General features: G+C 32.9%; 1 protein-coding gene across 1 annotated transcript; it reads left to right on the top strand.

Moving 5' to 3' along the window:
- Window positions 1–53,253: 53,253 nt before the first annotated feature.
- Window positions 53,254–118,457, top strand: LOC143237361 (cholecystokinin receptor-like). Its single transcript, XM_076476523.1, has 5 exons — window positions 53,254–53,380; window positions 77,261–77,787; window positions 104,046–104,246; window positions 115,829–115,999; window positions 116,364–118,457. The coding sequence occupies exons 2-5, from the start codon at window positions 77,439–77,441 to the stop codon at window positions 116,906–116,908; spliced, it is 1,266 nt and encodes a 421-aa protein (XP_076332638.1). The 5' UTR covers window positions 53,254–53,380; window positions 77,261–77,438; the 3' UTR covers window positions 116,909–118,457.
- The last annotated feature ends 3,439 nt before the right edge of the window (window positions 118,458–121,896 follow it).

A 121,896-nucleotide genomic window follows, 5' to 3' on the forward strand; every position in this document is an offset into this window, starting at 1 on the left:
AGAAACACCATCTGCCTTTGTAAAATGCATTCATCTATTAAGAACACCGTTTATATATACATTTTCCCTCAATAGGATATTAGTAACACTTTCTTCCTATAGAATCTTGGTAACATATTATCCCATATTTAATGTTTTACTTATAATGTGAAACTGTAATTCTGAAAAAAAAACTTCTCACAACTGATGATTTAACGTCAACATTAGCTGAATTTTTAATTTGAAGAGCTTGATTCTCACAATAAAGTTGATGACATGTTGAGACACGTTGATCTACAACACCCTATCAACAGGGGTTTATTCGCTAATTATCTGGGCGCTCGTCATACCAACGCACTTTCTAGTGACTATTACATATGAATTATATATAACCCCTAGGCAATGACATCCCTTATATTCTACACAACAATAATGTAACCCTCAGGTATCGGCATAGCTTACCTATTACGTAATAGTCATGGAACCCTTAGGCGGGATCTTTTGACCACTCCTCACATGGCGATCCTCCACCGACAAGGCACAAGGAACCATCGATAACAAGTGAAATAGAAAATAGAAAAACAAGCCCATATTTCTGAACCATAGCTGCAAACATGTTTGTATCATACACCACAAGAGTTTACGGGAACCCCATTGATACAGGCCATTACCTCGATTACAGATCAAACCACCCGAAGAGCGCTAAGATTGATGTCATAGACTACTTAGCTTCAAGAATGAGAAGTTCGTGTAATAGATGCAAGAGAAAGTAATAACAAATGGAAAAGAATACATTATCCAAGCAACTTATAATGAAACATCATAATCAGACTAATAAAGCATGTTAAGAATATTATTTGCATTGGCTAAGTTAAAGATAGACTTAAAGATTGATACATTAATATGCTGCTAGTTTTTATATTTACACAAGAAAAAGATGACCAACAAATTTTCAGGGCAATACGTCACTAACTTCTTGATTATCAAAGTAAGTTTTACGCAATACTAACATAAATCATTAGATGTCATGTGAGATGTCCGTTTGGTAGATTCCTTATATTAGATTCGTCAAAATAATTATAATAGAAAAGTATTTAAAGTTTTTTTGTGTGTGTGTTCCAGTAACTTTCAGACAGTTTCACGAATAAAATATTGGCTCTTTGATTTTCTTTTTATCTTGATTCTTTAACCATATAAAACCAAACATAGGTTTGTGATCTCAGAAAAACACATAGGTTCAAAAAGTCTTCAAACAAAACAATAAAACATATTTTGTTACAATACGTAAACGTTTCTTAGGTGTTGTGAGAAAAACAAACTACAACAGAAGCAAATAAAAAAATGTTGTAACATCTTCCCAGATTCACACCCACAAACATTACAGGGTTCTCTCATCTTTTACCAGAAAGTGATACTTAATATCCGACAAAGATACTGATTAATTTTGACAGTAGTCGTTTGTGATTGGCATTAAAGTTTTTCAATCATTGAAGAAGTGGAACTAAGAGTCAGAAATCCTATCGAACGCCTAGACGTCCTTCATCAGTAGACTCTATAAATGCCAACTTATGAATTTTGTGTTATCTCACATATAAAATTCGTATAAATATTTACATAAATTACAAGAAAATGACTAGTAACGAGTATGTTTGAAGTATAAATAACGAAAATTATATCTGAATGTCATTGAACTTGTTTTTGAATAGTTCAGTGTTTGTAGGAAGGGCTTGAATGTTTTATACAGAGAATTCATTGATTATTTGGAATTGACGACAATGCTACAAAATGAGATATCTGTGCTCTGCCCACCACGGGTATCGAAAACAGGTTTATAGCAGTGTGAGTCGGCGGACGTTCCGCTGTGCCATTGAGGACTATACAGAGGAAGCAGTTCTAGTTTCACTCTTAATGAACATCAATAAACCCACATTCCTGCGCGTGGGGTTTAACCAGTTTTACTTAAGCACAAGCCTTTAACTGACATTTTTTTCACTAATAATGGAATCAAAGTCTATACTATAAGACTGTTATTGGTATGTGACTTCTTGATTCACAAAAGTCCCATTGTATCAAACAAGTTCCTCTATAATCCCCAATTATTTCTATATCTACCCCAATGGGATTCCATACACGTAAAAAATGTAAACGTTTGATACGTTTGTTTCCGTTAGCTTTTAAGCGATATTATACATACCGTTTTAAACTTGGCGCTCCCGGGATCCCGACATAAAATACAATAGCAGATTTGGATTCAGTCTCTTCCTAGACCCCCAGTTTGCGTGAGTGATATTTCTGAGGATTTTAAACCATAGTGCTACTCCATCTAGATAAAGACACCAAGCGGGTCATTGCGAGTTCGCCTGTCAAGTTTGATCCTGCTTGGTTTAAAAATGTGGTAAGAGTTTACGAACAAACATATTCGTCAAGATATAAGTGAATTAATACAGAATATGAAGATACTGAGCTAAATTTCTGATACTGTGTTTTTACTAAAGTAATAATTTCTAAGAAATATAAAATAATAAAAAGTACCTTCAAAAGAATTTCTTATGATGGCGTAATTTTATAAATTATGAGGCTCAAAATTGTTACAGAGAAATGCACCAGCTTAGAGCATTTTTAAAGCTGTAAGGTTGTCTAAGATTGAGTATATCATGTTAACATAAATTTTAATATGTAAAACAACAAATTACATGACTTTTATAGCAGATGTAAAACCGCAGTGGAACAAAGTGCATGAAGACTAAATTATTAAACTCTTTGGTGGTGCTTAAGTAGTGTGATGCCAAAGATGATTTATCATTTTTTAGACGGCTATGTAACAGCGATTTTCAGTACAAAATATTCGTATACTCAGAGCTTAAAAACGTTTACATATCAGACAATTGGAATATCTGAAATGTGAAATTTAGTGAATTTAGTGAAATTGGAAACCAAAGGAGTATGGATCAAGTTGGGGGACCAGGACCATACAGAAAGATTTCTACAACAAACCGTATACCAGTCATGATCTTGCAAAAGGTGAGTTGCAAAAGCCATGAATGTGCCACAGACAACATTATGTATGCAATAAATGAGGATCTCTTTTCGTAAACTAGGAGAAATGTTTTATGGGTTAATCAAGATGTAATTTCTGTTATATCTTCTGTAAAGCTATCGCATACCTTAAGCAATTATAGAATACAACAGATATTCGTGAATTTTCACAAGATATACTGGTAAAGTTGCCGGTCGTAATGCTTATAGATTTATACTAGATTAGACTATTACAAAGGACACTTTTCCAGCTTTATAATGAAGATTTTTGCAACTAAAACCACTCTGTAGGTCATCGTTTTAGGAATGGGTGAGATGCTCTCAACTTGAGTACCTATAACAGCTTTCAACTTTCGTATTGTTATTTTTACTTATGTAGGCTGCAAATGGCAGTTTAATCTAACACATGATGTGTAGAACTATTACTGCGTGAATATTCTATTTTCTGCTGCCTGTCTTATTAAAATGTTTTATTTGTCTCCTATTATAGTTTGCACTTTAGTTTCTCTAGTCTCTCTTTTATATGTGGTGTTTTGTTGTTCGGTCTTCTAATATTATTTTTTTCTCTTTCTCTCTATCTATATATATACGTACACACATAAATATTGTTATAACAGCTATGCTAATTTTCACATATGAACGAGAAAGGATGTAAAAATATTTTCCTGCCTCATTCCACCAGCAAAAATATGTATTTGTATATCCAAAGGTGTCTCAAAACGGTCATGTAGTTTAAGTGCTAGAGAAACTAATCCATATATTTCAGCAGGAAACGCTTTCAGAGGAGAGATTCCTGTATATTTATCACTTGTGTGTTTACATGAATATTTCCCTTACTCTAAATAAATAATTACACTTTGGACAAGAAAAAAACAAATACTTTTAATTTTACTAGATTTGTTTTGAAAATTTGAAGCAAACAAACTTTTATGTGCACAAAATAAAAGATGAATAAAACATTTATGTATTATTATTACGCATTCTAATTCCAATCAAGCTGTAATTAAATGCGTTATGCCCCTTCTTCTACTTGGATTATTTAACTATATAACCCATGAAACGTAAATTCTATGACAAGTACTTGAATACAGAGTGTATAAGCGACCTTTTTACTCGAATGTTCTTATTTTATATTTAACTGGTATTTTATTATTATTTATTCATAAATTATCAATTTATTTATATATTTATTTTACTACAATCTTTCAGTTCTGTGGTGGGACAGCGGCAAGATTTACTGGGTGTTCGATTGCTCCCTTGACGGACACAGTAGATAACTCAATTTGTTATTAGTATAAGAAAATAAACATGTAAATATATTATTTCTATTTAGTTAAAAATGTCTTGAAAATACATACTTTTTAAAATAAAAAACAAGCGTGAGATTCGTATTCACTTTTATATTCGAAATACAAAAAATTAATCAGAATACATACAACAAGATGTTGCTGACATAACATTACAATATATTTATTGGATTATAAGATACAAATAAAGTAAAACGAATCCCTGCTTCAATATAATTATTTATCTCATGAAAAAAGTTATAGTTAGATAATAGCTATTTATGTGCCCTTAAATTACAGAAGCAAATATAACAGAATCTTGGACTAGGATATTAAAATACTGTTTGTGATATTTCACCAAGGAACATGATGTTAAAGTAAAGAGAAGCGTGAGTCTGAGTTAACTCATTTATTTCTCACGGGAAAAGAAAAAGGAACAGTAGTCAAAACTATCAACAACATGATGATAGCACCTTTACCAGTATGGACGTACACTGTTGCTCTCTCTTTCATTTGGTTTGGTTTGTTTCGAATTTCACGAAAAGGTAAACGAGGGCTATCTGTGCAAGGCGTCCTTAACTTTGCAGAGTAAAACTAGAGGGAAGGCTGCTAGACATCGCCACCCACCGCCAACGCTTGGGCTACTCTTTTACAAACAAATAGTGTGATTTACCGTCTCATTATGACGCCCTTACGGCTGAAAGGGCGAGAATGTTTGGTGTGGCGAGGATTCGAACCCACGACCCTCAGATTATATGTTGAGTATCTTAACCACTTGGTCATATCGGGCAGTTTTTATGGATCTAAAAACTCATGTAAGTTATGTTCGAATAGTTTTAGAAAAAAAAAACTTTCAATAAGAATAAAATAGAAAAGAACGTTTTGGATCACTTCAACTGTCACAAAAATATTACCATTGTTATATAAGGCAATAATCATATTTAGAAAGTACATTCTCAGTTATTTTTTACTGATTTTTCGTATGGTAGTTATTTTAGGGAATTATTTTGTGACAGGATGAAATATGAGCAAATTTCAAGAATTTTCTCTTTTCGAGCATGAATACCCTTTCATGATTTTCACGGAGGAAAGTATTTCCAGTTACATAAACTCTTACCAAATAAATAAGACTTTCAAGTACAGATTGCAAATGTTCCATCACTTGCTTAATCAGGCGCACATTTTTTGCATGGATTGTGAGTTTCATGTTTCAAGATTCTACTTGTTACAACTGTTGAAATGCTTCTAGATGATCCAATAACTTTTAATGCCAACCTAAAGTGTCGTGACGATTTTTCATCTTCTTTTGTTTTGTGTGATAGCAGTAGCAGTAAAAGTTATTTTTAGCATAAACACTAAATGAGGTGTGAAAAATAAAGAAATTATCATTTAGATATTCTCTATTGGGAAGTGTTTTTGTACAAGTTGATATGAAATTTCTTCACTTGGTCGTTTTATAAAAGGCAATATCTATAACTGAGCTGGAACTTTTTAGTCTCTGCACTTAACCGGATTACCAAAATAGAAAATAAATGTGTCTTTATTTCATGCCTTCTTTTTTTTGTTTGGTAAAGACTGTAATTTCCTCAATCTATGAAACTGAGTAGTACAAAGCTCCAACACAGACCTAATTACTATCTATAGTAACGGTACATTGTTGACCTTATGAACATCTATAGTAACAGTATTTTCTTGACTTTATGACTACCTGTAGTACCGGAACTTTCTTGACCTTATGACTACTTATAGTATCGGTACTTTCTTGGCATTATAACTACCTATAGTAACAGTACTTTCTTCACCTTATGACTACCTATAGTATCGGTACTTTCTTGACATTATGACAACCTATAGTACCGGTACTTTCTTGACTCGATCTAATGATAATTTCTTCACTTTCTTTTCTTAAAATATGGAAAGAGCATCATTTTGGTTCTTCGATATTAATTTGTTTTTTTTTATAAGATTCAAACCCTTTCACATTATAACTGCACTCAGTGTTTCCCCGATATGTGTAGTTGAGATTTTGGTAAACTTGTGCCGTAAAACCACATTTAACGTGCTTTAGTTTATATAATACAAATTTAATGTGTTATTCAGTAAAGTCATAATTCACGTTTTTCAGTTTTCATGTTAACACATAAACACAGAATAATAAAGTTCGTAAAGCACATGAAATAACTATAATACCAACATTTTTATCATGAGATGAAGACAGATCCATTTGTCTAAAGCGCCATAGGATTTTGTTGTTTTCAATATATTTTCTCAATATCACTGACTAAATGTATATAAGATCAATATTTCTCAATATGTATAGCCAGTATTGCTATAATCTTACAAAGATTCAAGTCAACATGTATCGTATATGATGTTTTATTAAACGATGTATCAACTGCCTAGTGCTTTTGGGATGATTATTTTTAGAATTGTAATTTTTTTCAGTTTTAAACGTAGAATATTTCCGTGAAATAATGTCAGGCAGACAATTAAATATTTTAATATTTCTATTAAAACTAGAATTCCTATATTATGTGTTTCATGTTGCATGAAACATTTTTTCTTGAAATTCAGTTAATTTAGATAGTTTTTTTGTTTCTGAATTTCACGCAAAGCTACTCGAGGGCTAACTGTGTTAGCCGTCCCTAATTTAGCAGCGTAAGACTAGAGGGAAGGCAGCTAGTCATCACCACCCACAGCCAACTCTTGGGCTACTCTTTTACCAACGAATAGTAGGATTGACCGTACATTATAACGTCCCTACGGTTGAAAGGGCGAGCATGTTTGATGTGACGAAGAATCGAATCCGCGACCCTCAAATTACGAATCGAATGCCTTAACCCACCTGGCCATGCCAGATCCGTTACTTTAGCCTGAATAAAGAATATTACTTACCTATATTTATTATTAAGCAAATAAAGATTATAAGCCTTCAGATTTATCACTGGGCTTTACAGAAATTATTTATTTAGCCGATCACTATTATGAAAGCTAAAATAACAAAACGTTATTTTGATATGATCTAAAGCATTTTTACTGTTCTCATGTAGAAGCCAAAGGAGAAACTTTCGTTTCCAAAACTCCTGTTTTCCAAATTAAATTATAGTAATAATGTAACAAGAATTAAAATATGACTAAGAAATTGTTCAGAAAGCAATTTTTAGGAACTGTACATTTAACTGTGTAACTGTGTGTTGTTCTTTAAGTACGCACCCAAAAGCTGACGTGTAGTTATCAAGGATAGAACAGCCAGAATTGTTTTAATATAAATCAAGTTATTTATATTATTCTGCATTTACAAGCTACAATGTAGATATTGCACCTCACAGGTTTGGTTTATATATTTTAATTCACGTCATTATACATGGCCAGGCATAGCGATATGGTTAAGACGTTCGACTCGTCATCCGAGGTTTAAATCTCTGTCATATCAAACACGTAGGGGCGTTATAATGTCAATCCAATTATTTGTTGATAAAAGAGTAGTCCAAGAGTTGGCGGTGGCTGGTGATGAGTAGCTGCCTTCCATCTGGTCTTGCATTGCTAAATTAGGGACAGCTAGTGCAGAAAGCCCTCGTGTATCTTTACGCGAAATTCAAAATCAAACAATTATTGTAAGTTTAGCCCATATACAAGTAGACATATTTGTATGTTTCATATTCTTCCCTATAACAAACGAAACTAAATAAAATTAATAGTATAAACAACATTTCTATTATATCTAACGCAGTTTAATTTAAGTATAAATACACTGGAATTTATGGCTTGTTCTATTATTGGGCGGGTTATTTTTTTTATTATTTGTTGAAAATAACACTAACCCTAGTCCACGTAACGATAACGAGTTAAATTATTTTTTCAATAACGTTTTTTTTACAAGCTCCGTTTACTCTAACTTCAACGAGTCTAACTTCAAAAACGTTTCAACAAAATCTCCGATCTAATGAACGGCTTACTCACATAATGAACTTAATTATAGAATTTCCTTCCAAATAGATCACTTACAAACGCATCGAATCGTAGACATATAGATGCAATAATTCTCAATATCTAATTAACTAACAGATACTTAACATTTAAGCAATGAATAAATGCTCATTAGCTTCCTGAATACTTTGCTGATTACTGATTCACTCACAATGGCATTTAAGCAACTTTTAGTTTCTATTTACTACACAAATTTCCTGTATCATTACATTGACATCATGATTAACTCTGTCTAGGAAACGCACTTAAACTGCAATATTTAAAATATAGTTTAAAACAATATTTTATCATGTTAAAACATACACACATTAAATTGTACGCACATGCTATCTGGACTTTCGTTTAATATACGAGTTTAATATACGTATACGAGATAAAAGTTTCTTTATATTTTGAATTAACACAAACTTAAATATCTTGTTATATTTTTATATTTAAACACACAAAGCTGAAGTTTAAGCGATTTCTAACCGTATTAAATAATCTTCAATATTAGTTTTTATGAAATTTAATACCTAGTTGGTCTTAGTAGCAAATTTTAATAGTTTCTTCCAAAAATGTTTTTCAGTGAATATTAAAGTTTCTTTGTTTAGAACTGAGCACAAAGCTAGACAATGGACTACCTGTGCTCTGCCAATCGCGGGTATCGAAACCAGGTTTCTAGCTGTCTGAGTCCGTAGACATACCCATTGGGTCACTGGTAAACTTGTAAATGATTATTTTGTTTTCACACTAGTGCCATTGCTCGTCTTTTCACGTCTTGAAAGAAAGTTGGAATAATGTGTACGATATAAAAGTTAGTTGCTTTTGTAACCTAAAAAGAGCATTATAAGTAGGGACTCTACCACGCTAATATTACTGCATTTTTACTACTGTCACTTGTTTTGTGTTCTCTTATGTGGAAAACTTAAGGAAAATGCATATTTTAAAATTTAATTGAATTCCAACTTTCCCTGCTACGACTGATACCAATTTATTCCAACAAAGTGTATATTTCTGTACTTGGACTAACGACACTTGTATTATAATCATTTTACGTACAAGTTGCATTAAGATAAAGTCCACATTTTTACATTTTTCGAACATTGCTTGTTTTCTATTAACTATTGTTTAAAATGTACATTTTTAACTGAGTTCCAGTATTAACACTGATACACGAATATATCAAATTCATTTCAATATAATTACTTTGCTCCTGTTAAAGATATGATCATAAAAATACAACACTTGTTGAATGTACATTATTTGCCCAGTGGATCCTTAATCCGCGATCTCTATCTTACAAAATTTATTTCTAGAAGCATCCAGTTTCTTCCCTTATGAGACATTAAAATATAGATTGATTGTTTAAACAATTCAATCTCTCGATTTTTGCCTGATATACTTATTTTTCACAATATAACTGGAAGGTTATTTATGTGAATAGGTTAATTCTTTTTATTAAATTTTAGTTTCTCAGAATAAAAGGAAACCTTGAAAACAAACTTTTATATTTGTGCACCTAGTCCATCTTTTAATGGTTTTTGTACAAAATGAAAAACAAAAATGTTATAACATTGTACGTTATTTTATGTGATTTACTTGGCACACAAACATAATATATAGAAATTTCTATTTTTATATAGATGACCTTACGTTTGAGCTCATACACATTAGGAAAAGTATATAATCAATAGGAGCCGCAACACAGTTATTGATTACTTTTGTGTCACTGAATAGCGGAGTTTAACCGTCACTCGTGTATCGTGCGCATTACCCAAAGTGCAGGCCACATTTTTGGGGCAATAGGATGCGAACAGGAAATCCTTGGGTTAATAATGTGTGCACGTGAGCCACTGAGCTACTTAACTGATGTCTCCCGCTGGAACAGCGTTAAGTCTTCGGATTTACAACGCTAAAATCAGGGATTCGATTTCCCCTCGGTGGACACAGCAGATAGCTTGATGTTGCTTTGCTATAAGAAAAACACACTTAAATGATACATCTTACCCTTTATGGAACATTACTTTCTCGTAGTCATTACAAAGTTAAGATGTCTTAAGCAAAGAATGTGCATTTCTTCTGTATTTTTACTAACATCATTCATGTAATATTTTTTCTTTGTGGAACCCCCGTTAGGAGTAATATATACTTCTTCATCTTATCTAACGTTCTTTTTGTGAACCGCTACAGTAAATTTCACTTTAACTCTACCATAAGTTTTCTGCTGGACCTGTTGTTTTTAACTGGTTTTAAGGAATGAGTTGAGGGAAGCAGTTTAACAACAAATATAATAAGACTACAAATATCTATTATTTTATTTTACAGTCAATACTTATAATCGGGGTCATTAAAACAATCCTTTAATGAACATATTTCTTCACACCAATTTACTTTTCTTTGCTATATCGCACATTAAACTTTTGTGATTCTTAACAAACTTTTTGAAAAAATGGTGGAGTTTTGCACAGTAAAAATAAATATCCAAATTTCATGATAAAATGCAGAGAATATAATTAATTTACTTAGACATTTATCTACAAAAGACGCGAAAAAAGTATTGATGGAAAATAGAGAAAGAAAATGATTACACTTGTTACACTCTTGAGTTAAACCAATGTCTGTCGAGTAGACACATTTATTCCCTCTACAGAATGATTATTTTAAAAGAAAAAATAATATGTTAATGTAATAGGGCGTGGATTAGCTGTGAACTTGCTTAACCTTGGAGCGTTATCATGTGTCGGTCAGTTCCACTATTCGCTGGTAAAAGAGTAGCCCAAGAGATGACAGGGGGTGGTAATGGCTAACTCTCTTTCCTCTAGTCTTACTCTGCTAAATTAGGAACAAATGGGCCAGGTAGCCCTCATTTAGCTTTGTGCGAAATTCAAAACAAACTTCATTATACAAAAAAAAATGTGTTTTCGTCCTTTATCAAACACAAATCTATAGAACAAACTATCTGCGCTAAGCTTAACACAGAGATCTATCTTTGAATTTCAGCTTTATAAGCTCTCAAGCTTACACTGAGACACAAGAGGTGTAAAACTTATTGTATTAGTGTACTAGCATAAATCTGATTCTTAGTTTAAATCTTCACATTAACATATATGTCAACATTTACCTTCCTGCAAAGAAGTGATATACCTTTACAAGAGAGCGAGTGTGTCTGTATTAAACTGTTACCAAACAGAGATGAAGGTCCAGCGAATATCTGTTATAGAATGTGGCAAGACCTGTTTTGATATTTAAGTACAAATGGAAAATTACAGACAGGTCACGTGATCTTTCAGAAAATATAGAACATTAAATTCGTCGCTTTAACTTCACTTCTAAACATGACTTGTAACACGTCGAAACATGTCGAGTCATTATTTTGAAATGATTTTAATTGTGAATTGTTCTTAACATTGTATATTAATTATTTTGACATCACACACAAATGCCGATATAAATATATAAACAACTTCGATGTTAAAATGCTTCTTTTCCCTTAGTGTGTCACATTATAGGATTGCTTGTTTTTGAATTTCGCACAAAGCTACTCGAGGGCTATCTGTGCTAGCCGTCCATAATTTAGTAGTGCAAGACTAGAGAGAAGACAGCTAGTCATTACCACCCACCGTCAACTCTTGGGCTACTCTTTTACCAACGAATAGTGGGATTGACCGTAACATTATACACCCCCACGGCTGGGAGGGCGAGCATGTTTAGCGCGATGCGAGCGCAAACCCGCGACCCTCGGATTACGAGTCGCACGCCTTACGCGCTTGGCCATGCCGGGCCAGGTACTAAATTGAATAAAATTCTTAGCTTCTACAGTGATTCCCATAATCACGATTGTATAATTTTTTTTTTTTTTTAGTATCTGTGTTAGGTAGAATAAAAATAGAAGGCTCAGCTAAACCAAGTAAGTTAAAATAATCACAGATCAGGTATCAGAAGGAACTGGTTCCATTTGACACCATGACCACATATTTGATGGATGACTTCTAACGTACATGACATCTTATGTTGCTCATGTAACAAGATATCATCATCACTTCTTAGATATTTGAAGCTTGATTGATGGGATGATGCAACAAACAGAACAGATATCGTTTATCACAAGTGAACATTAATTCCTAATATCAAAGTATGTACATGAAACAACTCAAACAAGCTGTCACTTTGACAATAATAAACCAATTTAAGCAGTCGTACTTTTCTCTTCTCTTTTGACTTGAGCTGTTGTTTCGATTGCTTTGTTTGTTTTTAAAGTTTGCGTAAAACTATCTGTGCTAGCCTTCCCTAATTCAGCAGTGTGAGACTAGAGGAAAGGCAGATATTCATCGCCACCCAACGCTAAAATTTGGGCTACTCTTTTACTAACAGATAGTATGATTGACTGTCGCATTGCAACACCCTCATAGTTGAAAGATTGTTTTTTTTAATTTCACGCAAAGCTACTCGAGGGCTATCTGCGCTAGCCGTCCCTAATTTAGCAGTCTAAGACTAGAAGGAAGGCAGCTAGTCATCACCACCCACCGCCAACTCTTGGGCTACTCTTTTACCAACGAATAGTGGGATTGACCGTCACATTATAACGTCCCCATAGCTGAAAAGGCGAGCATGTTTGGTGCGACGAGGATGCGAACCCACGACCTTCAGATTACGAGTCGCACGCCTTAACCCACCTAGCCATGCCTGGCCGTAGTTGAAAGAGGAACATGTTTGGTGGGACAGGAACTCGAACCTGCGACCCTCAGATTGCGAATCATGCGCCCTAACCAGCTGGTCATGCCGGGTCCTGTAGATAGGAACCATTTTCTTTTACATCTCGTGCTATATAACTTATCTTCTTCTTTTGCTGTTCCAGTTTCCTGAAATAAACAGTCTGGTCTAAAACCAATTTAATAATTGCACAAAAATATTTTTTTGCCAGATTAAGTCAAAAGCAATTTCATTGTTAGAATATCGAATAGTTATTTTTATTTATTTCTTATCATCCTGTGTAATGCTCACCACTTTTAGGCGACTAATGGAGCTCACACTGATAGGACATCAAAGGACAAGATGCCTTGTGTATATCAACCATTTCAGGGGGTTTGATCACACATTCTCTTTATAGTTGTGAACCTAAGAAAGGCATTTCATTAGATAAATAAAGCTGGCCTGAAACTGAAAACCAAAAAGTGGAAGCTCATGTGTACAGATGTTTCTTGGTCACATTATCAGAATATGTGGATTCTCTAAAGACTTAGCTAATATAGTTACAGTAAAATATTGCCATATCCCGTGGCAATAATAAAAACAAGGTTAAGATTAATGGTTCCTAGATAACAATACAATCATTACCAAGATGTAGCTTCGTAAGATAAGGAAGTCATGTAATTAATGTGGAAGATAGAGAAAATCTGTTATAAACTATTAGATTATTTGGCTCTATCTTATAGTAATGTATGTATTGAGTAATATGTTTGTAATAAATACGTATGCACAATCTTACACACATAGATGAACAATCCATAAAGAACTCAAGAGTGTTCTATAACACAAATAAATCAGTTATATGGGAAAGTATTCAGGATATGGAGACAAATTTATGATTCGATATTAAATTGCTAATACGAAGTTAACTGTGATTGAGATATGTTATCTCGCAAGTATTATTTCAAAATACAAATACAATTTGTTAAATACAAATAATACTTCCTTTTCATGAATATTCATGAAAGGGATAAAAGTAACACAACATCTGAGAGAAATTACCATTTTATCCGTGGTTTCTTACAACATGGTTTTACCTAGTGGTCTTCATAAAGCCTGATACGAATGATATTTTGATTATGTTAAATTGAGAGGCTGAAAATGTCAATATTAAATAAAATTCACATAAAGTAGATTAGATACCATAACAAATTTACATTTGGCGTACCTGGTGTTTTATTTGGTCGTGATAGAATGTTTTCAATCATGTAGATTGAAACAATTTTAGTATGCATACAGTTTACACTCAGAAAAGATAAGTCCACTTTTCGAAAGTGCTTGGGTTACAGGGTTTTTATTCATAGCTTTCGAATGTGTTTTTAATAGTACTTCAAAACAAGGAGCAATATTAAAGCACGAAAATGCAGGACATAACTGTACTATGGGGAGGTGGAAAGTAACAGTCTTAGAATGAAGAGTTTGTGAATTGTGCAAGAAAGAAGAAATAAATTTATTTCTGAAGAACAACTGTTAAGAAAGGACAACTAAAGCAACATGTAAATATGGAGCGTAACTAAGTGTAAAGTCCATAAGAATGCCATTTAAATAATATCTGATTTCCAATTTCATAGTTGTAATTCTACATTATCACTCTTTAATCTGTACTGACTAATTATAATTCATTTAACCTTGCAGTGAATTTGGATTTTCAGTATTTAAAGGCAAGTATTAACCATGATAAGTCTCATTACCTGACAAGCACGTGGTTCCCCAACATTTAATTTTGCTAAAGGGTTCAAAACCTTTGTTAACAACTCAGTCATGAACTCATCAATCAAAGGATTTTGAATTATTTTAAAATGTTCGTACAGATAGGGAATTAAAATTATCGAACCTAGAAATTATGAAACTAGCCTAACATGTACTGTTGATGATCCTACATATGAATTTATATTGACACATCAAACGTGAGAGAGTTCACTGCATCTGCTGTTTTGTTGGTTCTATATTCACCAGAGGCGAAGTATCCTTCTTTGATTGTGGAGGGCACTGCCATAGTTAAATCTGAGGACAAGTTTATCTCTGAACGTTTTATGTCAACTATATCAATGCTGGAAAAGTCGAGTCAACAGTCAGCCCAACAATTTTCAATCATTCTGTTTGTGATGCCATCTGAGTAGGATTTATAGATTAAGGTATATAATCATAACTCGTTGAATAAGTGTTTAATCAGAGGCTACGTAATGACACCAGATATGTTCACACTTTTTAGCTTGGATCATCTTGAAGGTTTTTCCAAGTTTTAAAGAGGCGGATGTAGAATGAGGTCCTAGATCGTAGCATATACCATAAATATAGTGAACACCAGATCTCTCATTCCTACCTAAACAAATAATATAAAAGCGAGAATTCAGATGCATCATATGACACAAACAAAATTGAGGATTATTTAGAAATTTATTTTTAAAAGTAAGATATTAAACTTTTTACATTATTATAAACGTTTCAATTATAAACTACATTTTGATGCAAAATTTAATGACATGCGCCGAAAATCAAGTGCTTAATTACATTTTGGGTGTAACTTTGTGAAGGGTCGTGATGTACAGTTTGACTTTGCCATACGGAAAGAGTTAATTAAAATCTTTATTCAACATTTACTAACGAAGATTTAACCACTATTCCTCATCTTTAACAGTTGCTAGATGGAAAAAAGATTAAACAAGATGATCACATCATTTCTGAGCTTGTTAATAAAAACTGAGAAGTTCAAAAATGATAAGATTCCATAACCAGAAATTATTTTTCCAAAAAGATTTTAAAAAGCATTAAAAATTGGATATGAAAGCCAATTGCTACTACATTTTAAAGTTCTCGAATAGTGGAAAGGTGACAGAAGAAAGATGGCCAATGCCGTTTTTATTGCAAAGGGAGAAGATAAAAATTGTTTAATTTGTTACAACTTGACGCTAGTTTAGTTTTAGAAAAGTTTATGAAAGTGTGGTGGAAGATTACTTGCAAAATTATTCTAAAAAATTAAAAATTTTCTTGATTATCAATATGGTGTCACTGGAAGAAAGCTTTACTTTACTAATATTTGGATACGTTTTGAAGAAATCACTGCTTATGCAGATGAGAATATATATAAGTTGAATTAGTGCATTTGGATGTTCAAAAAGTATGTGCCAAGATGCCATCTAAAATACTTTTAAAAATGTATCTCTGTTAGCATAAGAAATGTGTTGGGTCACCAGATAGAAAACTGGCTGGATAAAAGAAAAATATCAATTTTTATAAATTGTGTTTTGTCAAAATGTTTTAATATCATAAGAGAAACACGTCAAAGTTCAGTGTTACGACCTTTGCTATTTGTAAAGTTTGTTAGTGACGTAAATAAAGGAATGGTCAATAAGTTACTTAAATTTTCTGGTGATATTTAGGTTCTGTGGTGTTGGTGTCTGTGAGGAGGAGATACGTAGCTTTACAAAAAAATCCTGAATGTTTAGGGAGTTAAGCAAATAAACCGTAGATGTCTTTTAATTAAAATATAAAATTAAGATAATATATGCAGGATATGATAGTTTGTTTTTACCAGTGGCATGACAAAAAGGACTTCAGGTTGTAGTTACAGAAATATTGAATACGAGTCTAAATAAGTTATAACTTTGTTCTGATTATTCCACTTTTGGAGCATTGTGTTCAGTTATGGACCTTTTATCTTAGGGAGGACAATGAATTGTTGAAAAGAGTTTATAGAAAGAGTAAAAGGATAACACATGGCTGGAAAGGCTGTCATTCAAGAGCAGGTTAAAATATCCCTAATTACTTTATCGTGGATAAAGAAATAATAACGACTATCTCATTGAGGTGTTTAAGAGAAATGATTCTTTTGATAGTAAGACTAGGGGAAACAAATATAAATTTTGGCAGGTAGGAGTCATTTTCAGGAACGACAGTTTTATTTTGTTAAGAGAGAGGCTGTAATTTAGATGTGTTAATACAGTAAATTTAAATGTGTTTTTTATTCGGATGATAAGAGCTGGCTTTGAGTATTTTATTTTAAAGTTTTGTTCAGTGGACAGGACAGAAAAAGTGAACCAAAAAGTTCCTTATTGATCTTAAATTATATATGACTAGCGGAAGCCCCCCAGTGGCACAGTGGTATGTCTGCGGACTTACACACTAAAAACCGGGTTTCGATACCCGTGGTGGGCAGAGCACAGATAGCCCATTGAGTAGATTTGTGCTTAATTCTAAACAAACTAAACAAAAGACTAGCGGAAACGACGACCTACGGCTTCCAGTTTATGCTAGCAATTACTAATCGTAGTATTCATACCTCATTGAAAAAAATCAAAAAAGGGAAACATTTTCTAAAACGAACTTTTGTTCTCAAAGTATGGCACGGGAAAAGAGTTTGGGTTGTGATATTTAGCCCTACACAACTCATTACATTAAAATCGTTCAATGTACAGAGCTCAAAATTTTCGTAAATTTTACTGAAATAAACCGTAATATTTTTACATATTAAAAGTGGCACCATTTAGTTAAAAAGTAACAGAGTTTTAAGAGCTTCAGTTTCTCAGTACTAGGTATAAACATTACACCAATAAAGAAATAATCAAAGCCTCACGTGCAGTCCTTGTGAAAGTTGAGTTCTTGTTGTAAGGAGAGTATTTTTATTTAAAATTGTGTTTTATTATAAGGAAATGGTTGTTGTACATACAACACACTTTTTTAATTGTCTAAATTTCGAATATCAAGAGTAATAAGTATTTTTACATATTTTTTTATTGTGATGCCATTCAGTAGATGACATAACAGTTTTGTTTACGTACATAGATATTGATGTACACGCTAGTTTCATACAGTAAGATGTTATAGGCAAATTACTTTATCATCATTAGTCGGATATTGTAATGATCCACTAACTTCTGAACGATCAAATCATGATATTCGGATTAAATAATTAGTTTTCCAGAGATATTTATTTAGCTCCAACTTTATCGTTTTTGGGATATTGTGATGATCAAATATCCACTAATTTCTCTACGATCGATTTAAGATTTTCGTATTAGATGGTCAGCTTTATAGAGATATTTATTTAACTCAAAGTTTGAGTTCCTTTTGTAATAAACAATATTTTTATTCCAAATTTCAGTGTCCGTCTCAACTAAGATAATTTTTTTTATTTTGACCAATTGAAAGATATTCATAAGAAAAGTAAAAGAAAATAAGCAACAAAATAATACACAGAAAAAGATATGTATATACTGTATAACATTGTTTAATTCTAAGTATTTTGAGACAAAAATGTATGTTAAACATACAATGATAGTACCAGCACTTTCAGTACTTAATGATCCCCTTTTTATACGTATGATTTGCAATAGATAAATAAAATTCCTCTTATTATATCTATTACCATTAGTGTGCATTATTTTAACTGGCAACATTAATTTAAAATATTCGAAAACTTTTATTGAAGTTTGATCTTATATCTGTAGTAGTGTTAAATGATTAACTCAGAGGGTGGTCATTTGTCTGCATATATAATGTATAAGACAACAGTTTATAAACAATGATTTAATAACGAAACGTTACACGGTATTTATTTTTTCAACAAATCTTTAAACTGGTATATTGGAAGATAATAACACATAAATAAATATATATATATATATATCATGCACTTAATGGTTAATTCATGTGGTTAATTTTGTTCTCTTTATTATTTGATTATCTCATTTATGACAACTTTAATACCGGCCCGGCATGGCTAAGCGCGTTAAGTCGTGCGACTCTTAATCTGAGGGTCGCGGATTCGCATCCGCGTCACGTCAAACATGCTCGCCATTTCAGCCGTGGTATTCGTTGGTAAAAGAGTAGCCCAAGAGTTGACGTGGGTGGTAATGACTAGCTGCCTTCCCTCTAGTCTTACACTGCTAAATTAGGGACGGCTAGCACAGATAGCCCTCGAGTAGCTTTGTGAGAAATTCCAAAACAAACAAACAAACAGACAGCTTTAATATTTTACACTAATTTTAACACTTATGGATATTTACTTGTGGTTAAATATATCAGTGTTATTGGATATCATATTTTTAAGAAGTAATATATAATATTTACACTTTGTACACATGCCATGATCATACTGGATATCTGGCTTAGTGTATGGATTTAAGAACTGCTCTAAATATCATAAATTGGCTAAACCTCATGACGTAATTTTGGGAGTATGATCAAGAATATCATTGTTAGCGCACGTGCTCAGTTGACGATTCAGTGAACTATTTAAGATCGATTTTATTAATGTATTATTACTTTTATGTTCTGAGCTAATAGGTTACATATTTTGATCAGCTATTCTCAATTATAATTATATAATATTAGCTTTAAAAGAAGTAAGTGTATAATACTTGGGCCTGGCATGGCCTGGTTGGTTAAGACGTTCGCCTCGTAATCTGATGGTCGCGGGCTCAAATCCCGTCGCACCAAACATACTCGCCCCTTCAGTCGTGGGGGCGTTATAATGTGACGGTCAATCTCACTATTCGTTGTTAAAAGAGTAGCCCAAGAGTTGCCGGAGGGTGGTAATGACTAGCTGCCTTTCCTCTAGTCTTACACTGCTAAATTAGGGACTGCTAGAGCAGATAGCCCTCTTGTAGCTTTGCACGAAATTAAAAAATATATATATACATAATACTTATACATAACGTTACGTGAAAGTGTGGTATTTAGGTTTGAAATTTTGTTTCTGTAGGTGGTTTTATCTTTTCACTATGCAATAAAGTTTAAAAGGTACAGTTCCAGTTTGAACAATAGAACGTGAAACTTTTTTTGTACCTATGTACAACGCTTTTGACAATAAGTATATGTGTTTTCTCATGGAAAAGCCACATCAGGCTATCTGCTGTGTTTACTGAGGGAAATCGAACCCCTGATTTTAGACTTATAAATCCGAAGAATTACCGCTGTTCCAGCGGGGGAGTTGACAATAAGAAATTATTAACCTGGTCCTTTGATGATCATTAGCCAAAAACTGTTTATGAAACATTGGATGAAATGAATTTTGTTGTGTTCAGCGAAACCTACATAATGAGCTATCCGACTGTGACCACAGGTATTGAAAACCGATGTTATAAGTTCTGAAACTTATCGATGCGCCTCCATAGCAAAGTGAAATGAAAGTAATGTTTATAAACAATACAAATTAAATGTTGACCAATCAATAGCATAACCGTGTTCGTTGAGGTCATTACGTAAATATTGCGGAAAATAATGTCCTTCGAAATTACTTTAATTCAGATTCAACTCTATTAAGCTGTATGCGTATACGTAAACGAAACATATTTTTATCTTTCACGTTTCCATTACATTCGGCTATTTTTTATGTCACAAGTAAATTTAAAGCTCAATAAAACGCAATTTTTTATGATATCTGATATCTATTTGATATAATTCTCCTGAACCTAATGCACCGGTAAATCAGTGAGAAAAGATATCACCGAATAGAAAAGAAAATAATAAAACTCGTCTCGTCTACGAATTTAAGCTCTAACATCCTGGGGAAAAAAAAAGACTAAATTGGTGACCAAAGAAAAAGTAAAACTAGTCATCAATCGTTAGACGAAACAGTGAAAGAAGAAGAAAGACTAGACTCTGATAACTGGAAGAAAAAAAAAAGACAATTTTTTCCTTTGTTAAATTTTATTTGAAGAGATCCCAATGGATTGTGGGAATTGCAGCATAGTATATTATAATCGTATTTCTGATGGTAAAATTATAATAAAATATGAATACATTTATACCATTGTGACTCAAATTTCGTTGAATAATAAACGGTTCCGTTTTCATCTCTGCAGTTTGTAACGTTTCACATACAGAAGTAAGCAATTAAGCTAATAATGATTCGTAGGATCAAATGGAACATACCACAATATAGTGTTTAACATTTTGTATTTAGTTTGCATGATAGTAAATGAACCGAGTTAAGTCCAGTGGAGTTGGAATTATAACTTATGTTTCTGTGTGTTCTCTTATAGCAAAGTCACATCGGGCTATCTGCTGAGCCCACTGAGGGGAATCGAACCCCTCATTTTGGCGTTGTAAATCCGTAGACTTACCGCTGTACTAGCGGGGTGCCTGATAACTTATATCAATAATGATTGATCAGAATAAAAAGAGCAAAGAATATAACAAAGCAAACTTGAGTTTTTCAGTAGGATAATAAGTTATTATTGCAAGAGTTGATGGGTATATTAGAAGAGGAGTTTTATAACTGTTTTTAATATGATATATCACACAAAATTGTAAATACACTTAAATTAGCTTGGTATAGAAGCTGATGCTGTCGGCTTGTATGTGATTTATACACTACTGGCAAATCTATTTTATCAGATTATTTAAGCATTTTATAAACTTGTTTTATGCGCCACAAACTCATCTTTATTACACACGATAAAGATATTCTAACTAGTAGTAAATGTACATCTTAAATTTCCTTCTGGTGAAGGAGCACTGATCACCAGGAAGAGAAAAGCCAAACAGAACTTCAAATAGTAAGTTTCACAGTAATTGATTTAGTACAAACAAAAATCTAAGTCAAAAAGAAAAATAAAGACGAAGCTCTAACAAGCTAAAAATAATTTTCAGAAAAAAGAAGAAAGACAACAACCTCGATGTAACTCAACTGACAGACGGTCTAGTAAATGAACAAAACATGAAGAAACTGCAGTTGTTCAATGGGTCTCACTGTTACTCGTAGAGACATTACAAGTTGATTGATGAAGAATTTATCAGGGATAATAGGGCTCATGTTATCATTGACATATATATGTTGTTGTATGAGAAACTAAAATATTTTAGTAGTTAATATTAGAAACTTGTTAGAATATATAGATTTGGAAGTTTTTAATTACATACTACCAGTTAGTTGCCTCTTGTCATATACTGTAGATAAAGATTCTTAATTTCTCGTATGTTTTCCCTTTATCATGATTGGTTTGGTTTGAATTTCGCGCAAAACTACACGAGGGCTATCCGCGTCGTCCTTCCATAATTTAGTAGTGTAAGACTAGAGGGAAAGCAGCTAGTCATCACCACCCACCACGAATAGTGGGATTGGCCGTCACATTACACCGTCCCCACGGCTGAAAAGGTAAGTATGTTTGGTGTGACGGGGATTAGAACCCACGTCTCTTGGATTGCGAATCGAGTGCCTTAACCGCCTGGCCATGCCGGGCCCCCTTTGTCATGAACAAATTATCGTTCACTTATCGTATATTGTGCATATACGCTCGCAAATGTCAGCACTCACTGAGGTTTATGCAACCTTACTCTGTCCCATATCTTTAAAATATGTATAAAAAGTTAGGTGGTAAGTTCACTGGTTGTGCTTCAAGGAATATCAGGTTTACTTTCTTAGGTTTTGAAAAAACGTAAACATTCTGATGTCACCTTGAAAATGTGGCTTCACCGATGATAATTAAACGGTGAAAAATTGACATGAAATTTGATAATAGCGTGAAAACGTCAACAGAAATACATATTTATGTTTAAAACGTGTTGACAATATCATGAAACTGCGTCTATTTTAAGCTTCATTTACTTACTTTAAATCTTTTTCTTAGTTTAAATAGTAAAACGCGCTAATTAAAATAATAAATTGAAATATTTCTATTTTCGCGATAAAGTGTTTCAAGAATAAATTGCACTGTTTCTGCATGCAGTCTTGTTCTCCTCTTGTTGAATCAAGATGTATAAATGTATCTAAAATGAGAACAACGAAACCTTCTCATCTATTATGATGGCAAATTCCACGAATGTGTTAAGTGACGATAATTATTATCAATGGCTTTGGCTAAAACACGCTACTTGTATAGATCAAAACTAAAGAGTAATTATAGTAGCTAATTCAATATACTGATCTAATTCAGAGTATACAATGTCAAAAAACAAACGTATAATGACTAACAACAGTGAAAATTCTGAAACAAACAAACTTAGGCATTTCAAGAAATAGGGAGTCGTTTATAGAGAAGGCAACAGTTGAGAGCATCCATAAATAATTCTTGAAATAATCAGTAATGACGGGAAAACCCACTTGTAGGGTATTGATATTGGTAGAGAAAGCACTTCCAGCATCTACACGCCCTCTACATTCCTACACTTACTATACAATACTTACTATCCAACCGTCTTTAAACATGTGGTCAGCTATCGGTCAGTTACCTTTTTCTTTCTTTGTGAACCAGATGATGACCGAAGAAGGTCTAAATGTTGTTCGCTCCTCTACATAGTGCTTTCTCTATCCATACCAATCGTTTTTACATATGTAATTCTTGGAATACTTTCCTCATCCGACTAAATAGTTCGATTTGGCCATTAGTGTTATAGCGAGCCCATTGGCCAATATTGCGAAGCAAAATTTTGAAGCGATAGTGCACGACCAATAAAACATAGGTTTCCCCCAGTCTAAGCACTCTAACCTTGGGCCCCCACTGGCCTCATGTACGAATAAGATATAGGACAAAAACTACTTCGAAGCAAGATAATTTATTTCACAAGGAAACGAAAAATTTTATTTTTGTTTTCGACTACAACTAATTAATTCTATTATTACAGTGACGTATCAATGCAGATGCGAGCTGTGGCACCATTAAATTGATATGTTGTTATGACTTTGGTGAAACGGTTTACCAATTCGCAGTGATCTTCAGTATTGTCTATATAATTGAGGAGTCTCTTATAACACTGTGTTTAAAACAGTAACGAGCTTTGAAAATCAGACTAATCAGATTCCAGACAATACCACTTTATACAAAGTGAAGGTTTTCATAAAAAAAAAATCTTTCATCCAAACTTAAATCACATAAATGTCATTGAACCATATACATCTCAAGTCTGTTGATGCTGTAAGTATTGTTTTAAAGCAGAGTGTGTGGAGACTTTATTGAGATGTATGGTTTAAATTCGCCTCGTCTTTCTACTTACAAGTCTATTATAATAGAAACTGCGGTATCAGGAAATACAGAAATTGAATATATCAGACTAAAACAGTTTAAGTATGTAATTCAGCAAGTCGTTTGACAACCATATATAAAATTGCGGAGAGACATAACGTATAAAAACTTCATTTTGACAAAGTATAGCGTAACGTAGGTAGCGTTATGTTACCATGAATCGATAACTTTGAAGAATGGTTGCCACAACCCATTAAGATCCAAAATATTCGTAAAGATGTACTCATATTGTGTGAATTTAGAATATAGATTATTAGAATATCATTTGTACTTATAGGTATCGGAAAACAAAGAAAGGTGAATCAACTTGGAGCATCCAAATTTGGAGCAAGTACGGCGTTTTGATATAGATGAAACAACACGAACACGATGTTCACTGGCAAAAGCTTTTCACATGCCCCAGACAAGAGAACATAACATAAATAAGAGGGATATCCGTCTGTAAACGAGGCCAACATGGCATAGATGAACCAAGTCTAGAATTTCAGTCATATTTCTGGTTCAACCATCACATACCACAAGCAGTTGGACCATGAAACGAGTAATCAAGTTATTCTAATTGACAGCATACCGGTCAAGTCGCCAGACTCAGGGCAAAAATATTGTGCTGCAGGACTGTTGAAAAACTGTCATCATCGAACCCTAGATGTATCATTGAAAGCTTGTAGAGAAACTTAATATGCTTTGGACATGACAGCAGTTGCAACGGAATCTACGTTGTAGAGCTATAGTTGAGGTGAACAGCCTTCAGATATAGCATAACAGGGCATGGCAACATGGACTGTAAGGGCGTTTTGATGTCTTAAAGTCGTTTTAATACAACGTACTCTCTAACCTGTGTAGTATATAATCATGACCACTGAACAGGATTGACGATAGAGGGTAACTCAGAAAATTTTTTCGTAAAGTGCGATTAATCTACAATAATCTGAAAAGAAAAAAGAAGCAGTTCCTAAGAAATCTTTAGTTACGTGTATTATCGATCTGTAGGCCTCCTAATGTCGCTCCTGCGTATATAACTTTCTAGATTTTTCCGGCCTTATCTAACCCAGTAGTTTATCATTCTTATTTACTTAAAAATTATAAAAGTTGACAATCTTCACATGATAACTTTTTTAATGTTATCTCTCTTTAATTAACACATTTGCGCTTGTCCGGAACAACGTTAAGTATTAGTTTATCAGAAAATTACTTCGTATGTTTAGATATCGTTTATCACTACATTAAGAATTAAGTTAAAATACATTAAATAAACTTAAAAAAATTAAGTTTAATTATATCTAGAAATACATAAAGTGTTATGATTATTTGATCTCAGACTAAGTTGTTTTGTTTGTTTTTTGAATTTCGCACAAAGCTACTCGAGAGCTATCTGTGCTAGCCGTACCTAATTTAGTAGTGTAAGACTAGAGGGAAGGCAGCTAGTCATCACCACCCACCGCCAACTTTTGGGCTACTCTTTTACCAACGAATAGTGGGATTGACCGTCACATTATAACGCCCCTACGGCTGAAAGAGCGAGCATGTTTAGAGCGACGGGGATGCGAACCCGCGACCCTCAAATTACGCTCAGACTAAGTTATTATTATTATTAAACTGATATATATCTGTATATATATTTCATTGCATCAAATATACTTAAATATAATATGATAACAATATACGAGAGTTAATCATTCACATCAGGCTTTTACTGTTTTCACTATTAATTATGTGGAGTTTCTCTGTTTTGAGACCCGGCATTGCCAGGTGGTTAAGGCATTCGACTCGTAATCCGATGATCGCGGGTTCGAATTCCCGTCGCACCAAACATGCTCGCCCTTTCAGCCGTGGGGGCGTTATAATATTACGGTCAGTCCCACTTTTGGTTGGTAAAAGAGTTGGCAATGAGTGGTGATGACTAGCTGCCTTCCCTCTAGTCTTACCCTGCTAAATTAGGGACGGCTAGCGCAGATAGCTCTCGTGTAGCTTTGCGCGAAATTCAGAATAAACCAATTCTCTGTTCTGAGCACAGTATTTTTTTGGTGAGTCAGAAGTTGAATCACCAACAAGCGTAATTTTTTTTATAAGTTCGAAATGATGAAGAGAATGAAATACATATACATCTATATTAATATAATAGTAAGTATTCTAAAAATAATTCTGAAAATGACACTACGGTCCGTTTCTGATTCAAGAAACATTAAAGTAAAGACAGATTCTCTCAGTGTTCATCTAATGTTGTTATAGCCATTTACTTTATTTTTCTTTTCTGAAACACAGGATTAAGTCGAAATCGAATAATTGGATTGGAGAACATACATACGACGTTATAATAGTCCCAACCTGGTAAATGCTTCATGTAAGTGGCAAGTGTTGTATCGCGTGAGAAAGGCATGTGTTAACCTTTCACTGATATCTTTTGATTACTGTCGAGTAACGAATTGCTTCCAATTGTATACAAAATAGTGAAAGTTTTACGTTCGTTAATAGCTAATGATACATGGGTTAAAATGTCAGCTGCATTCTCTTCTTGAAATTTTGTCAGATATGAATTTTGTGAAAACAATATATTTGATTTTTAAAATTTCTCATTATGGTAAAACATTATTCATCGAGGATCCACCAGTTGTTTTATTGTTTTGTTCTTTTTCGCTAATTTTGCTTTTAAAAATGCATTGACTTGATAGGTCCTCTAATAGACCAACTGCAAGTGTTGAACGGATTACAAGTAACCCATGATGTATGTTTGCGCTAAAACAAGCAAACAAAAAACCTAATAGAGCAAATAGTTAACCAATAGTTTATAATATGTTTCTGAAATGTTTTGTTTATGTAAAATGCAATCATTTCTTCCAAGAATGATTTTTAATGCATGGAATTTGTAATTTAATTAATTAGAGTAAGGGGATATATATATATGCTTGTGTTTTAAATATTTTTTAATAATTCATTTTTTTCGCATTTTTGTAACTGCTTTCAAAATAGATTTTAAGTAGTTATTTTTTCTGATTTAGTGCATTTTATCATTGAAGTATAATAAACATTACTTATTCACAAATGCCAGTTATCACTATGTTTATATGGTGTTTTAGTGGACATCCATCCCGTCTTATTCATATGCACCAGTTATAACTATGATATATTTAAATTGAGCTCTGAAAGTACATAAAGTTCAGCAGGAATTCAATTCATCCTATTCACACACGCGAATCGTAAGTATATTTATACTGTACCCTTCATGTACATGATATCCAGTAGGTTCCCGACTTAAGGATCATGTATTGTCTGTATCATACACAATTAACAGTACATTACATTATTCTCTGCAGTACAATTACTTGTTTAGCTAGTTGGGAAACATATGCGATTTTTAATTAAACAAAAATAATACGTATTTCTGACAAACATAAATTCCGTATTGTAATACAAACATAAATTCCGTATTGTAATACAAACATTGGTTTTACGTGTGAGAAGATTCTGACACTTTCATCATTAACTTTCTAAACAGCAAAATCCAAAGTGAAACATAAGTATAAAATACAGCTATGAAAACAAATTATTCAAAAACATAACATTCAAGCACATGTAGTTTTATCCAAACACAATCTAAGCAAAACAAACATTACCTATAAAACTTTATAAGGACCTGTACAACAATAAGTGAACCTATATAAATATATTAGTACAGTTTCTTGTCCGTTGTATGTCCATGTTACTATTTTGCAGGATACAGATGGAACTTCATCGAAAATAATATGGATGTTTATTAGGTTCATACGGGGCTACGTATATTTTTAGTTTTGTGGTTTTTATGGGGTTTTCGCGTTTTGTATCACTACTTTACACCCTCATGATGGATATTCACTAAATTTAGCAAGAAAGTTTGTTGGGCCTATGTGAAAATATATGGAAATCTGTAGTTTCACTTTTTTACAGTTTTTATTAGCGTTTTTTTTTACTATTACATATAAGATAAGGAACGTTTCATATCCTAAGATAACCTTTCATTTAATCATGAATTTACATAACTTCCATCCAGGAGATGGATACTCCAGCTAATACATCAATATATTTTTAAAACATGCAGGCAATCCTACATTGAGAGATATTGGTCGAACACCCAATACGTACCCACACACATAAAATTTCCTCACATACTTTTGAATATTGCTTGTATCATTGTATCATAGACTCAATGAAAAATATATTACTGAATTCTACCTATAGAATACAATATGAGTAAAATAAAAATAAAATAAACTGAGCTACTGGTATCATGAACGTTTATTATGCAGTTGGAGTCTTGAATTGTTGTTGTTTGACACTTTGTCCTATGGTAGCGAAAAATTATACTTATTATTTTAATAAATACAATTCTACACACTTAAAGTTGTTTAGCTTTAAACTGAATTTATTGCGAAGTAGTCTTTAAAGTTACAAAACCGGTTAACGTTGGAGCAAGCGATTAGATTTGCAGTTTATTCTATGAATATACATACATATATATATATATATATATATATAAGGACAATTTCTTCAACTAAGTTGCATCTTTCACTAGCTTCCTATAGCAATTTTTACCATTTGAGATAATTGTTTACTCTAAGCTAAGGACACTTTACAGGAAGGAGCTTCAAAATCAGCTTGATAAGAAATATATAGACTTAGATCCCATGAAACAAAACATGACCTCTGTTTAGTCACTATTGAAACAAATTCAGCGTGGCCCCGTTGCATTAGACATAATCCGTATAAATTACGATAACAGGATCAATATTTGGAAACTACTGACTTTGTTAAAAGGAAAGCTTTATGCAAACATCTGGTTGAAAAAACGCACAGTTGATAATTGTGTATATCATCTTACTCTTCCTGCCAAAGAACTACAACAAATCTGTACACATCCTACGCGAGTTCTGTTTTTGCTCCTCACTAGTTTTATAGTAGCCGCTAAATAATAGGTGTTATAGATTAAGAGGTATGTTTCTCTAGAGAAACAGTTTGGAGTTAAACACTTCAAAGTGATTTCATTACATTACAAATATCTAACTTTGAACTTTTAGCAAACAGGTCCAACGTTTTTATTTTAGCAGTAAAACAAAAGTATTCAGTATTGATTGTCGATTAGATTAGGAAACGTATAGCCACTAAATTTATCCAGTATTAAAGAATCTTTCCTATTCATTACATTAATGCTCAATAGGCCAGTGTTCAAATTTATACAAATATTTATATCGTATTATCATATTTAAGATGAAACTGAATTTTGATACATGCTATTAATGATAATTAACTGTATATTTTGAGAACATGAATTTTGATACATGCTATTAATGATAATTAACTGTATATTTTGAGAACATGAATTTTGATACATGCTATTAATGATAATTAACTGTATATTTTGAGAACATGAATTTTGATACATGCTATTAATGATAATTAACTGTATATTTTGAGAACATGAATTTTGATACATGCTATTAATGATAATTAACTGTATATTTTGAGAACATGAATTTTGATACATGCTATTAATGATAATTAACTGTATATTTTGAGAACATGAATTTTGATACATGCTATTAATGATAATTAACTGTATATTTTGAGAACATAACTTTTGATATATACTATTAATGATAATTAACTGTATATTTTGAGAACATGAATTTTGATACATACTATTAATGATAATTAACTGTATATTTTGAGAACATGAATTTTGATACATACTATTAATGATAATTAACTGTATATTTTGAGAACATGAATTTTAATACATACTATTAATGGTAATTAACTGTATATTTTGAGAACATGAATTTTCATACATACTATTAATGATAACTAACTGTATATTTTGGGAACATAACTTTTGATATATACTATTAATGATAATTAACTGTATATTTTGAGAACATGAATTTTAATACATATTATTAATGATAATTAACTGTATATTTTGGGAACATAACTTTTGATATATACTATTAATGATAATTAACTGTATATTTTGAGAACATGAATTTTAATACATATTATTAATGATAATTAACTGTATATTTTGAGAACATGAATTTTGATACATACTATTAATGGTGATTAACTGTATATTTTGAGACATGAATTTTGATACATATCAAAATGATAATTAACTCTATATTTTGAGAAGATGAATTTTCACACATACTATTAATTATAAGTAACTGTATTTTTGTAAGCATTGATAAATGTAGTTCATTTGAGCTTACTTTAACTTCTAAGGATGTTTTTTCTCTTTTTCTGGAAAACTATGTGGGATTAGCCTATATTTGGCTATTTGTTTTGAATTTCGCACAAAGCTACACGAGGCCTAGCTGCTCTGGCTGTCCCTAATTTAGCAATGGGACTAAAAGGAAGACATATCTAGTCATCACAACTCATTGCCAAATCTTGGAGTAATCTTTTACCAAAGAATAGTAGGATTAATAGTCACATCATAATGCTCTTACGCTGAAAGGATGAGCATGTTTGCTGTGATGGGGATTCGAACTCTCAGATTACTAGTCGAAAGCTCTAACCACCTGACCATGCAGTGCCTGGATTACCTTATGAAACCATCTTTTGCTGGTACAGCAGTAAGTCTACAGATTTAGGTGGCAAATAACTTAAATCTCCATGGTACTTGATTTAAGTTAACAACTAGTATTTATGCGTTTTGGAATAAGGTATATTCTATTCTTATATAAAATCTACTTTGTTTAATAGTATACATAAGAACGTGTTTAATATATTTATTTTTATTATTTGTTGTTACTATATTTTTGTTCCATAGATTATTTTGAATTGTTACCTCAGTGTATAGATTTTGAAGTAACCTAAATTTCTAAGGTGGTTAAATATCTTGAGCTATTGTTAGGTTTACGGCCATAAATATCGTTAACCGTGGGATATCTAACTGAAGAAAGAGTACATTCTAGTCTTTGTTAGAAAAACAACAACATAGGAAGAGTATTTCTAAGTAGTGATACTTTTTACTAGTTTTATCTCTCATCTAAGTGGATATGTTGCTCTGAAGTTAATATTAGCTAAAAAGAATTTTTGATCAAATTTACTTTCGTACCTCTTTAACCATTTGGCCTAACGTCATCTAGAACAAAGCTTAAAAGGTTAATGAAAATAATGAATTCTATTCCCTTTTTCACAATACGTTGTTATATATTTGATCTAGTAGGACTTTCTTGTTTTGTATGAGCAAAGGAAAACATTTATTCTAACGAGAAGTTAAGTTGTTCCCATAGTATTTTCACACAATTTTTTGATGTGTGAACATTTGTGGTACTCATTGTTGTTCATCGCTATATGAAATTTAGCAGCTGCAATAGTCTAACACGTTTCAACCCTGGAATCTCTTATAAAAATATGAATCTTCAGATTGCCAATGTTTACAGTTTATAAAGTCTATTCTCTTTTCTTTCTACTAATATACGCATATTATAACCACATCAAATTAGATGGTTATTTTAATCTTTTGTATTAATATTTCATTTCTATTTATTCTGACTCGTAATCTGAGGGTCGCGGGTTCGAATCCCCTTCGCACCAAACATGCTCACCCTTTCAACTGCGGGGACGGTATAATGTGGTGGTCAATTCCACTATTCATAGGTAAAAGAGTAGCCCAAGAGTTGGCGGTGAGTGGTGATGACTAGCTGCCTTCTCTCTAGTCTTACATTGCTATATTAAGGACGGCTAGAGCAGATAGTCCTTGTGTAGCTTTGCGCGATATTGAAAAACAAACAAACAAGAAATAATAGGTGTTAATAGACACATTTCCTCAAACAAAATTGACATGAAAATAACGTTAGAACATTTTTTCGATGAACATCTTTGTTTGTTATTACTGCTCTTACGTCTTCCGCTAGTACAGCGGTAAGTCTACGGATTTGCAACCCTAAAACCCTATCCCTTGGATAGACTCAGCCCGATGTGGCTTTGCTATAAGTAAACATAAACTTTCTTTCATAGAATGATGTGTACTTTTGCTAAAACCTAGATATTTAAATGATTTCATTTACACTAATTACATTATCGTTGTTTGTTATTTATAGTACTGCTAATTAGTATAAAGTATCAACACTCTTTTATGGTTATTCTAAGATGACACAGGATATTGTTTTGATGTTTAGGTAATAATACGGCTTAGTTTTTCTTTGTTTGTATCATCAGAGTTAACGTTATTTTTGTAATTTTAATTTTAGATGTTTGTATACTGGAAAGTTGAACATTTTACTGGAAGATTTTATTATAATTTTAAATTTTTGAAAGCATGCAATCTTACTTTTTAAAAATAATTTGGCATTAAAAATGTAAGCAAATGAATTTAAGGAGCTTTTTTTAATTCAACATCAAAAATTAACTAATTCTATGGTAATATGACACAAAAGAGCAACTATTTATGAGAGTAATACACTCATAAACCTCTTATTTAGTCATGAACTATGGTATTGGTTTGTTGTTAAGCCCAGAACTACTGAATGAATTACTAAAACTCGGTTTTTAGCATTATTATCACTTTACATGTTTTGTAATGGAGAAGACTGATTTTTATTTCATTCAAGTGATGTTTCAACAAAATAACCATTGTGTTGTTAGTTACTTTTTCCGTATTCTTTTCCAAATGACATACAGAACTATGAATACAACTAGAAGAAATACCTTTCTACGTAATAGCAACTGTTTCATATTGAACTGATTTCAGTGATTATAAATTATATTTTGTTCCAGTGTAGTATAACCAACCGTACTGAAGTTACTGCAGGTAAAAACAAACTGCAGTTAGATAAATTTCAACTGAAGTATTATTTCAAGATTTAAAAATATCCCAATGATTAAATATTACGATACTGTAGAGAATCGAAAAAGAGTATATAGAAAATATAAACTGATATACATATTCATAACGTATACACAAATTATTAAAATAATATTTCTTTGGCCTAGAAATCCAGTAAGACTAAACTTTTATGTCGTTGTGACCAATGAAGCTTGTTAAGTAATTAAATCTATATCATATATGGATCTGAGATCTAAGTTTGATTGTCAGCAAGTCTATCAGTAGCTTGACATATTTCTTTTCTTAATCTCGTTAGCATTTTAATTAGCTTAGAGTAAAGTAATTTCTTACGTATTGAGAATGCTTGTAGACTATTCCTAGTAATTTCTTCTGGAGCACTGCTTTTGTTTGTTTCTTATTGATGACTGTATAAAATTCATATTTTTTAAATAAAAAAGAAACTTTTATATTACAAATCGTTTCATCACGTATCTAACTAAACTGTTTTGGTTTCCAGCTTACTGATTTGTAAAGCCCTCCTTTTTAACTTTACCTTTATTATATATCTCAAAAACAAATTATTTTTTGTTTTAAGTTAGGCTGAAAGCTATCGCATAGCTGTTTGTGTTCTCCCACCAGGGGATATTGAAATCCGGTTGCTAGCACTGGAGGTAAAAAAAAAAACAACTAAGAAAAAGTATGAAAGCAACTAAACATAATCGATAACGTATCAAAATACAAAGACAACACTCGAGTTTATGTGATTGTCTAGCTTGAACTAATGTGTTCTTCTTAATATGTTTGCTGTCATACGAATATCATTTAGTATAAGTATATAGCATAAGTTAATCTACGTACTATACATTTGATATGTTTTTCTCCCTGTGATAGGTATGTGTACACATCCTTATAAATATGTACACATTCTGTACGCTGTCAGCGCTATTGGCAAATCTAGTGTTATTACAATACTCTTTTCTATCATAAATCTACATTACTTAATGAACAGGTTTACCTCCAACTCGGATGAATAACATGCCTTTCCAAAAAGCTCCAACATCTTAACAAAGTCAGAAAATGATGTTCTTTTTATTTTGTACGGATTTTTAATAGATTTTACTATTGACCAAGTAGATTTTAAGATAGCTTTTCAGCACAACTCCCAGTGACACAGCAGTATATCTGCGGGACTTATAACGTCAGAAACCGGATTTTGATACTCGTGCTGATCAGACCACAGATAGGTCATTATATACCTTTACGCTTAGCTACAAACAAATAAATAAATATTTTCAAACAAGGCAGTTATTTTGAAAGTATATTACAAATATTTGAATTTCTTTTGTTACAAACTTGTCTTTATTGGCCATATGCTACAAGGTTTTTAGGCAAGAAAAACAAAAAAAAAGCTTCTTGATAGTACACCTTGTGTGACACAAATCGGTAATGATGATGACCCCAGCGGTATAGTGGTGTGTCTGCAGACGTACAACACTAGAATCAGGGTTTTGATACATGGGGTGTAAAGGGTTTTTAACACATATTTTCACCACATAATTTTATGATACTTATTTCTTTTTTAAAATGGCACTTCTATTACGTATTGTTTTTGAACATTTTAAACAACTTCTATTGAATAAATAACGTTATTAAAGAAAGGTTATTCTCAAATATATCAGAAGATCTTGAATAAATATATCATAACTCAAAAACTAAAGGAGATCAGTAATTTTCAACATGATTTTCAAAATCAACATTGTCAAAGTTCTCAGAAACTATTGGGTGTTTTGTAGTAGCAGAGAAAAAATTTCCCAGTGTAATATATCATACTCTTAGCAAGAACAGTGATTACATTTATTCCAAAACGAAGTTGTACTGCTGCACTGTGTCTCGCTATCAAGGTAGGAGCGTAACCGGCCGCCTCCATTCAACCTCCATTCATTGTGAGCATTAAGTTGTCTTTTCCCAATTTTGGGTTCATGAAGGAATAGTATTTATGGTTAGCTAGCGCATTTTCTCTGTTAATAACACACTTACTAAATCTCTATATGTTACTATATTTCTACCACCATCACACTATGATGTCTTTACTTTGTCCACTAGGTGAAATTGTTCAAGCAGACATTGTTGGTCCTAGGAAGTGAATGTATTTCTATCAGTTTGAGGGAAAATTTCAGATTCGATTGTATCCAAACCATGTACCATAGTGGGAGCTAGAAAAGTCCAACTGATCCTCTATCATTGGAGTTTGATACTGTTGTTCCTAATCCTCTGTTAACAATTGTGTGACGGCAGCATCTTATTCATTTTCATGGTAAATAGTGAACTACCAAAGGTGAAATAATCTCGGAGTTGAGCCTACAATATATATATATCCAACTCTCACCAACCACATAGACTTTCAAAAGGCTCATATGGTGGATTAGACATCAAAGCCAGAAGGACCTTTGATTAAATTCACTCCCCTTATCTTTTTCATTACCAGTTCCAAGGTTCTTTGTGATAAGTTTAAGAAGTGTAAAAAAGAGTATAAATTGCAATTCCCATAAATCTTACATTTTAATGGCCAAGAAGTGGTTGAATCACAAGGTATTTTCAACACCACTGTAAAGTGTTCTTCCCAGCATTAAAGCACCTCCATCTATTATCTTGTCCTCTGCGCCATCACAGTAGAGTAGTAAATAACATCCTTATATTTGGTCTGTTTATATTTTTTATTTTAAAAGACCATTTACTATGCAATTTAAACTGCTCTAAGTTTTTTTGGTAATACTTCAGTTGAAGTAGATGCTATTCATCATAAAATATTGCACAGTCTCTCTTTTGCTTCTCTCAGTATTTTGGATATTTAAAATCAAGTTTAACAGGATTAGGAGTTTCCAAATTATAAAAACATGCAACGGTTGTTTGTTTTTGTAAGCTTGGAAAGAATACCGAGATTCTTATAATTACAAACCTATTACTCAGGTTAACTATCTATGTGAGGATTTCGACAATACTTTTCGAAATTCACAGGCATAAAGAAAATAAAAATGCATGATAGCAAATTATATTATACAGTTTTAATGGAAAATCTCAACATTTATAAATCATCCTGAATTTTTAAAAGTAGCTTTAATTAACTTTATTTCTCTGTATGCCACAAAAATACTGTTTTAGATTGTAAATCATCTTATTTTACAAATTATTCAGTAGTGCCTGTCACAAACGTGATAAAACAGAAATATTTTGTGATTTTACGTCAGTTATAGTAAGTAAAAGGGTTTATTAATTGCAAATATGATGATTATTAATACTTACAAAGATTGAATCTTAATTGTACATTTGTCCTGTATTTAATAATACAATGGATAGAATATGTTTAATTCATCAAGTTTTATAGTATATTCAAAGACTGAAGAAAATTTTAAATCATAATGTTGTGACAAGGATATGTTCAAAACATTATCTTTACCAATAATGTTCAAGCACGTACCATATACGAAACCGCAAGTCATATTTGTTATTATACTTTAGCTCATAGCTGTATTTGTAAATACTTCACGGTGTAATAAAGTTTTAGAATTTGGCCTTTTATTTATGAATTTTATGTATAGAGTGATTTAAACTCATTACTAAACATGATTAAAATGAAACTTCCAACGTTATTACAAATATTGCGACATCCTTTCCATGTAATGAGTTCGGTAAATGTTAGTGTTTTAATTCCTCAGAACTCTACTTCCTTCGTTTAATCATCACTTGAAAGCCCAGCATCACAGTAACTGTCATCTTCCTAATTATATAACGCCTCAAAATGTACCACTTTCGAGCACTTAATTTATGAAAGTAGGTGGCGTGATTTTAAAGTTTTGCAAGTCTGAATAACAAAACAGCCTCACATGCAGGAGCTCCACCTGTCAAATAACACACAAGATTTGTTTTAGCTTTCCAATGACTATTTTGACCTGAAAATAATATAACCTCAAAACTTGATTTTTGAATATGTTGTGAAATGATGCATTAGCGCATCTTCATGAAATTATATCAGTTGAATTGTGTGTTGTTTTAATTCTCTGGAATAATTGATAGTAGTAATTAATTACATTTATTGAAACAAACAAAAATACCCTTGGAACAGAAGAAATTTGCATGTTTATTCTATTCATAAGCCGTCGAAAACACCGTTATAGATTCTTCCAGCTTTATTGAATTATAAAAAAAGATCATGATTATAACAGAACTTCCAATTTTATTTTCGAAATAGAAATATATAAAACGTTCAGGAAAATTGGATATTTTCTACAATTATTTTGATCTGCAATTCTTACATGTTTTTTACCCGTTGTCTGGAACGTTTCTAAGTTTCCTTTAACTATCTTCCATTTTCACTAACAGCTTTAACCTTTTTTTAGTTTTGAATTTCGCGCAAAGGTACTCGAGGGCTATCTGCTCGAGAATGTTTGGTGCGACAGGGATTCGAACCCGCAACCCTCGGATTACGCCTTAACACGCGTGGCAATGCCGGGTCTCAATGATAGCTCTCTAGGTAGAGTTATTTATGTTACCTCAATCGCTAATGTTATATTTCAAACATAAACAATACTTATCTTTTATTTTCGAATGTTTATATTCTTTATATCCACTACTCGGGTTATTGCAATAATGTCCGGAACTGTACACGAAGAGCTTCACGGAACGCTGCAGATGTTATGACGAAAATGATTTCCAAGTCGCATAAACACCTGTGAAATAAAATATTAAATGAAGGAAATTACAACAATCAGCGTGACCACAAAAGCATGACCAAACTGTCACAAAGGAAATTATAAGTCCATTTTCGTGTTGATTGGCCATTACATTTCAATTAATATGGTTGGTCATTAACGTTGAAGCACGAAACAGACCAACACGAATTAGATTTCAGATTCTTTAGCCACATTACTACACCAAAAGTCATAGTGTTTCAATAACGGTATATTGTATCAGCATTCTACCACGGTATTAAAATATAGATAATTAACTAAATAATTCCCATCTATATCTGTTTAAAACAAGTAGTTTTACTATGTACATCTTAATAAATGCGTTTTCTCGTTTGGCTGTTGGTGCACTTGTGCAACGCACATTGTTTTATATTTATTGTTCTAGTCAAAAGGAAATTAAATAAAAGGCTTAATTATACATATATGTTTTTGTGTGTGATTTACTTATTCATTCAAACGACATCCATAGCTCACAGCTGTTTGTTTTGAATGAGCTTTAATTGTGAGACATCTGTGACAGTAACTGTTTCTTATTTAGTTTTATAAATACTGTTTGCTTTAAAATGCTGGACCAGCAATTTGTTTTCACTTTAGTTATTTTGAGTTAATGTGTACTTTGGTTTATTTGTTTATTTGAATGTTTTAATCACACAGCTTTATAATATATTATACATGCTCTAACACTACAAACCACTGGGAAGCGAACACTTACATTTTGTAGGTCTTTAAACATATCACTGTTTCACTGAGATATGATTTGTGAAAAAGTCGGTGGAAATACGGCAGATGGATTAGTTTACTTGCATTTATTGGAATATAGTCAGATGATTTTGTTAGCAACCATTGGATAAATATAACATATTAAAAACAGTATTCAATAATACTTAAACAATGAGACACAGAAAGACAACAGTAGAATATTTTCATATAACTACTAGACATTCAAAAGAGTAGATATAAAAATGGTATTGTATCAGCAAATGAAAAATAAAATAAGGTCTACAATTTTCTTTAAACGAGCATGGGCCTGGCATGGCCTAGCGCGTTAAGGCGTGCGCTTCGTAATCTGAGGGTCACGGGTTCGCACCCGAGTCGCGCCAAACATGGTCGCTCTCCCAGCCGTGGGGGCGTTATAATGTTACGGTTAATCCCACTATTCGTTGGTAAAAGAGTAGCCCAAGAGTTGGCGGTGGGTGGTAATGACTAGCTGCTTTCCCTCTAGTCTTACACTGCTAAATCAGGGACGGCTAGCACAGATAGCCCTCGAGTAGCTTTGTGCGAAATTCCAAAAACCAAACCTTTAAACGAGCATACCTAAATTAGATATTTCTTGTATAATAAGCAAGACTGCCGAAAGGCTATACTACTAAAGAACTTTCAAGTGAGTGATATTGGTTTTAAATGATTTTAAAAAATCTGTGTCCTTGTGATTTTAAAAGTTTGTTTTTTTAATTCGCGCAAAGCTGCACGAGAGCTACCCGCGCTAGCCGTCCCTAAATTAGCAGTCTAAAGCTAGAGGAGAGACAGCTAGTCATCAGCACTCACCGCTAACTCTTACGTTCTGACCTTAACAGGTCGGGGGTTTAGAATTTACAAGATGGGAATTGTAATTATACTTCTGGGATTGGAATACAAAACTAGGAATAAACACGGAACGTCAGACGTATCCAGAAAGATACATACTATAACTCCAGCCATAGTAAACAATGTGCAGCCTTTTGTAAAAGCATATGATCCACAAACCAATAACCACCAGCGTGCCCCAAGTAGCAATATGCAACATAATAAGAATGTATCTCCAACTTCTGGAAAATAGGCCAAGATAACGCTACCAGTTATATCTCCTGTACCATTAAATTCAATCATGTCATGTAAAAACTCAACAGCTTTAAAAACATGTTCAAGAAATGTTTAAAAAACGAATTATTTATTAAGTATATAGCTAGTGAAAGAGAATTTGAACCAAATATAGTAGATAAAACGCTTAAGAAGTTTAATAAAAGTGCAAATACAGTTGAAAATACCATATTAAAATTTATTTGTGAAAAAAAAACAAAGAAACTTTAAGTTTACTTTATGTTCCAGGTTTAGCAAGTCAATTACATAAAGCATTTACAACTGCTAAGAATTGCTATTATATCTTCAATTAATAAATGATAAGAAATATTGAAGATAAAATAGAATTAATAGATAAAACAAGTATTGACAAAACAGAACGTGAACGTAGTAATATTTATATTGAGCTAACTAAAAGAAATAAAAATACTGATTGCAAGTACATAAAGGTTATACAAGAAATAATAAAATAGGAACTTCAGCTATAGCCGACCATGTAAAAACTACCCAGCATACACTATTATGAGAAAAAAGTAATGTTAGCTCAGCTTGTTAGTATTAGAGCCTTAAATATTAGAGAAACATTAGAAAATTTAAAATATATAAAACAAAAAGAAGTACAAAATAAAGATGAAGGACTAGGAAGTCGGTATGTTAATACAGTGAAACTTGTAAATAAAGAGTGTCATTTTAAAGTGTCAGTTCTACGGTTTAAATAAAGTGTTAAACTGTCTAAATAGAAATTTTAAAATTATTTATTGTAATCTTCCAATGAATGTATGTATATCTAAATAACCTTAAGAATGAAACAAGCAGTTGTACTTTTCCATATAAAACATACTGGTCAAGTTTCTTGATGCATTACCTATGAATTTCTATGCAATCAGACTCTTGAACTCGCCTGTATAAAATCACAGTCTTTGTACCTCAGATAGATTACGGAAGACTAACAGGGGGGGGATGGTATGCTTTGAACATGGCAGTCTTAAGATAGATACTTTTTCTATGGAAATTATGCTGCAGAGCTATTGCCAAAGTCATTCGTCGTCAGAAAGTGCATGACTAGATGTAGTGACACAGACTGTAAACACGTGGTGAGGCCCAAAAATTGTTTTGATAAAGAGTGACCTATATTATGTCGATAATAATAAGAAAAAGAAATCAATTATATTGGACAAAGTGTTTGAAGACAATGTATTTCAAATTTAATACTCTTATTGAATTTTTTGAAATACATATGTCTTCAAACAAAATTGTATTTTATAATTTCTTTTTCTTCTTATTATAATAATATAGGCCTGCGAATTTAAAGTTCATAGAAGTCGTTTTGGTTTTAATAATAGGTTTTATATTATTCAGCTATGCTGATTTTTCGAAAATAATAATTTTTTTTTCTGTCAGATAAGGATTTTTTTTACAAATCAGGAAGAAAAACTTATTTAGATGAAATTATTATTTCGTTTATCACAATGAATTTTTTATTATTATTTTTGTTAAGTATGGGTCCTAGAGCGACCGATAAGAAGTCTGACGTCGCAATTGGACTAGAGAAATCTATAGCCAATGGTTGTCAACATTTTAAGGATAATAAAGTGTGACCCGATTCCAATGAAAATGATTCACTTATGTAAAAGTAAACATGACGTTTTGTGTAAAATCTGTACTTTATGAAGAAACTTTATATCATTTTCTGAATCAGTGAACAGGAATTACTATAGAACATGTATACATTTTGATCTAACAAAATCATCACAAGTCTGTGTAATCAATGGCATTTCACTCCTTAAAGTCATTAATATCTTGCTTGTTTATCGCATATACACAATGTTGGTTGCCTCCAAAAAATAAAACAAAAGTTAAATTTGCCGTCAAATATACATAGTGACCACAGAACTGTTTCATATGAAACAATCCAACAAAGAAGTATCTCTTAATTAAAACCAATCACGTATTATTACACAAAACAAGAAAAAACAGCTCATTGTAGCTTTATTTAAAAATGAACATTTTAATCTGTTCTCTCTGTATTCACGGCCCAGTATGGCCAAGAGGTTAAGGGGCTCGACTCGCAATTTGAGTGTCGCGGATTCCAATCCTCGTCGCATTAAAGATGCTCGCCAATTCAGCCGTGGGGTCGTTATAACGTAATGGTCAATGGCACTATTCCTTGGTAAAAGAGTAGTCCAAGAGTTGGTGGTGAGTGGTGATGACTAGTTTTACACTGCTAAATAGCGCAAATAGCCCTCGTGTATCTTTGCGCAAAATTCAAAACAAATAAATACTTCGTATTTAAACAAAGCAATCAGTTCTTGGGAACATTAAACACATTTTAGAAAGTAATTTGTCTCGAGCTTCGTATAAATGTAATTAACATATGCCTTTAGATTTTCTTACAGAATTTACAAAGCAGTCCCGCAGCCCAAGTTATCACTTCACTTTTCTGTTTCTTTGTAAGATATGGAATAATACTTTTTACAGTTTTTAACCACCTGTTAAAAATAAAGAAAATAGGTCATTAGAAATTAGGTTAATATCTCTATAAATATATCACGGTGTATAACATAATCTATCCATTGTCTATTGATAATGTTGCCAGTTACGATTAACAAACAAAACACCTTTAACTATCTGGTATAAAATATAATTACTTTGTTAAATATATTATCCGAGTGTTTGGGCTGTTAGGTGAAAGTTTGTTTGAAAATATTTAAATTCAGAATTATTTGCAGATTTAGAAAGAAATCAGATGAGTTCATAAGTCGCAGAACATTAAATTTTATGTGTATACCGTTGAGATTTACTTGAGAAAACCTACACAGACATTATTAGGGAAAATGTTTTTCATATCTCGTTGAAAAGACAATATGATGGATTGTTTGTTTTGTTTTAAGGCAAAGCTTCACAATGAGTTTGCTCTCTGCCCGCTTTTCGCCACGGGAAATTAAAGAACATATGTTTATGTTTGTGTGTGTATGGTGAATGTGTGAGTGCAACTTAATGTATTGTTTGTTTGTTGAATTTCAGGAAAACTATTCAGTTTCAGAGACTATATGCGCTTGTCATGGCCAGTTTATAAATGATGTTTTCTGTGTCCACTGCTGATTTTTATGTTATTTTAATTGCCCCGCACTGTGTAAGAAGTCCAACAGTGCACACTGCTGGCCAAAATCTTAAGGCCAATGAACATAAAGGAAAAATATGCATTTTGCGTTGTTAGACTCAACCACTTATTTGAGAGGAGCTTCAAAAGATAAAAATAAGAAAAGGGAGAATAAAAATAAAAAACTTTTTTAGCATTTAACAGGGAAAATGTGAACACTATGAAGTTAGCCTAAATACTTGCTGGTCAAAAGTTTAAGATCATACCAAAAAGAAGTCCTAAACAGGGTAGGAAATGCCCAACAAGAGGTCTCAGTAATGAGTTGCACGGCTGTCATTTCGAATAACTGCAAACATTCGCTTTGGCATGGTCGTTATAAGCGTTTGCAGAAGGCTGGCTGGAATATTAGTCCAAGTGGTGAAGATGGCTTCACGAAGATCATGCACTGTTTGGAATTGACGTCCATTTCTATAGACTTCCCTTCCCATCCACCCCCAAACATTTTCAATGGGATTCAGTTCAAGCGAACACGATGGATGGTCCAAAAGAATCACGTTATTTGCCATGAAAAAGTCCTTTGTCCTGCGGAAATTGTGGATTGCAGTGTTGTCCAGCTGAAAGATTCAGTCATTTCTACACAAGCGAGGGCCTTCAGTCAATAAAGATGCTCTCTACAACATGCCAATGCAGCCCGCTGCTGTTTGACGCCCCTGTACAGCCTGAAGCTCCATTTTTCCATGGAAGGAGAAAGTACCCAGATCATAATGGAACCTACTCCACTATGTCGTGTAGCAAGTATCTCCGGTAGGATATCCTTATCGTGCCAGTAACGTTGGAAGCCATCTGGACCATCCAGATTAAATTTTTTCTCATCAGAGAATAAAACCTTCTTCCAGTTTTATACGTCCCATGTTTGGTGCTTCTCAGCAAAGTTTATTCGAGCTGTTTCGTGGTGTGGAAGGAGACGTGGCCTTTAAAGACATTTACAGTTTTTAAAGCCTTTCTCTCGTAAATGCCGTCTTATGTTATGGAGCTGCATTCTACGTCCGTAAGGGCATTAATCTGGCTCGACAATCAGCTGGTGTCTTGCCAGACAACCCGTCGAATCCTCCTGCTCAACGCAAACAAAATTTTCTTGGGCCAACCACTTAAAATTCTCGTTTCGTATCCTTTAGGGTCTTTTAAGAAGTTTGCAACAGCAGGTTTACTAAGCCCAATCTCACCAGCAATGGCACGCTGAGAGAGACTTTGCTTTTGAAGCTCGACAATTCTGATACGTTCAAACTCTGTCAACATTTTAGCCTTCGTCATGTTTTTATCAGTGGGAGATGATGACAACGCTTATGCTTGAACACAAATGACTAAATTGCGTTACGTGTTTACCGATTTACGTTTCGTTTCAGTATGGTCTTAAAATTTTGATCAGCTGGCATTTAGGCTAATTTCATAGTGTTCACATTTTCCCTATTAAATGCCAAAAAAATTATTTTTGTTTTCCCTTTTATTATTTTCATCTTTCGAAGCTCTACTTAAAGAAGTGGTTGAGTCTAACAACACAAAATGCATATTTTTTCTTTATGTTCAATAGTCTTAACATTTTTGCCAGCAGTGTATATGATTTTCATTTGCAAAATACAAAGTTATCTACTCCAGAATAAATTTTGGGCCACAATGTGTAAAAGATTGTGAAAGTTAATAAGAAATAAAAAAAAGGAAAAAGTTCTAAAGTCTTTATTTAAATATTAAAAACTTCGTTCTTAGACCCCATTTTAGGTCAACAACGTATTGAAGTCTGGTTTCAATAATCATATTCAATTGTATTTCCTGTCAAATAGTTGTAGTTATAACGCCAATAGGCGTTGCGAATTATCAGAAAAATTTTATTAGATTAGAAATTTATATTTGTCATATTTTAATGCATTAATCTCTCATTTATAGCAACAGTTAACTTATATATAGAGATTTTTTTTTATCTTCAACCTCCGAATTTCTATCAGAATGATACATCAGTTTGCCCAGAGGTTTAGAGTAAAATAGAGTAAATGCAATAATTACATTATATATAATAATATATATCATCATACACTTTCAAATCTTTTTGGAAATCTTGTGTGATTAACGATGGCTTATTCATCAGGAACTGTTTATTTCATAATTCCCTTTAGAGCTTTAACCCATGATGTTTATCAAGCGTAATTGCGTGTAAGTCTGCCACGTAATCATGTATTTATAACGATTCTCTGCATTTTTCTGTGCACCTAGTTACAAAAATTGGTTAAATCATCGACTCAAATTAATTACCATTTAAGGATTAATTGAAGTGTAATTAGTAAAAAAAAACCTTTAACAGTATGAAGTATGATAAATTATAAATGTTTATACTGCCTTACAAATTACATATACTTTTACGTATATGTACGAAATTTTGAGTATTTTACCAATGATTTAAAAATTTTTAATGGACTAGAATTTAGCGCATTTCTTTAAGGCGACAACACTACAAGCAGTAATACATAGGTACTAAAAATTGTTCTAAAGGATGATCTGATTTCTTTTTAAGTTTTACTTTGTTACCAAAATCATTAATTTAAAAATAAAAAAATGCAGGGAAACATCAACCTCTAAACACATTATTAGTTAAACATAAATATCTGTTTCACCAGAAAATTATAAATCATTAAAGCCTTTTAAGACAATAACCTCCACTATAAAGTCGATAAGTGATTATCCAACTAGCATAAAGCTAGTTGCTTTATGCTATAACGCAAGTGATACCTAGGCGTTTAAGATTTAGTAATAACGAAATTTTCATGAGTTTTGGTTGTTTGTTTTAAATTTCGCGCAAGTTTCACCGTCCACGTTTTGTCGTTGCAAAAACGCGCCCATAGGTGTACTATAAGAATGATAGTCAATTTTCATTACTTTGTCAGAAAAGTGTAACCTGAGTGATGGTGGTAACTAACTATCTTCTTCCTAGTTTATCAATTCGCGTATAACACATGTGTAGCTTTGCGGGAAAAATAACTTATAGGAAGAGAAAAAACTGGTAACAGTTTTTCTAAAATTGCGTGAAATAATATGATTGCAAGATTTAACGTTCTAGTTCTTAAAAGTAGGAGAAACCCTGTTTTGCACATACGCTTTTCCTAAAGGTATTTGCTAAGTTATGTTTTCAGTAAGGACATTAGGCTATCTTTTAAGATATATTGAAATACTTCACATATTATTTACATGTAATATAAGAAGGCTTTGTTTGGAGTTAAGCACAAAGCTACACATATAAATCTGTAGAGATACCGCTGTGCCACAAGAGGGGGGACTTTAAGATTAGTTTGGTTTGTTCTGAATTTTGCGCAAAGCTACACGAGGACTATCTGTGCTAGACGTCCCTAATTTAGCAGTGTAAGACTAGAGGGAATGCAAATAGTCATTACCACCAATCGGCAATGCTTGGGCTACTCTTTTACCAACAAATAGTGGACTTGACCGTCACATTCTAAAGACCCCACAGCTAAAATGAAAAGCATGTTTGGTGTGACAAAGATTCAAACCTGCGACTTTCGGATTTTGAGTCGAGTGCCTTAACCACCTGGCCATGACGATCCTTGGGGCTTTAAGAAGGCACAAGCTATAAGGTAAGCATATTGAGCTTTATTAACGAATGTAGTGATAGGAATGGGCATGTCATGTCTACTATTGGTAAATAACTGTGTTTCATCAAAGTAATTATATGAGTCGATGCAGGGACCAGAGATTAGCTATTCTTATTATTTCTTAACAATTGTTTTTAATATTGGTTTATTTTCCTTGTCAATTTTGATAACTACAATTTTTATTTCAACTTCGTTAAATAATAGCTGTTTAGTTTAGTATATGCTTATGTATTAAAACATTTTCGGAATGATTAACATATTTACTTTTCGTTTTACAAAAAGTACTCAAATACGAGAATTGTAACTTATTTGAGTGGGTAATAACAGTGTACTAAACTGCAGTGTAGCTACTTTAATATTGATAACGTCTGAAGATATAAGGACATTATATTATATGTCCATAAATTTGGATATCGTTAGGAATATGTGAGTATATCATTAACGTACGTAACTTTAGAAATAATTAGGTTATGAGATGAACCAGCTCACTCAAGTGATAATAAACACCATTTTGTGTTGTTGAATATTTACTACTATTTGAATATTTTCATTGCTGGTCGAAGGTTGCTTAGAATACCTTGCTAAACGCTAAATAACAAAGTTAGCGGTGGGTAGTCTTTCAATGCTAAATTAAGGACGGCTACCCATAAAGAAGATGTACACCATTATGTAAATCTCCCTAATAATTATCACTGATGCAATGGTCGTATGCGATCTCTAAATTCAATAAAAAAAGAAAATTACTTATATACATTGTTATAATCAGTAACAACATTTACTGGTGCTACTGCTCACATATATAATGTGGTGATTGCGCCTTATTAACTAGGATTTTCGGAAATGTTTTCCACATTTCTCTTCTAAATTTGATGAAGTCGATGTTTCCCTGTAGTTTTTTTATTTTTAAATTAATGATTTTGGTAACAAAGTAAAACTTAAAAAAGAAATCAGATCATCCTTTCGAACAATTTTTAGTACCTATGTATTACTGCTTGTTGTGTTGTCGCCTTAAAGTAATGCGCTGAATTCTAGTCCACTAAAAATTTTTAAATCAATGGTGAAAATACTCAAAGTTATGTACATTTACGTAAAAGTATATGTAATTTATAAGGCAGTATAAACATTTATAATTTATCATACTTCATACTGTTAAAGGTTTTTTTTACTAATTACACTCCAATTAATCCTTAAATGATAACTAATTTGAGTCGATGATTTAACCAATTTTTGTAACTAGGTGCACAGAAAAATGCAGAGAATCGTTATAAATACATGATTACGTGACAGACTTACACGTAATTACACTTGATAAACATCATGGGTTAAAGCTCTAAAGGGAATTATGAAATAAACAGTTCCTGATGAATAAGCCATCGTTAATCACACAAGATTTCCAAAAAGATTTGAAAGTGTATGATGATATATATTATTATATATAATGTAATTATTGCATTTACTCTATTTTACTCTAAACCTCTGGGCAAACTGATGTATCATTCTGATAGGAATTCGGAGGTTGAAGATAAAAAAAACTCTATATATATAAGTTAACTCTTGCTATAAATAAGGGATTAATGCATTAAAATATGACAAATATAAATTTCGAATCTAATAAAATATTTCTGATAATTCGCAACGCTTGTTGGCGTTATAACTACAACTGTTTGATAGGAAATACAATTGAGTATGATTATTGAAACCAGACTTCAATACGTTGTTGACCTAAAATGGGGTCTAAGAATGAAGTTTTTAATTTTAAATAAAGACTTTTGAACTCCTTTCCTTTTTTCTGTTTCTTCTTAACTTTCACAATCTTTTACACATTGCGGCCCAAAATTTATTCTGGAGTAGATAACTTTGTATTTTGCAAATGAAAATCATATATATATATATATTTGCACAATTTGAAACAATGAAGCTTTGCAAAAATTATTTGGCGTATAAAATCAAAATAAACAAGTGAGGTAAGTAATAATAAGAATAAACTAGAAGAAATATCCTAAGAACGAATTCCAAGACCAGGGCAGATTAAAGAGGCAACGGATAATTAGTCAAAGTCAGATGTTAAATCGCAGTAAGTAGTTAATTATTTAGACTAAAACAATTCAATGATTCAATGGGTTCATTGATGAGAAATCTTGCAACATCTTGATTGGCATTGGTTTTACCACTGCTGATGTTTATTGTTTCATCTTATCTCGTGACAAAAGTTGAAACATTTCCTACAGAAATGAAAATAGATTGATACAGATCTACTTATAAAGATTCAGCAAGTCCTACTTACTGTGGGAAGCTTATCTACACATTATCTTGTATGATCAACTTTCATGAAGGAAGAGTGGGTAATTGGAATAGACAAAAACATGGATATTAGGCCGGACTTACTTTAAATTTTTTGATAGTCTATGATCAGAAAATTTCTATACCTTACACAGCAATTACAACACCAGAGGTTGAACATCAGTGAAAAGAAGGAGTGTAATTATTATACCCCCAAAGAGGTGAGACATTTACATTTAAAGTTGTTAGTATTAACCTGAGGTCTAGTGAAGGGAATTTGTAAAAATAAACACTCCAACCTATCTTGTGGGATTACATTTATTGACAGGAATAATTCTTGTGGATATGAAGAGTAAGAATGCCATTATTATGGCCTTGAGATCTAAGTCAATTTTGTATGGGACAGCACAAATGAAAATTTGTAAAGAAGTAATTTCAAGCACCAGAAGTGAAATGTAAGACATCTAATATCGTAATTTTATATAAGAAAAGCTTAATACCTCATTACTGGAGTTACATGACCAGAGCTGTGGATATTGCAAATACTTAACATCACACATTACATGGACAGCTCATAAAATACTAAGATATCGTTTCGTTTGGGTATCATCAATTAGGCAACGTAATCATAGAATATATAACACGACTGATATTAGAGATGTAAAGCCAATTAATTATATCAGCAGGCCATATGACTCATATTTGTAAAATAACTTGAGTCTTACAAAGAAATAAAAGCTATGAAAGACCAACGAGTAAAAGAGCAGAGTAATAATTCTTGGGCATTATGTTCATACTTTGAAAGAAGAAAGACGAACACATAAGGTTTTGTGTATGCTACCAGAGAAACAGTGTAAGTCAGAAACAAAGATGTTTACTCATTACAAGGATGTTTTATCTTGATAAAATGCTTTTCAGCTTTAAATATGAAAAGTGGACACTGACAAGCGTAAGTCCAAAGAAAAAACTAAGAAAAACGACTTTTACAGCAAGAAATGATTGTGGCAATATTTGCTATTTACATTTGGTTTGTGCATTGTACCTTTTGTTTTTAAACCACGAATGGGATTTGTTCTCTTTTTGCTATAGTGGAATTTTATAAACTAATAAAAATGCAATAATCGCACATAAAAACATTCACTTACATTTGTCAGGGGCTAAGTAATCTACTTGTTCAGTTGAGAAAATTAAACCTTGAGTTGAATCTGAAGACGTGTAGCTTGTTTTACTGACAGACATACAAACAACCGGAAGGGAGTGTCTACAAATCCAGCAAAAATTAAAACTATTAAAATTGACCAACATCGCAGAATTTGTGTAAAGTAAGAGGTTTTCTTGGACAGTGGATAGTAGTCCTAATATAGTAGCTCATCCTCTTACCAAACTACTAGAAAGTCCAAACATTAAACAAACTGAAGAACAAAACTCTTTAAAGAAAGCCACTACAGAAAGAAACGATTAGAAAGTCACCACCACTGCCACCATTTACTTACCATACCTACAATATTTCAGTGAAAAACTCAAATGCATAACCAAAAAATTCAACATAGAGGTATGGTGGAAATCCTACAATATCTTAAGATCCACTTTGGTAAAAAACAAACAGCAACCTACCAAAGAGAATCTGAAAAACATCATCTGTGAAATGCCGCGTTCCTGCAACGATACATACATTGGAGAAACAGGAAGAAAACTTGCGACAAGAATAAAAGAACATAAAAATAGCACAAGACTCGTGAAAATACAACATTCAGCCATTACAGAGCACGCGACGTCAACTGGACACAGAATAAACTGGGAGAAAACTGGAATCATCAACACAGACAAATTCTGGAAGAGAAGCAAAATCAAAGAATCATTTTATATTAACACTATTAAACTTTCACTAAATAGAGATTCTGGATTAGAGGCGAATAACCTGTGGCTGCCATTGGTTAAATGTACAGGAAATCTCTCCTCCAATCAGAAACAGCGATAATCCAACCATCATAACACGCTTTCCACAATCCACTAGGACACTATAAAAGACCGAAAACACCTACACACATACTGGCCTGAAGACGAAAGACGGAAGACTTTCGAAACGTCGTCCTCTACACTTGTGTTTCCACAACAGACAATTGCCGTCTATTCTACAGAGTTTCATCAAACTGAAGACAAAACTAATTACATCACTTAAATTAGCATATTTAACTCTTGAAGACCCACTTATAATATATACAGATATCAGTAATGTTGCAGTAGGAAAAGTATTACTAAAAATACCGAATAAGAAAGAACACGTTACAGTTTACGACAAAACGGCAATACATTCTGAAAAAAGGAGGTATTGTACAACTCTAAGAGCTCTGAATCATTTACATAATCATAGATTAAAATCTTCAAACCTTTAAATGGATGATTTTTTTTTAATTGTCATAAAACGTAAAAACTTCAGTTTAAATAAGAAACAGTAAGAAAAGCTATGGATTAATGTATGAATTCCTATTCTTTTTGTTCTTAACTCTATTTGTTGAAACTGATATGTATCACAATCTTATCCAAGAGGTGGTTTAAATTTACCCTTTGCAAAAAGTAAAGACTGCTCCAGAATACAGACATACTAAGAGTTACTTTATTTAATTTTAAGGTTTTCATAACTGTTCCAAAATGTTCATGCATATAAGTTATGTAGATTTAACAGAGAAGACCAAAGCAGAACTTCTTTAACCATTGTTACTAATTATTTTTGGTAATTAAGCTATGGTATTACGTGCTATTTCTCAAGTCAAAGATTTCCGTTAAACTAAACACTGTAAAAGTACTATATAATTTTGTTAGTAATATACCAGCTGACACCTGTAAGAAATAGTCTCTCTTATTTTTCGATAGTAACGATCAACACTGACATAGATAATGCATGCGTCCAAGATACAATAGTATTATAATTTCATGTACATTTAACACCATGTTTTCTCAATATGAGGTAACTCTTCGCTGACTTCCAATAGATGTTTGTTCTTTCTCACCCCTGGGTCCCTCGCTGGTACAACGGTAAACTTAGATATTTACAACGCTAAAATCAGGGGTTCGATTCCTCTGGATGAACTCAGCAGATAGCCGGATGTGGCTTTGCTGTAAGTAAACACGTACACTCTCACTCCCGGAAACTCTAGTAAAGGTATTGTCCTCAGTAAACACACACGTTTTGAAACTGTTTGCGAAATACTTGATCATTGTTTTTACTGTGTTTTACATTCATTCTTTCTCAAGCTCAGTGAGAACTAAAGAATTCAGATTTACTCCAGCAAAACATCTTCTAATCAATGTGGATCGTACTTATTTCTCTTAAGGAAAATCAGTGAATCCGAGAACACCACGCTACATGTAATCAAAACAGTAATATTTAATGCTATTTTCAGTAACTTTCTATCCTTATGACAAAATTCAGCAGGTAAAAATACATGTTTGCCTTCTTTACATTAATGGAAAACAATTAGCAATCTCAGCCCTTCTCCATAAAAAAACAAAAACAAAATAATTTATAAGGTATAATGAAGAGCTGACTTACGTCTACAATATATATATATATAAAGTTCCATTGCTTTCAGTGCTCGAGCTTAAAACTACTTATACACAGAAAGAACAAAACGTATGATTTCATACCAGTCTTGTGGTAAGAAGAGAAGATGAATGTACAAGAAAATCACGGGAACTAATTCTCACATGTTTACATTAATGTTATAAATCGATTCAACTAATTGTGTCTATTTTGTTATAATGGCATACTGGACATTTTCTTATGTTTTACTCGATTTTTAAAAAAAGTATTTATTCGCAATTTTACAATCACCTACGTATGTTTTTGAATGTACTTCTAAGCTTGTCGGCCCGGCATAGCCTGCTGGTTAGGGCGCTCTACTCGTAACCTTAGGGTCGTGAATTCGAATCAAACATTTATGCAAAAACGGCTCGTTTGGGTTGAGAAAATATTTTACGTAGAAGAGCGAACAACGTTGAAGGTCGAAACGTTGTTCGCTCTTCTATGTAAAATATTTTCTCAACCCAAACGAGCCGTTTTTGCATATATATTTCTCTACAAGTAGGTTTCTCGACATCACGAATCAAACATCTTCGTCCTTTCAGCCCTGAGGGCATTATAATGTGACTGTCAATATCACTATTCGTTGGTAAAACAGTAGCCCAAGAGTTGGCGGTGGGTGGTGATGACTAGCTGCCTTCTCTTTATTCTTACACTGCTAAATTAGGGACGGCTAGCGCAGATAGCCCTCGTGTAACTTTGAGCGAAATTCAAAACAAACAAACAATCATCTTTTCAGTCATGAGAGTATGATAATGTTACGATCAATCCCCTTTTCGTTGATAAAAAAGTAGCCCAAGAGTTGGCGGTAGGTGGTGATGACTGATCGCCTTCCATCTAGTCTTACACTTTCAAATGAGGAACAACTAGCGCAGATAGATCTCTCGTAGCTCTGCGCAAAATCAAAAAACAACAACAAACTAAGTTTGTAAGTATTGTGCTTGTTTTTTATCGATTGTAACCTATAACATGGATTTTTCATCTTTCCTTATGAGCATCAAAAACTAAAGCAATATTCAGGCGTAATGTTTGAAAGTTCTTATCTTTAAATAATAAAACACGTATGACCGCATAAGAATAATTAACAACTATAGGTTCTTTGATAACATGTTTAAAAAGTACATATATTTTGACTACTTGTAAAAAACTGTCGCTCTCATTTTGTAAAGAACTTACGCTGTGTCATCTCAACAAAGTATACACAATACATCTAGCTTTGCTCATGCGCTGTAATTTTACATTCTGTATTAACGTAAGCACCATATATATTTCTTTTAGTTCGATACATTGCTCTGTGTGCAGTGTGTCGTTCCATCGAAATCACCACTCAGTATCAAGCGATGGACAACACCGTACCTGGCGTCGCTCCTGAAATGCTTAACACTGACTTGAAACTTAGATGAGTAATTATTGAATTTGTTTCCTTTTAAAGGTTGAAATATTTAAGGCTCTTATATTAACTTTATTATATTCTTTTTAACATATGAATTAAGCTTACTACCAGTTAGCGGATAGTAAATTGCTTCGTAATGAAACTGAATTGCAATTTCAACTTTCACGTCTATAAAATCGTAAGGGAAGTAATACTATTTTCTTTATATGTTACGTTCGTATAGCCATGGAATTAAATATATCATTTTTTATCAAAAAGTGATAGAAATTCAGATTCAGTGGTTAGTATTACCTTACCTCTGAAGACTATTCTTTTTCATTTCTTTGTCTTGATTACTTTACGATAAATTTGCATTTTTATTCCTTCGAAAGACCAATTCACGAATTGTAATAATAAAAACAAAAGAAATACTTTACACGATTAAAATAAGACCAATAATCTAGGTTTTAATTTAAAATAGCGTACTCCATTTTCCTAGAAAAATATGTATTTCAAAACTAGATTTTTCATGACTTGTTTTAAAATCACTGCAGATTTTTGATGTGTGCGTACAACTTTTTTTTTTCAATTACTTCATTACCAACAACCAGGTGGTCAAGGCACTCGACTCGTAATCCGAAGGTCACGGGTTCGAGTTCCCGTCACACCTAACATCCAAGCCCTTTCAGCTGCTGGACCGTTATTTATAACGTTTTTTTTTAAAACATTTTAATGTCGATCAATCCCTCTCTAGTCTAACACTGCTACATTAGAGATGGCTATCGCAGATAGCTCTCGTGTAGCATTGCGTGAAATTTAAACAAACAATCCTAATTCCACAATTCATGCTCAAAAGTGTTTTTTGTTCTTCCTAATTGATATAAACAGTTGAATTTTGAATTAAATTCGTGAGTATTCATCACATCAATTAATTATCTTTTTATTTATTTTATGTTGTAAAACAAATTTGCTTGTTTAGGATATTCACGCTGATCTACTCGAGGGCAGTCTGTTTTGTTTTTCTAAGAGAGATAAAATTAGATTATTCCTGGTTTATTCGGAATTTCGCGCAAGGTTACACGAGAGATATCTGCGCTAGCCGTCCTTAATTTAGCAGTGACAGACTAAAGGGAAAGGCAGGTAATCATCACCACCCATAGCCAACTTGTTGTCTACTATTTTACCAATGAATAGGAGTATTGACTGTCACATTATAACGTCTCTGCGGCTAAAAGGGCGAGCATGTTTGGTGTGATGGGGATTCGAACTCGTAACCTCCCAGACTGAAAGTCGAGAGTTCTAACCAACTGGCCATGTTCCTCTCACATCTAAAATAATCTCTCATTTACTGTCTTATGATATAATGTAAAAAATCGGTTTTTTCCCACCCTCGTGATTTGGCGTTAAGCTAGAATTTAATAATGCTTACATTCATGGTTCAATATCTTGTTATAACAGCCAGGTTTTCCGCTATTAAGCTTTATTCTTAAACTGATGAGAAAAGCTGTTATTATAAAATTATATCAAATCTTATACAGTCAGACCTACTGTTGACAAGATGGTTGCACTGACTATAAATATTTTGATAATGTCCGCAACTGCGAATATGTTTTTACAGGAAAATTTATATTTATAGTTTTCAAATCCAAACTTTTTTATTTTTCTTATTCAACTTGATCGTTTCAATGTTGCTGTCCATTTCAAATGCGTAACTTTCCGCCAAGGTTAGCGCAATGAAATTATGAACCTCCTTCCGCAAAATATTTAATTATCCGCCTGTTTCAATACTCAGTTTTATTGGTAAGTTGTGAAGTCTTAAAATTTTTATATTTACACTTTTTTTTCATTTAGTATTTTCATAATATTTTTTTCAACTGCTTTTATTACAAATTCTTCGATAAAATTCTGGAGATTTAATTTTCATGATCATTACTTTCAATGAAGAGATGAAGCAACCCTGTTAAATGTTCTTAAGAAATGAACGACATCAGATAGCTTAAAATTACTTTCAACTCTAAAAGAAACTCTTTTAACAAATCCAACTTCCAAAGGAACTATAAAGAGCACACTTGGCGATGGTTACTGCTAACCAGTTGCCTTCCCTATTAAAAATTAGAAACTTAATAATAGATTCGCCATAAACAAAACAAATAAACAATCAAAAATAATTTACCACCGTGTATTATAATATTACAATATTATCGCATTTTTCTGATAGAGTTGTATTTAGTCTTTGATGCTCAACCACGAAATAATTCAACCAACAACTAAGTTAGATTCTTCGGTCCAGAAACAGATTAATGCTACAGGTAAATCCATATAGAATTTTACTTTTTCTAAATACTGACATATAATCATGGAACAATTACAATATATATAAATATATCCCAACTGTAATAATGCAAATTTAGTGCCATATACTCGTCTGTTTTTTTTATTCTAAAAGCAAAGCTGCAGATATTTAGAATAATAGACCGATGTGTTCTCCGTTAACCTCTATGAGTGACACTACAGTGTGAATAACGTTAGTTCTTAACCATCTTTGGATCATCCTTAGATTTGTAAGTAACAAGGCACTGCTTTCGTATGACAGGAATCACCAATAATTCTGGAACAGCTGATACTTTCTATTTATCCAGTTCCTTAGCATTGGTCATGAATTTTTTGAAATCATTTCTTTATATTGAAGATGGATTTATTGCGTGTCATTGACCAAATTACCATCAATATCATTTATCGTAGTTGAATTTTGTTTTTACTGGTTAGATTTATTTTTCATGTGTATTTCACCAATCTAGGAAAGAAATTATAAATCAGTATGATGTTAGCTCATCCGTTGATGGCGCAGTTTGAAAATCAGCTGCATCCCTATTGTACTTTTCAACACAACGTTCGGTTGGTATCTCACAGCTTTTACACTTTCAACTTTACACTCCCATCTAGAGTCGGAAAAAGGCTTAAAAGTAATATTGACAAAGAACTTCAAAATACTACAATTGTGATTCATTTATATCACAAAACAGTGTATATCATTTATATCACGAAACAATGTTTATCATTTGAAAAAAAAAGCTAAAAGTGCTTGACCTATTACAAGAATTTGAAATATTAAGTAGTACAAAGTTAAAAGAATAGCATCCATAAATAACGGAAAAAAATATATTTTTTTAGTTGCAACAATTTAGATTGCACAATTTTACCTTGACCTTGGCAATCTTCGAATAGTATTCCTTATTTTATTTTTAATAATTAACCTATATTTTCTTGGCATTAATGAAAGAAAAGGAATTTTTCTTCAACATTTATATCCGTTCTTTGGATATTTGATGTGCTTACAAGTGCTCTTGATGAGTTTCGTCTGAGGCACAAACCACCATTACGGAATAGTATCATACTTCAAAAATTCAAGGTTTAGAACAAAATAATAACATATTTTAAAAACACGTGTATTAGTTTACTCTGTAATTCATGGTTCAAGTATTTACTGTGTTATTTATGATTTTTATTTTCCTCACCAAAATATGATTTTCAATGAATAAAAGATGGCGTAAAGGTTTAATATATTATTTCAGTATCTGTGTTCACTCTGCCGTAGTCTAGTTTCGCTGAGTGATGGAATTTAAGCCATTTAGATTATCAATGGCGCATAATGGACTGTACATTCAAAACAATCTATAAAATTAGATGTTCTTTAATTGTTGGGCTAGAAGTGAACGTTTTTTGAGGGCTATAGAACATTGAAGAGTTCCGTGAATAGCGTAGTTTCTCTCTAACAAATGCAAAATGTTGCAATTATACGATTAAATATGCCCATTAAACGCTAACATTTATTTCAGTTAAATTTTGAGCTGTACAGTGTAAAGTAGAATTTATTTTCAATCAGACTTTCGTTTCTTCTGGCGTTTTTTACGTAACTGCTTTTCACGTGAGATCCTAGAACATTTCTAATTCGTTGCACTGTCTTTTTCTTAGGTGTCAATTTATTGCAAAGCTCATAGCTACACAATAGGCTATTTGTGCTCAATTCATCGCAGTTATCGAAACCATATTTTTAGCCTTATAGGCCCTCCGACCTACTGCTGAGCCAGAACATTTCGTCTAGTTTTAAAGAACGTTCCAATCTAGAACGAAACAATTGTTCCATAATTTTTCGTTTTTCGAAAACAGTTATATTGTGAAAATTATTTTGAAGGTTGATTTTTAGTTAGGCAAAAAAAAAAAAGTACAGTTTTATGTTGTCTATGTTTTTGGCCACAGATAAGTATAGAGATGTTAAGGTTCATCTTCCAGGTATGTTATCGTCTTTCTTAACTGCTTGTTTTTAACACCGATGTATCTTCGTCTCTGCTAGTCGTCACTTTTAACTGCGCTCCACACGGCGTTATGACTGCGGACTTTTAATGTGGGAAACCAAGTTTCGATACTGTCGTGAGTAGAGCATATCTAGCCCTTTGTGCTTGACTTCAAACAAACTCTCATTCATTATTAACCTCCGTTGCGTCGGTGTATCGAGAATCAAGTGTATTTTTAAACAATTTTCGAGACTTCTCTGACTGTTTCTCTCTCTTCTTTTTGCCAGATGACACATATGTTTTCTAAGCCATTTTCACTCATTTTGTAAATAGGTATTAATTAAATTTTATTACTAGTTGATATAATTTAATATTATGTTACTCATCGTAAATTATTTTCGAGTAATTGTTTCTATTGATTTTCTTAGGATGTGTGTGTGTATTTTCTTATAGCAAAGCCACATCTAGCTATCTGCTAAGTCCACCGAGGGGAATCGAACCCTTGACTTGAGCACTGTAAATCAGTAGACTTACTGCTGTACCAGCGCGGAAATAGAGGGCGGGTTTGATTGTCTTTACAGGAACAGCTCCGATTTTATTACTTCATCTATTTTCTGAAAGAACATCTTATAATTGTTTAGATTTGATCATAACAAGAGAGTTTGAAGCAAGTGTTTTAAAGTATGTGCAAATGTTATTACAAGTTTAGTTACGCAACTCGGTACGTTGTGTTTATAGCTCGTTGATGTCGAGATTGTAGAACATTGCGTAAATGTTTTTAATATCGAAAATATGTAGTGAGTAGAAGATTTAGCAATAAACATTTGGATCTACGGATCCCTGCCCAGCCCACTTGTAATGATGTATTGCTGACAATCGTTGTCGACCGGTTTTCTTCTCCGTCAACCTGCCTCTGGTTTGACTTTGACTTCACTTTCCCTACGAGTATTGTAATCATCATTGCCATGATGATAAAATTCGCCCATCTGTTTCAAATAGGACGATAACCTTTCTGTATATTTAATTCTTAATTTCGATCGCGGTAAAGGAAAATTGCTTAATCTTCGACCGCCTTTGATGATTAATGTTTGCCTCTTGAATAATATATTTTACCACAAAACTATTGCCAGAAAGAAAGGCAATAAACATATAAATGGTAGGAGATAAGTGGGAAACAGCGGACAGACAAAGACAGAGCAGACGAAAAATAAAGTCACGTAAAAAGAAACATTCATAAAGAAAAGGAAGGCCTGATAATTAATATAGGCCTAACGGCTGATATATATTAGTGTGAGACTAACGGTATTAAAAGAGGTGAGAAGATTGGTTTATTTTGTGAAAGAGAGTTTCGAAGTAATTGAACCTGACTGTGTGGACTTTGACAAAAGATAATTACTTGAAAATTGTTTGTGAACAACAAACGCTTACAGGACGTAGGCCTAAATACGACAAAGAAGAAGACTGTCTTAAAAGTATAGGATATAAGTGTTAACTCGATGAAACTTAAGTGAACTATGCTCGAATGGTTTGGCGACAGAAAAAGAGAAAGGTAGTTTGGCTCGCCAACTGAAATTTTAAACTGATTGAAGCCCAACGACAACAACACTCATATTATTCAACCTACTTATTAAATATTACTGCTCTATACATGGTATTAAAAATCAGAAACCTAATTATTTTGACAAATATAAATATTAAAGTTTCAGAGATGCACACAATGTTATAACAGGTTATTGTTTGCTTTAATGTTTCAACACTAATTTGTTCTTTTTAAGTATCTCACATGACATTCGTTAGTCTTTTGTACATTTTGAACGTTTAGAAGTTGAAAATGTCCATGTCATGTCAAAGACGTGGAAGTCGTTTTTAATAACAAACACGTTATTACATGCGCACACACAAATTTGATATATACATATCAAAACATGAAAATGGTTAAAGACTACTATGAATAGTATTATTACAAGAAGCAGTAATGACGTAGTCCTCTCAGGGAAATTTCACAATTCCTTTTTAGTTTGATGTATGACGTTCGTTCACGTCTTCGATAAAAGTTAGAGATATGTCACGCGTATGATATGTTATCAGGCTATAATGTATTGGTCCCGGTATTATAAAGTAATTTGATGATAAAATAATTTTCAATCACACGATGAATCAATATATTATGGCCCTGTAGATCGGTATCCAACAGGGTCATAACATTGACTCGGCTGTTGTCAACGTTTCGACTGTGTGTTGGATCAATATGTTGTGGCTTTATAGCTATAACACTTTGAGTCAATAAGTTATGATTCAGTTGAATATTAACATACTGACTCAAAGTGTTGTCAAAATATTCAACAAGGTTCTTTCATGTGGATAACTACAAGCTAGAATTTATCGATTGGCTAACCAACCATTTGATTTTGCTTTTGTGTTTATTGGTATTTTATTATCATTTATCAATATCTTGATCACAGCTCACAAAATACTGATCCAAATATAAACTTCTTTGTACATAAAAATTAAATTCATTTGTCACTGGTAAAAGAACACAATAGGTTTGGTCAGCTTGGAGTGGTTGTTTGTTTTGAATTTTGCGCAAAGCCACTCATGGACTATCTGCGCTAGCCGTCTCCAATTTAGCAGTGTAAAACTAGAGGGAAGGCAGCTAGTCATTACCACCCACCACCAACTCTTGGGCTACTCTTTTGCCAACGAACAGTGGGATTGACCGTCATATTATAACGCCCCCGCGGCTGAAAGGGCGAGCATGTTTAGTGCGACAGGGATTCGAACCCGCGACCTTCAAATTACGAGTCGAACGCCTTAACCCACTTGGCCATGTTGGGCCAATTTTAGGGTTATAGGGTAATTTACAATGGTGTTATATATTGTATTTTTACAAATGACAATTTCTGTTTGAAAGTGATAGTTTGAATACCAGAAGTTATGGAAACCAGTGAGACTATTATTTGTTATAAAAGTGGCGTTAAACTGCAAATATTTTCGTTTTATCCTATTATATCTGTTCCCAAATTAATTCAATTGAACTTTTTATGTTAGAGAAAGAATAAAGACAAGTTAAAATACCGAAATATTGTTGTTAATAAATATATTGATATTATAGTTTAGTATGTGTAAATTCACGCCGTTATCATTACAAACGTTTAAAGATAATTTTTTTCAGAGTCAACAAAATGAGCGTAAATGTAACATTGTTTTCTGTTTCAAATATGTTACATATTACAATTTCAAACAGCCTGAACTTGAGATAAATTATAATTTAGACATTGAAGTTAAATGAATGTCGATATGTATCCAATTTATGATATTAGTCAACAAGATTAATACACACATTTTCTTTTTAATACAAATACATTTTATTAAACAAACAATAATACAGTTTATAATAATAGTTATTACGAATGTTCCCCGTTGGAACAGTAGTACGTCTACGGATTTACAATACTATAATCAGGAGTTCGATTCCACCAGTTGAACACAGCAGATAGCCCAATTTGACTGTTCTATAAGAAAATACGCATACAGTTATTACAAATAACGATTTATTTACAAAAAAATTACAAACTTACACACAATATTGAGTATTTTAAGTGATCTGGAACTGCATATTTTATCGAGGATTCACGATTAGAAAATTAATTTTGAGTTGATATATACAATTCACTTAACAGGGAACTAACTATCCCTGCATCCTTCGACAAGTTTTCCATCGAAGAAGCTATACGATGTTTCCATAAAGATATTAATATCTCATGTAAATTCGTTGAAGTTAAATGGTTTGTAAATTTTGAAATCTATGAATGTTCCTAGTAAAATATCTGAAGTTTCAGGTTAATAAGCGTTATTCACAATTATAGCTTCCGAGATTTATAATAACCCACCTATACCAAACCAATAATATATAATGTGTCTTGACGCGTCCTGTTGTTTACATTTACAGGAGTGAGGAGAGTGTTTAGAAATTTTAGCCTGCAAAACAATACAGACGATATACCAGTGCTTACATACACACATATAATGTTGATTCTTAGACTCGAGAATCTTCTATAACTTCAGTGAATAGGCGAGGATTTTGCAATACAGGTTTAATAATATAATGTATGCACAATTCTAAAGAGAAATGGAACCTAAACAAAGATCGATATTAAAATAGATACTTATAATAGTAAATTCGTCACACTTCCCCCCTTTTAAGAATTAAAAATTCGTCTTCGACAACTTTTAAATAAGATATTACATATATACATTGCGAACAATACATTAAACATAAAACATTGTCAAAGAACTGTAAAACTTCACTAATCATGACAGTACATAACACAATCAATACAAATAACATCATGCTCATAAAATTACATAACACATGAAAGTACATCAGCACAGACGTTATTAACCCTATTGACATGAATTATTTTCAAATCATACTCTTGTAATGTTAAACTCTATTTTAACAGACTTTTGTTTTTGCCCTTCATTTGGTTCAAAAACATCAACAGATTTTGATTAGTGTTGATGACAATAAGTTGTTGTGATGCAGATACATGCACATTGAAATGTTCTTTCTTTTTCCACAGTAAAATAATTATTTTGCTGACAATTAAATGTTTTAGAAAAATAACAAATAGACTGTTCGATACCTCTGTCATGTGACTCTAAGAGAATAACACCAGCACCAGAATCGTTGGCATAAAGAACTAATGCAAATGACTAGTCACAGTAATATACTATCAATATATGTTAAGTTTGCAATAAAAATGTGACCTTTTAACAAGCAGATTGACATATTTCACACCATTTGATATTTTGTTGCAATAGGTTTGCTAATTATGCCTTGTCATTGACACTTTTTTACAAAAGGTCCTGGTTTTTACCAGAAGCCAAAGCTGATTACATTTTGAAATAGAGAAACTTGGCCGTGGCTTACTACATGACCTAAGTAAACAACTTTGGCTTCAGAAAAGTTACTTGTAAAGTCTCTCAAAAATATGGCGTAATATGCATGAAGTTCTTTCCATGCGTCACTACAATCACACTATCATCAACATAAATTCCAACCTATAACAGATTTTTTTGAGACATTGATTCATGATTTGCTGAAAAGTTTTTTGAGAAAATTTCATCCCAAAAGGTATTACATTGTTCTGGTATCATTCATCAGGAGCAACCAAAGTAGAGATTTCTTTCACCCTCTTTAATATGCTACACTTTGTGATATAGCTGGCTTTTCCAATTTCATAAATACAATCCTCCATTCTTGGAATGGGATTGGTTTTGGTTTGGTTTGGTTTAAATTTCGTGCAAAGCTACACCAGGGCTATATGCACTAGCCGTCCCTGATCTTGCACTGCAAGACTAGATGGAAGACAACCAGTCATCGCCACCCATCTCCAACGCTTGGGCTACTCTTTTATCAACTAATAATTAGATTGACCATCAAATTATAACGCCCTCACGGCTGAAAGGGCGAGAAGGTTTGGTGTGAGGGGATTCTAACCAGCGACCCTCAGATTACGAGTGGAGTGTCTTAACCTCTTGGTCATGCCGGGCCGCGAATGGGATAGGAATTTGTCTTTGTTAAAATATTTACTTTGGGAAAGTCTGTACAGAATCTAACAGAGCCATCAGACTTACGAACCACTATGCAAGGTAGAGATCAATTACTTTTACTGAAATCTATAACGCCATTTTCCAGCATATGAGATTTCTTTACGCATTTAATCCGTCTTGATTGAATTCACACAATAGGAATGTTGTTTCACAAGAAAAGCGCCATCTATATCTACATCATAAACGATGATTGATCTTATTTGGAACATTTGGAAATATCCTTTTATTCAATCAATAAACTAGCAAGTGGATTTTTGTCTTCAGGATACAAGTGATCTAGTTTTGAAATAAAATTGGCAAGAATGTCAAAAGTATTTAATTCGATGTTTCGTTGTACTCCGACATTTTTAACTGTCATCCTTATCAAATAATTATTCAATGGCTTAAATATTTTCGAATGCATCTCTGACGCAATAAATCTTCTGTGTAGTCTTTCGACGATCAGCTGATTTTACAACATAGTCCGTATCATTAACCTTCCGAACATGACACCTAGCTTTGAGTAGGTAACAATACTAAAGTCATGTCACTAGGACAGAATTTACGCTATTCAGTCTCTCAGTCATAAACATTTTTCATTTTATTTAGGGATGACTTCAAAATTTCCCAAGTCATTTTACAAGCACGTAAGAGTTTAAATAGAAACTTGGAAATACAATTCAATAAGTCATTTTTTTTGATCTTTTTCAAGTCATTCTTCCTTCAGTAACTCCAAAAGACCACTTACTGAATGGCTAAACACCAAATCAAATAGGCTAAATCCTAACGATTACTGAACAGTAAATAATAATAAATTACCTCCTTTAACTCAATACCTCTCGTTATTGGTACCGTAAGTCAGCACCATAGTTTTCAGGATATAATGGAATCTTTCAAGATCTTCTTGCGACTGTAGATGGTATGATTTGATATACTTAGTGCTGAGTTGGTAAACAACTTGTTGAGACAACCCTGACATAAAATTTGATCTTTGGGCAAGCTAATTAAAGTAAAGAAATTAATCAACATTTTACATTTGTTTGGCTAAAATGTTTGTCAAAGGGATAGTTTCAGAGAATCGAGTGAATGTGCATAGGATATTCAACAAATACTGGTTTCCTGATCGAGTTTTTGGTAAATTCCCAACACAATAAACAATCAAACAAGTGTAGGATTCTTCAACAGCTAAAAAGAATTATGAGACATATCGCTTTTTTTCAAAAATTAAGCAAAATGTTTCTCAGTTTTGTTGACACTTAGGTGACTTCCTATGGAGAGTTCATAGGTAACTCTCAATATTTGCTTTTTAAACAAAGATTTGATAAACTTCCGCCCAGTTCTCTGAAACTGTAACATCTGCTGGTTTCCATTTCTTAAAATGCATACCATTTTGGAAAAAGTAATCTTTTGGAACGTTTCTAATTCCCCTTTTGGGAATGTATATTTGAATAGTGAAGAGATATGCGGATCATTTTCTTGCTCAGCGATCAGTTTACTTTTAGAAAACAGATCTTCACTGGATAAGTCAGATCCCTGATATGAACCATTGTCACTCACCGAGGAATCGTCAGTAAGACAATTATCTTCAAGATTCTTGTCGGATCCCAAACATTGTCTGAGATAAATTTATAATATCATCTTCTAAATATATGTCTATAATTTGTTTTTTTTTCTTAGTTTCTTAGCCTGAGCTCGTGTTACAGCACATGAAGAAAACACATCCGGATTCTCCTCATCAACAACATCATTCGTAGATGAGACAGTAATCGGCTCGCTAACCATTTTGGGTTCGTCAACAGTTTTTATCCCAACCATATAGTTTTCCAACAACAACAATAATAACAATAGACCCTTAATTGGCAAAATAAGTCTCACTTAAACCACAAACGGTCCCGAAACTAAGTCTGATGCTAAATAATTGTTATGGAAAGCAACATTAACAAAGCTGTAGGAGAACTCAAATCTAAAGACAATTCATCCTCAAACAACAAAGATTGAGTCACCCCCCGTATCACTAAAGATACAAATTGGTATGGAACACTCAGTGTCATTTGTCACAGACGCAAAAGTCTAAATTATTTCCTAACTGCATCAGCCTTTATATTCAGTAGCCAAATTAATAATATCAGGTGATCTGGTAAAATTACCTCAATTTATAGACATGGATACATTAGGTGTTGCTTCCTTTTCGTTTTCTTTTTCAAATACCTACAATCGGATATAACATGACCAGATTTTTTAGAAATGGCAAGTAGGCTTTGATAGTTTTGATGAACCTTTATCCTGACTGTCAGTTTGACTTTTTAGAATAATTCTTAACTTTAGTGGATTGAACAGATACAGACTTTTTGCTAAAAAGGTAGGAATTCCGTTTTATAAAATTGGTTTTATGTGTTAAGGTGTAGTGACTTGAAAAAACAACTTCTTCCTGTAGTGTTTCAACTTTCTTTTAGTCCAAGCAAGTTTTGAGATCGTCACGTGTACAAATTATAAATTTATATATTATATTTTTTTTAGTTTGTCGAAACTTCTCCCAGTATGCGTAGAATTACACCATTGATCGAAGAACACTTCTCTTTTGTGAGCAAATTTCTTATAAGTTTGATTATCTTGCTTGCGATAACTTCGAAACCTTTAGCGATAAGCCTCTGCTACTAATTCATATCCGGCCCGGTATGGCCAAGCGTGTTAAAGCGTGCAACTCGTAATCTGAGGGTCGCGGGTTCGCATTCCCGCCGCGCCAAATATGCTTGCCCTTCCAGCCGTGGCGGCCTTATAATTTTACGGTCAATCCCACTATTCGTTGGTAAAAGAGTAGCCCAAGAGTTGGCGGTGGGTGGTGATGACTAGTTGCCTTCCCTCTAGTCTTACACTGCTAAGTTTGGGACGGGCTATTACAGATAGCCCTCGCGTAGCTTTGTGCGAAATTCCAAAACAAACAAACAAACTAATTCGTATGCAGGAGGGCTGGTTTAACTTTATCATAATCCGCAAAATCTTCTAAAAAGAGAGAGAACAACATCAGTTTCATGTGCTTTACCAATTAAAAGACTTTATAATAATAATGACCATTTTTCGGTGTGCCATTCCATGTTTTTGGCAACCTTCTCAAAATGTGCTTTTATTAGATTATGCCTACAGCATAAATATATTTGAATGTAATAGGACTTTTGGTAAGTATAAGTAACTATAGTGAAAAATGGTTTTGGTGTAGATATCTTTGCACCGTTAAACCCAAAAACACAAATACACAGTCTTTGTTACCAATTCATGTGAGTCACAATTCATTAAGGTCCATCAAGAGAGTTCTGCTGTTTTTCTTGTTAGTGTTAGTGAAATTCACTTTTCTTTTTCCTTTTTTGATGAAACTGTTGCAAACTGCTGAAGGTTAAATAACAGCTTGAGGAACATTCTACTACCAGAGACTAGGTTTGTTGATTCTTTGAGTAAAACGCGTACAAATAAAACTCAGAGTAAACATGAAAACTCGTTACTGATCAATGCATTTTTTTACTTTGAAGGCCTGGCATGGCCAAGCGCGTAAAGCGTGCGACTCGTAATCCGAGGGTCGCGGGTTCGCGCCCGCGTCGCGCTAAACATGCTCGCCCTCCCAGCCGTGGGGGTGTATAATGTTACGGTCAATCCCATTATTCGTTGGTAAAAGAGTAGCCCAAGAGTTGGCGGTGGGTGGTGATGACTATCTGCCTTCCCTCTAGTCTTACACTGCTAAATTAGGGACGGCTAGCACAGATAGCCCTCGAGTAGCTTTGTGCGAAATTCCAAGACAAAAAAATTTTTACTTTGATGGCCATGTGTTTAATGAGACAATAATGAATGATTCATTGAATTTTATTGTCCGAAATTCCTGCTAAGTACATGAGAATGAGCTCAATTATTTTCCTCAGCCAACATAATCACAATTCAGTTTAAGATCTCTAGAACAGACATCGACGCAAAGTTTTCCACTGTACTTTACCGACGACATCTGTGAACATTTGGAGACTAATAAATGAAATTAAACAAAATAATCCATCTACAAACACGGCGGAATTTATGCTGTGTTGAATCTAAATTTTTAGCATGAAAAAGAAAGTTAATAGAATGCAATGTTCAGTAGAAGTACTGGTCCTATTGAGTTTGTTTTTCAGTATGTTACAGAAATTTAATGCATTTTAAAAAGCGATCATACATTGTTGACAACGTATTTTGTGTAACCTAAATCGTGCAGTAATAGAATGTTAATTTTCATTGTCTTTTTTTGTCTTTCTGATTTGAAGTTGAAATGGGTTTGTGATGAAAGAACTGTCTCTTCATGTTTCTTTATTTGTATATTTTGCATTGGTCAATCAAAATAAAAAGGTTGACAGACAATAGCGTGCCACAGTATTGACCGAAAGTTTCCATAAAGCAAGTGTAATGCACTTGGGACCATGTTGCGGCTACAAAAGTGACGGCTTGTTTGTAGTTAAGCATATAGAAGCACAATAAGCCATCTGCGTTCTGCCGACCACGGGTACCGACACCCTTTTCTTAGCGTTGAATTTCAGCAGACATACCGTTGTACCACTAAGTAGACAAAAGTAACCCTTCAGTACCACTATTCGGTCAGAAAAAGATTCCTTTAAGTGTTGGCAATGCTACTGATGATCAACTCCATCACTTCTAGTCTGTCAGTTCAAACATGGGGGCGCCTATGCGTAAATAACCTTTTATGTATCTATGCGCGAAAAATTTGAAGCATTTATAAAAATACTTTCATTTTTTCATATCTAGTTTTTCTTCATTGATACTTAGAAAAGGTTTTATCGTGAGCAGTTTTTGTAAATATAAATCAGTAATTTAACCTTTTCTTTAGAAACGTGATAATTAGCCATTGCAAGCTGTTTTACGCGTTGCACAAAGTTTTGAGGAAATTAAATGCGATGTTTTGGTTTTCGCATACAAACTTGTTAGAAATACATGTAATTGTTGTGGTGGTTACGTCTGAAAGTAAATAGTAATTCATTAATAAAAAACTTGAGTAGTTCTCAGCTTTATTTTGCTTCACGTTACTCATTTCGTGACAAGTTATTTTTATATAACGAAATACAAGCTGCACATTTAATTGGCATTATTATAATAACACTATGAATAGAATTTGATACCAGCCGTTTTAAGAATACATTTTTACTTCAACTGAGTTTCTCGTCATCATCAGTTTAGCTTTATGTCAGCCTTGAAAAACAGTGAAACGACATTTCAATAACTAGGCCAATTATAACTAATAGGATCTTATGTTAAATGGAAACTGAAGACTGTTAGGAAGTTTACTAGTATAGCAAGATTCTATGTGTGTACATATTCTAAGCTCATTTTTAATTGGATGTTAACAACTTATTTATATTACTGTTGTTTGTATTTTTAATTGTTCTATCATTATTCGCTCAACATAAACCTTTATTAATTGTCATGTGTATACGTTAGCAGACATCCCTCTACAGAAAACACAAATGTTCGGTATTCAAAATAATGCATTCGGCATTCGTTATCTCCAAAATACGTTCGTTGGATTTAGGAAACCGTAACGTATAATATAATTCTACTTTATTAGTTGCCATCAGGTAGCGCTAATACACAAATATTTACAAAATTAAAGTTGTAGGATTACGAAAAGCTTAAGTAATTGTGTTGAAATTCTAAATAAACCTGTTATATTAGCTGATATTAAATAAACCTGTTATATTAGCTGACATTAAATAAACCTGTTATATTAGCTGATATTAAATAAATCTGTGATAAGACTATAAAAATATTACATGATTTTAATTTTTAACTCTATTTAGGTGATAGACTTGGAGTAGGAGTAAAAACAGTACTGAACCTAAAACGTTAAGACAAAGTCAAAAGTTACATCTCAGACTACTTTTAAAAAACAGGGGAAGTTAACTCACAGATGGAACATCAAAAGTTTATTAATCTTAATGTTTAGTATAACGTAAACTCGGTTGAAGTGCTTGAGTTCAGTAAACAGTTAATATTGTGTGTCCCTTTTGTTTTGATAACTACAGACAGTCTTTCAGGTATTTTTCAACACATAATCAAAATGTCCATTCGGATTTTACTCAAGATATCTCTAATACACTCTCATAAATTTTCATTGGAAATGACTTTTGATCTATCAATGACTCTTTGTGGACCATTACATCATTTGAGTGACTCCAACAGTTTCTTTCTTACCTGAGTAATTTCTGCATAGGTTGGATAAGTGTTAGAGATCATTATCTTCTTGGTAGTAGAATCCATTACCAATAATTCACAAACCACTGGGTATACCATGACAGATCCGTATCTGATAGTGCTTGTACTGGTCCATTATTCCCTCTATTTCTAAACTAGCTCCAGTGAACTTTGTAGAAAAACACCTAAAAAACCATCACATTGCCTCACTCATGCTTTATGGTGCGCTATGCATTGAGATCAGTATCTTTCACCTTTCTTCCGCCGGACAAATAACTTATGCTTTAAGTCATATATTTCAAACTTGGATTCGTCCGTCCACAACACCTTTTTCCAATCATCAACAGTCCAGTTTATGTACGTTTTAAAAACTTTTAGTCTATTGACAGTTTTGTAGATCGAAGAAAAGGTTTCTATTTTACTGATACGCGACCAAATATTCCATTCTTATTAAGACAATATTTTGCCATTTTGTACATGATAGTTTATCTCATGCTCGAGATAAGTGGCAGTCTTCCTTCTGTCTTGAAGACTGCATAAATGAATATTTTAAACATAAGTATCGTTATGTTTAGGTGTTCTGCCTCTTCCTTTCCTATTTTCAAACTTATCTGTCTTGGTATCATCATCTAGGGTGTACTTCACTGTATTTGGGGAGTACTTCAAATTTGCAGCAATTTGTCAGGAAGTTCAACCAGCATCAAGTACAGCTTTTACACAAACTCTCTGCTATACTGACAATTATCTACGCTTATTGAGGCATAGCATGACAACAAAACTTAGTATATAGTGTAAAACATTGTTTTTAACTGTTTATTTGTAGAGTGATATCAATTTGATTTCTTCTAGCATATACCGGTATCATATGCTAGTTCCTCTCTATATTATTAAGACACTGCATAGTGTACCACGACAGTTACTTCCGATGCTAACATTGATCAGTATGTTTATTCAAGCAGAACCCTTATGACATGCCATTGGTACAAGTATACAGGAATTCTAAAGAATGATAAGTGCTCTAACCCTTGCTCATTCCATTGTTAACAGTGATCAATTAAACATTATCATAATGTTAAAATTTACATTCTGTAATGGCATGAAAGAATTAGCCATATAAAATGGAAATAGTTTTAAAATATCTTCTTGTCCTAACACTTTTGCACAGTATTGTATACTTCTCTAAAACTGTTGCCGAACAGTATCTGCAGTTCTTTATGTTCTTGGTTCTAAATCGCCACAATGCGTAAAAACTGACACAAACAAACTAAAGTGTAAATTTGTAATAATTATATTATTTTTTTTCACTGTCACGATGTCATAGTGACTATTTGTCAAGTGTTTAAATGAAAACAAATATTTATGTCAAAATTCACTGAATAAAGAAAGTAGTCGTAAAAATATGTCCACTGCATGAGAAAGTTATCATAAAACATGAGCTAAGCTTAAATTTTCTGGTGCCTAAATTTGGAATTGTTATTAATTGTGTTATATAAAAGTATACGAAACATTTCTTTGCATTTTTTTTACTCAATTCAGGCCCGGCATGACCAGGTGGTTAACCACCTGGCCATGCCGGGCCATGTTTAACTGTTAAGTTGATGCTAGAAATAATGTTAGGCCCGTAATGGCCAGGTGGGTTAAGGCGTTCGAATCGTAATCTATGGGTCGCGGGTTCGCATCCCCGTCGCGCTAAACATGTTCGCCCTTTCAGCCGTGGGGGCGTTATAATGTGACGGTCAATCCAACTATTCGTTGGTAAAAGAGTAGCCCAAGAGTTGGCGGTGGGTGGTGATGACTAGCTGCCTTCCCTCTAGTCTTACACTGCTAAATTATGGACGGCTAACAAAGATAGCCCTCTGGTAGCTTTGCGCAAAATTAAAAAAAACTATCTGTAGCTTTTAGCTATTTTCCTTTCTTAATTTTTCGTTGAAACAAATTAGACTAAATATAAAACATTTATGATTTAATGGGTATTCAGTTCACATTTTAGATTACTGTAACTTAAGTAATGATTAAAGTTACATAATCTAGATTATATGAATTTCGCGCAAAGCTATACGAGGGCTATCTGCGCTAACTGACCCTAATTTAGCAGTGTAAGACCACCACCCATTGACAACTCTTGGGCTACTCTTTTACCAAGGAATATTGGGATTGACCGTACCATTATAACGCCCCCACGACTGGAAGGGAGAGCATGTTTTGTGCGACGGGAATTCGAAACCGCGACGTTCAGATTACGAGTCGAACGCCTTAGCCATGCCGGGCCTAATCTAGATTAAAAAATAATTTTATATGCGTCAGTTTATAAAAGTATTTACTCGATATTTAATTATTTTTATGCATATTAACAGATTTACGCTTCACCATAAATTACCGTCACCTTCACAGCCTACCAAATTATTTATTAAACTTACTCATTTTATATTTTATTTGCTTTCGTTTCATAAGCTGACTATCTACAAGTTTGTATTCGTTTGGTACATACGTGTTATTATTTTATAATACACTTCTAAAGACAAATATTTGGTCAAATCAATCTACTTTGAGGAGCTGAGCATGGCTTAGTGGTTACATACTGAACTTCGGACGAAGGGATTAATATTCAGCAGGACGCTGCTTTAGACGCTCTGCACTTTCATGTGTAAGAGTGTTACCAAAGTAGCACTCATTATCATTATTCCGATTAAAGAGCGTTAAGCAAGTATGTGTTAGTAGAACTAAATGTGAATGATTATATCTGAAACCCAAGGGACCGCTGATGTATTGTTCAGCTCAAGTGGTGTAGAAGATACCGTTCAGGTTGAAAATCCTATTTCATTCTTACTTTATGAAATGAGTCTTTTTCTTTCCATTTCGTTGTCTAATCTGTATTGCTCCAGGTTATTCCTCACTGTGAGTGTGTGTGTGAGACAGATCCACTGTATGAATGATATGCCTGTCAAAGTGTACGTGAAGTCAGAAAGTGTTCATTTTATAGTTTGATTCATACTAAACATAAATATAACAATGCTTTAATAAAAACAAAGATAAAAAGCAAAGTATCAAACGTAACGTTTTACTGGACTATTCTGAAAAAAAAAAAAATTGGGTCTACATGTTTGACATTGAGGCTTTTATAATACCTTATAATCATACATAAAAGTATAATGCAAAAGTTAAAATTATTTGTTTCATAAACTGCAGGAATAAAACTTTCTTTCCATAACTTAACTTTAAACGTTTCTGTATTTATATAGAAAAGTTTCAGTTTGTTTGTTTGTTTTGAATTTCGCACAAAGCTACTCGAGGGCTATCTGCTTTAGCCGTCCCTAATTTAGTAGTGTAAGACCAGAGGGAAGGCAGCTAGTCATCAACACCCACCGCCAACTCTTGAGCTACTCTTTTACAAACGAATAGTGGGATTGATCGTAACATTATAACTCCCCCACGGCTGAAAGGGCAAGCATGTTTGTCGCAACGGGGATGCGAACCCGTGACCCTCACATTACGAGTCGCACGCCTTAACACGCCTGGCCATGCCGAGCCACCAGTTACAGTTTTACTTCTAAGCAAACCCCAGACCAAACTTTCAATCTATGTTGTTGATGTAAAATTATTTGTTTTATTCTTGCCTTACCTTTACAGTCATTCCACTTCTACACCTCTCAAATTCTCAGCAGTAAGATTTAGCGCTTGAGATACTAAAATATGGGACTCAATATCTGCTTTGATCACAGCGCAGGTAGTCTGTTGTATAACTTTGAATTAAAACAATAAGCAAACAAAACATTTACCCCTAAACTTTATGTTTAAACTATAAGGAATAATAAATATTAAAATCATTATGTTAATTGCTTAAAATTATGGTGTGAAAAATCTCTGAATGTTTTCTCTAAGCCTTATTTTCTCCGCGGTCATTGTAAAAGAATAAAGCTGCCAAAATATTTATAATATTTACGGTATTGAAAACCATTATGGAAACGCAGATATGATACACGTAAAGGAGCTCAAACAATACGTAATTAAAATTAAATTAATAAATTATTGTAAGTGCAATAATTTATTGGCTAAAGCACAAACGAAAAAGCAAATAATTTCAGCGAAGTGCTAGCAGTGCGTATTTGCTTTAAATGGCCAGAAGGGTTAAGGCGTTCGACTAGTAATCCGAGGGTCGTGGGTTCGAATCCCAGCCACACCAAGCATGCTCGCCCTTTCAGCCGTGGGGGCGTTATAATGTTCGATCAATCCAACTATTTGTTGGTAAAAGAGTAGCCCAAGAGTTGGCGGTGGGTGGTGATGATTAACTGCCTTCCCTCTAGTCTTACACTGTTAAATTAGGGACGGCTAGCGCAGATAGCCCTCGAGTAGCTTTGCGTGAAATTCAAAAACAAAAAAAATTGCTTTAAACTGAGCAATAAATCCTACTTTTTACGGCTCCAAATTAAATAACAATGTTTAATTATCGTTTGACGTTCTTAATTTTTATCTAGCTTGAATAATATTAATCACAATATTATGTGCAGACCAAAACAATGATAAATGTGTTCTGTCATCTTCTTATTTTTCCATTCAGCTATTGTTTCAACACGCTTACTGCACATCTTGCGATGACTGTTTCTTGGGAAGACGAATTCTTGTTCAACAAGTATCATTCTTGACAGAATGAAATAAATGAAAAGCACGTGTTGTGCCAGTCACCAGTCAGAATCCCATCAATTTGTGTCTCACTCCAATCTGTTTGGTTGAAATGAAGCCCACACTTTTATTGGACCTCAAGCATGTTTCATTGTATATGGTACAGATTGGTCGCACTCCAATCTGATTGGTTGAAATGAAGCCCACCTTTTTATTGGACCTCAAGCATGTTTCATTGTGTATGGTACAGATTGACCATTTATTGTTACCATTTCTATCATAGAACAAACTATCCCTGAGTGTTTCCAAATAATATAAATTTGGTTTCATCTACATATATATATGAAAAACACTCTTTTCCTCTTTTCTTATCCAATTGTTTGTCTTTAAAGCCTGTCCTTCTCTATCTTTTGACTTGGTTAAACCTCTTGATCGATAGGTTTGTGGCAATTCCATATTCATTATGTTTATTTCATATTATTATGTATTTTACTATTCTGAAAATAATAGTCACGAAAGTTGTCATAGCTAGGTCATTGGTAAAGTCTTTACTGAATTCAGTGATGTCGAGAAAACCCACTTTTAGAGAAATATATATGTAAAAACGGCTCGTTTGGGTTGAGAAAATATTTTACGTAGAGGAGCGAACAACGTTCCAACCTTCTTCGATGATGACCGAAGAAATATAAAGAAATATATTTCTTTGCTGAATTGTTTTGTATCATGTAAAAATCGTTCACTAAGTTGCATAAAACAATAGTTTTGAATTTATACCTCAAACTTCTTTTACAAACAATACAAGTTTCATTTAACTTTCCAGTCTTTATCCAGAGATCTTAGTGAAACACGAATTTCCTATTAATGTGTCGCATCATAAAGTAGTATTTGCCAAACGAAATTTTGGATTTCATAAAAACAGTATTTGGCATTTCATTATTTGAAACTATTAAAATTCATTCACCAGGTTACTGCTGGGATTCGTATGATTGTTGAGACTGTTATAGACATTGTGTTGTATGGTACAGTCATTTACGTTGTAAATAATCTATACACGGAAAGGAATTTCATATTGAATACTGAAAAAATAAATTTATTTAAAGATTAGATTATACAGAAACACTTATACACTTGGATGGATTATATTTGTTTTTCTTTGGAAGAATTTCACTGAACAGTAACATGAAGACCATTGTTGCAGTTGAAAACTTGTCATTGGGATGAAAGTTGCTGTTGTTTTTTAATTTCGCGCAAAGCTACTCGAGGGCTATCTGCGCTAGCCGTCCCTAATTTATCAGTGTAAGACTAGAGGGAAGGCAGCTAGTTATCACCACCCACCGTCAAATCTTGGGCTACTCTTTTACCAACGAATAGTGGGATTGACCGTTACATTATAACGCCCACACGGCTGGGAGGGCGAGCATGTTTGGTGCGACCGGGATTCGAACCCGCGACCCTCGGATTACGAGTTGAACGCCTTAACACGCTTGGCCATGCCGAGCCTTAGGATAAAAGTACAATTAAGCCTGAATTCCAATTTTACTAACAGAGATTTGAAACAGTAAGGACTAATCAGCACAGAAAGCAAGATAAAATATCAGCTGTTGTTCACTAATGTTTAACAAGGTTATTTTGCAGAAATACGGGACCATTTAAATTAGCATTTTCAGTTCTGATTATTTAAACGAGAGTGTAGTAAAAAAGAAAAAAATACACTTCGATAAAAAAAACCGAGTTTTTTTTGCAAGAAAGTAATTATGGCATTGTGAGTACAATAATCTGAGAAACAATGTCTGTTCTTTTTTTAATAGAATTGAACGTATCTTAATCCATACTGTGCAAACAAATGTGGCAAAATGGCAAAAATATCAGTTAAAGAATATTTTCTTGCAATATTGTGTCTAGACATAGCTGATATCGAAGTACATTGGAATACAATTTCACGATTAATTTGTCAAATTAAGAACTTTAAGATTGCGTTATTATTTGTTGCACACTCTGTCAATTTTGCACAATTTTAGGAGCTTCTTTTTTTTCAATTATACGAGGCTTCTCCTTTGGACTACTATAGTTTAGTTACGGCTTTAAGACGGTAAAAACTTATTTGCTTATTTCAATTTTGTAAACAAATTCAGGTAATGCAACTACCTTTATTAAATCTCAGGGAACGTTTTGTTATGTGTTGTACTGAATCGTTTACATGCATGTTATTTTAGTTATTTGTTTTCGATTCCTAACTTCCTGCTCTCCAGTGGTACATCGTTATATCTACGGACTAATACGGTTAGAAACTGAGTTTCCACATATTTTCGTGACTTTGTACTTAATAACAAATAATAACAGCTCCTTACTATCACATTTGGCCTGGCATGGCCAGGTGGGTTAAGGCATTCGACTCGTAATCTGAGGGTTGGTGGCGAGTTCAAATCTCCGTCACACCAAACATGCTCCCCCTTTCAGCAGTGGGGTTTATAATGTGACGAACAATCCCACTTTTCGTTGATAAAAGGGTAGCCCAAGAGTTGGTGGTGGGTGGTGATGACTAACTGCCATCACTCTAGTTTTACACTGCTAAATTAGCGACGGTTAGCGCAGATAGACCTCGTGTAGCTTTGCGTGAAATTTCAATTTAATCTACTTAATTCAATAATGTAAAAATTAATTAATTTTTTATTTTGTTTTTGAGATTAGATGCTTTTTCATCGTTCATATGGCTAACTTTTGTGTTTTATTTTTTTCATCATAAAATCTCTCCAGGAAAATATTACAAATAAATTGATAGATAATCAAATGTTTGTCCCCCGCTGATATAGCATTACCTCTACGGATTTGCAACGCTAAAACCAGGGATTCGATTTCCCTCGATGGATTCAGCATATAACCCCATGTGGCTTTGCTATAATAAAAACACACACACATCAAATGTTTATCGGAACGAAATCTTCAACTCTTCGTAAATTTTCCTTCCCCATTGGAGAAGTTTAACTTACTCTCATCATTAAAATAGTTCAATTAATAGTCTTTCATTTTATAGTCTATAATTCACGTTTGAAGAGGAAGCATGATATTTTAAATTACGACAACATGTCATTTTTCTTCTGTTTTCAAGTCTTAGAAATTAAAAATGAAAAAAAAAAAATAGAAACAATTGTTTTTCTGTCAAGTTAATTTTTTTCTTATGTATTCCTTTCAAGGCCAATTGTTATAGATTAGATAGCTGTCAAGAACAAACCTGAAAGAAATGAAAAGAGAGAGTACAAAGTGGAAAACTAATAACAAAAGAGAGATGCTCCAGTGAAAGCTGGTTGACTACCTTAAAACGAAGTAATCGTGATTTTTCTTCTTGTCCACATCTGATCTCGGCAGTACAGAATGAATTCCAAGTCTCACTCGCTAGTAACCAACTCGTCAAAAATGACGAATGACAGCGAATTGTACAATAGCTCTAGCCAGCTTTCTTCAGTAGGCATTGAAGAAAAAGTCTGTTTAATCCTGTTGTACAGCATTATTTTAATGCTGGCTGTTGTAGGAAACATGCTTGTCATCATCACCCTTGCTGTTAACAAGAGAATGAGAACAGTTACCAACGTGTTCCTGATGAACCTGGCCATCAGTGACCTGTTACTTGGAGTGTTCTGTATGCCTTTCACCTTAGCCGGTGCACTACTTCGAGAGTTTGTTTTTGGTGAAGCAATGTGTCGCATGATTCCATACTTTCAAGGTAATTCACTTTTAATACTTATGTGATAAAATATAATCTGTATCATTACGAATTTTAGTCTCAAGTTGTTCATTTTTCAGTTTCGCCATTACATTTATTCGTCGAAGGATGAACTACGTGATTTTAAAAATTCATAACTACGTATTTAAGATGTGTTTATAAACTAATAACGTTAATGTAAAACTGGGTGAATGGAACATTAGATCTTCTTATCCCATCCAAGTATGTTATCTTATTACCAATTGCCGCAAGAGCGAAAATCGTTTCCTTAGAACTTTCTGATTTCTCAAACCTCCATCAAGATTTTAAAATAAAATTTTGCCCATATCTCTCTAAGGGCATAAATACAGTATTCAAAACAGATGAATGATACGTATATTATTATACTTATAACAGAGTATAATCATCATTATAAAGTAATAACAATTCTTCTTCAGGTAATCTTTAAGTAAATCAAACATCTGATAATCAAAGATTGGGTTTAAATGTATGTAATTGCCTATTCATTGTGTAGCTTTGCGCTTAATCCCAATCAATCAAAAGAAAATATTATTCGTATAGAGTGACCCTCACTGTCATCAGATTTAAATTCTCGTCAAGTATGTATATATATATATATACATATATATATATGATATTTTTGAAATTAACATAAATTCCGTCAAATAATTGCAGATGCTAGAAGAATTCTACAAACAGCTCTTTCGAAGGAATTGTTAAAAATAACTCAGGTACTTATCTTTGTTTGTTTGTTTTTTGAATTTCGCGCAAAGCTACACGAGGGCTATCTGCGCTAGCCGTCCCTAATTTAGCATTGTAAGACTAGAGGTAAGGCAGCTAGTCATCACCACCCACCGCCACCTCATGGGCTACTCTTTTACCAACGAATAGTGGGATTGACAGTAACATTATTACGCCCCTACGGCTAAAAGAGCGAGCATGTTTGGTGCGACCGGGATTCAAACGCCTTAACCCACCTGGCCATGCCGGCCCGGTACTTATCTACACTCTGATTTTAAACATACATTATTGGTGCCATACTAATTTTGTATGACGCTACTTACTCAAACGAAATCTCGTGAACTGAAAAGTGCAAACTACGTTTTCTAAATATTTGTTTGTGAACAGAAGGTGAATGACCGATCAGTTTCAGATGAATCACATGACTGGTTTGTAGTTATCCGATTTGCATAATGTATTATTGCATTAGTATTATTTTATAATGGTCATTTTTGCCATAGCTGTATTACAAGTGTCGATCAACTTATGTTTTAAGTAGCGCATTTATGTCTTTTTGATGATACAAAAAACTGGTACACTTGAGAACTTTAAAATTATATTGAAATCGCGAATGATGTTTTATAATTCAGAAAATTTTGAAAGAGAAACAACAAGAGATATTTGGGCAAGATAATAGATAGAGGAATTTCATCACACAGCTTTCATATTCGATAATTTAATAATTAAGATATTGCAAAGTGCTCGAAATACAGAAATGGTTGATATAGTATGGTATTAATACGAAATAGCGACGGCCGGGATGGCAGGTGGTTAAGGCACTCGACTTGTAATCTGAGGGCCTCGTGTTCAAATCCCCGTCACACCACACGTGTTCGTATTTTTGGTCGTGGGGCGTTATAATGTGATGGTTAATCCCACTAATCATTGGTAAAATAGTAGTTCAAGAGCTGGCGGTGGGCAGTAATGACTAGCTGCCTTCTCTCTAATCTTACACCGCTAAATTACGGACGGGTAGCGCAGATAGTCGTGTGTAGCTTTGCGCGAAAATTCGAAACAAACAATCAAAAATCATCTTACAAGATGAAAGGCGGCCATTCAGAAACATTCATCATCAACTAATGGCCTATTCTAGTGTAAATGAATGAGATTTTATCGCCATTCTTACAACGTACAAATATACTCGAAACGCGAAGCACTTTTTGTGGTAAAAGAATGCAAACATGGGTCTTTAAATATACAATCGATGACGCTAACCCTGGGTCAATTTCAAATACATTAACCTTATCAAATCACTATATAAATTGTGAATTAAAAGAAAGTCGTGTTTCATTTAAATTACAATATTATGTTTTTCTTTGTACTTACATAATCTGATTTCCATTTCCTTCACGTTTGCAGTTTCAGTTTTCACAATTAATGAAAGACTAGAAAAGAGGTCAATATTTTTACATGATATCATATGTTCCTCTTATGGCTAATTTTGAAGAAAGAACGTTAACATGTAATTACACTACGTTAAGAAATTACCTTTTAAAATTTATATTTTCGTTCTTAACCAATTGCGATATCAATTTAATAGATAAATAAATGAAATAATTAAAAAAACACTTCACTGGGTGTGTGTTTGTTTGTTTGTTCACTCTATCTCTTTTGATAATATCATTAAAAAGGTACAATTTGTGTTATTGCATATTCCAAGTCTATATTTTCTTTTATTTAAAATAAATAAAATGTTCTGTATTTAAATCGATAAATAGAATAAAGGTTTTGGTTTTTGGAATTTCGCACAAAGCTACTCGAGGGCTATCTGTGCTAGCCGTCCCTAATTTAGCAGTGTAAGACTAGAGGGAAGGCAGCTAGTCACCACCACCCACCGCCAACTCTTGGGCTACTCTTTTACCAACGAATAATGGGATTGATAGAAACATTATAACGTCCCCACGGCTGAAAGGGCGAGCATGTTTGGCGCGACCGAGATGTGAACTTGCGACCCTCAGATTACGAAGCGCACGCCTTAACGCGCTAGGCCATGCCAGGCCCTAAATAGAATAAAACAAATGTTATACAATAGTAAAAGCTGAAGTAAAATTAATAAATAAAACTGGAATTTATAAAACGGAACAGGAATGTGGAACTATCTATATTGAGTAAACAAAATGTAATTTAAAACATTGTATAGCCGAACATAGGAGTTGAATAAAGATGAAAACACAGAAAATTCGGCTTTAGCAGAATATGAAAGTAAAACCCAACATAACATACTCTGGTGAAAACAATTGTATCCGCTCAACCTAAAGCTATTACAGCAACTAATACTCGAGAATAAAAGAATTATAAGTTACCAAACAGAAATGAAGGTCCGGCGAATATCTTTCATAGAATGTGGCAAGACCTGTTTTGATATTTAAGTACAAATGGAAAAATTACAGACAGGTCACGTGATCTTTCAGAAAATATAGAACATTAAATTCGTCGCTTTAACTTCACTTCTGAACATGACTTGTAACACGTCGAAACATGTCGAGTCATTATTTTGAAATGCTTTTAATTGTGAATTGTTCTTAACATTGTATATTAATTATTTTGACATCACACACAAATGCCGATATAAATATATAAACAACTTCGATGTTAAAATGCTTCTTTTCCCTTAGTGTGTCACATTATAGGATTGTTTGTTTTTGAATCTCGTGTAAAGCTACATGAGGGCCATCTGCGCTAGTCGTCCCTGATTTAACAGTGTAAGACTAGAGGGAAGGTAGCTAGTCATCACCACCCACCGCCAACTCTTGGGCTACTCTCTTACCAACGAATAGTGGGATTGACCGTCACATTATACCGTCCCCATGGCTGAAAGGGTGAGCATGTTTGGTGTGATGGGGATTCGAACCCACGACCTTCATATTACGAGTCGAATGTCAGCCCGATGTTATAGGAAGACCATTGATAAGATCTCTTAGCATATTGGGTCTGGTTTCATATTTTTCATTTTTATATACTTTAAGCTAGCGGTTTACATGTCGTTTAATATTAAATCCGACCTTATTAACATTTATGAAAACGACAGATCTCTGCAAAGCTCTTTAAGGATGAAAATATTGTTATTCGTTCCGCAATAACTATATGAAATTCCATGACCTGCTTTGAAATACCTTTATAAAAAGTAATAAAACATTTTTGCATATATGTGAAAAACGTATAATCTTAAAAAAGCTTCGCCAAGTTATCTTACTTAAGTGAATTAAATTTAAATAATTTTAATATTTTCTGCCTTTATGAACAGCTAATATAAGATAGGAGAATCTGGTGTCAATATTCTTGTGCATATTTAGTACTTTGTTATATGGAACTGTAGACTGTTTTGAATTGATGTTTTGGGCTCTCATGCGTTGAAATGCGAAAAATGTCCCTTTTGTAGTCCTTTTGTGTGCTATAAAAGAGAATAAAGTACTTTAGAATCTCAAGTAAAATATACATATATATTGTTACGTATTACAATTTAAAATAGTCTAAAACTAAGTTAAATTTTAGATTAGTTTTCAGAAGCTAAATGTATGTCGATACTTATAAAATTTATTATATTTGCCAACAAGATTGAGACGCACAATTGTATTTCTTAATACAAATATATTTTAATACACAATTAAAAATAAAGTTTATAATAACAGTTATTACAAATAATGATTTACATAAAAAAAATTTACAAACCTACAAACAATACCGAGGCTTCTATCTGGTCTGTAACTGAATATTTTATCTAAGACTCACAACGAACGAATAATTCATTGTTGATATAGGTGCAGTTCATTTAACGGGTATGTATATCGCTGTTCACATGTGAGTTTCTGGCTGAAGTTATGCAGTGTATTCGTCTTGATACTAACGCTCGAAAGTTAATACTTTGAAGTTGAATGTAATGTAAAGTTCGAAATCTATAAACGTTCCTGGTTAAATATCTGTAGTTTTCCAATTTATAAGCGTTAATCACAATTATAGTTACCGGGGTTTATAGTATACTTATTGTAGATGACCAACAATATTCTATTGTTTCTCTGTGTTTTACAAGACCTTACACTCGCGAATCTCTAACAAATTTAGAGAACAAGCTGGTATTTTGCAATACACATTTAACAATATACGTTACATACATTACACTGAAAGAAAAGTAAATGTTAAAATAAATGTATGACAGTAAATCCATTATAGTAGACAAAAGAATAGAAAGTATATTAAAATTTTCACAATCAACTTAGTTTTGAGTTAGTTCTGTTTGCTAGTGTCTAAGTAATTTTCATCACCAAAGTGTTTGTATTTGCTAAGTCCAAAGCTATAAAGACCGCTGCTGCTGTTGTGAAACCCCAAGTTATTTTAGTATTATGGGCCTTAAAGCTTACTATTAAATACTATTTGACTCAACGAGGTGTACTGTTTAAATTATGGTATTTTAATGATCAAAACATTACTGTTTTAAAAAAGGAATATACATTTATCTGTCAGAGTTTTAGTTTTGCTAAAGAAAACCTCATTATTCTTACTCAATGCAGCCGTCTTTGATTCCAGGAAACACTTCCATTTGACGAACCCTCTACAATATATATGCTTTACTGTCATTATTGTTAATGCATATTTATTGATGAATTTATTATGTGTTTCCAAAAGTTATATGTACAAGAGCCTGAGGGAAGATTTTTATTTCCTCTCTACAGATATGTCGGGATGTTATACGTTTACAATAATTCTCTGTTTTGATGACATTTGAAATTTATTGTTTAATATTTCTAATTTGTGACAAAAGTTTACGATATTTATTCTTATTCTCTGTACGACTGTCAAATCACTACACATAACTCCTCATTTTCGAAATTTCACTTAAACCCTTAAGGAATTTTAAATGCATTTGGCAAGTAGTAATCACTACGGTTAAGAAATAAAAGTCGTTTACTTGTAAAATGATTACTACTGAATATAGTGTAGACCTCAACATTGGTAAGATCTGTTTTGTTGAATACATGTCTTTTCTAGACGTTTAATAATTCTTATGTTCAAATATTTACAAATTTACGTTAAGAATTATGTTAAAAATCTGTTTAAATATGGGAAGCCTCCCAAATTAGTTAAGCGACACAAAAAGACAAATATGGGATTTTTTTTAAAGATCTGGTTGAATCTGAGAGTGAAGTTTTGGTGCTGTTGAACCTAGATGACGTGCAAAAGACTCGAGTGTGAATTTCTGACAAAACTGAATGTTCTACTAACAGATCCAAGAAGATGTAGTGAAACTGACTATTATTTTTTACTACTCTCAAACATTCTTCTAATACTTTACGTAAAAATATCTTTATGAGCGTTAACTAACTTCCTAACGACGGCTGAGAATCACACTGCCAGTTGGTAACCTTACTTGGATTTCTGATCAATTGAGATTCTTCTGTGTCTTTCATCTACACCACTGACATGATGCTGCAACAGCTGCTTCCCCACTCAGCACATGGATGGATGGTTTAGTAATACTACGGATCGATACTTTTCACATCTTATGTGGAACTCCATGCGTTCTTGTGATAAAAACTCGATTCGATCAGAAAGTTTCTGATAAGAATTTGGGAATTTAAAAAGGGGGGGGGGGGGGAATTTTATCAAATTGTCTAAAAATTTGCTAACTTGTGGAGTAAAAATGAGGCATTTTAAAGGAAGCAAAAAATCCTTTCAAAGTTTCATTTGAACATAATAAGTTATTTTATCTTCAGGCAGCACTGTTTCATTTGAACATAATAAGTTATTTTATCTTGAGGCAGCACTGTTTCATTTGAACATAATAAGTTATTTTATCTTCACAGCAGCACTGTTTCATTTGAACATAATAAGTTATTTTATCTTCAGGCAGCACTGTTTCATTTGAACATAATAAGTTATTTTATCTTCAGGCAGCACTGTTTCATTTGAACATAATAAGTTATTTTATCTTCAGGCAGCACTTCCTCGAAGAAAAAAGACGTTCAACATTTTGTTTCGTCAGTTTTTAACAGATAACAATAGTAAGAAGATCAACAACTTACGTATATGAACCATAAGACTCAATAAGCGACAAAACAGTTCTTAATGAGCTCTCTTATAACTGCATACTTAACTCGTGTTAGTTACAGTTGGTAGTTGATCGTTATTTGGTGAAAGATTCAAGAGAAGACGCGACAATTTATCATATGGTATTTGAATACATATTTACGTATATGCGTAAGTAAACGTATTAATATTTTAAGAATATGTTTATTATATTTGAATTTTAGTGCAGAATATACCTCATAAATATATGATATGTCAGTTTTTACAGAGACTATTTTAAATTTCGACTAAATGCTGTTTACTAAATTTATATGCAGTTTTTAACACTTGAATTAATTTTTATACATATTAAACAAACATATATGCACTTAATTAAGAGAAAGTATTAACAGGAACTACAACACTATAACAAATATAATTCTATCAGTCGACATTTTAAAAGCGCTTTTGGTCTCTAGTCTATATTCAACTTTGATCATCTCACCATTGTAATATAGCTGATATTGTTAAGTTAATCTGTCTTTAACCAATTAAATTCTTAGAACTGCCAGATATTCTGATGTGGTAAATAGTCACTAGTGCTTATAAATATTCCCCTAAATTTCTTCCGGGATTAAGGAAATTGATATACAGCAAGTTATCAGAAGGGTAGGTCTTCATAGTTTTATTGATGAGGGTAAAACATTTAGTGTTACTTGTCACTGATTTAAGCAGCAAACAGAGCTAAAATGAAGTATATGAGTTTACTATTCAGTTTGTTCTCCTGATGGAACGGTGATAAGTTTACGGAGTTACAACTCTAAAATCCAGGGATAGATTCATCGCGGGTGAACAAAGCACAGAGTTAAATGTGGCTTTTCTCTCAAATAAACTTGTTGCCTGTTAAACTAATCTATTATTTGAGTCCGTTAAAAATGCAATGCTTAGTATATTAAACTCCAAATTTGACACCTAATTGTAGGTTGTAAATATCCTTCTGTATATCAAAGTTGGAAAAAATACATAAAAGTTAATTATATTTTTCTCTTAAATAAAATGTCCGTACTTTTGATACAAAGAAACAAAATATGGAAACAATTCAATGAACATTGGATATTTTATATCTAATATATTTCTTAAAGAATTCCTTTGCAACTTGGTATATGAGGTAAAATTCCAGTAAAACATATCCCCGGAAAATCTGTAATAGATTGGATTACCGTGGTCCGAAATACAGCAGGTAGGAAATCATTCAACTGTTATTCCTATCAATACCACACAACAGACTAGCATGGGTCTTGATCTATTATTTGATTTTGTTAAAGTCACATTACTTGGTATTTTAGTTTTTATTTAGAATACATCACTGATCAGAGATTTAGTTCTCCTTGCTATCCAAAAGTACTATGTGATCATACAGCTCTTCTTACTTAACAAAATTATTAACTCATCAAACAGCTCTCCTAACCGTCCAAAAGTAATTAATTATCAAGCAGCTCTCCTCGCCATCAAAAATTACTAACTGAGCAAGCAGATCTACTCGCTATCCAAAAGTACTAAGTGATCTGTTAGCTCAACTCACCTGCTAAAACTTCCAACTGATCACCTTACTTATGAGTGATTGGTGAATTTCAAACATAGTTTTCATAAGAAACTTTTACCATGGGTTTGTGCTAATTAATTTATCACTATGATATGCCTATTTCAAGGCTTAACTAACTATTGCTTCCTTATATTTAACGGAAAGTTTTATTCAAAATATAAATTTCTTAATCTATAAACTAACAGATCGTCTGTTTCTACTAGCATCAAGCAGTGCTTCAATATCAACATTTTAATTACAAGACATAAACATATTTACGAAAGGTTAAGATGTTCAGCTGTCTGTGCAGATGCACTAGCTAAAGCTTAGCGTTATCGCAGAACATCATAAGACTGCTGTGGCTAACAGAAATCAACATCAAATGACCTATGTAATTATACCATGCCCTGAAAATTCAGTTGCAGTTTTGGAATACTAATTTAATATCGTCTGTTATCAAATAAGTTTCAGTTGATATAATTTACTAAAGTAAACTCACTATTGTAATACTTTTCTATTGATTTATAATTTGATGTACATAATTCGTTATTTTGGAGTAATACACTTCTTAATTATTGATTCAAGTGTATAGCATAATCTTCTGTGGCTTGAAAGCTTTATAAAAAAATTGAAATCGATGTAACTATTAGGACTTGCAATATGAATGCTTTTTGTTACACACATTTAATATTTTTGTTATTGAATAGTTAAAATGACATTTCATGACATAATTTCGTTTAAAATAGTGATCTGATGCAGGTAGTTTTAAAATAAGCGTTTGATTAAATATCTTCATATTGAAATTTATTTCATACTTAGAAAATAATTACTAACCTGATATTATGGGCTATACGATGTTTGTTGGTTATTGAACTAAAAAAAATAAAAAATAACAAGAACAACCTTTCATTGAGCAAATTTCACTCCTGATCTTTGTCATTTTCAAAAACTTGACTCGAGCATTTTTGTAGGGAATTATGATCGTGATGTAAAGCTAAATGAAATAGCTTTGACAGTGACTTGTAACATTATGTCAGATACAAATTTTAAAACGTTTTGATACCAACTTAATTATACGAAGTATAAAAGAATGGTATAGATAATGTCTCTATACCACAAATTGCTTAATATCAAAGTGTATCTGTTCATTGGAATATCAAAATTGTTTTTTCTGTTCTTGTTGTTGTTTATAGTAATCAACAAACATCGTATAGCCAATAATATCATGTTAGTAATTATTTTCTAAGTATGAAATAGATTTCAGCATCAAGATGTTCAATCAAACGCTCATTTTAAAACCACCTGCGTCAAATCGCTATTCTAAGCGAAATTATATCATGAAATGTCATTTTGACTATTTAATAACTCAAAAAATTAATTGTGTGTAACAAAACGCATTCATATTGCAAGTCCTAATAGATATCTCGTCATGAACGATTGTTATCGTAACGTTCTTAACTTCGTGTGTGAGGCTATTGTTTGACTCTCATATTAAATAGGAAATAGAACTCAAATCAAAACTTTCATTGAATAAAACATACAAAGAAAGTGAATTGCTTAAAAAGTCTCCTAATTTTTAAAGATTTGTATCAACCTCAGGAGAGTCAAAATATTGTGGTTCTAAGTCATTGATCATGTGGTTAACGTTGCGCTGCTGCTTATTTCCATGTTTGGGTCGTCTAAAATTAAATTAGTTAGTTTTAGGTTTGTCTTAAACCAAAGTTTTATTTTCTTTGTCTTGAGAGATCTCACCCCTCATGACAAACATTTTCTTTTTACGCAACAATTTTGTCCATAAAATGTTTGTTTCTTTACACCGGATCTTATATTTCTTATTCAGTCCGTGACAAATAATCACACCTATTCTTATACATAGTAGGTCATAGAATCTTTAAACTTAGCGGAGTCTAGTATAACGGGTTGAAAATCGAAGGATCTAAAACGTTTTATAAAAGTACAGATCTATCCTGCTGTTCTGTTCAAATAGTTGTACAAAGCCTTCATGACAACAGATGTTGCTTGCTCGACGTCCTCATTGTGATTATCAGTTCAAAATTATGGACGACTGTACCTGATTCCAAAGAGTCTTTGAAACGGCTATTTAGGACACCTCCAACTTAAAAAATCGGTTTATTTCTGAGATAATCAAGTAGTTACGAGTTTACGGGAATGCCGAAAGTGAAGTGTAAATATTTTGCATGGTGTCTTGGTGTGCTAGCAGCCACTTTCAAGCCAAACTCTAACTAAGTTTACTTACATTCGTATGTAGTTTATTTGTCAAAGATATCAGAAAAAATACTTAAGGAAAAGAAACAGCTAATTTGTACACACGCTGTTGCAACTACTATGAAAGAATCATTTGATTTAGCTTTGTGGCAGTGTAATTTTTTTTTGAAAAATACATGAAAATCAACAGTTTCGATTGTTCGAGTTAATGTTTTAAGAATGTTAATGTCCCCCGCTGGCGCAGCGGTGAGTCTACGGAGTTACAACGCTAAAATAAGGAGTTCGATTCCCCTTGATTGACTCAACAGATAGCTCGATGGGGTTTTACTATAAGAAAACACACATACACAAGAATGGTAATAATACAAGCTCTCTTTTAAGCTGTGAGACTGATCGATATGAAGCCTTTGTTGGAAAACAACGTTATATTTACGTTAGAGCATCGAAAGCAAGCTAATCGCTTATATGAAGAGTCAGGCGGCTTTCTGTTGAGCACACCCTTGCCGAAGTAAATTCTGCCATCTAGAACTCGTGCTGGTACCAAGCAATAATTCATTTTTAACTTAACGAGCTTTTCTGAATAACTGCGCATCATTCACGCTTTTTATTCACACATGTAACAGCATTTAAACATGAAGTAAAGCGTTACATACTAGTCGCTATTTACTAGAAGTGTAGAAAAAATTTTTCTCGGTTTATTTATTAAACGTCAAATCGGGCGGAATGATACAAGTCAAGAAACTTCACAGGAACGTAATATGTATACAAATTGGTTACGTAAGCCTTCCTTAGTCATGTTTCCCTTCAACTTTCCCAGAAAGGTAAATATACGTTTCTCACTGTTAGAATTTCAACGCCGTCAAAGATCAATCGTCCTTGTATCGTACTCACACACCCATTAGAATCGGGAGGCACGTAGACAAAGTTCTTTAAAGAAAATAAAACAGTCATCTATATTCAAATCTTAGTTTGCTTTGTGGTAAATTAACTGCTTAAACTTTAGAACCCGAAATTAAAGAAATCACGTTGACGAAAAAGAAAACATTACATAATTCCTACTGTAATTCACAAACAAGTGAAAAAGTTCTGTTTGATTATTCTTATCTTTTTTTCAAATTCTTAAGGAAAAAGAAAAATTCAGAACTAATTGAAACAAAACAAAGGTGTTCAAAGAAGCTTTCTATATGACTAGAATTATTAATAATTACACCTTAGACCCAGTATAATCTGTCTTAAACAGTTTGTGTGAAACTTCATGAATAATTGTAAAGATGGTCTATTTCAATGTGCTGTGTCTTTCAAGAAAAACAAAAATTCCAGTGTTACTTCAACGTGGATAAAATCATAGTAATTAAGAAGCCTAAGAATAGTATATTTTCAAATGTATAGAGGTATCATTTGTCAATGAATAGAACAATATAATTACAATTATGGAAAGTTTGTTTGTTTGTTCGTTTTTGAATTTCGCACGAAGCTACTCGAGGGCTATCTGTGCTAGCCGTCCCTAATTTAGCAGTGTAAGGATAGAGGGAAGGCAGCTAGTCATCACCACCCACCGCCAACTCTTGGGCTGCTCTTTTACCAACGAATAGTTGGATTGACAGTCACATTATAAAGCCCCCACGGCTGAAAGGGCGAGCATGTTTGGCACGATGTGGATGCGAACTCGCGACCTTCAGATTACGAGTCGCACGCCTTAACACGCTTGGCCATGCCGGGCCAATTATGGAAAGAGAGTCGAGTGAAAAACGAAACGTTTTAAAATTTAAACTAACAATAGATAAAATAACCGTATTTTTTATGCTTACGTACCTGACTCAATTTTATAATTCATATAGGAGTGCAATGTCATTTTGTTATTTTACTTAAGGACTGTAGTGAAATTGTAATATTTATAAAAGTATGTAAAAACAAGACGAGTTTGCTATCACCATTGAAAATTTGTGGAAATTTTATAAAGCAAAAAGTTTGACACCAAAAATATCCCGTTACTACTAAGTTTAAAAAACGTGACTTAGTGTTGCTTTGCACGGCACATCTGATATCACCTTGTGTTTTGCAAGGTTAAGAACTGATATATATATTGGACTTTGATTATAGAAATGAACGAATGTAATTTCAAACTTGTAAATAATAGCTTAATATAATACCAGTTTTTGTGATTTCTTATAACTAGTTACAATACGTATAAAGTTCAAGGTGATATATCTTGAATTTTTGTACAATTAGGCTTTGCGTTGGAAAAAGAACAGGTAATCTACTGTATAGCTTTAAGCTGAAAAAAATGATCTATCCCGCGGCTTACGACGTTAAAAACAGTTTTCCATATCTGTCGGTGGGCAGAGCATAAATAGCTCATCGTGTAGTTTTGTGCTTAAAAGCAAATAAATACACGAATCAACTACTGATGTATCGCATATATAATAGTTTTTACTAATTTTTATATTAGCAAAGAGCGTTCTTTATTTAATTTATTTTGAAATTTTGCAAAACTGAAGTTAAAAGATACTTAATCTTTCTTCGTATTTACTTCCAGGAATAGGGTACAGTGAAAGATCAATTATTTTTAAAACTTATTTTAATACCACATTTCAAGGAACTTTTGCTTCTTTAAGTGTTTTGATTAAACAGAAAGACCACATGGTCCGGCATGGCGAGGTGGTTAAGATACTGGACTGGCACTCTCAAGATCGCATGTTCGAATCCCCGTCACACCAAACACGCTCGTCCTTTCAGCCGTGGGGCGTTATAATGTGACGGTCAATCCCACTATTCGTTGGCAAAAGAGTAGCCCAAGAGTAGGCGGTGGGTGGTGCTGACTAGCTTCCTTCCTCTAGTCTTACACTGCTAAATTAGGTACGGCTAGCGTAGATAGACCTCGTGCAGCTTTGCGCGAAATTCAAAACAAACAAACAAACTACATTTTCACTAATATAGGAAATTACTCTTCTTTTCTCGTTTTGTTCCATTCTATGTGTCCCATTTCGCTGTCTGATTACCAGTTCACCAGACAACTTTTTCACTGCTATTTAATAGCTACGTCTCTCAACTGACAACCACGGAAAAACTTATTCATATTGCGCAAGAAACCATTAGTTTCTCAAATGGCCGCTGAAAACTTATTTTCGTACGTAAAGAGTGGATCGAAAGTTGCGCACTAACCGGATTTTCTTAATCCCATCCCTTGTAGCTGTTCAAAGTGCGCGCCATTGATATCATGACAGTTATCACAACATTGATATCACATGTATCACAAAATAATCCTTTTCTCATATTTTTTACAGAGTTAATGACAACTCAATTTATTATTTTAACTGACAAAGGAAAGACAATATGTATAACACTAACATGACTTTGAAAAAAAATCATAATATGGGCTAGACTTAAGATGATGGTGGTGGCTATCTTTATATTTAATTTAAACAGTTTGTTTTAAATGACCACATACTGAAACTTTCCCTCGTACGTAGTCCCCAAAAAGGTGCCGTTTTTCACAAACAAGTACTACAAAACTTTATCATATAAATAAAACAAATAAAGCACATTCTTTCACAAACAATAATATAAAAACATGACATTTTGACAACAAAATTAATTTTATTTTTAACAAATGACTTCCTAACATGTAGCATTCCTGTCTTTATATGAAACAAATGTATGTTTCCCACACAAAAATACATCTTTTCCTGATAATTGAACAGCAAACTATAATCTCTCTCCAACAAACCAAATGACATTTCATAGAAACCTACACAACCTATCGTGGATCAGTCGTAAGCTTGAGAGCTTATAATAATTACAATAGATATGTGATCGCTATCGTGGGCTTAATGTTAATATAAACAGAAAAGTTACGTAAACAAAACCAGCTTGTTCCTATAACGACAACAAAAGAAAAATATGTTCACATTACAACAGTGAAAAAAGTGTATTTATATTAATGACGTCAAAACATCTTGTCCAATTAGTGTCAACAAAAGTAGTTCGCGTAATAAATGGCATTAAAATCACTTTGTCTTTACGTCCCTCCAAACCACAAAAACAGCCTGCCTTAAACACCACGAAACGAAAAGCATTTCTTTAAATCAAGTATTTTTCCAATAAGTAATATATAAACTTGTCTTTGTTATTACACCTAAATCTGGCTATCCCCATAATAACTGCAATAATAGCGAGTCTCTTTACCATTCAAAAGAAACACTTTATCCTAGTAAAGTCCACAATAACAGTATTCTCCACTAATGACATCAAGAATAGTTTATTTCCCTTAGACAACAGAAATAGTTTCTTGTTCCTTAAAACTTGCTTGTCTCCTAACAAACATAAAAAGCTATTCGTTATGAAAACTATAGAAATTTGTTCTCATAAAAACAGTAAAAAAGAAAGATTTGCTTCAACTCCAAAGTTTGAAATTTTTTTAAACCTTCATGTTAGAGTAACGTTTAATATAATGTTTTTACATTTTTATGGTATTCCATAAAGTGTTTTTTTTTTTTTCAAACAAGAGGAAAAACATTCTGTTTTCATACGAAACGGAAACAGAATAACACGAAAAACTGTACAACCATATATCAGATACCTATCTCTTTGATATATGAGTGTCTGGAGGAATTTAGTTTGTATCCACCTTATACAGAACAGTCTGTATCTTCTGTTTAAAAGAAGCAATATCAGTGGTCTCGATCTGCTAAGTTTACAGAACTATGAATTCGAAGTTCTATGGCTCATGTCTCACTGACAAAAATCATTCTCTGTACTTTAATGTGAGTTTGTTACAAGAATAACGATCGATTCACACAATTCGATTAAAGTAGCCCAAGACTTGGTAACTGATACTGTTGAAAAGATGTTTTCCATTTGATTTATTAACTGAAGGGGCTGGAATAGCCTGGTGATTAGTTCGATCCATAATTAGCGTGTCATGAGATCGTATACTTGACTTTCAGCTGTAGTTGGTTTAAAATGTGACGGTCAATCTCACAAGAGTTGACGATGGTAGTGTTGACTAGCTGCCATCTCTCTGGTCTATAACTTCATAATTAGGGACAGCAATAGAAGAGAGTCCTCAAATAGCATTGTGCGAAATTCAGCAAACGAACAAACAATTTGTTCAAAATTAGAGATGAATACATGCAGATAGCTCTTATTTAACATGTCGCTAAATTTTAAAAACAACAACAACAAAAACAGTCCGAAGCAAAAACAAGAGAAATCTCAATCTTTACTAATGTATTATGTCAAAATAACTGATTTTAAAAAAAAACGAGACAAAATTTTGGAAAAAAAACAACAAATAAATAAAGTTCAGAACAAAAATAAGTTGCAGAGATTAGACATCATAAAAACATTAATCTTTTTTAAAATGCGAATCTGTCCCAGTAGATGTGTAGAAACTCTTGTGAATAGTTTTATGTGTGTTAAGAGATATAAATATCTAGAAAATTGTTGCTATTTTATTAAAGATGAAATTGTAACAAAAGGTAATCGTTTCTTAAAATGACACTTCTACAAATCATGACGATTTTGATATCTTATCAAGATCATTTAGTATATGAAATATCCTGTCATTAAATCAGTTCAATATATGTTTATTGTTTATTAAATAGGACAAAATCTCAATAAATCCCACCTTGTTTTCACTGAACGAAGGAAAAGCTTACATTTATATTTTTGCTATGAAAAGAACTCAATGGAATCGACTTCACGAGATTATTTTTTGTTTCTTTCAGAATCCAAGAACACAAGCAAAGTATGTGTATAAATACTTAACTCCACAATCTAAGTATTTCTGTTTACAATAAGATAAATATTTGTTGAAATATATCTTATACTGTTGATCTAGCTGAGCTACTGAAAGCTTAAATAGCTCAAAACTGCAGCACACATCCGGTTAAAGACTGCTTTTGTCGCCTAATGTGGAAGTTTTGACTGCTTTTTATTTTTCTGTGTCGTATATCCCAAGAAGTGTCTAATATTGTTATCATACTTGATAGATAGCACGTTATAACGACAAAAAAGACGACACATAGACACCAGCAGAATGTAGACAAGATAAGTAACCTGCACTTTTGTTGAACAAATTAAGGTTTCTTGTTTACGAGTAGCCCAAGAGTTGGAAGTGGGTGGTGATGACTAGCTGCCTTCTTTCTAGTTTTACACTGCTTAATTAGGGACGGCTAGCGCAGATAGCCCTCGAGTAGCTTTGCGTGAAATTCAAAACAAACAAACCAAATCTTAATTACGTACATAAAAATGACAAAATATTCCTGCGTACTGTCCCAAATTTAATCAGCCTATAAAGGTAGAAACTATAATTAAACCAAATCATACTTTTTTATCCTGTGAGAATAACATAAATAATCTTCATCAACTCTGATCAAAATATCTAAACGTGAAGCTTAATTTGAATTAATAGTTTGTCGCCATCTTGTGGGAGATTACAAATGATTGTTTTCTTCATAAAATTGATTTGTTTTTAATTTCACGTAAAGATACACAGTGGATATCGGTGTTAGCCATTCCTAATTTAGCAGTGTAAGACTAGAAGGAAGGCTGCTACTCACCACTTTGTTACCAAAGAATAATAAGATTGATCATCATCATAGTTTACATTTGGGAAATATTATTAGTGTGTTCTTCAAGGAAAACAAAGTGTGTTATAGAGTCAAAAACTAGTTGTTTTACTCCTAGAGAGCGCTATCTTTAAACATTCAACAGTTAATTAATGTTTGTCTTTCGAGTGTATCGGAAAAATTAAAATTGCATTAGCTATTTCATTCATGTATTATTTCTCGTAATGAACATGCGTTGTTCATGAATAAACTGGCACCTATACTGTGGAAATACAGTATTTGGTTGTATAATTTCTCCTATGCTTTAATATCAAGTGCAGTGAGTTTGTATCAATAGAAAAACTACAAAACATCTCTATATTTCTTTACACAATTATAAGTGACTTATTACACTACGAAACAAAGTTTTTACTTTTTCTTGTTTCTGAGCAGAAAGTGTTATTTCCCAATTGCTTATGGGTCATTCCATGTCAAATCATCCAGGTGGCTGCAGGTGACCCCACAGAATGCCTTGAAAAAATTCACACGTGCTCATCTACCCATATAATGAAAAATTGCCAAAAATTAGATCGATATCTCTAACAGTTTCTGATTTACAGCCCTGTACAATTAAGTTCATTTTTTTTTTTTTTTGGCTGCTCAAAGCTGCAAGAGTAATGGTGGTAGAAGGCTGAAATTTGCTACACTGACTGAATTAATCTCACAGAATTCAAAAATGGTCTCAAACCAAGTTTATCTCTCTTAGGATTTGCATAGTGAGGCAGTAAAATTACCTGAAAACCCAAAATCGTAAAAAAACATTGGTTTATGTAATAAGCCATAGCTCTAAGACTTAATATGATACAAAGCTGAATTGTGTTTTCTGGTTTCCTATGACATATCAGTTGATAACTCAGCAATTGTCGTAATTAACAGTCTATTAAATTTCCTGTAAAAAAAATATAGTTGCATGCAACTTTTTATTTATTTAGCTAAAAATAGCCGTACTTCAAGGCACAGTTTGACTATGTCACAAGATATTCAGCCTTTTCAGATTTTTACCATATATTCTTACATCTATGAATATGATCTACGGAAAAAAATCAGGATGGTGTTTAACCTACTTTTTGAGTTATAATTTTTTTAAAGTATCCTCTAACCATACGTTGTTTACTTGAAAAAAAACTTCAATTCAGGTGTGTTACTGTATGCAAATATATCCACACAATATTGAAATAATTTATGAATCCCATTGAAATATTCTAATCAGTCTTTACCATATATTCTTACATCTCTAAACATGATCTTCAAAAAAATCAAGGTTCTGAAAAATAATAAATTATCAAACTATACGTGTCTCTGATATGTACCATTGAGCAAAGAACCACATTCAGGGCATTCAGTTCTTTCTTGTCAATGAGGAATCAGTCCTGCAGAATTGTGTAAAGTTTGATCTACTTGTATGCTATGAAAAATGCAAAACTGTAGCAGGTATTACGTCACATCATAGTTTTATTCCTCACTCTACCAACAAATTGTATATGAGAAGGCTATCAGATGATGATGTGTACACAGTTGTAACTGTTGGTAGTAGCAGTGAAAGTGATGCTGCAGCAGCTCAAATAGGGTCTATAGATAGCAATGACAATTATCAGCCAGGGAAATATGTGGCATGTGTATACGATTATGAATGGTATGTGGGAAACATAAAAGATAGATTGGAAGAACATTCCGATGTGTTGGTGTCATTTATGAAGACATCAAGAAACGAACTGTTCTCATGGCCTGCAAGGTCATGTAAAGATGAAAGCTGGATTCCTTTCCAACATATTCTTTGTCTGATAAATGCACCTATCGTGCAAGGCAGTAGTGCTCACCACTGTGTTCTAAGTCAAAGTGATCTCAACATAATCAAACTCAAACTTCAGATATTTATTCAAGCTGTCTGAACAAAGCAATGTTTATTTGATGATGTTAAGGCTAATTTATCGCCAAAGCAGTTTTTGAAACATTTCATTGTCACGATTATTTCAGTTTGGTGTGACTATAATCTTTCTCAGTTATCCCTGTTGTAGCACTGTGCTTTTTGTGTCTGATTTACCTTTGTATTTATTATATTGTGAATTTTAAACTTAGCCATATCAGGATAGCTGTAATGCATACACAATATATTTGCATTGCCATGTGATCTAACTAGTTATGCCAATAAACTTGTTCAGAAATGAATTAATTCTTTCTTGTTTCTTACAAGTTCCTTATTTAACATTGTGAAAGGCTGGTTAGAATATTTCAGTAGGATTAATAAAATTCTGACAGGTATTTTTCAAAATTGTATGGATATAGTTGCACACAGTAACACACCTGAACTGAATTATTTTTTAAATTAAAAACGTATGGTCAGAGGATACTTTAAAAAATTATAATTCAAAAAGTAGGTTGAACACCATCCTGATTTTTTTGTAGATCATATTCAGAGATGTTAGAATATATGGTAAAAATCTGAAAAGGCTGAATAACTGGTTACATGGTCCAACTGTGGCCTGAAGTAGGGCTATTTTTAGCAATGTCATAAAAAGTTGCATGCAACTAAATTTTTTTACAGGAGATCTAATAGACTTAATTTCAACAATTGCTGATTTATCGTCTAATATGTTATAGAAACTTTGAAAACAACATTCAGCTTTGTATCATATTAAGTCTTAGAACTATGGCTTATTAAACAAACCAATGTTTTTTTACGATTTTGGGTTTTCAGGTAATTTTACAGCCTCACTATGCAAATCCTAAGAAAGATAAACTTGGTTTGAGACCATTTTTGAATTCTGTGAGATTAATTCAGTCAGTGTAGCAAATTTCATCCTTCTACCGCCATTACTCTTGTAGCTTTAAGCAGTTAAATGTGCCCGAAAATGAATTCGCCAAAAATATAAAATATATTTATATAATATATAAAAAAATATAAACTAAATTTTACAGGGCTGTAAATCAGAAACTATTAGAGATATTGATCTAATCTTTGGCAATTTTTCATTATATGGGTAGATGAGCACATGTGAATTTTTTCAAGGCATTCTGAGGGGGTCACCTGAAAAATTTTCCAAAATCTGGATGATTTGACATGGAATGACCCTTATGCCTAAGTAAGTGGAAAAGACCTATTTTTCTCTTCAAACTTTGCTTTTGTGACCTGCGAGCGTATAACGAAAACATGATGGGAGACTATATTTGGGGGCTGATACGTGAAACTTATTTATATTACAGTCGCAAATCTCGAAAAACTACTCATTTTTAAATATTTATGTTCATTTTTATATAACTTTAGTATAAATACATGTAAATTTTGATTTATATGTTGTTTTATTCAGACCTTATCTGAATGAAAATGTACAAATTTGCCCGCTTTTACATAGAAAATAGGTTATTTTCTAAATTCCATTATCCAGATCACAACAGCAAAGTTTGAAGGGAATAATGGTCATTTTCTGCACTTTTATAACATAACCAATTAAGAAATAACACATTTTATCCAGGAACAAAATTTGTTTTACATAGTGTTACTTTCACATTGTAATAGATGCTTTCAACGATTAATTCGACTGTTATTGTAACGTACATAGTAGAATGTAGCATGATTGTAAATTTTCCATTATACTATTAATCTTTTCCAGCATTTAATTACCCGCGGTGAGTTTTATCCAAAAATATATTAACATACAAACAACCATCTTTCCTTGTTGCTCGATCATTGTTTTCTTATACCTCTGAATAATACGAAGATATTTCTATGTTTAATTTGGCATTGATATTGTAAACAATGTGAAGTATTATAATTTATACCGGTCATGTCTCCGATTTATTATGTTAGGTACGTTAGATATTATGATTTCAAAGAGCCAAAAATTTTAATCGGATTTTGGAAACTAGTTGAACGTTGATATATAACAAATTTATTATATTTACCAACAAGATTGACACACACAATTTTATTCCTTAGACGAATATATTTTAATATATAAACAACAATATAATGTATAATAACAGTTATCATAAACGGTTAATGGAAATAAATCTTTATACACAAAAGTTTTACAAAATAAAAAACAATACTTTGTCGGCGGTTCACGGAGAGCGAATTAATTCTATGTTGATACATATTCTGAGCTGGCCTTACGTGGTTTAAAAGCTTTCTTTACACTGAGAAAGACATTTAATATGTTTTTAGAAATACTGCTTCAAAACTTAATTCTCTTAAATTGAACGGTTTGTAATGCTCTAAATCTATAAACGTTTCTGTTCAAATATTTCTAGTGTTTTTTTTTTCATTAATAAGCATTTATCACAATTATAGCTTCCGAGGTTTACAGTATATTGACTGTAACAAACCAACAATATTAAAACTGCTTCCTCAAGTGTTGCGATGAGTACCTTTTATACTTATTAGGCGAGATTCTTAAAAAATACGCTGGCCATTATCAGAGTAATCAATAGTATTTTGCGTACACAGATAGTACATTGTTAATTTTTATGTCAAGAATCTTCTAGAAATTTAGACAATAGGCGAGTCTTTTGCAATACACATTTAACAATGTACGTAACATGCATTTCTAAATATATATTAAACTGAAAGAAACAAAGAGATTAAAATAAATGTATAACAGTAAATTTATTACAACAGATACCTCTTAAATGTCGTTGTTGTCTTGATGAATGATATATCCAGTTCTAAGGAAGGTAAGCCATATAATGACATAAATTCGAACTCATCCATAATACATGATTATCCAAATAGTATAGACTGTTTCAAGAATCAACAAAACAAAAATCTTGACGATGAACTGAATGTGAAAGTAATAAAGAAAAGTGTGATTACATTGATTAAAGCACCCTAAGCTATGAACAAATACCCAAACATTCCTTGAACAGATATTATCGTCTTGTCTTTTGCTATATACAAATTCACATAAGTAGTTATTGAGGTTGTTCATTGCTCAAAGGATACCGCCTCAGTGGGGATTGGTAGTTAAGTGGAGATCAGAGGACGCCGCCTGTGATTACGTTGTTATTACGTAATACATAAGTTATATCAACACCTGGAGGTTACGTAAATAATATGTAATATACGAATTATGTCAAAGCCTGAGGGTTAGATAACTTTCACGTAACATATAAATCTGAGGTTTACATAACTATTATGTGATAACCTAAGATACGGGTTGTGCTGTATTGGACGGTTTGTTTGTTTTTGAATTTCGCGCAAAGCTACTCGAAGGCTATCAGCGCTAGCCGTCCCTAATTTAGCAGTATAAGAATAGAGAGAAGGCAGCTAGTTATCATTACCCACCGCCAACTGTTGGGCTACTCTTTCACCAACGAATAGTGGGATTGACCGTCACATTATAAAGCCCTCACGGCTGTAAGGGCGAGCATGTTTGGTGCGACCGGGATTCGAACCCGCGACCCTCGGATTACGAGTGGAACGTCTTAACATACTTGACCGTGCCGGGCCACATATTGGAGGGAAGAAGTGCATTGTGGGATTTTTAAAGGGCAAAACAAAAGCACTTGGAGTTGGAGCGCTGACGATATAATATCAGTATAACAATGGGTGATAGAGATTACTGTGCCTTGAGTAACTGCAACAACGACCAGAGGTACCTAGCAAAAAAAGCTTATTGTTTACGTTTCTTTCTTCATTTTGTTAGTGACAATGTTCCCACGTACTATCAGAGATCGGTAATTTTGCTTTACAGTTTCTTTACTAGCATGATATATTACTAAAGAAAATAACACCATATTCATGGCACGATATTGGCATCGGAAGAGATTGTAAATATATACTTTTACTTAGGAGTAGAAAGTTTCTGAATATATATACATAATATTGATACTATCAATGGTGAATTCATTTTTGTATTCCTTTCCGGACTAAATTGTGAAATAACACGTGAAGAAATTAAGGTGGGGTGCATGTCCTCGTATGTTGAGACCTCTATGACGAAGATTAATAAAGTGTTCTACTTTTACAATAACAGAGAACACTTGGGTGTGTAGTAATTACTTTGTTCTTGGGATCCTTGGACCTATGAGAAACTCCCCTATAACATGAGATGATATGATAGGGAGACAGACAACATTTGGATATATAGTAATCACTTTGTTGTCAGGAACCTCGGATCTCATGAGAAACTCCCCTATTACATGAGATGATATGACATGGAGAAGAATCTTCTAGAGAATTATGATATTCAGCAAATTATCAACAGCTGATGTGCATCTGACGACATAAACTAGTAAACCACAACAAGGCAGGGACAGATCAGAAGGGACTTCACAACAAACACAGGGAATAAAGTTAAACGACTAGAGTCTAATAGTGTGTGTGTTTTCTTTTGGCAAATCCACACTGGGCTATCTGCTGAATCCATCGAGGGAAATCAAACCACTGAGAGTCTAATAGTGCAAAACAAACAGATCACAGCTACATTCACATTAAAGATACGGTATCATACGAACCCCATAACTCAAGCCACGAGAGTTATCGTGATCCAAATGTTTTATCATCACCTCATATGTCATCATCATCATCATGCTCGTGTGTAAATCTGGAAGAAGATCATCGTTACTTCATAAAACTCAACATCGTTTTTAGAATCATCAAGTGTAAATCAGTGTACATATATGAAGCGAACAACTGTGAACTTAATTATATGAACTGTTCCTCTGAAGAAAAGGGGAGAAAAACACTGCACTACTGAAACAAAAATATGACATGAAATATATTAAGGGAGCTGATGAACAACTTAATTATTCAATACTGGACCTGCGCATATTAAACTATTCGAATGGCCTCTTTAACATACACTGCCTCCTAACAACTTCATAATGCATTACATAATACATTCGCATAAAGGTTTGTTGGGTCCATGAGGAGATACATTCAAATTTACAGTTTCACATTTTGTGTTTTGTTGTTTTCTGTACCTTTTTAATTATATATAAAGAAAACAACTTTTCATACCCTAAGATAACCTTTCATTAATTATGAATTTACATAACTTCCGTCCAGGATACTGATACCCCAGCTGGTACACAATAATTTTCATGTTTACCTTCATAGATTGATTTATTACACTGAAGTTTATTTTAAAGTTATTTGTGTGAATTACTTTGTTTAATCATTACTATTGTAGAAAATTATATTCTTACCTTTATGTAGATATTTTCATTATGAGCATTAAGTGAACTACTACAAATAGAAGTTCTTTCCGCTTCTATATAATGTCATTTACTCTAAATAACAGAGAACTCAACAATCACTAAATGGTGTGAACAGTTCAACCGTATTGTACATTGTAGTCTGACTCATCACAGTTGATAGTATGTCGACCTCTTAATAAGAGTGTGTGTGTGTGTGTTTTATAGCAAAGCAACATCGGGCTATCTGCTGAGCCGACCGAGAGAAATCGAACCCCTGCTTATAGCATTGTATGTCCGTAGACTTACCGCTGTACTAGCGGTGGGCCTTAATAAGTAGCTTAGATTGTTTTGAATTTCGCACAAAGCTACAAGAGGGGTTATTTGCACTGGTAAGACTAAAGGGAAGGCAGCTAGTCATAATCATCAACCGCCAAATCTTGGGCTACTATCTTACCAACGAATAGTGGTATTGACCGTTACAGTTTAACGCCCCCACTGCTGAAAGGACGAGCATGTTTGGTGTGACGAGGATTCGAACCTCAGATTACTAGTTGATTGCTCTAAACACCTGGCCATGCCGGACTGCTATGTGTGACTATAACATTCAAAGTGTAATATGGCAGAAATATTCTATGAAAACAAAGTTAAACAACTTGATTATAATACATTGTACTAAACAACATTCATTATTATAATACATTGTACTATCATATGTTTGCTGCATAAACCCAAAGCAGTATGACTATACCGGTTTCAACGCTAAAATAAAGGGTTTGATGTCCACATAAAAAAACACACAAACACACACGAATTTAAAAATCAGCAAACATAGTCCGCTTGTTCTTTCACTTGGCGTAGTGATACGAAACACTGAATGTGTATCAGCGATATTCCATGATAATCAACGTATGTAAGCAAATTCACAAACACTAAGTAAAACTATTGTCACACATATTGAATCATTTGTTCACAACATTACGTGTTTTTTTGTTTGTAATTAAACTCAAAGTTACACAATGGGTTACCTGTGTTCTGCCCACCAGATGTATCGAAACCCGGTTTCTACCTGTATATGTCCACAGACATACCGCTTTACCATTGAGGAGCCAAAGTTAAGTAAAATCGCAGAATTAATAAGTATTACAGACACTGAAATACTTAGTAAATACAATTTCAAAAATTAGATGTACTATTTATGAAATATTTAAGATGATGAAATACCAGACTGTCTCACCTAAATTACTTTTTATACAACGTTTATACATTATGTTCATAATACCACTTGTTTAATTAAGTTTAGTAGATAAGGTTTTTAATACAACTTATACTTGTAAAAGTTAGTGTACATTTCTTTTATCTCGCTAAGTTCATCGTAATTCATAATAACAAATTATGCTCCCTGCTCAGTAAAATTATATTGTCAAGCGTGCAGCAATTAGTCGTAAGTTTAAATGGGGTCACTTGAAAAATACAACTTTATTAATCTTACTTTGGGGATTCACTAACATTTTAAACCTACTTTGTTCATTCTAAATATAAAATTCCAAATAATTATGCGTCTGGCTTAATATTTCATTTCTATCAACTGCATTTGAACATCTACTACAAGTTCCATTAATATTTCTCATTAAAAAAATGCATGTTTCATCATAGTCCAATATGCTATCATTAATATATATAAGTAAATTCATAAAGCTAAAAAGTATACTTAAATATTTATTATAAAACTACAAGTCAAAAAAATACGAGTTTATTTACGATTTATCACAAAGAATGTGCCAACATTCTACTTTTGAAGCTTCTTCTAAAAATATATATTTTGGTGAAACGTTTTAACGTTTACTTTAATTTTTTTTCCAGATTTGTTTGAAACATTAAATTTAACTGTCATCCTTTAATTTCTTATAAATCAATTATTACAGCTGTCTCCGTTAGTGTCAGTGCTTGGACATTGGTCGCCATGTCAGTTGAACGATATTATGCCATCTGTCACCCATTGAAATCACGAGAATGGCAAACTTTCTCCCATGCTAAGAGGATGATTTTGATTATATGGGCGGGTTCTTTGATTTATATGCTACCTGTTGCGGTACTGAGTGAATTGCAACCTATTAAGGAGAGTGGTAAGTCATAATACTAATGTTATATATTTATCTGAGTGTGTAAATATTATTGCTTGTTTAATTAGACTTAGTTATACGTGATTCAAACTAAACTTTCAAGTTATTTTCACAATACATACTGAAAACCTGATTTTATCATAAATCTCTCATAATATAACTTTTCCGTTTTAGATAGTTTATCTCCTATTTCAACCACTGTATTTTGTGCTATTATTTATTCTTAAACTTAATTTCAACAATCATTCTTCAAAATAATTAATTTCTCTAATTCAAAATAGATTCTGAAAGTAAAAAACCTAGCAATCAAGAAATAAAAATAGCAGATCATTAATATTCTTTAAAATAGTGATTACTTTCACATTAATTTGTATTCATAATTTTCTAAAATAATATTCTTCTGAACATGATTTATGATTCACAATAGAATTGTCCATTGACGTGTATATAATACACGTATAGATACAGAGGGTTGAGTACATTATCTTAAAACAACTTTGAAAGCTTCATTGCGTGGTAATGATTCTTTCGTTACTTTTGGTCATTTTCTGTTTAACGGTTACGGTTTTTTTATCTCACGTATCTGCAAATGTTTGTTTCAAAATACATTTTATCATATAATGTGTTACAGCTTTTCACATAACCGACATATATTTCAGATCTTCCATTCATTAGAATTTCTCTATGGTTTAATAATACCCTTGATGGCTTATAATGCTGAAACCAGTGCATTGATCATCACTATAGACCAAACTCTAATAGCCCATTGTGTTGTCTTTCACTAAAACAAACATTTTGATATGACGTGTGCTGTTTGATTCATATGTTTATTTGTGGTTTAAAAACCATAGGTTCTTATCTTGAACTTTTCCACTTCAGCATTATCTTTTTCTTTTATACTTAGATAGTTTGTATCAAACTTCCACATGATTTGTTAGGCCCAGTGCCTCAGTTAACATTTTTTTAATAATCAATAAAATAGTCCTAACATTAAGTCAAGCCTTTTAGAGCTATTCTGTTAGTAGCGTTTTTATTACAGCTTTTGATTTATTTTATTCACTGTTTGTATAACTACTCCCAATTGAGAGATTAATTATTGATAAAGCGAAATGGCGCCTAAAATTAGTGTCATAAAACACTAAAATAGTTTTAAGAGCAAACCTTCAAATGTTACAACTTCAGTGGAAGACATTTGTTGTCATATCACCCAAGTATGACGGAAAAGCCCTTTCTTCAGAAATCTTTAAAAATTGCTCGTTCAGCACTAAGTTCAATAAAACGGAAGGAAAATATAGAATATGAATAAAGTTAAAATTAAATGAGAGGAAGTATTACAGATTTTTAAATTTACAACGATGTTAGGAAGTGTTTGTATTTTGCCCTCATGATGCTATAATGTTATTATTATTTATATTTTGCTAACATTATTATTATTTCATAATGGAACTGGCATAGTCAGGTGGTTAAGGCACTCCGCTCGTAATCTGAGGATCGCTGATTCGAATCCTTGTCACACCAAACATGCTCGCTCTTTCAGCTGTGAGGGCGTTATATTGTGACGGGCAATCTACTATTCTTCGGTAAAAGAGTGTGGCTCAAGAGTTGGCTGTGGGTGTTGATGACTAGTTGCCTTCCCTCTAGTCTTGCACTGCTAAATTAGGAACGGCTAGCGCATATAGCCCTTGAGTAGCTTTGTGCGAAATTCAAAAGAAAGAAATCTTTCAGAATACCCGACTAGATTTTTATTCAGTGATTTTTGGAAGATTTCTAGACAGACTTTATCTCTAGTATTCTTGGGTTTTCAGGTATATTTTTCTACATTTTAAAATTTTGTAGACTTTTACTCTTCTGTGATGTTTAGGTTTTGTGGCTACTTTTTTTTTACTAATAACAAATAATAATATTTTCACTTGTTACATTTGAAAATAGTTATATTATTTGTTATTACGATATATTGAGATTTAACTCTCCTATAAACCATGCAATAACTTTTATGATTTATATAACTAATCATATCTATCTATGAACAATTATTACTAAATTTTTATCCTACAAATTAAGAGTTTTAAAAATCGAATCAAACAAAGCTTTATAATTACGAAAATAGTTGGCGAAATATATGTGTGATATTTAACATTAAAATTATTTTAATAACCACAAAACGCACAAGCTAATATATTTACAAGAATGTATTATTTAATTATAAAGTTCTGTCTGCAAGGGTTGGTTTGGCCCTGTGGTGGTGCTGCGGTGAGACAGGTGTGAACTTACGAAATGCCGCAAAATTTTTCCCGTGTTTTATAGTAAATCTATTACCAAGAATGGTGAGTAGTTCGTAGGATGCTGTTGATAGACTGCCGTCCAACTGATCAGTAGCTCAACGTTAGGAACAGTGGTAGACAGTCTCGGTAGCTTTGTTATAACTACACATGCAATTGCTATAGTAATTAAATTACTAATTTCGATAATATAAGAAAACAGCTGTTAATTCTTTCTCTTAATTCACGGCATGAATTATGACTTCTTTTATAGTTAAATAAAAGTTTTAGACAGACATGTAATCTACGTGATTTTGTATATCTTGAACCGTGATATGCAATAGCACGTTTTAGTACTTTATTTTTGGGATAGTTACGTAGTAGGTACAGTTACAGGAATTGTGTTGATATATGTAAATGATATAAGCATTTGCAACCAGGAGGTAAAGCTAACTTGTTTCTACTTATGTCTAGTATATTCAAAACCAAATTAATATTATCATTAAAATTACTGTCCTTTGAGAAAATAAAAGAAACAAAAATTATACTTTTCATTTGTAATCCCCTGGAAGTAATACAATTCTTTTTTCATCGTTCTAACTCGTCCTTGGACATTAAAATTAACATGATGTCCTGAAATTAATAAGGAAATATCTTGAAAAACTACTTCAACCATAAACATTAAGACACACTTCAAGTATTTAATAATGCCACACCTTTCAGAGCGTAAATCGTATGTTTGTGTCTTAGATTTTTTCCTTCTAAAGGTAAAGCAATTTTAAAATGTTGCTCACACGACATTCCTTTTTAATGGAGATTATCAAAACCAAGGAATATACACATCCTACCAACAAGTAAACAGCCACTAAATGGAGCAACAACACAATCTTATTAAATAAATAAATATGAAACGTATACGACAACATCACATTTGTATCTTGTCGATATGTTTTGTAATATTTAAGGCAGAAACATTGTATTTACGAGATCTGAAACATGGGCATGTGGATTCGTGTTTTAGTCCTCAAAATTGCTCTGCTGTGGTCTTGCAAGACATCACCTGGATTGGATGGTGATATTACGAGATTCTGAGTCATCTCTCTAGTAATTTCGTGCTAAACATTTTCAAACTGATTTGATAAATGAAGATCCTACCAATTTATGGTATCAAACTATTTCCATTAATTTTGTAAGCTTGGAATAGATCCCGATATTCCTTCTAATCATAAACCCATTGCTTTTACTTGCTCTGAAAGAGTAGTTTTGGAGAAAATGGTGAAAACTCTTTTTGTGGTTTCAACAATTACCAAACAATTTCCTAGCCATCACTCAAGGCACCTTCTGCAGGAAAAGAGTTCAGTATAGATTACTGATACTTTTTAAAGAGGGAATATTTTGTTTCTAAATACTATTTGGACTTGATAAGGCTTAAATCTCTACATAGATTTTTCATTTTTGTCTGTATTTTCTTAACTAATAGGTAAATTTGAGCTATATCATTCCTTCACACAGTGGACTAGAGTATCTTAGTGCTGTGTCTCAGATATCACATTTTCAGCACTAAGATCAATACTATAATTTAAAATACGATCTTCCCACAGTTGTAATCAGTTCCTATGTTAATGACCTTCAAATTTCTTTATAATAACTGAATATACAGTATTTTGAATGTCAGTTCCAAATTAACCTCAATAAACTGTTTTTAAATATGCGTTGTCTGAAACATTTATATGCATTTCTATAATGTAGTGCAATATTGGGGTGCAATTTCAAGGGGTGGTAGAAATGCATATAAATGTTTCAGACAACGCATATTTAAAAACACTTGTTTAAGATACATACACTAAAGATAAAGTGAAAATTCTTGAGGATCTATACGCAAGTCGGAAGTGAAAGAGAAAATAGAGTATGTGATGATACACAGGGCTCAGCATCCTCAATGCAGAGTTTATAACAAAGGCATATGAGGTATATGCATATAATACATCTTTTCTCAAGATCTACTGTGTCATTTTTGATAAAAGATGTGTTATATCCTTATAGCTTATGCCTTTGCTAGAAACTCTGCATTGAGGATGTTGGACCCTGTGTATCACCACAAACTCTATTTTCTCTTTCTTTTCAGAACTTGCATATAGAGCCTCAATAACTTTCATTTTATCTTTGGTGTATGTACCTTAAACAACTGTTTTTAAATATGCGTTGTCTGAAACATATATGGAGTCCATATATGTATACGTATATCTATGGCAATGGTGTTTATTGAACATACGTTACATAAGAACATGACGTGCTACATAAAAGGTGGTTGTAAGTCTTATATAAACAAATTGAAATGCACTCATTGTAGAGATAATCAGTTGTAGATTCTCAGTCGAAGTATCCTCCCCAGTCTGTTAGGTCACTTATCCTGAATACGACCGTCCAGGTGAAGGACAAGCCAACCAGTGAACATGAGGTCCCCACCACTGCCAGCTGATTGTGTTCTTGTTCGATTTTTTGAACAAACAAAACAACCTTATGCGGCTAGTCTTAATGAAGTAGCGAGATTTGTATCACACTTATATAGGGTCTGGCAAAGTTTGGAAGTTAGGTCGATAGTCGGGAGAGTTAAGCCTATCACCGAAAATGCTCGCTTTTTCAGCCTTAGAGGCGTTATAATGTAACGATCAATCCTACTATTCGTAAAGAGTAACTAAAGAGTTGGCGGTGGGTAGTCTTGACTAGCTGTCTTCACTTCAGTTTATCGCTGCAAAGTTGGAAACAGTTAAAGCAGATAACCCTCGAATATCTTCACGCGAAATTCACAAAACAAACTCATAGAGTTATAAAGCCCTCAAAGCTTAAATGACAAACGTGTTCTTTGTCATGTCACGGCTCGAATCTTAGACATTTTGATATGCAGCCCTGCACGGTAACTTTTGGGCTTGATTTCGTAACCAGTTTATTTCAATACATAGTAAAACTGTATATTTTCTCTTTTAAGTAAAAATGTGTATCCTAGATTGTTGTTATGTGTGCTTAAAGCTAATGTAAACAAAATGAACTTAACGATACAATATTTGCTAAACTTGTTTTACACGTTAAATTAATATACTTACTTCTCAGTTGACATTTAAACGCATAGCGTTTAATAGAGAGATTTTAATATTGAAAACCTTCGTCAGCTAAGAAACAATTGTATTTCCATTATCGGTGTATTACGAGTAAAAACAAATCGCATCATGTTGAGCTCAAAATCTTCATGTTTATGTTAGATGATGCAATACTTTAATATGTTCACATGCATGTTTAGAAATGAATAATATATGTTGTTTATTTACCTTATGTGAAGCATTTAATCAGTTACTTATTTTATATGTTAACAAATATATTGTGAAAAAAACAGTAGTTACTAATAACGACAGTCCTCAGAGGTCACACATAATATGTTAATTTGGTGACCTCGACGACTGACAATCATTTTAGCGAAATTAATTCTAAGATTTCGATCTGATTGTCAGCTTCAAGAAACACATTATTTAACTTCATTGTTTATATCATTAAGAATTACTACTTCTTCGTAAGGTGTAATCTAATAATACTATTTATATAAGTGGTAGAGAATATGAAAAAGCGAAACATAATCACAAAGCAACATGTCTAGACATCTTTATGGTCTTAATTTTTTGTTATATTGATCTTACTAACGAAGTTAAAATAACCACGATCCCGAATAAACAAATATTGACAGGAGCTAGCGTATTGCGTACTCTACTTCCATGAATCTTTCAATAATAATATTGGTTATAATATTTTGTCTGTTCTTCATTTCAACAGATTTAATTAAACAAAATACATACACCCTTGTGCAAATTAATTGAAACAAATGGTCATTTTACAATATTTCAGCATGGTGGCCGGTGTAGGCTCACTGGACTCACTGATTTCCTTTAATAGTCATTTTTTCACACAGACGGCGTCATTAGCTGTGTTTTTCAGTACGGTTGATCTATTTTTGGTATATATGACGAAATTTGAGTAATATTACGTCATTCGAAATTGCGTTAGAAGGGCAAGGAGACCAGTCAAAAAACAACTTCTTACCAACTCAATGAAAAAAAACGGTATCAATGAGGTCTGAAATACAAGAACTGGACGCAAGAACAATGGAGGAAGGTGTTATTCAGTGACGAGACTCATTTCTTCGTACAGGGTCAAAGAAGTCTGCATGTTCACAGATCTCCAGGTGAGAAACTTCGAGAATCTCACATCAGTTTGTAAAACATCCCTTGAAGAAGATGTTTTGGGGCTTTTTCAGCTACGATGGCGTCGGAGGCTTACATATCGTAAAAGGTATGATGCGAGGACCACAGTACATTGAAGTTTTGCAGAGAAGAGTTGTTTCAGAATTGGAAAAGATTTCCAAATGAATCTGGCATTTTTCAGCAAGATCTAGCTCCGAAACTTGTGAAGAATTTTCTGAGTACAACGCGAATAAAGGTGCTGGACTGGCCTAGAAACTCTTCGGACTTATCCTATTAAAAATCTATGAGCGATTTGTAAAGAAAAACTTCGGGAAAAAGACTGTACTACGAAAGATAAGCTAATTGAAGCCATAATTGAGGTGTGGTATCGCGATCCAAAAGATAAAGATTGCAGTCAACTCGTGAACTCGATGCCAAAGCGGATTAATGATCTTCCGAAAAATAAGGGCGGTCATATCATGTATTAATTTGTGAGTAATTTTGGATTCTCAGAAAATAAAACGCAAACATTGAAAAAATCGTAATTTTCCGTCTTCTTTCAATTAATTTGCACAAGGCTGTATGTAAATATACTTTAATAGAACCTGTGTATGTGTTCACCAGTATTAATAAGCAACTTTCTAATGTTCAGAGTAGCAAAAGCTTCATACAGCGACCAGTTACCAATATGAAGTGAATTTGATCTCTTACCGCACCAAAATCAACTAAAACACACAGAAAGATGTAACTACAAAAATAAAGCGAGAGGAATATGAAAAGACATTAATAAAGCTCTTTCAACATGAACCTATCACAGCAACCACTAACATCCTGGATATAAACAGATATATCAAACAGCTTCATAAAAACAGCTGTTAGACGCGTGCCAAAAATATCAACAGACAATACTCAAATCAAGTGGCAACTAAACACTGACGTAATTAATAAAATAAAGGAATGATGAAGATTAAGATGGCACGTGACAACTGATGGCCTACAAACAAATATACTCAGGAAAAAAATTAGAGACGGCATTAACTACCAGACTCAGAAAATATGGGACACCTTCTGTACACAAACAAACTAAAAATTATATCTCAAAGAGTTTTGGTCCCACATAAAAAACAACTACAAAGTCAAAGATAACGGCTATAGCTACCTACCCTACGCTTAAACACAATAGTGAACTAGCAAACACAATAATAAACAGAAAGCACACACCTTTAAAGAAAAACTCCAAAGAAACATTAAAAACACCAGACAGCTCAAGTACGAACAACTATTTCATGAACATAGGATGCAATTATACCCCAACTCATGATAAATTATATACACCACACTTGACTAAGGACACCCAACACAATAACACAACAATGGTAGTGGACGCGACTGCACAACAAAACAACTAATCAGACCCACAGTAACGGAAGTACGAGAAAACAAAAACTTTGAAAAACAAAGAACCAGAACAAAACATATTATTGAAGAAAGGCACTCTGAGATACATGTAATTAGAACATCTCATATCTTTCTACAACTTATTTCTAAAAACAAGATAATACCAATTGCTTGGAAACAGGCTGATTTTCTTATGTTCCAGGAGGAGAGAAAATCAGAGAATAAGGCGGAAAGTATCAGACCCATAAGACTAACAAGCAATCTATGAAAATTACTTGAAAAAGTATAAATAGTAGAGTCATAAATCTACCTCGCTGGAACAGCGGTAAGTCTAAAATTTACAACACTGAAATCACAGATTGGATTCTCCTCGGTAGACACAGCAGATAGCCCGATATGGTTTTGCTATAAGAAAACACACCCACACACACTCACAAGTTCTTTGAAATTAAATCAGTACTACTAGAAATACAAAATGGTTTCCGAAAAACAAGACAAACAAGAGGTTACCTCATGAGATTAACAGAAAGAATTATACATGGTTTTAATTAAAATCCAATGTGCAGTCGCATGTTTCCAAGATGCTGAAAAAAGCATTCGACAAAGTATGGCACAATGGACTCAGATAAAAACTGTTCAAATTGGACTCCCCAAAGAAATAATCTGCTGTGTTTGTAATTTCCTAAAAGATAGAAACATAAGACTGAATGTTGAGAGTACCTACTACGAGTGATGCACTCCGGAGGCGAGTGTTACTCAAGGAAAGAATACTTAACTCAGCCTTGTTTATCCAGTATGTCACTGATATGCCTTATCAACGACCCAAGCCACGCGTTTTTGCTCGCAATTTGCAGATGATGTTGTAATCTGAAAGTGTGCTACAAACCCAACAACAGGAACGTACAATATTCCACCACTATTAAACAAAATATAATTGTACTGTAATGAGTGTAAAATATATGTACACAAAACAAGTAGTATTATTTACAAAAGGCTAGAGCTGAGACAGTTCGTTATCACTACTCACCGTCAACTTTTGAGCTATTCTTTTACCAACGAGTAGTGGGATGGACCGTATCATTATAACGCTCCCACGGCTGAAAGGGTGAACATGTTTAGTGTGACGGGTATTCGAACCCGTAACGTGAGGATTACAAATCGAGCGCCCTAACCACCTGACCATGCTGGGTTACGCTGCGAAGGAAGTTTGGAACAATGTATTGCTTAATACAGTTGTACTGAATTATCATTTCATTTCTAAAACACCTTTTACAGTTATTTAACCAAGAGATAACTAACACTTGGAAAAAAATGATCACATATATAAGTTGAAAAAGAAAGAAAAAAATGTATGTTAAGTTTTACAATTGATGCAGCTGCATGAATATTTGTATGTTAAGTTTTACAATTGATGCAGCTGTCTGAATATTTAATGCTCTTTATTTTTCTCTGTCATAAAAACTGTTAACAATTTCGAAAGCACACACGTATTGCTTGTTGCAAGTTATTACGAAAAATATGTTTCCAGCCTTGAAATAAATGATACACACACTTATAGTGTTATCTAGTACAATAGAAAAACAATACATTCTGGGATGCTATTAATCATTAATACGCAATAAATCAATGTTTAGTTTCAAATCATAAAAATGTTTATAAGACAAACTGGATAGGAATTAAAGATATCTTTACTTCTTATGGATTATTACCTGTATATACCACAGGCAACCCGCAGTCTCCACTATCATTCTCCCTTCCCCCAGAAGAAGGCTTGCTTACGATACTTAAAAAAGTTTTTTTTTCTTTTTTTATGTTGTTGATGCGTCCGTGCCCTTTTAATGCCATTAGCACAATACCTTCGTGCATTAACAGTCCTATCTTTTCTAATCTAAATAGGTGGATCTACACTATCAGACATTCAGCTGCTACTTTTTATTACTGTAGATACTTAAACTACCCTAATTTACTATTACATACATCGTTTACGGTTGTTTTTAATTTAAAGCACTAAAAATTAACGTACAATTATGAAAATATACAGACCTATGAAAAGAAACCAATGTATCTATCTGTTTAGAAATATTCGAGTATCCAAACAGAAAACAGTTACATGTCATTCTTTCAGAAATTATACTCCGGATGAAATCGCATTCGACTAGCAGTCCCCGAGAATAACAGCGACATCTTCAGGTTATATTATATACAGCTCATTGCATTGAACATCAGGAGTTACTGATGGTTTACGGACGAAAATATTTCCGACAGGGAATGTATCCAAGTAATGAAGCAATGGATTCTAATCTTTATAAGTGACAGTGTAACAACAATATATTTAAATAACTACTAGGGAAGAAAAAGTCGTGGCGTACAAACCACTTCCATGGTTATGTTATTTTGTATCTGCATACAAAAATTCCGTATCATGTAAAGGAATTACTGTGTACTTAAATAATTAAAACAGTTAAGTGACCTTCCTAGACGACTCACATATGAGATTAGGTACACAGAGTTTGGAACGAATGTGATGGTCCTATGGGGCGTCTGTGAGGTTAAACCTATTCCACAATTGATACCCACGAACACCTTCAGTACAAAAGACTCTTTGAATCAAATGGTCGTTTAAGAAAATTAAAAACCAATCGACTTATTCAGTAAGAGACACCAGATCTAGTGATACTTTTAAAACCTGGGTATTGAAGACAGTGTTAAAGCTCCCAGAGTAACAATACCGGTGCTCGAAATGACTGTGGACATATACAAAACTTTAACACGTAAACACTCTGCCATGAAGCCTTGAAAAACGACAAATCCATTTCCCTAGTATTCTTTCCATTGCTATCTATACCTCCTTTACCCATATGGTGGCTTCATCCCTACTTCCTTACTGCGAATTCTCATTTTTACATAATTTAATAACATTTTAGAAAAGTTCTCCACATTTATAATGTGGTCGTTCTTACTTCACTATTTCTAATTTTTGCATGGATTAATGGACTTTAAAAACCGTTCCACGCAAGCACGCAGACGTTCATCCTTACGTATTACTCGTTTAATTATGCAGTGACCAAAGTTCACTTTTATTTTTGTTCTAAGCTTGTAGCTCACGCTATCCCCAAGTTAATATTGTTAATACATAAAGCTGTTGTTCCGACACCCACGGTGGGAAGGATGCAGAAGCTTCTTTAAGTAAACTTGTAACTAACAACAACTGTTTAAAATTATTATTTTATTTTTTTATTCGTAAGGCAATCACTTACAAGAAAAATATAGTTTCTGCTAGCTAAAGAAATGAAAGTTTAGGTCGTAAAGACGACTTATTATCTAAATAAAAGAAAATTGTATCAGTTTTAATTACCAAAATAATATCACGTATACATGGAAAAGACCGAAATTCACTTCAATAAACACTTTATTTTTTGTATTCGAAATAAGGTAAGTATGATTGTTTGTTTGGAATTAAGCACAGAGCTACACAATGAGATATCTGTGCTATGCTCACCGCGAGTACCGAAATCCTGTTTTTAGCGGTGGGAGTCCTGATGTGCCACTACGGTGGTGCAGACATGCATGAATACCAAAGGAATATAATATTATTTTTTTAATATAAAGAAATAATACTTTAGTTGTTTTAGCAAATTTGTGAAATAATTTAGCCTGGCAGAGAATATTTTTTTAATATTTTTATATTATTTTTCTTTATTAGATAAATACAAATGTCGAGAGAGTTGGCCATCTATCACAGCTGAACGGCTTTTTAATATATTACTTGACATTCTCCTTCTGGTGGTGCCTCTGTTCATTATGGTGGTTACCTATTCTCTCATCACCGCTACCTTGTGGAGAGCTATGCATCCAGAAGTTTCATTCACTCAAGGTTATTGTTATCGTACTGTAGTTACAACTAATTTTAATGTGTTGAAATCGATTAAATTTGATTTGATTAGTTCAATTAGCACAAAATGTAGATTGCGGTCTACAAATGATTTTAAAACCTTTTAAGTTTAACCTGTAATTATATCACTTGATCCTCATTTTAAAATCAATTATTGAGCCATTTAAACAAAATTAAAAGAAAACCTAAAACAAGTTGTTGTAATGCTATGATATTAATATTTATAAATATTATAATTTGTAAATACAAAGTCGGTGAAAATTTCTATAATTTCAAATTGCCAGTTTATAATATATATACATATATATAATTCGATGGTTTTATTCAATTTATACTTTCTTCGTAGAAACTACAACTAAAAAAGATCGCCAGTCTTCAGGTCCAAATGTCTTACGCAGTATCCTCGTGAGATCCAACCCTAACTCTCCATGTTCATCCAGTTGCGTATTAACCACTGAAAACCAAATTAGTCGAGAAACAGACGTCATACCAGTGCAGACTGTCACTAACACAGACAGATCACTTGCACAGAAGAAACGAGTAATCAAAATGTTGTTCGTAGTCGTCTTGGAATTTTTTCTTTGCTGGACACCAATTTATGTGCTTAATACCATCACTCTCTTCGATCCTGTCATCGTTTACCGAGGACTTGGTTACTACGGTATCTCCTTCTTCCATTTACTGGCTTACACGTCTTCTTGTTGTAATCCAATCACGTACTGTTTCATGAACTCCAAATTTCGAGAAAATTTTATGGCCTTATTTGGTTGTAAAGACAAAAGTTGGAAATCTCGTCCAGATGGAAGTCTGTCAGCAACTTACAAAAGTACTGTCAATGTACGCAAACAAGGCAGTGGTGTAAACAAACAAAACGAACCAACCAATTTATAAAAAAGTGAGCAGTTTTGGCCTCTGTTATAAGTGAAGCCAAAGCATAAACGTATTTTATATACTTTTATTAATATTTTTCAAAAACACATTAGCTTTGCTATGTAATATGAAAAACGTGAGAAGGTACTGTTACTGTAATAGTCCTTCGTGTATAAGATCAAAATTTCAATACAATAATTTATGTTTAGGTCAAATATGAGCTCGGAAAAAATAACGAATATCAAATTAAATGAAACAAGAATAAAGTCCAGTGTCAAGATAGAGCAAGTAAGAAGAAGGTAGGACTTTTAAAGTAAGAAGAGATTACATGTTGTTTCAGTAGAACTTTAGGCAGAATAGAATTAGTTGATTTTAGAAGTTAATGAAGTGCAATGCCTATCTGAAGAAAGTAAAGGCCGACTTCAATTCTTTAGAGAAAACTGTATCTTATTGCTGTACTGATAACAAAACAACAAGCGTTTCATATGTAAGCTCAAAATGGTGGAAATTATATTTAAATGAATCGCTATTTCTCACTTAATAAACTGTTGCTCCGTAAGACAAAGGGTTCTCAAGTCAATTAATCCACTTATACGTCAAAGAAGTGCTTACGATACTTCAATACTAAAGAGAAAGATAACCTCTTGAAAGAGTTGTCAAAATTAACGAAGTCAAGTCCTGTCGGAATAACAACCTTTCTTCTTCACGGTCAACTTCCTAAAAGCGCTTAAACTGTAGAAACATTGTGTATGTGTGTGTGATTACCTTATTTTGTAATCTGACGTGCTTTTCAAGTATTAAGGACAGAAAAAATACGTGCTTTTGTTATTAAATATTGGTGTTAATCAAACTGTATGAGAGGACGTTTCAGATCCCATGATTACTTTTTTCGGAATGAATTCCTTCGTTGTCATCCTATCCAAGTTTATAGCCATCATTACACACTATTGCCGTACATTAAAAATTACAGAATGATAGGCTTCTGTGAAGGATGGCCAGGTTAATTTGGTCCACTAATCTTGAAAGAAAAAAAACTCTTAACGTACTTTCTATTATACATGGTCAACAGCTTTTAGGGCTGCATATAAGAAGAGCCAAAGTCACCAGTCACCAAGCTGCGGCTGGAAACTTGAGAAATCCCTAAGCCATTGAGAATACTGTTATTTCATTGTTTGATAATGTTTCTCAGAGAAACAGCTATTGATTTCTAAATCTTGGTTGAAGGTGTAGTCTTTACTTAAGAGCCTTCACCAACTGAAGAATGTTGTTTGCTGTTTTGTTAACAGTGCCAGGAGATATGCACAGTTGTTTTCTCTGACTTGCCTAAGTGTGTAGTTTCAGAACATGCTGATTTCCTAAATTCTTTACTCCGTTCTTCAAAATATGGCGGCTCTGTGTCATTTATCAATCTGTCTCTTCAAGTATCCTTCCTCAGAAAGAGCTATGGTAAACATATATATTTTAGAAATATACCCATAGCAGTACTGCATTATTGTATTAGCATCTGCTAGACGTTCTTTTAATATTCTCTTAACTCTCTAACAGATGGCGAAAGATTAAAAGAATGAACTGAAGTTACTATGATTTTTAGAATGAACACAATTTACGTATTCTTGAAAACTTCAAAGGAATATTGGGTAAAAAGCTGTCCAATAATTCAGCTATCACCTAGTCAGTATCATTTGTTTTATGTCTAGTGACTTCTCAACAGTTTCGTGTAGGGGTTTAAATACGATTTCGTTTAAACTTCAAGTACTGTTTCTCATTAGAAAAAACAAGTACAATAATCAAGAAACACTTAAATATGTCTTATGACTGAGCGCTTACTTTATAATATATGAGTGAGCACTTACTTTTCGAATAATATATTTGATCAAAGTAAACTATGAAGATATTTTTATCTGGTCGTCAAATGGTATATTTTGGTGGAGAAAAAAACGTGAAGCCAGTTATTGATAATATAAACTTTAAATATACATTAGAATGAACATAAGACACAGCTTCTTTAGAAATCCAAATAATTTTATTATCAACTAGAAATCATCAATACCAGTGATTTCTCGAGCCTCCCAGTGGCACAGCGAACTTACAATATTAGAATCCGGGTTTCGATATCTGTGGTGGGCAAAGCACAGATAGCCCATTGTGCTCAACTTCAAACAACCCAACAGATTTCTCGAATATGCTTTATGTTTAGTGACTTGTTGTCAATGGTTTTATATAAGATTTTTCAAGCAATTTCCTTTAAACTTTAGGTATTATGTTCTCAGAAAAAAAACAATAAACTCTTAGACGTATCTCTTATGAATGGACATTTACTTTTCCTTACAAAACATTTGTTCAAATTAGTCAATAAAGATATTTTTTTATCTAGTCGTTAAAATATATATTTTGGCGAAGAAGAAATGTAAAGCCAGTTCCTGATAGCATAAAGGTTAAACATGTTTCATGATATTCATTGAAACAAGTTCTCTAGTTTAGAAGACGATATGACTTTTATTCTTCATATAAGTGCTAAAGAGTTTTGTAAATAATATATTAACATTGTTAAGTCTTTAACCTTGCAATTTTATTAAAGGTTCTTATTAAGCATTATTCAGTTAATGTATAACTTTACTGAATGTCCAACGTTCGGGCCCCGCTAGCCACATGGTTAAAGCGTTTGACTTGTGATTTGAGGGTAGCGCGTTCAATTCCCCGTCGCACCAAACATTCTTACCTTTTTAGCCGTAGGGGGGGGGTTATAATGTGACGGCCATTAATGGTTGGTAGAAGAGCACACTAGCCCAAGAATTGGCGGTGGGTGGTGATGATTAACTGCCTTCCCTCTAGTCTGACACTCCTAAATTAGGGACGGCTGGCGTAGATATCCCTTGTGTATCTTCTTGCGAAATTCAAAAACAAACAAATACAACGTTTGCAGCTTTCTATGTTGTCTTAACAGAGAAAGTTTTACAGTTTTTGTAAATCATACCGAGTTTCTATCTGTTATCCTGACCACTCAGCTGAACTATTTAATAGCTACGTTTTGGTAACTTTTATTATTTCTTTTTTTTATTCTGAGTAATAATAAATGGCTAATCGTACATAGTCAATTTTTTTTATTAGTACTGCAGTTTATATCAAAAAGCTTCATCTGTTATCACTTGCTTACTGTAGTTACCACTGAAATTTCTATTTTTTATGACAGATTATTTTTGCCCTTCTTGTTGTACAACTGTAAACTGTATTCACCCTGGAGACTAAAAAGTTTGTCATATCATTCTTTATTTGTTAAACATCTTGAGTGGCATGCATTTGTTTCTTCTGCAACTAATGTCCAGTTTAATTCAATATTCGAGAACACATTATTAGTAATTTTAAAACAATTGCTAAAATGTAAGAAGTATTTAATATCGTCTATATTTACGTATTTGAAGATTTTTTTCGATTGTGTAGTTACTAAATAATAATTAGTAAATATGTTACGACAAGCTAGATTCTAAAAAAATTATTAGTGAAAGTAAAAAAGGATGTTTATGGACAATGACTAGTAGTTTTAAGGTTTGTTTATTTGTAAGGCTCTACTGAATAGCATTAACTTTCGTGGTTAAACCTTAGTCGTTTATTTTAGAAGGATATCAACAAAACATGTTTCTTATCAATACAGTCTCACCAACTTTTTGTACCTATATTTCTTATCAAGGGTTTTTTTCAAATTCAAGTAAATATAAAATACAGTAAAGTAATTGTAAACAAATAAATTAAAACAATGTAAATATTAATGAATTTCTTTTCCAATATTTTACTGAGCTCCAAGAAAGTTAGTTTCGAAATTTAAAAAGCAGTCAATAAATTCTGAAGCATTAAAGACGATGGTTAAAAAAAAGGGTTGTTTTTTCCAAAAAACGGTTATCAAGCGATTTAATAAAATCACTATAACCTGCTTAACCGAAATGTTTCATTATCCCTCTAGTTGAAAAAAAACGTTGAAGTATAACTAAGTGATTTGTTATTGAGTTTTTCTCAGAACTTGTTTCTATATATATATATATATATATATATATCACCTTATTGTAGGTTTTACAGAAAACATTAACGTCCAGATAAAATGCGGTACAATCACATTTGTCTTATACACTTAAATTGTTACCTTTCCAAGAGGGATGTCTATAGCCTTGCCAGTTACATGCGGGAAGTAACGGGTTTCTTCCCGACCCTCTCTGTTATTAAAGTCGTTTTAGCAATATGAGCTCACACACAAAAAAAACTATATTAGTATAACGTAAGATTTTTTTTATTTCCTCTATAATATTAACGCTGTTACACATCTCAATGGCCGTTTCCTGCTCAATGGGTTTCGGAAAACAAATGGGGAAGTATTGTAGTGTATAAATGCAATGTGTTATATGTATAGAATACGCTTCTCTTAATCTTATTTCTATATGAAAGTCATAGTGGCTTGTTTCAGGATATTAGTTTCTTGTGTGGATTTTTTTTTTTTTTAGCTATAGTTATTTTTTACTTCATAATAATACTATTTATTCTTCATATGGTATATTTTGTATTGAATGTCGAATAGTTGAACTTGTTTATTTGAAAGTTAGACTCGGCTGTGCTTCCTATTTGTAAACAATAAATTGTACTTCTTCCTACTAGTTCCGATAAACAAAACGGCTTATTTGAGTCCCAAGATCGAATTTCATAAAACAAGCAATAATAACAATATGTTTCAGAACAGTTGAAAGTGACACTGACAAAACAAGAACAATTTCTTTGTGTTTTCAAGAAAGTATTGACGATAAAAATACTCTTTCTCTTCAATTGAGTTTAAACATCTGATACTTGCTAATCATGCTTTAGAAACCGTTTCGGACCTTCAATAAAACTAATTTGTAAGTGATGAACCTCTATGGAAAAAGCTACGTTTATTACTTACTTTTTTTCAAAACGTAAAACTTAATTAACACCAATATTCATACGTACGTTGGTATTGACATTCTCAGACAAATGTGTCTGGATCTGCTGCA

This window comes from Tachypleus tridentatus, chromosome 13 (assembly GCF_004210375.1).
Source record: "Tachypleus tridentatus isolate NWPU-2018 chromosome 13, ASM421037v1, whole genome shotgun sequence".
Lineage (NCBI taxonomy): Eukaryota > Metazoa > Arthropoda > Merostomata > Xiphosura > Limulidae > Tachypleus > Tachypleus tridentatus.

Coding starts and splice junctions, on each gene's coding strand:
- LOC143237361 (XM_076476523.1), top strand. CDS start 77,439: ATGAATTCCAAGTCTCACTCGCTAGTAACCAACTCGTCAAAAATGACG. Junction 77,788..104,045: donor CATGATTCCATACTTTCAAG/GTAATTCACTTT, acceptor CAATTATTACAG/CTGTCTCCGTTAGTGTCAGT. Junction 116,000..116,363: donor AGAAGTTTCATTCACTCAAG/GTTATTGTTATC, acceptor CTTTCTTCGTAG/AAACTACAACTAAAAAAGAT.